Source organism: Heptranchias perlo, chromosome 20, assembly GCF_035084215.1.
Source record: "Heptranchias perlo isolate sHepPer1 chromosome 20, sHepPer1.hap1, whole genome shotgun sequence".
Taxonomy (NCBI): domain Eukaryota; kingdom Metazoa; phylum Chordata; class Chondrichthyes; order Hexanchiformes; family Hexanchidae; genus Heptranchias; species Heptranchias perlo.
In genome coordinates this window covers 19,312,695-19,438,725 of record NC_090344.1, presented here as the reverse complement: position 1 = coordinate 19,438,725, position 126,031 = coordinate 19,312,695, and the positions used below count along the sequence as shown (strand labels likewise).

The window sequence follows — 126,031 nt, the reverse complement described above, 5'->3', positions numbered from 1 at the left end:
ACTCAGGCGATCTCATGGGCACAGAATACAAAAGGTAAAGGATGCTGCATTGTCCTGGAAACAAACTCATGGTTTACCGCCGTCAGGCAAGGGTTCCACAATGAACCACACGGCTGCAGACTGCACGTGTAGCGTTGGATACATGTCTAGAACATGCAGTCTGGCAGAGTTCCCGTATGTCCACCTCGAAGATTTCACGAATTGCCTTTAAGCTGCACCTTAAATTCTGCTCAATCACAGAATTTGGAGATTGATACTATTTTTCTTTGCATGTATCTCGATATCTCTGTCTGCGTTTCTTCTCTCTCTGTGTTTCCCCCGGATGGTCTTATCCGGTTTCTTTGAACGGCCAGGTCTGCAAACCCGGGCGTTCCAGAAGGGTTTCTGGAACGCCCGGGTTTCCAGAAAGTCGGATCTTCAGTCCAATTGTTGGATTTCGACGGGATGAGCTTTGCGATTTTCGTCTCCGTTTTTGGAAAATATAAACCCAGATGGGTTTTCACCTCCTCGGGTCCCGTCAACTTCGGGTAATGGGAATGAACCCAATCTATCATTCGGTCTTAATATCTGTATTCTCATTGCTTAAGAATTAAATTACGGGATTACATTTATTTTGAGGACACATTTTAGAAATTAACACATAACAGACTTATTCGAAAACTAGAAGCAGATGGGATTAAATGACCGGTGTTAACGTGAGCACGTAATTAGCTAAAGGACAGGAGGCAGAGAGTCGTGGTGAACGAATGTTTTTCTGACTGGAGAGAAATATGCAGTGGAATCCCCCAGGGGTCGGTATTAGGACTATTGCTTTTCTTCTTATATACACTTGACTTGGATGTAGGAATAGGGAGTACCGTTTCGAAGTTTGCGGATGATACAAAACTTGGCAACGGAGAAAATATTGAGGAAGATAGCAGCAGACTTCAGGAGGACATGGACAGAATGGTGAAATGGGCAGTTACGTGACAGATTTAACGCCGATCAGTGTGAAGTGATGCACTTTTGGAAGAAGAACAAGAAGAGGCAGTATAATCTAAATGGAACAATTTATGGGGGGGTTGCAAGAGCAGAGGGACCTGGGGGATACTATTCACAAAACAGGGCAAGTTGATAAGGTAGTTAAAAAAGCGTATGGGATATTTGGCTTTGTAAATGGGGGCATTGAATTTAAATACAAGGAAGTCACACTAAACCTTTACAAATCACTAGTTAGGCCTCAGCTGGAATGTCTTGTACACTTCTGGGCACCATACTATACGAAGGATGAAAAGGGATTGAAGAGGATTCAGAGCAGGTTGACCTGGATGATACCAGTGATGAGGGACTTCAGTTGTGTGGAGAGATTGGAGAAGCTGGGATTATTCCCCTTACAGCAGAGATGGTTAACGGGAGACATGACAGAGATATTCAAAATAATGAGGGGTTTTGAAATAGCAAGTAGGGAGAAACTGTTTCCTCTGGCAAGTGGGTCGGTAACCAGAGATCACAGATTTAAAATATTTGGCAAAATAACCAGAGAGGAATTTAAGAGATTTTTTTTTCACACAGAGGGTTTGTTAAGATCAGGAACGCACTTCCTGAAAGGATGGTGGAAGCAGATTCCACAGGATCATTCAAAAGGCAATTGGACATGTACTTGAAGAGGACTAATTTGCAGGGTTATGGGGAGAATCTGGGGTGTGGGTCTAATTTGGACAGGTCTTCGAAAAATAGCCGGCAAAGGTACTAAGGCCGAATGGCCTCCTTCTATGCTGTAAGATTCTATGATTCTATGATTAGCTTCTGAATCGTTGGAATTGATAATTTTCAGTGTTGTGGAGCAAAGAAAATTATAACCATGATATTTGGATTCACCATTCCCTTATGAATATCGCAGATTATAATGTCCAGGCGGGGGTAGGTCTGAATGGGGGATAGATTGCGGTGACTGGAATGGAAGCCCAGCAGAATGAACTTGATCTCAACAGCAGGCGGTGAACCTTCTTCTCGAGAGAGGATCGTCATTTCAGTTCAGAAGGAAAAAGGTATCAAGAAAATCGGGTGAAACAGATACGGTATGATCCGGGACTGACAGCACATCCCTTTTCAACAGACACAGACACGGAATGATCCGGGACTGACAGCACATCCCTTTTAAACAGATAGAGACACGGAATGATCCGGGACTGACAGCACATTCCATTTAAACCGACACAGGCACGGAATGATCCGGGACTTACAGCAAATCCCTTTTTGAACAGACGCAGACACGGAATGATCCGGGACTGAGAGCACATCCCTTTTGAACAGACACAGACACGGAATGATCCGGACATAAATCATAATTATGGTACGTAAGTTTCTCTTGCAGAAACCTCCGTTGGCCTTTTCGAGAAGGAAGGGACCTGACCTTCTGGATGGACTGAATGAAAAAATACTGAACATCGACGAGGATGGGATTCGAACCCACGCGTGCAGAGCACAATGGATTAGCAATCCATCGCCTGAACCACTCGGCCACCTCGTCGCATGAAAAAACTTGCACAAGCTCCTTTATTCAAAATGGAAATACTGGCTATGTTGCCAAACTGAAATCAAAACAATAAATGCTGGACATCCTCAGCAGGTCAGGCAGAATCTTTAGATATAGAAACAGAGTTAATATTTCATGTAGGTGACTATCACATGAGTAATCTATTACAATCCTGACTTGCGCCTTGCAGATGGTGGGACGGCTTTGGGGACTCAGGAGGTGAGTTGCTCGGCGCAGAATATCCAATCTCTGACCTGCTCTTGTCGCCACAGTATCAATATGGCTGGTCCAGTTAACTTTCTGGTTCATGGTGATCACCAGAATGTTGATGGTGGGTGATTCCTGGAAAGATTCCATGAATGAGGGGCTTTAGTTTCATGGATAGACTGGAGAAGCTGGGGTTGTTCTCCTTGGAATAGAGACGGTTGCGAGGAGATTTAATGGAGGAATTCAAAATCATGAAGGATCTGGACAGAGTAGATAGAGAGAAACTGTTCCCATTGGCCGAAGGGTCAATGACCAGAGGACATAGATTTAAGGTGTTTTGCAAAAGAGCGAAAGGTGACATGAGGAAAAACTTTTTTACACAGCGAGTGTTTCGGATCTGGAATGCACTGCCCGAGGGGTGGTGGAGGCAGATTCAATCATGGCCTTCAACAGGGAACTGGATAAGTATATGAAATGAAAAAAAAATACAGGGCGACAGTGAAAGGGCGGGGTGGGGTCTTGCTGGATTGCTCTTGCAGAGACCCGGTACGGACTCGATGTGCCGAATGGCCTCTTTGCATGCTGTAACCTTTCTATGATTCTATTCTGTGTGTCGGGGGCGATGCAAAGCGACCGGAGCGTGACGTAAATCCACCTGCTCATAACCATTCCCTGATAATAAATCCGAGTGTGATGCAGAGAAGAAATACATAATTATGGTGCATGTCTTTCATCTTATGCTCACCACGAGAGATACTTCGTTTACCAGTGGGCCATTGCGCACTTTGATTGAAACTTCACCCAGATCACCCCTTACAATCCCAACACCTCCGTGCAAGAAACATTTTGGGTGGCAATTCAGACTTTGCTGATTTGTGCAAACAGATGTGAGCCAGCAATGCGGAAACGCACTTCTTTGGAAAGAAGATTTTTGGGTGACGCGGCCAAAATGAACAGCTCTAGTAATTGTAGCAGAGGGGGGATTCGAACCCACATAATCGAAAGATTGACTCCACTATCTTGGACAACTGCATTGCTCTCCTCCATACCAGTCTGTCCATTTCTGATATAAAAGTTCAGAGGGCTGAAAGCCTACCTCTGGTTCTTTCTCCACAGGTGCTGCCTGACCTGCTGAGTGTTTCCAGCATTTTCTGTTTTCATTTTTGTGAATTCACAATGGCTGTTTTCCTGAAAACACCCAGTTTGACCCAAGGACAAAGCTCGCACTTCACTTTCCCCACACGCTTTAAAGTCTGTCGTTTCTGAACAAAATCCCCTCCGCGACGGACATTCAAAGGACCTTTCGCTCACGGCCAACCTCCTGTCATCGACACTTTTTCACCATTCCCGCGCTTCTCATTTCTCCTCATTCCTTTTCAATCGGACATTTCCACAGACCTATTAAGATCAAGCGGAACATTTCCGGTCTTACTGTACCGCCCAGACTGACAAAAGTGCACCTTTCAGCCGTAATTCGCAGCTATGTCGCGCCGCCCGTCTCTCCCGCACATCAACTGCTCGGGAAAAAGCGCCAACGACCATGAAAACAAAACCCAGTTCTTCAGTTAACATCCCCCGTGTCACAAGACACCCCATGGAAATTTCCCGGAAAAGTATGCCGCTGTCCTTCCGAATGCCTGCCCTGCTTTCTTAGTGCTTGTCGATGGAACAGTCACGCAGATCGAAATGTATCGATTGGTTTCAAGGCACAAATGAACATTGGTGCGAGCGGGACATGTGCCCCCGAGAAACAGCGGTCGATGTGGAGCAAACTTAAAGGCGTAAGAATGTGAAAGTGAATGTTACAGTTGGCAAGGCCGCAGGAAAGTCTCAATGAAATGGACGATGATTGTGGAAGGAAGAAAATGCTGGAAGAAGCGACAGGTCTGAATTTTGGATCATCCAGCAGAGAGACATGAGAGAACAAAAACAGGATACAGACAAAGGTGCTGGAGGCAGAAAGAAAAAGCACGAAATAAGAGGAATGAAAAGAGAGTGACTTAGTGGAGCGCGAAGAGATACAGTAGCATAGTGGTTATGTTAAGTTGCTAATAAGCCAGAGGCCTGGACTCATAATCCGGGGTCACGAGTTCATAATCCCGCCATGACAGCTGGAGAAATTCAATTCATGAAAAATAAAAGTTGGAATTAAAATACCAGTATCAGTAATGGTGGCCATGAAACAACCGGATTGTTGTAAAAACCCATCCGGTTTACTCATGCCCTTCAGGGAAGGAAACCTGCCTTCCTTACCCAGTCTGGCCTCTATGTGACTCCAGACCCACAGCGACCAATGTGGTTCATTCCTAATTGCCCTCTAAAATGGCCAAGCAAGCCACTCAGTTGTAAAATCTCGATTAAAAAAAGTCATAATAAAACCGGACGGGCCACTAGGCACCAGACACGACAAAGGCTCAAAACAAGCCTAGTCGACCCTGCAAAGTCCTCCTCACGAACATCTGGGGACTTGTGCCAAAATTGGGAGAGCTGTCCCACAGACTTGTCAAGCAACAGCCTGACATAGCCATACTCACAGAATCATACCTTTCAGCCAAAATCCGTAGACTCTTCCATCAGCATCCCTGGGTATGTCCTGTCCCACCGGCAGGACAGACGGAGCAGACAGTGGCGGTACAGTGATATGCAGTCAGGATGGGAGTGCTCAACATTGACTGTGGACCTCATGGCATCAGGTCAAACATGGGCAAGTGAAACCACCTACTGACAAGCCCTCAGCAGCTGATATCAGTCCTCCTCCATGTTGAACATCACTTGGAGGAAGCACTGAGGGTAGTTGGGGGACTTCAATGCTCATCACCAAAGGTGGCTCGGTAGCACCACTACTCGCCGAGGCCTGAAGGGCATTGCTGCAAGATTGGGCCGACTGTAGATGGTGAATGAATCAACACGAGGGAAAAACCAACTTGACCTCGGCCTCACCAATCGACGTGGCGCAAATGCATCTGTCCATGACAGTATTGGTAGGAGTGACCACTGCATAGTCCTCGTGGAGACGAAGTCCTGTCTTCGCACTGAGGATACCATCCAACGTGTTGTGTGGCACTACCACCGTGATAAATGGGATAGATTCAGAACAGATCCAGCAGCTCAAAACTGGGCATTCCATGAGGTGCTGTGTGGCCATCCTGCAGCAGCATAATTGTATTCCAGCACAATCTGTAACTTCTTCGCCCGGCATATTCCTCACTCTGCCAACAAGCCAGGGAATCAATCCGGGTACAATGAGGAGTGTGGAAGAGCATGCCAGAAGCAGCACCAGGCGTACTTAAAAATGAGGTGCCAACCTGGTGAAGCTACAACTCAGGACTAAATGCATGCTAAACATGCTATAGATTAGAGCAAAGCGAATCCACAACCAACGGATCAGATCAAAGCTCTGCAGTCCTGCCACAGCCAATCGTGAATGGTGGTGGACAATTAAACAACTAACGGGAGGAGGAGGCTCTGTGAACTCTGTAGACATCCCCATCCTTAAGTGATGGACGAGTCCAGCACGTGAGTGCAAAAGACAAGGCTGGAAGCGTTTGCAGCCAGAAGTGCCGAGTGGACGAATCCATCACGGCCTCCTCCCCATATTCATAGCAGCCAGTCATCAACCAATTCGATTCACTCCACGTGAGATCAAGAAACGGCTAAATGCACTGGATAAAGCAAAGGCTATGGGCCCCGACAACATTCCGGCGGTAGTACTGAGGTCTTGTGCTCCAGAACTAGCTGCGCCGCTAGCCAAGCTGTTTCAGTACAGCTACAACACTGGCACCTACCCGACAATGTGGAAAATTGCCCAGGTATGTCCTGTCAACAAAAAGCAGGACAAATCCAATCTGGCCAATTACTGCCCCATCAGTCGACTCTCAATCATCAGCAAAGTGATGGAAGGTGTCGTTGACAGTGCTATCAATCGGCACTTACTCACGAATAACCTGTTCAACGATGCTCAGTTTGATTCCGCCAGGACCACTCGGCCCCAGACCTCATTACAGTCTTGGTCCAAACATGGACAAAAGAGCTGAATTCCAGAGGTGAGGTGAGAGTGACTGCCCTTGACATCAAGGCAGCATTTGACCGAGTGTGACACGAAGAAGCCCTAGTAAAATTGAAGTCAATGGGAATCAGGGGAAAACTCTCCAGTGGCTAACACAAAGGAAGATGGTAGTGGTTGTTGGAGGCCAATCATCTCAGCCCCAGGTCATTGCTGCAGGAGTTCCTCAGGGCAGTGTCCTCGGCCCAACCATCTTCAGCTGCTTCATCAATGACCTTTCCGCCATCATAAGGTCAGAAATGGGGATGTTCGCTGATGATTGCACAGTGTTCAGTTCCATTCGCAACCCCTCAAATAACGAAGCAGTCCGAGTCCGCATGCAGCAAGACCTGGACAACATCCAGGCTTGGGATGACAAGTGGCAAGTAACATTCGCGCCAGATAAGTGCCTGGCAATGACCATCTCCAACAAGAGAGAGTCCAGCCACCTCCCCTTGACGTTCAACGGCATTACCATCGCCGAATCCCCCACCATTAACATCCTGGCGGTCACTATTGACCAGAAAATTTACTGGACCAGCCATGTAAATGCTGTGGCGACGAGATGCTGGGTATTCTGCGGAGAGTGACTCACCTCCTGACTCCCCAAAGCCTTTCCGCCGTCTACAAGGCTAAGGTCTGGAGTATAATGGAATACTCTCCCCTTGCCTGGATGAGTGCAGCTCCAACAACACTCAAGAAGCTCGACACCATCCAGGACAAAGCAGCCCCCTTGAATGGCACCCTAGCCACCACCCTAAACATTCACTCCCTTCACCACCTGCGCACAGTGGCTGCAGTGTGTACCATCCACGGGATGCACTGCAGCAACTCGCCAAGGCTTCTTCGACAGCACCTCCTAAACCGACGACCTCTACCACCTAGAAGGACAAGAGCAGCAGGCACATGGGAACAAAACCACCTGCACGTTCCCCTCCAAGTCACACACCATCCCGACTTGGAAATATATCGCCGTTCCTTCATCGTCGCTTGGTCAAAATCCTGGAATTCCATTCCTAACAGCACTTTGGGAGAACCTTTACCACACGGACTGCAGCGGTTCAAGAAGTCGGCTCACCACCACATTCTCAAGGGGCAATTGGGGATGGGCAATAAATGCCGGCCTCGCCAGCGACGCCCACATCCAGTGAACGAAGAAAACATTAATGTGAAGACATTGGCTGCAGCAGCGGGGTTGCACTTTTTATTTTCCTACTGTCTCAATCTTTCTTTATTAACTGGACAAATCAAATTGGTCAGGGCAGCCTTGAGGAAGAGTTTATTGAGTGTATTAGGGATGGATTTCTTGAGCAGTATGTAACTTATCCAACAAGGGGCCAAGCAACCTTGGACCTGGTCCTGTGTAATGAGCCAGGATTAATTATTAATGTCCTAGTTAAGGATCGCCTTGGAATGAGTGACCATAACATGGTGACATTCCATATCGAATTAGAGGGTGAGAAGATTGGTTCTCAAACAAGCGTACTGAGCTTGAATAAAGGAGACTATGATTGTATGAGAGCGGAATTGATTAAAGTGGACTGGGAAAATATATTAAAGGGTAAGACGGTACATGAGCAATGGTGTTCATTCTAGGAGTTATTTTACAACTTTCAAAAAAAAAATATTCCACTGAGGAAAAAAGGGTGTAAAAGAAATGACAGCCATCCGTGGCTAAGTAAAGAAATTAAGGACAGTATCCGACTAAAAACAAGGACATATAAGGTAGCCAAACTTAGTGGGAGGATAGAAGATTGGGAAGACTTCAAAAGACAGCAAAAAGTAACTAAAGGATTGATTATGAAAGGGAAGATAGATTATGAAAATAAATTAGCAAAATATATAAAAGCAGATAGCAAGAGTTTCTATAGTTATATAAAAAGAAAAAAGGGTGGCAAAGGTAAACGTCGGTCCCTTTCGAGGATGAGAACGGGAAAATAATGGTGGGAAACATGGAAACGGCAAAAATGCTGAATAAATATTTTGTTTCAATCTTTACGGTAGAGGACACTAAGAATATCCCAACACTGGACAAACAGGGGGCTCGAGGGGGGGAGGAGCTAAATACGATTAAAATCACTAAGGAATTGGTACTCAGTAAAATAATGGGACTGAAGGCGGATAAATCCCCTGGACTTGATGGCTTACATCCGAGGGTCTTGAGGGAACTGGCAGTTGGGATTGTGGATGCTTTGGTAATAATTTTCCAAAATTCTCTGGACTCGGCAAAGGTCCCGGCAGATTGGAAAACTGCAAATGCAACACCCTTATTTAAAAAGGGTAGTCGGCAGAAGGCTGGAAATTATAGACCAGTTAGCCTAACATCTGTGGTGGGTAAAATTTTGGAATCTATTATTAAGGAGACAGTAGCGGAACATTTGGATAAACATAATTTAATAGGACAAAGTCAGCATGGCTTTACGATGGGGAAGTCATGTCTGACAAATTTGCTTGAGTTCTTTGAGGACATAACGTGCAGGGTGGATAAAGGGGAACCAGTGGACGTAGTGTATTTAGACTTCCAGAAGGCATTCGACAAGGTGCCACATAAAAGATTATTGCTTAAGATAAAGAATCACTGGATTGGGGGTAATATTCTGGCATGGGTGGAGGATTGGTTATCTAACAGGAAGCAGAGAGTTGGGATAAACAGTTCATTCTCGGACTGGCAACCAGTAGCCAGTAGTGTTCCGCAGGGGTCGGTGCTGTGTCCGAAACTCTTTACAATCTATATTAACGATTTGGAGGAGGGGACCAAGTGTAACATATCAAAGTTTGCAGATGATACAAAGATGGGAGGGAAAGTGGAGAGGGAGGAAGACATAAAAAACCGACAGGGGGATACAGACAGGCTGGGTGAGCAGGCGGAGATTTGGTAGATGCAGTACAATATTGGAAAATGTGAGGTTATGCACTTTGGCAGGAAAAATCAGAGAGCAAGTTATTATCTTAAAGGCGAGAAACTGGAAAGTACTACAGTACAAAGGGATCTGGGGGTCCTCGTGCAAGAAAATCAAAAAGTTAGTATGCAGGTGCAGCAGGTGATCAAGAAGGCCAACGGAATGTTGGCTTTTATTGCTCTGGGGATAGAATATAAAAACAGGGAGGTATTGCTGCAGTTATATAAGGTATTGATGAGACCGCACCTGGAATACTGCATACCGTTTTGGTCTCCATACTTAAGAAAATACATACTTGCTCTCGAGGCGGTACAACGAAGGTTCACTCGGTTAATCCCGGGGATGAGGGGGTGGACATATGAGGAGAGGTTGAGTAGATTGGGACTCTACTCATTGGAGTTCAGAAGAATGAGAGGCGATCTTATTGAAACATATAAGATTGTGAAGGGGCTTGATCGGGTGGATGCGGTAAGGATGTTCCCAAGGATCGGTGAAACTAGAACTAGGGGGCATAATCTTTGAATAAGGGGCTGCTTTTTCAAAACTGATATGAGGAGAAACTTCTTCACTCAGAGGGTAGTAGGTCTGTGGAATTTGCTGCCCCAGGAAGCTGTGGAAGCTACATCATTAAATAAATTTAAAACGGAAATCGACAGTTTACGAGAAGAAAAGGGAATTAGGGGTTACGGGGAGCGGGCAGGAAATTGGACATTAATTTAGATTTGAGGTTAGGATCAGATCAGCCATGATCTTATTGAATGGCGGAGCAGGCTCGAGGGGCCGATTGACCGACTCCTGCTCCTATTTCTTATTGACCTTCTCTGCTGGTGTTGCAGATTCGATCAGGCATCGCCGTTTCAGGAAGCCTGAGAAGTCCATCAGGGGACAATACAAGAGACAGAGACAGGGAGAGATAAAGAAATTCATGCAAAGAAAATAAAGAGAATACATAGAATCATACAGTCATAAAATGGTAACAACACAGAAGGAGGCTATTCGGTCCATTGAGCCCGTGCCGGCTCATTGTCAGAGCGATCCAGTTCGTCCCACTCACCCGCTCCTTCACGTGTGTTGCGCCTTGGAAACTTCCACACCCTGTCCTCTGGAGCTCAAATATTCTCTGGAAAAAATCAATTCTCCCAACAGCAACACCGAAATGATGTCGGAAGCTAATTGCTGACTTTTCACGAAAAGCACTGAGATAGGAAAGATCGTGCGGAATTTGAAACTGAGATCTCACGTATACCATTTAACGCAAAAGCTCGAAGCGAGAATCATACCCCGAGACCCACGAACCGCTGACATTGAAATCGTACACCAGTTAAAATGTGCGCTGCCTCCCACTGCCGATCGGCCATCCTTTCAGACCTCTTCTGTCCATCCAATCTCGTTTTCTATTCTGGTGCACAGCAATATCAAGTTGTGCATTAACTACTTCCAGTGACCAGTATTAGTCTCCCTTTACCAAATTGGTTTCGACTGTACGACTTGAATTATGAAGTAAGACGTTTCAGAATTAGTTGCTCTGAAAGTACATTGCTTGGGAGGAGACTGAGAGATGCAGATGAACAGTGGAACCTTGGAGTGCATGTCCACAGATCCCAGAAGGTAGTAGAACAGGTAGATAAGGTGGTTGTGAAGTCACAAAGGATACTCTCCTTTATTTGCGAGGCATAGAATAAAAGAGCAGGGAGGTTATGGAAGAAATGTATGAAACAATAGTTAGGCCACAGCCAGAATACTGCATACAGTTGTGGTCACACATTACAGGATAGGTGTGATTGCACTAGAGAGGGTACAGAGGACATTTACGACAACGTTGCCAGAACTGGAGAATTTTAACGATGACGATAGATTGGATAGGCTGGGGTTGTTTGCTTTGGAACTGATGAGGCTTTTGAGAGATTTAATTAAGGTGTATAAAATTATGACGGGCCTAGATAGAGTGGATAGCAAGAACCTATTTCCCTTAGCAGGGAGGTCAATAATCAGGGTACATAGATCTAAGATAATTGGTCGAAGGATTAGAGGGGAGCGGAAGATTTAATTCCCAGCCAGAGGGCGGTGGGTGTCGGGAATTCACTGCCTGAATGGGTGGGAGAGGAGGAAACCCTCATCGCATTGAAAAATAAAAACTTCAACATGCACGTGAAGATCCGTAACCTACAAGATTAGTGACCAAACGCTGGAAAGTGAGATGAGGCTCGGTACCGATTTTTCGGTAAGCACAGGCAGGATGTGCAGAATGGCTTCCTTCAGTGGCCTAACTTTCTATGATTCGATGATATGTTTGCCGTCTGTCTCGGCATCGCGACAATATATACTCTACCATAAGTATACTTTAATCAAATTGGTGCTTTGTTTCACTGTGAGAGCGAAGAGACATAAGTGTGTAGACATTGGCTGCTGCAACTCGGTTGCACTTTTACTTTTCCTACCGTCTCAGTCCTCTTCTCCAGCCTTCTCTGCTGGTGTTGCAGGTTAGATCAGCCTTCGCCGTTCAAGGAAGCCTGAGAAGTCCATCAAGGGACACACAGAGAGACATGAGACAGAGACAGGGAAAGATAGAGATATGCATGCAAATCAAATAAAGAGTATCAATGTCAGGTTTTGCAAACTAGAAGAATTTAAGTTACAAATTGGAGAGATTCCTTCTCGGGTCTTGAAATCTTAGAAGAGAAGATTGGACGCCCGATTAAAAGCACCGGCCACGTTGAAGCATCTGGGAGAGAGGTAAATGTGGTCAATTAATTCCATTTAATGTATTTGAGCATTGAAGAGATCTTTGAAGAGTAGCGCTTCGAGCAGAATTCAAACCGAGGCAGGAAAACCACATCGGAGTTTTGAGACCACCGCTTCAACCTCTCGGCCATCCCAGCTGTAAACGGCATGTTCGTTCAAACAGGATTCCATTCAGAAACATGCAATTTCTGCACAAGTCAGCATTGGTGGTTCAGGGGTAGAATTCTCGCCTGCCACGCGGGAGACCCGGGTTCGATTCCCGGCCAATGCACGATTATTTTGCATTCTGCACCAAGGAGGAACTTCGGAACAGGATTGTGGTTTTTGGTCCTTCCAGCCTGTTCCGCAACTCAATGAGATCATGGCTGAGTTGTGACCGAAGTCCCTGTACCCGCCTTCGTCCCATAGTTCTCAATACGTTTGGTTAACAAAAATCTATAAATCACGGGTTTGAAATTAACAATTGTGCTTCCATCAACTGCCGTTTGTGGAAGAGACTTCCACACTTCTACCTCCCTTTGCTTGTGGAAGTGTGTCCTAACTTCACTCCCGAAAGTCCTGACTCTAATGTTTAGGCTATGCCCCCAAGTCCAAGACACCTCAACGAGCGGAAATAGTTTCTTTGTAACTACCCCATCAGTTCCTCTTAATATCTTGATAATTTCGATCATATCAGCCTTTAATCCACTAAATTGCAAGGAATACAACCATAGTTTGTGTAATCTCTCCTCGTAATTTAACGCTTAGAGTCCAGGTATCATTCCAGGAAATCTACACTGCACTCCCTCCAAGGACGGTATATCCTTCCTCAGGTGCGGTGCCCAGAACTGAACACAGCACTCCAGGTGTGGTCCAACCAGAGCTTTGTGTAGATGGAGCATAATGTCTATTCCCTTGTATTCTCATCCTCTAAATATACAGGCCACCATTCCATTAGCCTTTTTGATTATTTCCTGTACCTGCCCATGACATGTTATTGATCTATGTACATGGACACCTAAGTTCCTGTGGAACTTCACAGTTTCGAATTATTCACCTTTTGTAAAGTATTCTGATCTATCATTGTGAAGTCCAAAGTGGATGACCTCACACTTGCCAAAATTGAAATCCATTTGCCACGGTTTTGGCCATTCATTTATTATATTAGTGTCTCTCTGGAATGTTATGCTTTCATCTGCACTGCTCACAACGCTGCTCATTTTGGAGCCATCCACAAACTTCGATATGTCGTTCTCGAACCCGTCATGTAATATTAATGAGAACGCCTGAACTGGGGGAATTCACATTCAGCATCAATCTCTTCATCATCCAGAGACATTTTATTTACTTTACATGTGTTGCGTCTTGGGAAACTCAGCACTCTGTCTTCTGGAGCTCAAACATGCTCTGCATGCAATTCAATCCTACCAACAGCAATACTGAGAAGATGTCAGAAGCCAATTGGTGTCTTTTCACTCAAAGTTGTGGAATAGCAAGGCACATCCGGGATTTGAACGCGGAACTTCTCAGACTTTAATTAACGAAAGCCCCAAAGCGAGAATCATGCATTTGGATCAACCAGGCGCTGTTACTTGCTTTGTGCAGCCAGTGACAAGTTTCGTTGTCTTCCAAAGCCGATCGGCCATCCTTTCAGACCTCTTCTGTGCATCCAATCTCGTTTTCCATTCCGGTGTGCACTAATATCAAGCTGTACACTAACTATTTCCTGTCGCCAATATTAGTTTCCCTTTACTAAATTGGTTTCGTCTGTGCGACTTTTATTATCAAGCAAGACGTTTCAGAATTAGTTGCTCTGAAACTACATTGCTTTGGAGGACACTGAGAGGTGTCGATGAAAAGAGGGATCTTGGAGTGCATGTCCACAGATTCCTGAAGGTAAGAGGACACGTAGTTAAAGTGGTTAAAAAGGCATACAGGATACTCTCCTTTATTAGCTGACGCATAGAATGTAAGAGCATAGAGGTTATGGTAGAAATTTATAAAACAATGGTTCAGCCTCAGCAAGAAAGCAACATATAGTTGTGGTCACCACATTACAGGAAAGATGTGATTGCACTAAAGATGGTACAGAGGAGATTTACGACACTGTTGCCAGAACATGATAATTTTAGCTATGAGATTAGATTGGATAGGATGAGGTTGTTTGCTTTGGAGATGAGGAGGCTGTTGGCAGATTTTATTGAGGTGTATAAAATTATGACGGGCCGAGATTGAGTGGATAGCAAGGACCTATTTCCCTTAGCAGGGAGGTCAATAATCAGGGTACATCGATCTAAGGTAATTGGTAGAAGGATTAGAGGGGAGAGGAAGATTTTTTTCCCACCCAGTGGACGGTGGGGGTCGGGAAATTACTGCCCGAAAGGGTGGGAGATGCAGAAACCTTCATCGCATTGAAAAAAAAACTTCAATATGCATGTTAAGATCCGTTACTAAAAGTATTAGGTATCAAACGCTGGATAGTGAGATAAGGCTCGGTATCGATTTTTTCGGCCGGCACAAGCACGATGTGCAGAATGTTTTCCTTCTGTGGCCTAACTTTCTAGGATTCGATGATATGATTGCCGTCTGTCTCGGCATCGTGATAACATACACTCTCCCATAAGTATACTTTAATCAAATTGGTGCTTTGTTTCACTGTGAGAGCAGAGACATAAGTGTGTAATCATTTGCTACAGCAGCTGGGTTGCACCTTTATTTTCCTACCGTCTCAGTCCATTTTTTTACCCTCCTCTGCTGGTGTTGCAGGTTCGGTCAGCCTTCGCCGTTCAAGGAAGCCTGAGAAGTCCATCAGGGGTCACACAGAGAGACAAGAGACAGAGACAGGGAAAGATAGAGAGATGCATGCAAAGAAAATAAAGAGTATAAATGTCAGGTTTTGAAAACTAGCGGAATTTAAGTTACAGATTGGGAAATATTGCTTCTCGGTCTTGAAATCTTGGAAGAGAAGATTGGACGCCCAATTAAAAGCACCGGCCACGTTGAAGTATCACTCATGCTGGGACAGAGGTAAATGCGGTCAATTAATTCCAATTTATGTATTTGAGCATTGAAGAGATCTTTAAACCGGAGCACTGCGAGCCGAATTCAAACCAAGGCAGGAAAACTCCATTGGGGTTTTGAGACAACAGCTTTCACCACTCGTCCATCGCAGCTGGAAACGGCATGTTCGTTCAGACAGGATTCCATTTAGAAACATGCAAATTCTTCACAACCCAGCATTGGTGGTTCAGGGGTAGAATTCTCGCCTGCCACGCGGGAGACCCGGGTTCGATTCCCGGCCAATGCATGATCGGTTTGCATTCTGCACCAAGGAGGAACTTCGGACTCCACACCTGGAATCTTTGATCCTTCCAGCCTGTTCCGCAACTCAATGAGTTGTGACCGAACTCCCTGGACCCGCTTTCCTCCCATATCTCTAAATACCTTTGGTTAACAAAAATCTATAAATCACGGGTTTGAAATTAACAATTGAGCTCGCATCAACTGCCGTTTGTGGAAGAGATTTCCACACTTCTCCTTCCCTTTGCTTGTGGAAGTGTGTCCTAACTTCACTCCTGAAAGTCCTGACTCTAATGTTCAGGCTGTGCCCCCAAGTCCTCGACACCCCAACGAGCGGAAATAGTTTCTTTGTAACTACCCTATCAGTTCCTAATAATATCTTGATAATTTCGATCACATCAGCCTTTAATCTACTAAATTGCAGTGAATACAACCATAGTTTGTGTAATCTCTCCTCGTAATTTAACGCTTCGGGCCCAGGCATCATTCTGCTAAATCTACACTGCACTCCCTCCAAGGACAGAATATCCTTCCGAAGGTGCGGTGCCCAGAACTGAACACAGTACTCCAGGTGTGGTCCAACCAGAGCTTTTTGTAGCTGTCGAATAATGTCTGTTCCCTTGTATTCTCGTCCTCTAAATATATAGGCCACCATTCCATTATCCTTTTTGATTATTTCCTGTACCGGTCCATGACATGTTATTGATCTATGTGCAGGGAAAACCTAAGTTCCTATGGAACGACACAGTTTCCAATTTTTCACCTTTTGTAAAGTATTCTGATCTATCTTTGTGATGTCCAAAGTGGATGATCTCACACTTGCCAAAATTGAAATCCATTTGCCACGGTTTTGTCCATTCATTTATTATATTAATGTCTCTCTGGAATGTTATGCTTTCATCTACACTGCTTACATCGCTTCCCATTTTGGGTCCATCGGCAAACTTCGATATGTCGTTCTCTATCCCGTTATCCAATATCAATTAGACCGCCTGACCTTGGGGAAATTCACATTCAGCATCAATCTCTTCATCATCTTGAGACATTTTATTTACTTTACATGTGTTGCCCAGGCATAGAATGTCAGAGCAGTGAGGTTGTTCTTGAAATGAATATAACACTAGTTAGGCCACAGCTGGAGTATTGCCTACAGTTGTGGTCACCACATTACAGGAAAGATGCGACTGCACGAGAAATGGTACAGATGTGATTTACGACGATGTTTAGAGGACTGGAGAATTTTAGCTAAGAGAATAGATTGGATAGGCTGAGGGTGTTTTCTCTGGAACCGAGGAGGCTGAGGGGAGATTTAATTGAGGTGTACAAAATTATGACGGGCCTGGATAGAGTGGAAAGGAAGGACCTGTTTCACTTAGCAGGGAGGTCAATAAAAAGGGCACATAGATTTAGGGTAATTGGTCGAGGATTAGAGTGGAGCAGAGGGGATTTTTTTCCACCCAGCGGGTGGTGGGGGTCTGGAACTCACTGCCTGAGAGGGTGGGAGAAGCAGAAACCCTCATCGGATTTAAAAAGCACTTCAATATGCACTTGAAGAGCCATAACCGACAAGACTACGGACCAAACGCTGGTAAGTCGGGCGATGCTGGATACCTCTTTTCCGGCCGGTACAAACACGATCGGCGGAATGGCCTCCACTGGCGTAAATTTTTCAGATTGTCTGATTCTCTGATATGATTGCCGTCTGTCTCGGCATGGTGATAACATACACTCTACCATAAGAATACTTTAATCAAATTGGTGATTTGATTCACTGTGAGAGCGACGATACATAAATGTGTAGACATTGGCTGCAGCAGCTGGGTTGCACCTTTACTTTTCCGACCGTCTCAGTCTTTCTTTAATCTTCTCTGCTGGTGTTGCAGGTTCGATCAGCCGTCGCCGTTCCATTTCACGCTCAGGCCTACCCGCACTCGGTACTGTCATGGCCTGAACACGTCTTTCGTGTTCTCACAGAAAATGCCACTTTTGCGAGCAGCTTGTCTGGACTGGACTGCACTGAGCTGGGTCACTGGGAGTATTCAATTAATGAAATCAGTACTTCAAACAGAAAAAAATCTTCACTCACTCATCCTGATACATTAGGGTCTCATTAGAAGCCTAAAAAGCCCATCAGGCAACAACACAAGAGACAGAGATAGGGAGAGAAAGAGAAATGCATGCAAAGAAAATAAAGGTTTTCAATAGAATCATACAATCATAAAATGGTTACAGAACAGAAGGAGGCTATTCGGCCCATCGAGTCCGTGCCGGGTCATTTCAAGAGCAATCCAGTTAGTCCCATTCCCCCGCTCCTTCCGGTCGCTCTATATTTTTATGCCTTCAAGTATTTATCGAATTCCTTTTTAAAACCCACGATTCAATCTGCTTCCACCATCCTTTCAGGCAGCGCATTCCAGATTATAACTACTCGCTGGGTAAAAAAGTGTTTCCTCATGTCGCCTTTGGTTCTTTTGCCAATCACCGTCAATCTGTGTCCTCTGGTTCTCGATCCTTCCGCCAATGGGAACAGGTTCTCTTTATTTACTTTATCTGAACCCTTCATGACTTTGAACACTTCTATCAAATCTCCTCTTAACGTTCTCTGCTCGAAGGAGAACAACCCCAGCACGGGGTAAATGCGATCAATCAGCTTCAATTCATTAATTTGAGCATTAAACAGCTCTTTAAACATTACTGTGACATTATGGTAGCGTGGCCTCGCGGTCTAAAGTGTTCCATCAAATTTCTATGGAGGCGTGGGTTTGAATCCCACTGATGCTAGAATTTCTGGCAATGTTTATTTTGATCTGTTCACAGAAAACCCGATTGTCGTGCGATGGAGCAGAGGATGTGAAAGAAGCTAAAAGTGAAATGCAGATATTATTTGCATCAAGGGGACAGGACACGTTTCCACAGGTAAGCGTCTCTCACCTTAAGATTCTTTCCAGCAGAGTGGGACAGTTGATCAGAGTGACCGGGCTCTTGCGGCGCAATCAGTCAGTGCGTCGTCCTTATATGACTGTACAGAGTCGGGAAATGGCGAGGTTGTTAGTTGAGTCTCACCTAGATAAACGAATCTTTTTCCTTTTGAACATTTCGAACGGAGCAAAAGGAATAATTGAGGTGTTCCAAAATGCATCAATTATTTGTCTCGCCACGTGGTTCCTCTTGTTGCAATAGCAGATGTGATATTTAGTGTTATCAGTTTACAGGAGGTAGACTGCGGAATTGGAGCCACGCACTATGATTTTGATCCATCTGTAAATTATGGGATTTAGCTTGAGCTTTAAACCAGCGCGTTAGACCGCCCAGCCACGATAATTTCCATCTTGCGATCTTCAGGAGCTACTTCTACAGCATAGAATTACTGCAAGCAAGAATTCTACCCCTGAAGCACCAATGCTTGCACGGCAGCCGGATGCATTTGTCCAGTTGGAAACCTGTCTGATGGAACATGCAGTCTGATAGAACCGGAAGTCCAGCAGATTGACTTTTGCGGTGAGCAGATGATGAGCCTCCTTCTTGAGAGTGTTTCGCCAATCCAGCTCATAGTGGATTAAGCATTATAAATTCGGGTGGGACTGGAGCCACTTGTATAAGAGGAAGTGGAGGGGATTGTTTCCCTTCCTTGAAGGGCATTAATGATCCTGTTGAGGTTTTGATGCAAAATTTCACTTCCCAGCGCCGAAATCACCGAACCCTGAGCTAAAATTCAACGATGGTGAGATTTGGACACACAACTTTTGCAGTGATTAGAAGAAGTCCCACGTGCTATCCATGGCGCCACAAATCGGCTATCGATTAGGTTATTTCACGTTACCCATATGCTGCTTTGGAACTTTTGCTGCGGTGCAGTAAGTGGTTCAAAAGCTCAGTGGAGATTCAAAGCAGCTCCTGAGAAAGCGACACAGCGACGGTTTGTGCAATGCATAGTCCTCTCTCTCTCTCCCATTTGCTCACTCTCGCTTTCCATCTTGAGCTCTCACTCTCCCCGTTTATCTCATGAGCGCTGGAATACCAAGGGGTGGAAGTTATGTTAAAGCTGCGCAGAGCTCTGGCAAGACCCCATCTGGAGGACAGCATTCAATTCTGGGCACCCCACCTCAGGAAGGATGTATGAACCTGGATGTTCGAGGGGCTGAATGGCCTACTCATGTTCCTATATTCCAATAAATGAAAGAATAATTCAAGTATGGAGACCCGAATGTATCAGGATGAGTGAGTGAAGAATGTTTTCTGTTTGAAGTGCTGATTTCATTCATTGAATGCTACCAGTGTCCCAGCTCAGTGCAGTCCAGTCCAGACGAGCTGCTCGCAAAAGTGGCATTTTCTGTGAGAACACGAAAGACGTGTTCAGGCCATGAAAATACCGAGTGCGGATAGGCCTGCGCGTGCAATGGAAAATTGAGGTGAAATACTCCCACAAGCAGCGGGTGTCTCTGTTTCCATTTCCACAATGCACGCACGCACGGGCCGAATCGATGCAGCTCCTGGGAAATCAGCGAGGCGACGCAGGGCTGCCGTGGATCATTTGAAGCAACTGGCACACACCAGATTCGGCCCGTTTCACGTGGAATCTCCTGTTTCTGAATCTTCTTTCCTTCCTGCTTCCTCTGCACCTCCAGCTGCCAGTTGAATTAGATGCTTGATGCAAACACAGCGAATACATGAAACCCATCTTGACCTGGTCAGCAGGGAGAGGGAAAGGATGGTGCTGGCCATTGAGAAGGGATGGATTTTGCACATACCGGGAAAAATAGACGCAAATGTCTCATCTCCCTGCTTCTTTGCTTTGCGGAATATCTTAGCATTCAGAGATGATCTCACTGCCCCCCAGGCCCATGATCCCCACTCGCACTCTCCTTCCAATCACAAAGACATTGCTTAGGTTTGAAATCGTATATGTTTTCACACTGGGATTTAATTTGCAGAAAGCGATGCTGTGATAACCCGGGGCTATTGAGGAGATGCAGTGCAAGATGATACATAAAAGGCTAATGATAATAATGACTGTTCTCACACTGTGAGCTACAGTTAAAGGCTGACAACATTTAAAGTCTCATGCAGCAGGTCTGGGCCCAAATCTTTCACGTGGCATCTCCTTCTGCTTCTGTCACTCCGTTTCCTCCACGGAGAGTTCATTTGGAATTCCTGTGCGGCTGCATTGCTCATTTTCCAGAACTGCTTCGAGCGCAATTCGCTCCAGTCCATCAATTGCAGATAATAGTTTGATTAAGGGGACAAGAAACCTTTTCACAGGCAAGGGCTGTTCATCCTATTGTTTTTTCTGCCAGATTAGGGCAGATGATCAAAGTAACCGGATTGGGTGAACTGTCCGTACAGGTGCCTGGTGGGCTCGTGGTTATGATTCGGCGCTTAAACTGATATAATTAATTACATGAAACCAAATAAACTCTACGAACAGAGGAATATTTCTGTAAACACCATTAACCAACCTATAACATTTTGTTGCAGACTGAAAGAAACCCTAACATGTTTACCGAATGACAGTCACTAGTTTAATAATGATTTGTTTTGTATTTGAAACGCTTTTCCGACTGTATTTTAGGAGACTGTTTGGAAATGTTCAATGTGTATGAGACCAGGAGTTTGGTGCAGCCGTTGTTAAATTGAACAGGAACAGCCAATTGTCGACCTATCAACACAGGAGAAGAAACTCGCCCCTGGAGGTACATCTGGAACAAGTTCCAATATAATGAAAAAATTCTGCCCGGGATCGAATCGGGGGCTTTTTGCGTGTGAGGCAAACGTGATAATCGCGATAATACAGAAACCGCAACACCGTAAGTATTTTAAAAAATGCTCAGTGTTTATCACACCAGTAACCTGGTGCAACCGCTGATCAATTTCACAGGACCGGTGCTTTGTATCAAACAGAAGTTAGCAGCAAAAAGTGTTATTAATGGTAATAGTGGGACTGAGAAATGCTTAAACAACCGGCACTCTGTAAAACAGAACTCCAATTATCGGTTTAAATAAAATCCTGAACTGACAGAGCGGAGGGCGATTAAAGATTGAATTATATCGCAATTCACTGAATCCAAACAACGTTTAAAGAAGTGAATCTCTCAGGAGTAGGATTCCTGCGCTTTTGGTGAGGAAGTGTGGTTGGCTGCTGCTTTCGTCCCCTGCACTCCCAGAAGCGCGGTGGTGGTCAGTACCGATCGCCATCCATATGGATTTCGGATCCACAAGTTTCCTGTGGAGCTGGTGGCAGAACTGCAGCATCTGACTTCAGATCTGAAGACTAAGTGTTTGAATGACGTTGGGTCGCAGCATTTTCACTGCGGCTCAGGGCTCTGCGACTGATTTTATGTCGGGACAGTGTTTGAGGGATTGGCTGTTCAGCGTTTGCGCAGTAAAGCAAAATTACATTTCATACATCAATGTTTTTTTTCAGTTACTTTCTGTTTAGACCCTTTCCAGCTTTATATAGAAACAGATATCAGTATTTAAGGGATGTGCTGAGCAATGTTTGTGGAATCAGTGTAATTAAATTTGATACCTCAATGTTGTTTTTCTGTAACTTTCTATTTACACCTTCTCCAGTTTTACATAGAAACAGGTATCAATGTTTGGAGGGTGTGGTGTGCAAAGTTTGTGTAATCAGCATAATTCAGTGTAATACAATGAATGGCTTTTTCTGTTACTTTCTATTTAGACCCTCTCCAGTTTTATATAGAAACAGGTCTCAATTTTTAAGGGCTGTGGTGTGCAATGTTTATGGAATCAGCGTAATTAAATTTGCTTATTTAGTCTATTCCGTCTCCAGCCCAAACTCTTGTCGTTAGATTTGTAACTTCACCGAGTTCAAAATGGGATAAATCCACCGTCCAGCCACTCGGCAATCATAAATTTTAATTGAACTTTACTCTGGCCCAGAGTCACCCGCTGTAATCCAGTCTTTCTCGGGCACATTAACATCATAACCACTGGTTTAAAAGAGAAAACTGCCGTCCGTTTCACTGGAAGTGCAAGAGACAACTTTGTAGACACCGGCTCGTTGGACCTTCTCATTTCAACTCATCTCATTTTCAGCAAACCAGAACGTTACTGAAATAGAGGATGGTGAATAACAGCTCGAAAAATCAATGTTGTCTATTTTTGGGTGACTGATTCTTCCAACATACAGACATACAGACATTTCGGGGCAAGGGGAGTTTGAAGTTCAGAAATAACACAGCACAGATTTTCACTCGTGCAAGCTGCACACCCTTTATTTTGGAAAAGTAAACTGATGGTAAGACCGCTGTTACATTGATCACTACAAGCTGAAGCTTTCGCTCGGTGAATTAATGGTTCAGTGCGCAAGACGTCGTGTTTCTATAGCGCAATTGGTTCCTGTTAATTAATAATGGTTGGTGGTTCAATTCCACTCACAGAGGGTGACTGTTACCTTAACATTCATTGTCTCGCATTGCCGGGTTTCTAAAGTGCTGCTGTCAGCTGAGCACGGCTGATATTCCAACATTTCGTCTGCGGTCGGAGAGCAGGCACACGAACAATAAATAAAAAACCGAGATTGGCTTCAAGGTCATCAGAATTCTTCGTGACAGACCAGATCCGAAGAGAATGCTCACGGTTTGCCAGAGAGCTGTCTCGCTGTGACGTGGATATTTCTGCAGTGAGCGAGAGGCAAACTGTTTCCCATTTTTCCGTGATAAATGTCACTCCCCTGACTTTGGAAAAGTAAAATGGTATTCACATTCCGACAGGTTTCAGTTGATTTGTGAGGGATCATTAAAGGATCCTGCAGCGCTGCCTCCGTTAACAACAGCAGTTCTGAGCCGCATCTCAGAAGCAGCAACAATCCCATCAGTTTTTCGCTGTTCCCCAGCTCCCGGAGTGAGTGAGACCGTGACAACAGCGTCATTCAGGCCGCCTGTCCGGCCCTGCCCTCTCCAATCACCGGCTGCCGATGGAAAGCAGCGAATGCAGTCTCAGACCGAGCATTATTGCCCTTCCCTGGGAAACTGGATACCACGGCCCGACCAAACGTCCCCATACACCGAGCACAGGCAGAGGAAACTCCGGGGAGTTTATATACTGATCACTCGGCCTTCCAGCAGGATTTAGCGAGAATCAGAGAGAGTGAAACTGCCATTGGGCCTCACTGAGAAAATCGGGGTCAGTAAATTAGAGATTCTGGAGTCAGGATGAGCCAGCGGTTGAGGTCGCTGTATTCAGATCGCAGTTTCCCTGGTGTTGTGGTTTTGAATCCTCAATCTTCACAATCAGTCCTTTGCTTGTCCGAAATTCTTTCTTGTGCCTTAGGCTGGAGGTGTTTTTTTTTTCTGCACAGTTGATTTGCTACTTCCAGAAAACCAACCCGACATCCGTCCCCGGCAGGTTTGTTTTTATTGGTTGTAAGAATGTGTAGTGTTTGGGGTCAGCAGAACACGGCCCGTGGAATCAATCCACTGTGACATTGACCAGTTGTTCCAATTCCTTTGCCACGAGACTCATCTGGCGAAATGGAAATCCAGATGTGGCTCATTGCAATTGCGATTATTAAATAAAAATGAGTCATGGACACGGCCTTTAGGCCTATGGTCTCAATACTCATATTCGCATGTGGACTTTAAACTTTTTGTGTGTTGTTGATAAAATGGTGAAAAGCAGAGTGCGAATGTTTTTGATCGTTGTGAGTCCTTTACTTCCTCGGTTACTGAATGGTGGGAGATGTTTGTTATGAAACAGACACATATGAAGTACATCTCACTGTATATTGTGCGCGTGCAAGATGTTTTCTGCTAAAATTCGTTCATGTGACTGAGACAATGCCACCATAGCCACACCTGCGGCTAGTCAGCAATTTCTCTTGGACAACACTGACATAGAGCATGGCCGAGTGCACTGAGTCCGGACATTGATGCTTCAGGACTGTCAGGGTGGGATTCGATTTTCGTCTCTAACAAAATTTCCATAGCAACGGAAAGAATGGCGGCTGCTGTTGCATAAACATCACAGTCAAACAAACACACACTCTTTGTATATACTCACTTGAGGTTGTACAAGAGTGGGGGGCACTAGTTAATGTACTTTAACTGAGGCGGCACTAGTTGGGGTTGTATGATAGAGTGGAGCAGCCGTTGCCCTTCTGTATTACTAAGGTGGGAATCCAGACTACTTGTATCACAAGCACGGAACATTTTTAACCAAGTCCTAAAATACCGCCTGTAAAATGAGAACGGGTGACAATTCAACACAGGGAAAACACAGCAAACTCATTTAAGTTTAGACTGTCACTTGTTAACCAAGGTGGAAAGCCAACAAAGTGGAGCAATGTTCAGGGATGTCCTGTTCATAATAGGCTGGAAAAAGCCAATCCGGCAAATTATTACCCCATCAGTCTGCACTCAATCATCAGCAAAGTGATGGAAGGTGTCGTCGACAGTGCTATCAAGCGGCACTTACTCACCAATAACCTGCTCACCGATGCTCAGTTTGGGTTTCGCCAGGACCACTCGGCGACAGACCTCATTACAGCCTTGGTCCAAACCTGGACAAAAGAGCTAAATTCCGGAGGTGAGGTGAGAGCAACTGCCCTTGACATCAAGGCACCCTTTGACCGATGTGTCTTCAAGGAGCCCTAGGAAATTTGAAGTCAACGGGAATCAGGGGGAAAACTCTCCAGTGGCTGGAATCTTACCTGGCGCCAAGTAAGATGGTAGTGGTTGTTGGAGGCAAATCATCTCCGCCCCAGGACATCACTGCAGGAGTTCCTCAGGGCGGTGTCCGACGCCCAACCATCGTCAGCTGCTTTATCAATAGCCTTTCCTCCATCATAAGGTCAGAAATGGGGATGTTCGCTGATGATTGCACAGTGTACATTTCCATTCGCAATCCCTCAACTAATGAAGCAGTACGTGCCCGCGTGCAGCAAAACCTGGACAACATTCAGCCTTGGGCTGATGAGTGGCAAGTAACATTCAAGTGCCAGGCAATGACCAACTCTAACAAGAGAAAACCTAACCAACTCCCCTTGACATTCAACGGCATTACCATCGCCGAATTCCCCGCCATCAACAGCCTGGGGGTCACCATTGACCAGAAACTTAACTGGACCAGCTACATAAATACTGTGGCGACAAGAGCAGGTCAGAGGATGGGTATTGTGCGGCGAGTGACTCATCTCCTGACTCCCCAAAGTCTTTCTACAATGTACAAGTCAGGAGTGTGACGGAATACCCTTCACTTGCCTGGATGTTTGCAGCTCCAGCTTCAATCAAGAAGCTCGACATCATCCAGGACAAAGCAGCCCGCTTGATTGGCACCCCATCCACCACCCTAAACATTCACTCCCTTCACCACCAGCGCACCGTGGCTGCAGTGTGTACCATCTACAGGATGCACTGCAGCAATTCGCCAAGGCTTCATCGACAGCACCACCCAAATCCGCGAACTCTATCACCTAGAAAGTCAAGGGCATATGGCACATAGGAACAACACCACCTGCATGTTACCCTCCAAGTCACACACCATCCTGCCTAGGAAATATATCGCCGTACCTTCATTGTCGCTGGGTCAAAATCCTGGAACTCCCTTTCTAACAGCACTGTGGGAGAACCTTCACCGCACGGACTTTAGCGGTTCAAGGAGCTGGATCACCACCACCTTCTCAAGCACAATTAGGGATGGCCAATAAATGCTGGCCTTGCCAGCGACGCTCAAATCTCATAGAATCGTAGAATGTTTACAGCACGGAAGGAGGCCATTCGGCTCCACGCAATCGTAATCCAGCTAGTCTCACTCTCCCGCCCTTTCCCTGTAGCCCTGCATTTTTTTTCCTTTCAAGCACTTATCCAGTTGCCTTTGAATCTGCCTTCACCACCCCCTCGGGCAGTGCATTCCAGATCCTAACCATTCGCTATTTAAAAACGTTTTTCCTCATGTCACCTTTGGCTCTTTTGCCAATCACCTGAAATCTATGTCCTCTGGTTCTCGACGCTTCTACCATTGGGAACAGTTTCTCTCTATCTATTCTGTCTAGACCCATCATGATTTTGAATTCCTCTATCAAATCTCCCCGCAACCTTCTCTGTTCCAACGAGAACAACCCCAGCTTCTCCAGTCTGTCCAAGTAACTAAATTCCCTCATCCCTGCAATCATTCTAGTAAATCTCTCCTGCACCCTCTGTAAGGCCTTCACATCTTTCCTGAACTGCGGTGCACAGAACCGGACACAATACCATAGTTGTGGCCGAAACAGTGTTTTATAAAGGTTCATCATGACTTCCATACTTTTTTACTCGATACCTCTATTTATGAAGTCCAGGATCCCGTATACCTTTTCAACCGCAGTCTCAACCTGCTCTGAAGCCTTCAACGATTTGTGCACATAAACCACGAGATCTCTCTGGGCCTATACCCATTTTGGAGTTGCGCCCTTTAGTTTATATTGCCTCTCCTGGTTCTTCCTACCGAAATGTATCATGTAGCATTTTTTGTGTTAAATTTCATCTGCCACTTGTCCGCCCATGCCACAGGCCAATATATAACCTCTTGAAGTCTGTCACCATCCTTCACACTGTTCACTACCCTTCCAAGTTTTGTGTCATCTGCAAATTTTGAAATTGTGCCCTGTACAAGCAAGTCCAAGTCATTAATATAAATCAAGAAAAGCAGTGGTCCCAGCATTGACACCTGGGGAACACCATTGTACACCTCCCTCCAGTCCAAAAAACAACCAATCACCACTACTCTCTGCTTCCTGTCCCTTAGCCAATTCTGCATCCATGTTTCTACTGCCCCCTTTAATCCATGGACCTCAATCTTACTGATAAGCCTACCGTGCTGCACTTTATCAAACACCTTTTGAAAGTCCATATGCACCACATCAACTGCGTTGCCTTCATCTACCCTCTCTGTTAACTCAACAAAAAACTCTATCATGTTAGTTAAACACGATTTGCCTTCAACAAACCCATGCCGGCTTTCCCTAATCAATCCACAGTCGTCCAAGCGTCTGTTAATTCTGTCCCGGATTATCGTTTCTAAAAGTTTCCCCACCATTGAGGTTTAACTGACTGGCATATAGATGCTGGCTTTATCCTTACACCCTTTTTTGAACAAGGATATAACGGTTGCAATTCTCCAGTCCTCGAACACCACCCCCGTATCTGTGGCTGTTTGGAAGATTATGGTCAGTACCTCCTGCTATTTCCACCCTTCCTTCCCTCAGCAGCCGACGATGCATCCCATCCGGACCGGGTGACTTATCTACTTTAAGTACAGCTAGCCTTCCGAGTACCTCTTCTTTATCAATGTTTAGCCCATTCAGTATCTCAACTGTATTTACCTTTACTGAGACTCTGGCAGCATCTTCTTCCTTGGTAAAGACGTATACAATGTATTCATATAATATCTCTGCCATCCTCTCTGCCTCCATGAATCGCTCTCCTTTATGGTCCCTTATCAGAGTACGGCTCCTACTGCCCGTTTAATGTTTACATGCCAGTTTATGTTGGCCGCCAGTTTATTCTCACACTCTCTCTTTGCCCGTCATTTCCTTTTTCACTTCCCCTCTGAACTTTCCATATTCAGCCTGGTGAATGAATGAATGAAAAACATGCTGGATTTCCGTCAGTCTGAAACAGAAAGTTATTGGTTGATCAATGGCGATTTGAACAACTATTCGTCTTTTTACTGAGTTTAATGAGTTTTGCGAAATTAATACAACAAACTATTTTGTAAAACTTAATCCCCTGAATGGGACCCGGCCCCGTCTCCCAGCACTGAGAACATTTGAAGACGGCAACTATCTTCCGAGCATTTCGTATAACCGTTTGCACAGCAGAGTTTCCGTAGTGTAGTGGCTATCACGTTCGCCTCACACGCGAAAGGTCCCCGGTTCGAAACCGGGCGGAAACATTTTCAAAACGTCATCCACTAAAAATCAATAAATATGAAAACACGCAAGATTTCACTCTGTCGTGAAATATGAATAAAATACAGAACCGGTATATTTTCCTTTCTCTGTCCAGTTCGACACACACTCAAACATTACACAGATACCGAAAATATCTCTCCCTCACTTCAGTTTCCTGCCCTGCCTGTGCAGAAATCTCCTCTCAAAGCTACTCATTGCGACTGGTTTTAGTTGATTTGTGAGAGATTTTTAAAAGACCCTGAAGAGCTGCCTCGGTTAATAACTATAGTTCTAAACAGCATGGCAGCCGCGGCAACAAACACATCCGTTTTTCGAAGTTCGATGTTCCCCAGCTCCCGGATTGAGTGAGACCACGACAGCAACGACATTCAGGCCGCCTGTCCGGCCCCGCTCCCTCCAATCACAGGTTGCTGGCGGAAGGCCGCAAATACCGCCTCAGACAGCGCAATACTGCCGATCCCTGGGAAACAATATACCACCGAAGCTTTGACAACACATCGCAGGCATCATTTGTCCCGCAAACATAGATACTTGCCAGCTGTTTCAAAGTTTATTGCCTGAACAAGGATTTGATTTCTGCACACTCAAATCATGAGCCGCTGATAGAAATCTCAGAGTCCACCGACTGAGCGACCCAGGCTCAATATACGAAAAAGATCCATTGTACAAATTTATGGTAGGACTCTGAATTATCCTTCGTGAACGTCGAAATGAGTTGAAGATCCCTTCTATAAAATTCTCAGTAACGTGTTGAGGAGAATCCTTGTTTCTGTTGAACATGATGTAAGAAACATGGACAGTGAACTCGTGAGTTTACAATTCTTCTTGTTTGTGCCAAATGTCTTCTCATTCGTTAGCACCAATTAAAATAACCCTTTATCCAGTGGCTCAAAAGCTAAACTTGTCCCACACGGGAGCTGGAAAAGGCCTCTCGACCTTTCATGTATTAACATCTGTAAGCTGAATAATTTCATCCGTTACACAGTGACACCAGGCAGCAGATTTCCCTTCCAAATTTTCCCCATACGAAACTTCCACCCGATGAATATCCGCTTAACGAAAATAAGAATTGTGTGTTTGGTTCTTCAGATTTAAAGATTTCGTACCGGCGCCTTTGCCATATCAGCTGACGCTAATCGCCCCCTCTCCCCCTGTAAACAAGTAAACTCGCACCGACTGTTGTAAGACGGTAGGCCAGAGGAACCCAAGTGCCCACATGGGAACACGAAGAAGCAGATGCGTGACGGAACATACCAGTTGTACCTTGAACTCCGGTCAAAATGTTCGGAGTAAAATGTTCGACTGTTCTCGGTGAGGCTGAAACTCACAACCTGGGCATTTCTGAAGATGATAAAAGTGCCGCACGCTGACCGCTTGCGCTACAAGAGCTTCGAGATCTTTCTCCGATTTCTCCAAAAAGCCTCCAATCAAGATGCACTTCGATAAATATCCGCAGTGGCCTTTAAAAGCCATGGAATCTGAAACAAAACCCCAGAAGATAAGAACTTTTAATTATATTATTATTAACTTAGGGACAACTTTTGATGGTACTTTAAGGAGGATTTGGGGAAAGTGTGAGACGAAACTGGGAAACTCTCCCTGGGATGTCGTTGATTGAAGAGATGGGCGTTATTTCATTTGAAAACCGAGGCTCGGAACTTTCTGATGGAGAAGTGTAACAGAAGATTGTGGTTCGTGACAGTTGCCGGTGAGATCAAGAGGAGACGGAGAAAAGTCAAAGTCACAGCTGTGACAGCTCAAGTGCTCCGCTTATCTGTAATATTTAAAAAGTAATGTACACTACGGGGCAAACCGATTTGGTATCGGTTATCAAAAATATTAAAAGACACGGGGTCAAACGCGGATTTGTGAAGAGGGAATGGTTTTAACCCCCAAAGCGAAATCATTCCACATGAATCTGAAGTGTCTTGGGGAAAACGGCAGTGCGAACCGTTACGTTCGTGTCATGACTTGAAAGACCCTCCAATTACCGACAGTATCTTTGAACGAGTTGTGTCAGCAAAACCGTGATTGAAGCCGCTTTGCGTTTGTCAAACGTGTAGGTGACGATATTGGGATTGATAAAGGTCGATTTCAATTATTTGAAATATCACTATACGTCATGACCCGAAAATCGACTGTAAAATCGAGTTTTTCCTATCAGTCCTGAATTGAAGGGAAAGGCGCACCAATCAGATCAGGGAAACGAAGAGCAGAATAGGTGAATGAAACTTGCACGATTGAAAATCTCTGTTTGTCGGAAGATTCAGTCCCCAGTGGTGGAGAGGATTGGTATTTCGAGCAGTTATTCACCAGCCTCAATTTCAGTAATTTCCCGTTCCTGACAATGAGATGAGTCGAAATGAGCAGGTCCAACGAGCCAGTCTGTAACACAGGCCAATGTCTCAGTGCAGCTCATGACCCAGTCACTGGGCTCCATTATAGCCGCTCCTGTCAGCAACACACAAAGAGAAATTGTAAATCTGAAACAGAAAGAGATAATGTATAAAACTTTATATCTACCACCAGGTTTTCCCTTTTTTCGGCTTTTAAAACAATCTGTTTCACAGTTTGTCAAACCCGAAACAGCCTCTGGGATTTGCCGATTGTAATTTCAATGGAAATTGCGACCGTCACTAATTATCGGAACAAATAAAGCCGCTGAGGTTTCGGGGTTGTTATTGGTTTATTTATATCAGTGAGTGACCGATTTTAAACTAGGTGAGGGTCTAAACCGAAGGTAAAAGCCTGGGATAGACAAGAGATTCTTCAATGTATCAAGTTAAATTACACTGATTCCACCAACACTGCACATCACATCCCTTAAACATTGTTACCTGTTACTATATAAAACTGGTGAGGGTGGAAATGGGAAATAACCGAAAAAAACCTTAATTGTATCAAACTTATTATTATTATTATACAAACAATGTACAGTCTATCCCTTAAAAAAGACTCAATGTAAAACCAGTCGCCAGTCCCAGACCCGCTGTGACCGTGATGTGATTTGCATCCGATTCTGACTGACTTAGTATCAGACGCGCTCCCGTCCACAGTAAACGGATGGGGCCGGATCCATAAGAGAAAAATGAGGACCGACCTCCGCATAACCTGTCCTCATAATTTAACCATTTTAGCCCCGGTATCATTCTGGTGAATCTGCGCTGCACCCTCTGCAAGGCCAATATTTCATTCCTGAGAGGTGGTGCCCAGAACTGAATGCAATACTTTAAATGGGGTCTCAGCAGGGATTTCTATCTGTAACATACTTCCCACCTTTGAATCCCGGTTTCCCTGAAATAAAGGCCAACATGCCATGAGACATGTAAATTCATTTTTCTAACATTCCACTGGCTTTTAGCGATTTCTGTACTTGGACCCCAAAATCTCTCTGCTCATCCACAGTTCCTAGATTCTCACCATTTAGAAAATACTCTGATCTATCTTACTTCAGTCCAAAGTAGATGAGCTCACACTTGCCCATTTTGAAAGTTTGAACAGACTGGGGCTCTTCTGTATAGAAAAGAGAAGGCTGAGGGGTGACCTGATATCGGACTTTAAGATTATGCAAGGGTTTGATAGGTTAGATGTAGATAAGGTGTTTGCACTTGTGAATGCGGGGACTCCAAATCATTGGGGCCATGATTATAAGGTAGTCACTATTTAATTCAATGTGGCATTCAAGAGGAACACATTCACCCAGAGAGTGGTTAGAATGTTCAATTCGCTCCCACAAGGAGTAGTTTAGGCGAATAGCATGGATTCGTTGACGGCGAAGCTAGATAAACACATGGAGGAGAAAGGAATATAAGGGTCTGCACATACGGTTAGATGAGGAGGGGTTGGCGGAGGCTTGTCTGCAGCATAAACACCGGCATAATCCAGTTGGGCCGAATTGCCTGTTTCCGTGATGTACATTCTTTGTAATTCCATGTAACTCCATCTGCCACAATTTTGCCAACTCACTTAATCTTTCAGTTTCCCTATGCTCCCATTTACAATATTCACTGTGACACCTAACTTGGTGTCAGCGACAATGGTGGATATAAGAACATAAGAACATAAGAAATAGGAGCAGGAGTAGGCCAATCGGCCCCTCCAGCCTGCTCCGCCATTCAATAAGATCATGGCTGATCTGATCCTAACCTCACATCGAAATTCATGTCCAATTTCCTGCCCGCTCACCGTAACCCCTAATTCCCTTTACTTCTAGGAAACTGTCTATTTCTGCTTTAAATTTATTTAATGATGCAGCTTCCACAGCTTCCTGGGGCAGCAAATTCCACAGACCTACTACCCTCTGAGTGAAGAAGTTTCTCCTCCTCTCAGTTTTGAAAGAGCAGCTCCTCATTCTAAGATTATGCCACCTAGTTCTAGTTTCACCCATCCTTGGGAACATCCTTACCGCATCCACCCGATCAAGCCCCTTCACAATCTTATATGTTTCAATAAGATCGCCTCTTATTCTTCTGAACTCCAATGAGTAGAGTCCCAATCTACTCAACCTCTCCTCATATGTCCACCCCCTCATCCCCGGGATTAACCGAGTGAACCTTATTTGTACCGCCTCGAGAGCAAGTATGTCTTTTCTTAAGTATGGAGACCAAAACTGTATGCAGTATTCCAGGTGCGGTCTCACCAATACCTTATATAACTGCAGCAATACCTACCTGTTTTTATATTCAATCCCCCTAGCAATTAAAGCCAACATTCCGTTGGCCTTCTTGATCACCTGCTGCACCTGCATACTAACTTTTTGACTTTCTTGCACGAGGACTCCCAGATCTTTTTGTACTGCAGTACTTTCCAGTTTCTCGCCATTAAGATAATAACTTGCTTTCTGATTTTTTTCTGCCAAAGTGCATAACCTCACATTTTCCAATATTGCATTGCATCTGCAAATCTCCGCCCACTCACCCAGCCTGTCGATATCCCCTTGTAGGTTTTTTATGTCCTCCTCACTCTCTACTTTCCCTCCCATCTTTGTATCATCTGCAAATTTTGATACGTTACACTCGGTCCCCTCCTCCAAATCGCCAGAATATGCGGCAGTCTATTCCGTCGTCTACGTCATTTATACACCGGGTCTCTTCCTCCCACCTTCTAACCAACTCCCAACCCGTTTCGATAGGTTGCTTTAAATTCTACGCGCTCCCATTTATGTTAACAGTATCTTCTGTGGTACCTTATCGAATCCTTCTGGAATTCAATATTATATAACATCCATAGACACTCCATTATCTACCACGTTAGATATATCTTCAAAAAGTTCAACTAGCTTTGTTGGACTTGACTTACCCTTTATAAATCCATGCTGGTTCTCTCTGATTACTTCACATTTATCCAAGTGCTCAGGCATTCCTTCCTTAACAACGAATACTGGTAACGTCCCCACCACGGACGTCAGACTAATGGGACTATAATTACCAACTTCATCTCTGCTACCCATCCTAAATAATGGAGTGACATTGACAATGTTTCAATCAAAGGAACAATTCCTGAATCAAGATATTTTGAACGATCATGACGAAATCATGTACAATTTCCTCGCCTATTCCTCTTAGTCCCCTCGGGTGGTAACGATCGGGTCCTGGAGATTTGTCTATCTTTAATCTAATTATTTTCTCCATTGCCATTATTTTACTTGTACTGAATCCCCATGATTTATTTACAGTTGTCCTCGTGTCTCTGGTATGTTATCCTCATCCTTTTCTGTGAAGCAAATATTTAGCAATTCTGCTATTTCCTGATATTCAATTACAATATCACCTCCATCTGTCTTTGAAGGGCCCACATTACTCTTAGTCACCCTTCTTTCTCTTCATGTACTGGTAAAAATCTTGATTGTTGTCCTCATTTTCCCTCACAGGTTTTTCTCCTTTTCCCTGATTGTTCCTCTTCCGGTTTTTAGTTTCAGCACCGCAAGAAATAATACTTTGCAATAAAGTTCGGCTCAATAGTTCTTTACTGTCAGAGAGAGAATTGTCTGATCCCCTAATTTATTTAATGTAACAAACACAAGCACACATAATCATCGGTGTATCAATGCACTGATGGATACACAAAGATAAACACAGCGAAAAAATGCAGGAAGTATCGGGATGCACAGGTGAACGGACAAGCGAAATCGACAAAATCAAACGGTCTGAACCCCGAACAGACAATAACGTGTCGCTGATAGATGTTATTGAGAGGAGGTGTGAATAAGTTGTCACCAATTGGCGCTGTGGCTTAGCTGGTTAAAGCACCTGTCTAGTAAACAGGGGATCCTGGGTTCAACTCCCAGCAGTGCCTTATGCAACTTATTATTTTCACCTAATTTGTGGAATGAAGCGACAAAATAACACTGGATTTGTTCAGGTTTCAGGCGGGAAAAGATATCAAGATGACTGCTCAAAAACGCACTTTCATTATTCAGACAGACCTCTCATTGAATGTGTCTGTAACACGTTCTTGTTTCTGGTCTCGTTGGGGTCGGGGTATAATTCACGATTTGAAGTTTAAACCCGGAAGTAGTCCAAATTCTGACCGAGACTTGTGATCTTGACCAGCGGTGCAAACTTTTGAAAACTGGAAAGTGAAAGTTTCCAAATCACTCCACCTGAATCCCCGGGCCCTGACGAAATATATCCCAGGCTGTTAATAGAAGCAAGGAAGGAAATAGCGGAGGCTCTGACCATCGTTTTCCAATCCTCCCTGGTTACAGGTGTGATGCCGAAGGATTGGAGGACTGCTAAAGATGTACCGTTGTTTAAAAGGGAGAAAGGTGTAGATCGAGTAATTACTGGCCAGTCAGAATAACCTCGGTCAGGCTGAAGGTATTCCATTAAATCTACACTGTACTTCCTCCACAGCCAATACTGGGAGGAGGGGACTCTTGACTGACAAGCCTCAGCTACACCAGGAGAGCAAACCCACGCTCTCTCTTATTCCTGGGATGTGCTACTTTTGAAAAAAAAAGGTGAGTATCTCTATACCTTTAAACTCTCTGTCCCTCTGCACAGCATTGAAAGTGTATTGTAGGACGGTGTGAGTGTCTTTATACCTTTAAACACTCTGTCCCTCTGCACAGCATTGACAGTGTATTGTAGGACGGTGTGAGTGTCTTTATACCTTTAAACTCTCTGTTTCACTGCACAGCATTGACAGTGTATTGTAGGACGGTGTGAGTGTCTTTATACCTTTAAACTCTCTGTTTCACTGAACAGCATTGAAAGTGTATTGTAGGACGGTGTGTGTGTCTTTATACCTTTAAACTCTCTGTTTCACTGCACAGCATTGACAGTGTATTGACGGATGGTGTGAATGGGATGAGGGTCTGTGGGGCGAAGTGTAGCCGATTGGGAGCAGCGCCCATTTGCGGGCTGAGTATTGCACGCTTGATTTTGTCTCTCCCTTCTATCTTTCTTTCTCTCTTTCTTCCTTTCACCCCCTCTCTCCCATTCTTTCTTTCACTCTCATTTCATTCCTCTTATTTCGTGCTTTTTCTTTCTGCCCCAGCACCTTTGTCTGTATCCTGTTTTTGTTCTCAAATGTGTCTCTGTTGGATGATCCAAAATTCAGACCCGCCGCTGCCTCCAGCTTTTTCTTCCTTCTACAATCATGGTCCATTTCATTGAGACTTTGCTGCGGCCTTGCCTACTCTAACACTCACTTTCACATTCTTACGCCTTGAAGTTTGCTCGACATCAACCGCGGTTTCTCGGGGGCACATGTCCCGTTCGCATCAATGTTCATTTGTGCCTTGAAACCAGTCGATACATTTCGATCTGCTCCAGAGACAAGCTCAAAGAAAGCAGGGCTGGCATTCGGAAGGAGAGCGCAGACTTTTCCGTGAAATTTCCACGGGGTATCTTGTGACACGGGGGATGTTAACTGAAGAACTGGGTTTTGTTTCCATGGTCGTTCGCGCTTTTCCCCGAGCAGTTGATTTGCGGGAGAGACGGGCGGCGCGACATAGCTGCGAAAGACGGATGAAAGCTGCACTTCCAGCAATCTGAGCGGTGCAGGAAAGTCGGAAATGTTCCGCTTGATCTTAATAGGTCTGTGGAAATGTCCGATTGTAAAGGAATGAGGAGAAATGAAATGAGCGGCAATGGTGAAAAAGTGTCGATTACAGGAGATTGGCCGTGAGCGAAAGGTCCTTTGAAAGCTCGGCGCGGAGGGGATTTTGTTCCGAAACGGCAGACTTTAAAGCGCGTGGGGAAAGTAAAGTGCGAGCTGCGTCCTTGGGTCAAATTGGGTGTTTTCAGGAAAACAGCCATTGTGAAATCACAAAAATGAAAACAGAAAATGCTAAAAACGCTGAGCAGGTCAGGCAGCACCTGTGGAGAAAGAACCAGAGGGAACGTTTCAGCTCTGTGACCTGAATCATCAGAACTGAAGGATTTGCCATGTGCGTGAGTAACTTCGCTGTCTAAGATGCTGGCTTCCATCTCTGAATTATGTGGGCTTGAATCTTACTGCTGCCAGAATTTGTGGAGTTTTTCATTTTGGCCGCCTCACCAAAAACCCTTCTTTGACAAGAAGTGCTTTTCCGTATTGCTGGTTTACACCTGTTTGCACAATTCAGCAGAGTCTGGATTGCCACCCAACTGTTTCTTAGACGGAGGAGTTGGGAGTGTAAGTTGTGATCTCGGCGAAGTATCAATCAATGTGCACAATGGCGCCCTGGTGAACCGAGTACCTCTTATAGTCAGTATAATATAAAAGATATGCACCATAATTATGAATTTCTTCTTTGCATCACACTAGGATTTATTATCAGGGAATGGACATGAGCAGGTCGATTTACGTCACGCTCCGGTCGCTTTGCATCGCCTCCCACAAATAGAATAGAATCATAGAAAGGTCACAGCACCAAAAGAGGCCATTCGGCACATCGAGTCCGTGCCGGCTCTCTGCAAGTGCAATCCAGATAGACCCACTCCCCCACCCTATCCCTGCAGCCCTGTATTTTCTTTCGTTTCAAATACTTATCCAGTTCCTTATCGAAGACCATGATTGAATCTGCCTCCACCACCCCCTCGGGCGGTGTATTCCAGATCCTAAACACTCGCTGTGTCGAAAAGTTTTTCCTCATGTCACCTTTGGTTCTTTTGCCAAACACCTTAAATCTATGTTCTCTGGTCCTTGAACCTTCCGCCAATAGGAACAGTTTCTCTCTATCTCCTCTGTCTGGATCCTTCATGATTTTGAATACCTCTATCAAATCTCCTCGTAACCGTCTCTGTTCCAAGCAGAACAACCCCAGCTTCTCCAATCTATCCATGAAACTTATACCCCTCATCCCTGGAATCTTTACAGTAAATCTCTTCTGTGGGTATTCGGTATTAACATCGCCGAATCCCCCACTATCAACATACTCGTGGTCACCATTAACCAGAAATTTAACTGGACCAGCTACATAAATATTGTGGCTTCAAGTGCAGGTCAGAGGCTGGATATTCTGCGCCAATTGACTCACCTTCGAATTCCCTAAAGCCGTTCAACCATCTACAAGGCGCAAGTTGAGTGAGTTGGAATACTCATGTGATGGTCATCGACCTGAAACGTTAACTCTGTTTCTGTGTCTGAAGATTCTGCCTGACCTGCTGAGGAAATGCACATTCACAGTTTCTATTTCAGGTTGGCAACAGAGCCAGTATTTTCATTTTGAATAAAGGGGCTTTCACGCTTTTCTCCATGCGACGAGGTGGCCGAGAGGTTAAGGCGATGGACTGCTAATCTGTTGTGCTGTGCACGCGTAGGTTCGACTCCCATCCTCGTCGTTATTGTGTTTAAGTTTTGTTTCTCTCATTCAGTCAACCCAGAATGTCTGGTCAAAGTCCCATCCTTCTCGAAACGGCAGACGGAGGGTTGTGCATTGTTTGCTGAAATCAGCAACAGTTCCTTCCAGGACGGTGTTGAGATTGTATGGTCGCGAAGTATCAGAGTGTACATTGGTGTCATTGTAAAAAGAGTAAATCTTATGGTCAACGTGAGAGAAACCTATGCACCATAATTATGATTTATGTCCGGATCATTGCGTGTCTGTGTCTGTTTAAAAGGGGTGTGCTGTAAGTCCCGGATCATTCTGTGTGCGTTTTACCCGATTTTCTTGATACCTTTTTCCTTCTGAACTGAAATGACGATCCTCTCTCGAGAAGAAGGTTCACCGCCTGCTTCGGGCAACTGGTAGGAAAAATAACAAAAACTAATGAGACCAAGTTCATTCTGCTGGACTTCCATTCCAATCTCCGCACTCTATCCCCCTTTCAGTCCCACCCCCGCCTGGACATTGTAAGCTGCGATATTCATAAGGGAATGGAGAAGCCGAATATCACGGTTATAATTTTCTTCGTTGCTCAACACTGAATCGCTTCAATTGCAATGATTCAGAAGGTAATCATAGAATCATAGAATCTTACAGCACAGAAGGAGGCCATTCGGCCGTCGTGCCAGTGTCGGCGTTTTCGAAGACCATTCCAAATTAGACCCACACCCCAGACTTTTCCCAATAATCCTGCAAATTACTCCTCTTCAATTATGTCCAATTGCCTTTTGAATGATCCCATGGAATCGGCTTCCACCATCCTTTCAGGAAGTGCGTTCCTGATCTTAACAACCCTCTGTGTGAAAATAATTCTCCTCAATTCCCCTCTAGTTCTTTTGCCAATTATTTTAAATCTGTGATCTCCGGTTCCCGACCCACTTGCCAGAGGAAACAGTTTCTCCCCACTTGCTCTTTCAAAAACCCTCACTATTTTGAATATCTCTATTAGGTCTCCCGTTAACCATCTCTGCTGTAAGGAGAACAATCCCAGCTTCTCCAATCTCTCCACATAACTGAAGTCCCTCATCACTGGTATCATCCAGGTCAACCTGCTCTGAATTCTCTTCAATGCCTTTTCATCCTAAAGTGTGGTGCCCAGATCTGTACAATATACTTCAGCTGAGGCCTAAGAAATGATTTGTCAGGATTAGTATGATTTCCTTTTTTATTATATTCAATGCCCCTATTTACAAAGCGAAGTATCCCATACGCTTTCTTAACCACCTTATCAACTTACCCTGTTTTATGAATATGAACCCCCAGGTCCCTCTGCTCTTGGAATCCCACATAAATTGTTCCATTTAGATTATACTGCCTCTCCATGGAATCTGTCACGTGACTTCCCATTTCACCAGTCTGTCCATGTCCTCCTGAAGTCTGATTTTATCTTGCTCATTACTTACTACGTTGCCAACTTTTATATCATCCGCAAACTTCGAAATTGTACTCTCTATTCCCACATCCAAGTCATTTATATATAACTAGAAAAGCAATAATACTAATACCGACCCCTGGGGGATTCCGCTGCATATTTCTCCCCAGTCAGAAAAAACATCCGTTCACCACTACTCTCTGCCTCCTATCCCTCAGCCAATTACTTGCCCACGTTAACATCTGCCCTTTAACCCCACGTGCTTCTAGTTTTCGAATAAGTCTGTTATGTGTTAATTTCTAAAATGTGTCCTGAAAATAACTGTAATTTTATTGTTAAACAATGAGAATACAGATATTAAGACCGAGTGATAGATCGGGTTCATTCCCATTACCCGAAGGTGACGGGACCCGAGGAGGGGAAATCCCATCTCGGTTTATATTTTCCGAAAACGGAGACGGAAAATAGCAAAACTCATCCCGTCGAAATCCAACAATTGGACGAAGATCCGACAGCCTTTTCCCATCCCGGGTTTCCAGACCTGGCCGTTGAAGGAAGCCGGATAAGTCCATTGGGGAGCAACACCGAAAGTGAAGAAACGCAGACAGAGATAGAGAGATACATGCAAAGAAAAATAGTAGAAATCTCCAATTCTGTGATTGAGCAGAATTTAAGTTGCAGCTTAAAGGAAATTCATCGAATGTCGTGAAATCTTAGAGGTGTATGTAGGGCTGGATTATAACTTTATTTCTGAGAGAAGTAAACACTGCCTGGTAACGACAGCTCTTATTTATTTGAGCATTTCACAGTGGCGGTGTGAAGTGATTTCGAACCCCCAGTGAATTTCAAGACCATGCTTGACCTACTCTTTTGGTCACCCACAGGTAGCACGCGGCTGTCGAGCAGACTGCGCAGGATTATCACAGGAACTTTGTCAAACTGCATGTTCCAGACTTGTATCGAACGCTACACGTGCAGCCTGCAGCCGTGTGTGCATTGGTGGCTCAGTGTGGAATCCTCGCCTGCCGGCGGGAAACCAGGGGTTGGTTCCAGGCCAATGCAGCTTCCTTTACCTTTTTGTATTCTGTACCCATGAGATCGCCTGAATTGGGATAAATTCATGTTCCGGCTTCAATCTGTACAACTTCTTGAAAAAGTATCTTCATTTCGTCTACGTGTGTTTCGTGAACAAACCCTCTGCATTCTTTCCTCTGGTGTTCAAACAAGCTCTGCTGGAGATAAGTCAAACCTGCCTTTTACATCGCTGAAAAGATGTGAGAAGCCAATTGCTGATTTTTGACCAAAAACGGGGACACAACAGGTGTCATCCGGGATTTGAGCCAGTAAAACTCCCTGAGCGAGAATCAGATCCAAAGATCAACTGGCTACAGAGCCGTGCAGCCCCTGTAAAATTTCGCTGCCACGCAGCCGATCCGCCATCCTTTCAGCACACTATGGCCGTCCAATCTCCCTTTCTTGTACGATATACCATGTAGAGCAATATCAGGTTCTACACTAATTATTTCATGTCAATAATATTAGTCTCTCTTTATCAAATTAGTTTTGAATGTATGACTTGTATTATCAAGTAACACTTTACAGAATGAATTACTCTGAAACGACATTGTCGTCTGTCTCGTCATCGTCATAGTTTACACTCCACCATAAGTACACTTTACTCAAATTGCTGCTTTCATTCACGATGAGAGTGAAGAGCCATGAATGTGGAAACATTAGCTACGAATTTATCAGCAAGTTTGCACCTCTCCTTTTCCTGCTGTCTCAGTCTTTTTTTTTCTTTACCCTTCTCTGCTATTGTTGCAGGTTAGATCAGCCATCGCCGTTCAAGGAATCCTGAGAAGCCCATTGTGGACAATACAGAGAGACAAGAGACGGAGACATGGAGAGATAGAGAGATGCATGCAAAGAAAATAAAGAGTATAAATGTCAGGTTTTGCAAACTAGCAGAATTTATGTTACAGATTGGGAGAGATTCCTTCTCGGGTCTTGAAATCTTGCAAGAGAAGATTTGACACAAGTTAAAAGCACCGGCCTCGCTGGAGAATCTCTCATTCTGGGAGAGAGATAAATGCGGTCAATTAACTCCAATTAATCTATTTCAGCACTGAAGTGATCTTTAAACAGTAGCTCTGCGAGCAGAATTCAAACCTGGGCAGGAAAACCTCAATTGAATTTTGAGTCCAACGCTTTAAACACTCGGCCACCGCAGCTGTAAACGGCATGTTCATTCAGATCGGATTCCAAATGGACACATGCTGCTGTTACAAACGCGCGCATTGATGGTGCTTGGGGTCGAATTCTTACTTGTTACGCTGGAGACCTTGGTTCGATTCCCGATACAATGCAGGATCATTCTGTAACAATGAGGAACTGAAGAGCAAAAGTATACTATTTCGCCCCTCGAGCCTTATGCGCAATTCAGTGAGATCCTGGTTGATATGTAACCTAACTGCATATTATCGCCTTAGCCCCATGTCCCTTAATGCCTTTGGTTGACAAAAATCTATCAATTTCAGTTTTAAAATTAACAATTGAGCTCGCATCAACTGCCGTTTGCGGAAGAGAATTCCAAACTTCTCCCTCCCTTTGCTTGCAGAGGTGTTTCCCAACTTCACTCCTGAAAGTCCTGACCCTAATATTTAGGCTGCTTCCCCGAGTCCTCGACAAGCTAACGGGCGGAAATCTTTTTTTTTCTATTTACCCCATCAGTTCCCCTTAATATTTTGAAATGTTCGATCAAATCAGCACTTAATCGACTGAATTCGAGGCAAACCCGAGTTTATGTAATCTCTCCGCGTAATTTAAACTGTGGAGTCCAGGCAACATTCTAGTAAATCGACGCTGCACTCCCTTCATAGCCAACATATCCTTCCGAAGGTGCGTTGCCCAGAACTGAAGGCAATACTCCAGGTGTGGTCCAACCAGAGCTTTGTATAACTGTATCATAATGCCTATCGCCTTGAATCTAGTCCTCTGGATATAAAGACCAACATTCCATTAACCTTTTTGATTATTTTTTGTACCTGTCCATGACATTTTAATGATGTATGTTCATGGACCCCTAATTTTTTTTGGACCTCCACTGTTTCGAGCTTTTAACCATTTAGAAAGTACTCTGATTTATCCTTTTAGGTCCAAAGTGGATGACCTCACACTTGACGAAATTCATATCGATTTGCCACAATTTTGCACATTCATTTATTATATTAATGCCTCTCTGTAATGTTATGCTTTCATCTGCACTGCTTACAATGCTGCCCATCTTGGTGTCATCGGCAAGCTTGGATATGTGGCTTTCTATCCCGTCATCTAATATCCGCCTGAATTGGGAAAAATCCAAATTCAGTTTCAATCTCCTCATCACCTTGAGACATTTTATTTGCTTCATGTGTATTGGGTCGACGAAACTTCGGCATTCAGTCCACTGGAGCTCAAACATCCTCTGGATATAATTCAGTTCCACCAACAGCAAAACTGAAAAGATGTGAGAAGCCAATTGGTGACTTTTCATGCGGGCTCGTCCGGGATTTGAACCCGGGACCTCTCGCATATCACTCAATGAAACTCCCTAAGCGAGAATCATACCCCTGGACCAACGAGCCGCTGTTACTTTAGTTGTGCAGCCAGTGTAAAAGTTGGTTGCGTCTCACAGCCGCTCGACCATCCTTTCAGACCACTTCGATCCATTCAATCTCGTTTTCTGTTCGGGTGGACAGCAATATCAAGTTGTGCACCAACTATTTCCATTCACCAATATTAGTCTCCCTTTACCAAATTGCTTTCAAGTGCACGACTTGAGTTATCAAGTAAGACGTTTCAGAATTAGTTGCTCTTAAAATACATTGCTTGTGAGGATACTCAGAGTCGTATCGATTTATGGCACGCTCTGTTCCCTTTGCATTGCAACCGACACATAGAATTGAATCATAGAAAGCTTACAGCACGGAAAGAGGCCATTCGCGTCATCGAGTCCGTGCGAGATCTCTGCAAGAGCAATCCAGCTAGAACCACTCCCCTGCCTTTCCCCGAAGCCCTGCATTTTTTTTTCCTTTCAAGTACTTATCCAGCTCCCCTTTGAAGGCCATGATTGAATCTGCCTCCATCACACCCTCGGGCAGTGCATTCGAGATCCGAACCTCTCGCTGTGTAAAAAAGTTTTTCCTCATGTCACCTTTGGTTATTTTTCCAATCACTTTAAATCTATGTCCTCTGGTTCTTGACCCTTCCGCCAATGGGAACAGTTTCTCTCCATCTTCCATGCCTCGATCCTTCATGATTTTGAATACCTCTATCAAATCTCGACAAAACCGTCTCTGTTCCAAGGAGAACAACCTCAGATTCTCCGGTCTATCCACGTAAGTAAAGTCCCTTATCCCTGGAATTATGATAGTATTTTTTGCTGCACCCCCTCGAAGGCCTTCACATCTTTCCTGAAGTGCGGTGTCCAGAACCCGACACAAAATTTCAGTTGTGTTCGAACCAGTGTGTTATAAAGTTTCATCCTGACTTCTATACTTTTATACTTTTGTACTCTATACATCTATTTCTAAAGCCCAAGATGCCGTATGCTTTTTAACCACTTTCTCAACCTGCCCTGCCACATTCAACGATTTGTACACATAAACCCCTCTTTGTTCCTCTACCGCTTTTACATTTGTGCCCTGTAGTTTTTTTTGCCTCTCCTCGTTTTTCCGACCGAAATGTATCACTTCGCATTTTTTTGCGTTAAATTTCATCTGCCCCGTCTCCGCCCATGCCACCAGCCTGTCTATATCCTTTGAAGTCTATCACTATCCTTATCACTGTTTACTACCCTTCCAAGTTTTGTTTCATCTGCAAATTTTGAAATTGTGCTCTGTGCACTCAAGTCCAAGTCATTAATATATATCAAGAAAAGCAGTGGTCCCAGCACTGATCCCTGGGGAACGCCACTGTACACCTCTCGCCAGTTCGAAAAACAACAGTTCACCAGTAATCTGTTTGCGTCTGTTCGTCAATTCTGCATTTATGTTGTTTCTGCCCCGTTTATTCCATGGGCCGCAATCTTGATGAGAAGCCTACCATGTGGCACTTTAGCAAACACCTTTTGAAAGTCCTTATACACCACATCAACTAAATTGCCCTCATCTATCCTCTCTGTTACCTCATCAAAAAACTCTAACAGGTCAGTTAACCACGATTTGCCTTTAACAAATCCGTGCTGCCTTTCCCTGATCAATCCACCCTCGTCCAAGTGACTGTTAATTCTGTCCCGGGTTATCGTTTCTAAACGTTTCCCCACCACTGAGGTTAAACTGACTGGCCTATAATTGCTGGGTTTAGCCGCACACCCTTTTTTGGACAAGGGTGTAACCTTTGCAATTTTCCAGTCCTCTGGCACCACCCACATATCTAAGGATGTTGGTAGATTATGGCCAGTGTCTCCGCAATTTCCACCCTTACTTCCCTCAGCAACCGAGCATGCATCCCATCCGGACCGGGTGGCTTATCTACTTTACGTACAGCCAGCCGTTCAAGTGCCTCTTCCTTATCAATTTTTAGACCATCTAGCATCTCAACGATAACTTCCTTTGCTGAGACTCTGGCAGCAGCTTCTTGGTAAAGATAGATGCAAAGTACTCATTTGGTACCCAGGCCATCCCCTCTGCCTCCATGAGCAGATCTCCTTTATCGTACCGAATCGGCCTCACCCCTCCTCTGACTACCCGTTTACTGTTTGCATGCCTGTCGAAGTCTTTTGGATTCCCTTTTATGTTGGCCGTCAGTCTATAGTCATATTTCTCTTTGCCTCTCATTTCCTTTTTCACTTCTCCTCTGAACTCCCTAAATTCGGCCTGGTGAATTAACGCATAAAAAAAGTCAGCATTTCTTTCAGCCGGAAACAGAAAGTTACAGGTTGATCAATGGCGATTTGAACAAGTATTCGTCTTTTTTACAGAGTTGAATGAGTTTTGCGAAATTAATACAGTGAACTAATACAGTAAAGTTAAATTCCTGATCGGGAACCGCCTCAGACGGCGCATTACTGCCCATCCCTGGGAAACAAGATACTATCGAAACTTTGACAACACATCTCAGGTCCCCCTACAAAGTCACAGCTTGCCAGCTGTTCCGAAATTTGGAGCCTGGACAGGAAGTTAAACGCTGGACCTTCAGCTCACTGCCCAATTTAAAAGTCTGATACTCTACCGACTGAGCTACCCAGGCTCGATACTACATAAGCTCCCATCGTACATATTCATGGGAGATCTCTGAATTATCCCTGCAGTCGTCGAGCAAGGGTGAGGTCCGTTTGATAAAATTCTCAGCAACGTGTTGAGGAGAATCCTTGTTTCTGTTGAACAAGAGGTAAGAAACATGAACATTGAACTCGTGAGTTTGCAATTCTTCTTGTTTGTGCCAAATGTCGTGTCATTCGTTAGCAGCAATTAAAATAGCACTTTACCCAGTGGCTTAAAAGCTGAACTTGTCCCACACGGGAGTTGGAAAAGGCCTCTCGACCTTTCAGCGCATTAACATCTGTAAGCTGAATAATTTCACCCGTGACACAGTGAAACCAGGCAGCATATTTCTCTTCCAAATTTTCCCAACACGAAACTTCCAACCGATGAATATCGGTTTAAAGAATAGAAGAATTGTTTGTTTGGTTCTTTAGATTTAAAGATCTTGTACCGTCCCCTTTGCCATATGAGCTGCCGCGAAAAGCCCCCTCTCCCCATATGAACAAGTAAACTGTCACTTGCTATTGAAAGACGGTAGGCCAGAGGAACCCAATTTCCCACATGGGAAAACTAAGAAGTCGATTGTTGACCTCCATACGTTTGTCCCACAAGAGCGTATTGTAAAAACGACTGGTTGTTAACAAGTTGCGTTATGGAAGATACCATTTCTACCTTGAACTCCGATCAAAATGTTCGGAGTAAAAGATTTGATTGTTTTCGAAGACGCTCGAACTTACAACCTGGTCATTTCTGGAGCCCATACTGCTATAAATAAGTAACGCACGCTTAACAATTGTGGAACACGAGAGCAGCGAACAACCGACAGCATCAGCGCTCCTGCCAAACAGCTTTATTTTCGGTCTCTCAATTATTATGATGTGGAGATGCCGGTGATGGACTGGGGTTGACAATTGTAAACAATTTTAGAACACCACGTTATAGTCCAACAAATTGATTTTAAATTCCAAATTTAAAATACATTTGTTGGACTATAACTTGGTGTTGTAAAATTGTTCTCAATTATCACTTCGAGATCTTTCTCAAACACAAGCCTCCAATCAAGATGCGCTTCGTTAAATAACAATTCCTAAATCAAGAGAGTTTTGATCGATCATGACTAAAGCATGTACAATTTCCTCACCTGTTCCATTTCATCCCCTGGGGTGGAAACCATCAGCTCCTGGAGATTTGTCTATCTTCCGCCTCCTCATTTTCTCCATTGCCATCATTTTACTTAAACTGAATCCCCTTGATTTATGAACAGTTTTCCTCGGGTCTCTTCTATGTTAGCGTCATCAATTTCTGTGACGACCGATGCAAAGTAAAAATTGAGCAACTCTGCCATTTCCTGATTTTCAATTACAATATCACCTCCATCTGTCTTTAAGCAGCCCACATTACTCTCAGCCTCCCTTCTTTCTCTTAATATACTCGTAAAAACCTTGAGAGTTGTCCTAATTTTAAATCATAAGTTTTTCTCCTTTTCCCTTTTTGCTCCTCTCACGATTTTTTAGTTTCAGCACCACAACAAACAACACTCCGCTGGAAAGTTCGGCTCAATAGTTCTCCAATGTCAGAGCGAGAATTGTCTGAAGCCCTGATTTATTTAATGTCACAAATACAATCACACATAATCATCCATGTATCAACGCACTGAAGGATACACAAAGATAAACTCAGCGAGAAATGCAGTCAGTGTCGGGATGCACAGGTGAACGGACAAGCGAAATGGACAGAGACAAAACGGCCTGAACCCCCAACAGTGAAGTGTCGCTGATAGATATTAGTGAGGAGGTGGTGGCCCCTGGTCATCAATTGGCGCTGTGGCTTAGTTGGTTAAAGCATCTGTCTCGTAAACAGGAGATCCTGGGTTCAACTCCCAGCAGTGCCTTGTGCAGCTCGTTATTTTACCTAATTTATGAAATAAAGCGACAAAATAACAATGTGGTGTTCGGATTTGTTCAGGTTTCAGGAGGAAACGGATAACAGAATGACTGTTCAAAAACGCCCTTTCATTCCACAGCAGACCTCTCAGAGAATGTGTCTGTAACACGTTAATTTAAGGACACGTTCTTGTTTCTCGGCTCGTTGGGATCGGGGTATAATTCACGATTTGAGGTTCAAAGCCGGAAGACATCCTAATTTGGACCAAGACTTGTGATCTTGACCTGCGGGACAAACGTTTGCAAAGAGGAAAAAGAAGTCCTCAAATCGCTCGACCTGAATCTGCAGGCCCAGATGAAATATATCCCAGGATGTTAACAGAAGCAAGGAAGGAAATAGCGGAGGCTCTGACCATCATTTTCCAATCCACCCTGGCAAAAGGTGTCGTGCAGGAGGATTTGATGATTGCTAACGTTGTACCATTGTTGAAAAAGGGAGACAGGGAGAGATCGAGTAAATACAGGCCAGTCAGCCTGAACTCGAGCTGAAGTATGAATCGTCATTTAGAAAGGCACGGATTAATCAAGGACAGTCAGCGTGGATTTGTGAAGGGAAGGTCGTTTGAATTGAATTATTTGAGGAGGTATCAAGGAGGATCGATGAGGGTATCGCGATTGATGGAGTCAACATGGATTTTAACGAGGCTTTTGAAAAAGTCCTACAGGGCAGATTTGTCAAAAATGTAAAAGCCCATTGGATCCAAAGGACATTGGCAAGTTGAATCCAAAATTGGCTGAGTAGCAGGAAGCAAGCGGTTGTGGTCGACGGGTGCTTTTGTGACTGGAAGGCTGTTTCGAGTGGGGTTCCATGCGGCTTCGTGCTCGGTCCCTGCTTTTCATGGTACAGATCATTGATTTAGAATTAAATGTAGGGGGCATGATGAAGACATTTGCAGATGATACAAAAATTGTTCCTGTGGTTGAGAGTGAGGAGGAAAGCTGTCGACTGCAGGAAGATATCCATAGAGCAGACAGGTGGAAAGAAAAGTGGCAAATGCAATTCAATCTGAAGAAGTGTGAGGTAATGCATTTAGTGGGGGGGGAAGGCAAGGGAGTATATAATAAATATTGCAATTAATTTGCCATTTACACGCCCATTCTGCAAATTTACTAATGTATTCCTTTATTATTCGCATTTTTCTTTGTATTAACTACAGCTCGCAATTAGGTGTCGTCCCTAAGCTTTGAAATTGAACTTCCGATTCCCGTGTCCAAATCATGAATGTAAATTTTGAACAAAAGTGGTCCCAGCACCGACAAATTGTGAACAACAGTGGTCTCACCACTGATAAAGTGTTCACAACAGTGGTCCCATCACTGATATATTGTGAACAACAGTTGTGCCAGCATCGATAAATTGTGAACAACCGTGGTCCCAGCACCGATAAATTGTGAACAGCAGTGGTCCCAGCACCGATAAATTGTGAACAACTGTCGTCCCAGGAATTTTGATCTTGAACTGCAGTTGAAACTTTTGCACAAAAGAAAATAACGTCCCCAAATCGTCCCACGTGAATCTCAAATGCTTTGGGAAGAAGTTCAATAGAAACAATCAGGACTTGAAAGGCACCTCAACGACCTGAACTTTCGTTGAATGAATTGTGTTAGCCATTGCATTCGACCGTGAAATCGCTCTTGACTTTCATCTCACTGAAGCAGAGTGTGGCCGCTTTGCATCTGTGAGCATGTCGGTGGCGTGTTTACATTTGATATTGATCGCTTCCAATTTGTAAAATTTCATCAATCGTCAGTGAAAAGAAACCGAGAATCGAATTGTCCCTCTCAGTGATGAACTGAAGGGATTGGTGATCCAAGCAGATCTGGAAAATGCGTGGTGCAATCGGTCAGGAGTTCCAAATCCACCCTCCAGCCACTCGTCAATTATATTGAATGAACTTTACTCTGGCCCAGTGTCACCGCACTGAAATCGAGTATTTCTCCGGCATGTTTTTCTTCATAGTTGCTGGTTTCAGAGTGAAGACCGGCTGGTTGGATTTTCACTCCTACAAGCTTTAATCATTCATTTTTCACTGACTGTAGACAGTTGTTATATTGGTCGCTGCAATCTCAAAGTTTAGCCCAGTAAATTATTGGTTGAGCAGGTGATCTCTTCACCTGTTCTCGGCGGTGTTATCCGTTAGCGTGAAAGTTTGATTGTTCGAGCCCTTATTTTATTTTTCCTCAGGATTCATCGCCGCAAAGTTCCAGGGTTTCAACGCATGTTTTGGAATCAAGAAAATGTACCGGAATCATTGCCAGCTGAGCAGGGCTGATATTCCACCATTTACCCTGCGGTCGGGAATCAGGCACATGAATCATATAAAGGAATGGAACATTGGCTTCACGGTAATTACAATTCTCCTTGACAGACAAGGCCCGAAAGGCCCGAAGGGAGGCCGCATTCGCAGCAGGAGAGCTGGTTCGCTGTGACATGGAGATTTCTGTAGTGAGCGAGACCAGACTGTTCCGATGTTCAGAGAATAAATTTCACACCCTTTATTTTGGAAAAGCAAAACGGTGGGGATTTTTGTCATAGCCCGATGCCTTTCGTGTTGTATCAGATGTTCCTCGTTGCGTTACTTTCATCTTGATCGGAGAACCAGTTCGGGCATTCCTGTGATAAAGAGCGACAATTGCCAGTTAATGTTAAATTTAACAACGACTCCACTGCGTTTTTAATCCCACTCTTAAGATGCAGTCTATAAAATGAAAAAAATAATCACATTCAAAGCATAAAAGTCTTATTAAAGTTTTGACTGTCTCTCGGTAACCACGTCAACATCGCCTTCAGTCTGAAATAGAAAGTTATCGATTGATTCATGGTGATTAAAACAGGGATTCAACTACGAACAGGATTTAATTAGCTTCATGTAATTAATTTAATCAGTTCATAACTCTTTTTAAAGTTAATTCCCCAACTGGGAATCGAACCTCGCGGTGGTGAGAGTACCGAATTTTCACCACCAGGCCATTGGGGAGCTCCAAAGATTGCGCACGTGACAAAGTGGAACTGATGACATTATTTTTTCTTTCGCTCTTTCATGATTCATTCAGCTCTGTGTTTATTCTCAGGCCTCTTATCTCTCCTTCTTTTCAGCTTCTGACTGCGGATATTCCTGTGGCTGAATATGAATAATATAGAACATCTCACAGCCCCGGTATATTTGCTGTTTCTCTGTGCAGTTCTGTGCAAAATCAAACTGTACGCAAATACCGACAGTGCTTCTCTCTCACTCCCCACAGAAGCAGCAGGAGATGCCACTTTAAACTTTCAGTTGCTTCAAATGATTCACGATGGACCTGCGTGGCCTTGCAGTTTTCCCAGGAGCTGCATTCAGTGCGTGAATTTTGGAAATGGAAACATGTCCATCAGCAGCTTGTGGGTGTATTTTACCTCACTTTCCATTTCATGTACATGCCTACTTGCACTAGGTGATGTCATTGCCTGAACATCACCTCTGTCGCGATATTATTTCGAACAGAAAATGCCATTTTGTGCCAGCAGTTTGTCTGGCAGAAAAATGACCTGAATTACAAAGGGCCAAGTAGGAAAGGCTGCGTTGCTCTGCTTGTTGGCAGCAAAGAATTTTCAGCGTTTCCTTGGGGTTTAGTGTTTAGGATTCGGCGCTTTCATCACCACGGCAAAGGTTCGATTGTCGGTCTCAACATCCGCATATTATACACTCTACCATAAGTGTACTGTACTCAAATTGCTGATTTTTTCATTGTGAGGGGAAGAAACATAAATGTGTGGACATTAATTACGAATTCATCAGCTGGGTTGCACCTTTTCTTTTCCTACCGTCTCAGTCTTTCCATCTTTACCCTTCTCTGCTGGTGTTGCAGGTTCCATCATTCTTCGCTGTTCACGATGCCTGAGAAGTCCATCAGGAGAAAACAAGCAAATTCAAGAGACAGAGACAGGGAGAGATTAAAACATAGAAACAAATTGTATAAATGTCAAGTTCTGCGAACGAGCAGAATTTAGAATGGAGCTTGGGAGAGATTCCTTCACGTGTCTTGCAATTTTGCAAGAGATCATTGGGCTCCGAGTTAAAAGCGTCGTTGGCGATGGAGCACCTCTCTGAGGGAGCGAACAAGGTCCGTTCGTTCAAGTTCAGATTAATTTGAACAGTGAACAAACTTTAAAAAGTAGCGCTGCGAACAGGATTCGAACCTGTGCAGGAAAACCCCATTGGATTTCAAGTCCAACGCCTTAACCACTCGGCCATCGCAGCGGCAAACATCTATCATGCACAGCTATAAATCAGAATGCGTAGGGTTATCACACGAGATCTGTGACACTTTGTTCTCTCAGACAGGTTTCCAACTGGAAACTTACAGCTTGTTAATGTGCTGACTTTGCTGTCTCGGTGATGGAATTCTCATTTATCACGTGAGAAACCGGGGTTCGATTTCCGGTTCGTTTACGATTATTTTCATTCTCCATTCATACGATCGCGTGAATTGTGCGACATTCGCCCTCAGCTTCAATCTGCGCACCATTTGAGACATTTTCCATTCTCCACGTGTGTTGCGTCGAAGCTGGGTTGGAAAATCACATTGCAAGTCCTACTTCGTAATCATTGGATCATCGCAGCTGCAAGTGACAAATCCGACACGGCAGCAGAAGAGAATGAAGAAGGTTATGACAGGAGAACTCTGAGACTGTATGTTCTTTTAGACAGGTTTCGAACTGAGCGCAGACCGCCGGCTGCTGTGCGGACTTTGTTATTTCAGTGATAAAATTCTTGCTTTCTGCGCGGGAGGCCCGGGTTCGATCACCACCCAATAGAGGAGCATTTTTCATTCTCCATTCATGAGGTCATGTGAATTCGGATACGTTTACATTAAGCTTCAATTTTAACACCATCTTGTGACATTTTCCTTTCTCCATGTGTGTTGTCGTCGACAGAACCTCTGCATTCTGTCCTCCATGCACTGGAATGAAGACAATCCTGCCGACTACACCGCTGACAAGACGTGAGAAGCCAATTAGTGATTTTGAACTATAAATGGTAACACCGCAGGGCTGGACCGGGACCTCTCAAATAACAATCAGCAAATCCCCAAAGCGAGATATCATACCCGAAGACCAAAGAGCCACTGATAACAGAGGGGTGCAACCAATGCAGAATTCTGTGCCACCCACAGCCGATCGGCCACCATTCTCTACATCCTATCACTTTTTCTATTCCGATGTACGGCAATGTGAAGACGCACATTAACTATTTCATAGCAACAATATTAGCATCTCTTGACCACATTCGTTTCGAATGTGCGAGTTGTAATATCAAGTGAGACTTTGCAGAATTAATTGCTCTAAAGCTACATTGTTGTCTGTCTCGGCATCCGCAGATTATCCACTCCACCACAAGTATAACAGTGACCACACTTCAAAAATACTTAATTGGCTGTAAAGCGCTTTGGGACATCTTGATGTCGTGAAAAGCGCTTTGTAAATACAAGACTTTGTTTTTATACTGGACTAAAAGTACTGATGATTTCACTATGAGGACGAAGAGACATCAATATGTGGACATTGGCTACGAATTCATCATCTGGGTTGGTCCTTTACTTTTCCTCCCGTCTCAGTCTTTCGATCTTTACCGTTCTCTGCTGGTGTCGCAGGTTCGATGAGCTTTGGCCGTTCAAGGAAGCCTGAGAAGTCCATCAGGGGAAAACAGAGAGGGACAGAGACAGGGAGAGACAGAGAGATAAAAGTATGGAAAAAAAAGCCTGAATATCAAGTTAGCAGAATTTGAAATGAAGCTTGAGAGAGATGGAATCATGCACTCATAGAATCGTTGCTGCACAGAAGGAGGCCATTCGGCCCATTAAGCCTGCCCCGGCTCTCTTTAAGAGCAATCCAGTTCGTCCCATTCCCCCGTTATTTCCCTATAGACCCGCAAATAATTTTCCTTCAAATACTTATCCAATTCCTTTTGGAAAGTCACGATTAAATCTGCTTCCACCACCCTTTCAGGAGATGCATTCCAGATTATAACTACTCGCTGATTTAAAACGTTTTTCCTCATGTCGCCTTTGGTTCTTTTGTCAACCACCGTAAATCTGTATCCTCTGGTTCTCGAACCTTCCGCCAACAGGAGCAGTTTCTGTTTAGTTACTTTATCTAAACCCATCACGATTTTGAACACTTCTATCAAATCTCCTCTCAACCTTCCTGCCCTAAGGAGAACAACCCCAGCTTCTCCAGTCCATACACGTAACTGAAGTCCCTCATCACTGGAACCATTCCAGTAAATCTTTTCTGTATTCTCTCTGTGGCCTTCACATCCTTCCGAAAGTGCGGTGCCCAGAATTGGACACAATACTCCAGTTGTGGATTATTGTGAAGTTTCCTTCACGCACCTTCAAATTTTGCAAGAGACCATTGGGCTCCCAATTAAAAGGCTCTGCCGCGGTGGAGGATCTCTCTGAGAGAAGGAAATGCGGCCCGTTATCTCCAGTTCATATTTATTTGAGCATTGAACAAAACTTGAAACAATAGCGCCGCGAGCAGCATTCCAATGTTTCACCGAAAGACCCTGTCGAGTTTTAGATCTAACGCCTGAACCACTCGGCCATCACAAGCAGCGAGTGCTAGTAATGCACGGCTGTAAATCAGAATGCGCAAGGTACTCAGAGGAGATTTGTGAAATTATATGTTGTTTCAAACAGGTTTCCAACTGGACCCGGAGAGCCCGATACCATGCAAACGTTGCTGTTTCACTGGTAGAATTTGCACTTACCACGCGAGGGAACAGGGTTCGTATTCCCGACAAATTAAGGAGCATTTTTATTCTGCACCTCTGAGATCGCCTGAATTGGGATAAATTCACTTTCAGTTTCAATCTGCAAACCGCCGTGAGACATTTTACTCTCTCCGTGTGTGTTGCGTCGACAAACCGGCTGCATTCCGGCCTCTGGACCTCAAATATGCTCGAGAATTAAATCAATGCTGCTTTCTGCAACGCTGAAAAGACGTGAGAAAGAAATAAGTGAATCTTCATTGGAAATAGTGAAACAGGAGGGTTCTGGGATTTGAACTGGGGACCTCTCACAAATCAAACAGTGAAACGCCCAAAATGAAAACCATAATCCGAGAACAAGGAGCCGTCAGTCACACAACCGGACAACCAGTCGGAAATGTCCCTGCTCCCCACAACCGATCGCCCATTCATTCAGACCGCTTCTGGCCATCGAATCATAGAATGGTTACAGCACAGAAGGAGGCAATTCGGCTCATCGAGCCTGTGGCGGCTTTTGTGAGAGCAATCCAATTAGTCCCATTCCCCGGCCCTTTCCCGGTGCTCTGTACTTTTCCCCTTCAAATTCCTTTTTTAAGTCACGATTGAATCTGATTCCACCATCCTTTCAAGCAGCGCATTCCAGATCAGAACTATTCGCTGCGTAATTCAGTTTTTCCTCATATCGCCTTTGGTTCTTTTGCAATCACCTCAAATCTGTGTCCTCTGGTTCCCGACCATTCCGCCAATTAAAACAGCTTCTCTTTATTTACTTTATCGAAACCCTTCATGACTTTGAACACTTCTATCAAATCTCCTCTGAACCTTCTCAGCTCTAAGGGGAACAACCCCAGCACGAGGCAAATGCGGTCAATCAGCTTGAATTAATTTGTTTGATCATTAAACAGACCTTTAAATACTGGCCCTGTTTTGTGGAAGTCTGAGCTAATGGTTTAAATCGCTGGTTTCAATGTCTGGGGAGTTTCTCGATTCGAATTTTACCATTATCAGAATTTCTGCAAATATCCATTTTGACCTATTCACAGAAAACCCGATTACAGTGCGATGGAGCAGAGGATGTGAAAGAAGCTGAACGTGGAAGTGCAGATATTATTTTCATCTCGGGGACAGGTCACGTTTCCACAGGTAAGGATATCTCAACTTAAGGTTCTTTCCAGCACAGTGGGACAGGTGATCAGAGTGACCAGGCTCTAACGGCGCAATCGGTCCTTATATGAGATACAGGCTCGGGAAATGCCGGGGTTTTAATTCGAGTCTCACCTAGATCAAACAATCCTTTTCCTTGTGAACATTTCGACCGGAGTTGAAGGTACAATTGGTGTGTTCCAAAATTCATTTAATTATCTGAATTGCCAAGTGGTTCCTCCGGACTACGCGGTTGCAAGAGCAGATGAGATGTTTAGTATTACCTGTTTACAGGAGGGAGGCTGCGGTTTTGTAGACACAAACTATGATTTTGATCCATCTTCAAATCGTGGGATTTAACTGGAGCTTTAAACCAGCACCAGAGGCCGCTCAGCCAGGATACTTTCCATCCTACACTTCAGGAGCTAGTTTTACAGGAATTGAATTACTACAAACAAGAATTCTACCCCTGAAGCATCAATGCTCACACGGCAGCAGGATGCATGTGTCCAGTTAGAAACCTGTCTGAAGGAACATGCAGTCTGACCGAGCCGGAAGTCCAGCAGATTGACTTTCGGTCTGAACAGATCATGAGTCTCCTTCTTGAGAGAGTTTCGCCAATCCAGCTCAGAGTGGTTTAAGAATCATGAATTCGGATGTGACTGGAGCCATTTGTGTAAGATGAAGTGTCGGGGGCAGTTTCACATCCTTGACGGACAGTAGTTATGGTTTTGCTGCAAAATTTCACTTCCCAGATCCCGAACTGAAATCCAACGCCGTTGCAACTCGAATCCACAACCTTTGAATGGCTTCTCAAACAAAACAAATAGAAGTCCAACACACTCGCCATTGCGTCACAGGGTCAGTTGCCAAAAAATCCCGAATAAATAGAAAGACGCGTTTCTCCGGTCCAGGGGCAAAGTGAGAATGGATGTTATTCAAAAAACTGTCACCTCGAATCTGTCTTTATATATGTTTTGTAAATCTTCGATTTTAAAAGTTACAAAAAGCCGCAATAAATGAAGTAAATTATAAGAATCGAATCCGTGATTAAGGCGTTACAACCCACTCGAAACAATTGAGTTAACCGGCCGTACTGACGGTCCATTAGACATTTTAATTAATTTCTGTACCTCTACGCTAGTTGGTCGCGCTTTCTGTACTTGGACCCCGAAATCTCTCTGCTGCTCCACAGTTCCCAGTTTCTCACCAAATAGAAAACATTCTGATTTACCTTTCTTAGATTTAAAGTGGATGACCTCGCTCTCCCCCACATTGAACTATATTTGCCGCAGTTTTGCCCACTCACTGAATCGATCAATTCCCACTTTTCAACTTCCTGCTTCTATCTTCATGACTTGTTGCGTCACCTGAAGGCTGCGTGTTCAAATCACGGGGTAACCGTTACTTTTCGAGCTGATCAGATTCTGGATCGTTTCGGAATGAATATTTTATCTGCTTTTTCTCAATAAACAGAACCTTGCTCTAAAGTCTGCTTCCCTGGCTCTCAAATTTCAGGAAGGCGTCTCATTCCGCCCTCGACTTTTTATTTTGACCTGCGTTTGAAACTTTTGCAAAGAGGGAAAAAAAGACCCCAAATCGCTCCACGTGAATCTCAAACGCTTTCGGAAGAAGTTCAGTGCAAACAATCAGGAATTTAAAGGCACCTCAATGACCTGCACTTTCTTGGAATGAGTTTTGTTCGCCATTGCATTCGACCGTGAAATCGCTCCCGGCTTTCATCTCACTGAAGTGAAGAGTGTGACCGCGTTCCATCTGTCAGAGTGGAAGTGACGAGTTTGGGGTCGGTATGGGTCGTTTACAACTTTTGAAATCTCACCAAGCACCAGAGAAAAAGAAACTTAGAATCAAATTGTCCCTGTCAGTGATGAATTGAAGTGAATATCGCTCCAAGCAGATCTGGACAACTCGCAGCGCAGCCGCACAGGAGTTCCAAATCCACCTTCTCGCCACTCGGCAATCGCATGAACTGAACTTTACTCTGACCCCGTGTCACCGCGCTGAAATCGAGTATGTCTCGGCCACACTTTTTCTTAACATCATGGTTACTGGTTTAAGAGTGAAAACTGCCGTCCGCTTCACTGTAAGTGCAAGAGACAACTTTGTAGACACCGAGTCATGTCACAGACCTGCTCGTCGGACCTGCTCATTTCATCTCATCTCATTTTCAGTCAACCTGAATATTACTGGAATGGAGAATGGCGAATCACAGCTCGAGAAATCAATCCTCTCGACCACGAGGGGACGGAGTCTTCCAACATACAGGTGTTTAATGGCAAGGTGAGTTTAATGTTCAGGAATAATAGAGCACAGATTTTCACTCGTGCAAGCTTCACACACTTTATTTTGGAAAAGTAAACTGATAGTCGAGAGAGGTTATATTAATCGCTGCAACCTGAATTTTTAGCTCGTTCAATCAGTGGTTCAGTAATAAACGTGTGCTGTCTCTGTGGCGCAATCGGTTAGCGCGTTCGGCTGTTAACCGAAAGGTTGGTGGTTCGAGCCCACACAGAGACGGTAGGGTATCTTTTATCTTCATGGTCTCGCATTTCCTGGTTTCTGATATTTGTTTTGGCTGCAAAACAAATGCCCGCTTTCGATGGCCAGCTGAGCACGGCCGATCTTCCACCATTTCACCTGTGATTGGCTTCGCCGAAATCTGAATTCTTCTTGACAGACAAGGTCCGAAGGTTGCAGGAGAGCCGCTTCACTCTGACATGGATATTTCTGCAGTGAGCGACACCAGACTGTGTCCACAATGAATGTCACTCCCTTTTATTTTGGAAACGCAAAATTTTATTCACATTCCGATGGGTTTCAATTGATTTGTGAGAGATCATGAAAGGATCCTGCAGCGCTGCCTCGGATAATAACAACAGTTCTAAGCCGCATTTCAGTCGCGGCAACAAATCCTTACATCTGAGTATCTGCACCCTTAAATCCGAGTATCTGCACCCTTAAATCCAAGTATTTGCACCCTTGCACCGGTGTATCTGCACCCTCACACCGGAGTATCTGCACCCTGACACCGGAGTATCTGCACCCTCACACCGGAGTATCTGCGCCTTTACAACCATTAACTCATCAATTGTCCCCAATCATCTTTATCAGCGTCAGGAGACCTAAACAAAACCCAACAGAGAAGAAATTGGCTTTATGATTCTTCACTAATGTACGGACACATTTTTATTTCCGGTGCTTCAAGGGATATGTGGGGAAAGTGGCCGCTGATACTCAGAAACTACTGCTTGTTGCTTTTTTTTCTAGCAGGCTCGTTGGTCTCGGGGTATTATTCTCGCTTCGGGTTTGTTGTTTGAAATATGTGAGAAATCCCAGATGAGCCCTCATTTTTCCCCCTGACTTTTGATCTTGACCTGCTGTTCAAACTGGCAGGATGTTTGGAGGTATCTCAATGATCTCACGATCTCTGAATGCATTCTGCTTGCAATTGGAATTGACCTTGAAACCGCTCTCGGATTTCATCTCACTGAAGCTGAATGTGGCCGCTTTTTATCTGTCAGCGTGGAGGTGACGAGGTTGTGGTTTATCACCGCGGGCACACCTGTCCGGACATTGGTATTCAGAATGTACAAAATGCTGTCTCAAATACTCTGTTGTCATCCAGGGAGCTCTAGTTTTGCATGCCCAACCTTTCCCCGAGTAAGAATGTGTCCAGTCTGTACACGAACTATCTCCTCACTCAAAGCCTCCCATTGCTCATTTACTGTTTTACCTGCCAATCTTTGATTCCAATCCACCTGGACCAGATCCCTTTTCAACTCGCTGAAATTCGATCTTCCAAGTTGAGTATTTTCATACTTGATTTTTCCTTGCATTTTCCATAACTACACTAAACCTGCTGCAAATGCTCCCCCACTGAATCATGCTCCACTTGCCCCACTTCTTCCCCCTAAATAAATCCAATAATGCTTCTTTCCTCGTTGGGCTGAAAACATACGGATTAAGAAAGTTCTCTTGGACACATTTCAGGAATTGCTCGCCCTCTTTGACTTTGACACTGCTATTTCCCAGTCTATATTCGGATAAATGAAGTTCCCTTTTATCACGACTCTAAAATTATTGCATCTTTCTGCAATTTGCCTGTCCATTTGCTCCTCTATCTCCTTCCCACTATTTGGTCCCCCTATCGAATGCATCCAGCAGCGTAATAGCTCCTCAATTGTTCCTTAATTCTAAACAAATAGATTCTGTCTTTGAACCCTTAAGCATGTCAACCCTTTCTACCGCTGTCACAGTATTTTTGATCAATACTGCCTGCTCCCCTCCAGCCCCGCCCCCCTCCTTTTTTCCCCTGCCTTTCCTGAATACGTTGTAGCCTGGAATATCGAAGTGGCCACTCCTCCGCTTGTTTGAGCCAGGTCTCCATTATTGACACTATAACATAATCCCATGTTACCACTTGTGTCTGCAGCTCACCAACCTTATTTACCAAGGATGTTAAACACAACATCAGGGCATAAAGGTCGGACAAGTTCCAATGCCCAATTAAATGTTCTATACACTAATGTACGTAGCATAAGAAATAAAACAAGTGAATTAGAAGCGTAAATTAAGCTTATAGTGCATGACGTAGTGCTCATCACTGAGACCTGACGACAAACTGGGCATGACTGAGATAAATATTTCAAGTTATCAGCCGTTTGGAAAGGATAGGGACATTGGAAAAGGCGGTGGAGTAGCGATATTGATGAGGGATACTATTACTGCATTGGAAAGAAGAGATATCAGTAAAGGTGAGCACGCAGTAGAAAGGCTTTGCGTAGAAATGAGTAACAGAATAGAATACAAGACTTTGGTGGGAGTTGTTTATAGACTTCCGGATAGCGGTGAAAAAGTAACAGGATACACAAAAGCGGACAGGTTGTTAGGGGTCTGGAACTCACTGTCTGAAAGGGTGGTCGAGGCAGAAAACCTCAACTCATTTAAAAAGTACTTGGATGTGCATTTGAAGTGCCGTAATCTACAGGGCTATGGACCAAGTGTTGGAAAGTAGGATTAAGTTGGATAGCTCTTTTTCGGCCGGCACAGACACGATAGGCCGAATGGCTTCCTTCTGTTCTGTAATTTTCTATGATTCGATGATTCCGTGTGTGGGAAGGGATTCACTCAGTCATCACACGTGCTGAGACACCAGGGAGTTCAAAAGTGACTGCAGGAGTTGGATTCTGCTGTTAATCCCATCCAGAACTGAACCATTTTCATTCTGACATTTCGGGTTTGTTTCTTCTGATGTTAATAACCCCTATAACTGGGCTGGAGTTTAATTTTCTGGATATCTGTTGAATAAATCAGCTTTGTTTTAAACATCTTGTTGTAGATTTTGGTCTTTCCCACCTGAGTGTTTAGCATCACCTGACTGGAGCTCAGAAAGGACAATCTTGGGGGAGGATCGTCCGATTGGAACAGAACTTCAACCTGGACACAGTCCTTCAGGGCCACACTGAGAGGGGCAAACGGCACTTTGGTCTTTCTTGGCTCTGTTCACTGATAGCAAAGTAGCCGTGCGGCATCCAGTCTAAAAATGACTGTGGTAATTATTCTCTGAAGATTTAACCTCTTTGTCTGACAGTCCTGAGTCGACCATTTAAGGCAGGCGTTAACTCATTTAAAATAAACCCGCTTAAAATAAATGGGTTATGAATTATGATTTCTGTGAAGTCAATGTTCCATTCCTTTATATGATTGATGTGCCTGCTCTCCGACCGCAGGGTAAATGGTGGAATATCAGCCCTGCTCCGCCGGCAATCATCACGGTACATTTTCTTGCAGACAAAACACACATTGAAACCCTGGAACTTTGAGGTGATGAATCCTTAGGGAAAATAAAATTAGGGCTCAAACCATCAAACCTTCGCGTCAAACGATAGCACCACGAGACAGGTGAAGAATTTACCGACTGAAACAATAATTCACTCAGCTAACCTTTGAGGTTGCAGTGACCAATATAACATTTGTCTACTGTCAGTCCAAAATGAATGATTGAAGCTTGCAGGAGTGAAAATCCTGCAAGCTTCTTAAATCAGCAACTATGAAGTTAAGAGAAACGTGCCTAATAAATACTCGATTTCAGCGCGGTGACACTGGGCCAGGGTAAAGCTCAGTTAATATGATCGCTGAGTGGCGAGAGGGTGGATTTGGAATTCCTGAGCGACTGCACTGCGCATTTTCCAGATCTGCTTGGAGCACCAATCCCTTCAATTCCTCACTTGCAGGGACAATTCGATTCTCGGTTTCTTTTCCCCGATGCTTGGTGAAATTTTAAAATTTGTAAGCGACCAATATCAAAGCGAACCTCGTCACTGTCATGCTCACAGATACAAAGCGGCCACACTCTGCTTCAGTGAGATGAAAGCCCAGAGCGGTTTCAAGGTCGAATGCAATTGTAAGCAAAGCTCGTTCAATGAAAGTGCAGGTCATTGAGGTGCCTTTCAAGTCCTGATTGTTTGAACTGAACTTCTTCCGAAGGTGCTTGAGATTCAAGTGGAGTGATCTGGGGACTTCTTTCCCCTCTTTGCAAAAGTTTGAACCGCAGGTCAAGATCAAAAGTCCCGGGTTAAATTCGGGCTTCGACTCTCGAATCGAGAATTATCCCCCGACCTCAACCAGCCCAGAGACAAGAACGTGTTCTTTCATTGACGTGCTACGGTCACATTCCATGAGAGGTCGATCTGAAAATTGAAAGGGCATTTTTGAAGAAACATTTTGATCAATTCTGTGTTGACTCTCTGAACAAGGACAAACACCACACTGTCTGTTTTCGCATATCAGATTCACTCAACATCATAAATTACACAAAGGCGCCGCTGAGAGTTGAACCCAGAATCTCCTGTTTACCAAACAAGCGCTTCAACCAACTAAGCCACGGAGCAAATTTCTGGCTGTGGTTTTCACCTCCTCTCATTAATATCTATCAGCCACACGTCACATTCTGTTGGGGGTTCAGACTGTTCCATCGTTGTCTATTTCGGTTGCCCGTTTCCCTGTGAATCCCGATACTGACTGCGTTTCAGTCTGTGTTTATCTGTGTGTGTCCATCAGAGCGCTGATACACGGATGGATATGTTTGCTTGTGTTTGTTTGTTACATTAAATAAATTAGAGGATCAGACAATTCTCGCTCTGACACTGAAGAACTAATGAACCAAATTATTGTGGTGCTGAAATTTTAAAAAATCTTAAGAGGTGCAAAACGGGAAAACGAGAAAAACTTGTGAAGGAAAATACGGACAACTCTCACGGTATTAACAGTACACAACGAGAAAGAAGGGTGACTTGGAGTAATGTGGGCCCCTGAAAGACGGATGGGGGCGATATTTTAATTGAAAATCAGGAAATGGCAGACTTGCTAAACACTCAAAGAAAAGGATGAGGGTAATATCCCAGAGACACGAGGAAAACTGAAAATAAATCAAGGGGATTCAGTGCAAGTAAAATAATGGTAATGGAGAAAGTAATTGGACTAAAGATAAACAAATCTCCAGGACCTGATGGTTACCATCCCAGGGGATGAAAAGGAATCGGTGAGGAAATTGTACATGCTTCAGTCATGATCGTTCAAAACTCTCTTGAATCAGGAATTGTTCCATGGATTGAAAAATTGGCACTGTCACTCCATTATTTTGGAAGGGGAGGAGAGATAAAGTAGAAAATTACAGACCTATTATTCTGGCGTCTGTTGTGGGGAAGTTACCAGTATATGTTATTAGGGAAAGAATGACTGAGCACTTGGATACACATGAATTGATCAGAGAGAGCCAGCATGGATTTGTAAAGTCGAAGTCAAGTCCAACGAAACTAGTTGAACTTTTTGAAGATATAATAACGTGGTAGATAATGGAGTGTCTCTGGGTGTTTTATGTATATTGACTTCCAGAGGCATTCGATAAGGTGCCACATGAGAGACTGTTAACACAAATGTGAGCACATGGAAATTAAAGCAACCCATAGACATGGGTAGGGAGTTGGTTGGGAGTTAGGAGACAGAGAGTAGGGATAATGGATCTGTGCTCAAATTGACAGGATGTGATTAGTGGTGTCCCCCAGGGATCTGTTCCGGCCCATCAGCTTTTTACTATATGCTTAAATGACGTAGATGAATGAATGAGAGCCGCATATCCAAGTTTGTCGACGACACCAAGTTAGGAGGCACAGTGAGTGGTGCAGGTCGGAGCATAAAGTTATAAGAGAAATTGATAGATTAAGTGAGTTGGTAAAACTGTGGCAGATGGAGCTTACATAGAATTACATAGAATGTACATCTCAAAAACGGACAATTCGGCCCAATTAGACTATGCCGGTGTTTATGCTGCAGACGAACCTCCTCCAACGCCTCTTCATCTAACCTTATGAGCAAACCCTTTTATTCCTTTATTCCTTTCTCCTCCATGTGTTTATCTAGCTTCCCCGTAAACGCATCCATGCGATTCGTCTTAACTACTTCTTGAGGTAGCGAGTTGCACATTCTAACGAGTCTCTGGGTATATATGGTTCTCTTGAATGCCATATTGGATTAATTAGTGACTTTTATTTATGGCCCCAAGTTTTGGAATCATCACCAACAAAAGTTCAAACACCTTTTCTACATCTGACCTATCAAACCCTTGCATAATCTTGAAGTCCGATATCAGCTCAGCCCTCAGCCTTCTCTTTCCTATGGAAAAGAGCCCCAGTCTGTTCAATCTTTCAATATGGGGAAGTATGAACTTTGGTTTTAAGCAAGATAGGTTAGAATATTTTCTAACTGATGATAAGCTCGGAACTGTGGAGGAGGAAAGATGTTTTCGGGTCCAAGTGCAGAAATCACTAAAAGTCAGTGGACATTTGCAAAAAATAACCCAAAAGGCTAATGGAATGTTGGCCTTCATCTTAAAGGGAGCTGGAATTCAAAGGGGTGTACGCTATGTTACAGTTATATAAACTCTGCTGAGACCACATTTCGAGTACTGCATTCAGTTCTGAGCACCACACCTCAGGGAGGATATATTGGCCTTGGAGGGGGTGCAGCGCAGATTCACCAGAATGATACCGGGGCTAAAATAGTTAAGTTGTGCGGGACAGGTTGCACAGACAAGGTTTGTATTTCCTTGTGTATAGAAGATTAAGTGATGATGTCATCGAGTTGTTGAAGGTGATTAAATGAGCCAATGGTGTGTGTGTGAGCTGTGAAACAGCTTGAAATACCAATCCTCTCCACCACTGGGGACTGGGTCTTCCAACATGCAGGGATTTTCACTCTTGCAAGTTTCATCCACATTTTCCGCTCTTCATTTCTCCGACTTGTTTGTAGCGCCTTTCCCTTCAATTCAGGACTTACAGGGAAAACTCGATTCTGCGGTCAATCTTCGGGTCAGATGGTGAGATTTCAAATAATTGAAAACATCCCTTATCACTCTCAATATCGTCACGTATACGTTTGACGAATGCAAAGCGGCTTCAATCGCGGTTTGGCTGCACAACTCGTTCAAAGCCACTGTCGATAATTGGAGGGTCTTTCAAGTCATGACACGAACATAACAGTTCGCACTGCCGTTTTCCTCAAGACGCTTCAGATTCATGGGGAATGATTTCGGTCTGGCGGTTAAATCCGTTCCCTCTTCACAAATCCGCCTTTGAACCCGGGACTTTTAGTAATAACCACACCGAACTGGTTTGTCCTGTATTTTACATTACTTTCTAAATATTACAGATAAGCAGAGCACTTGAGCTGTCACAGCTGTGACTTTGACCATTCTCCCTCTCCTCTCGATCTCCCCGGCAACTGCCACTAACCACAATCTTCTGTCACACTTCCCCATCAGAAAGTTCCGAGCCTCGGTTTCCAAATGAAATAACGCCCATCTCTTCAATCAACGACAGCCCAGAGAGAGTTTCTTACTTTCAGCTCCCAATTTCCCCAAATCCACAAAGTAGCATCAAAATAATTGTCCTTAAGTTAATAATAATAATATAATTAAATGTTCTTATCGCCTGGGGTTTTGTTTCAGATGCCACGGCTTTTAAAGATCACTGCGGATGTTTGACGAATCGTCTCTTGGTTGGAGGCTTCTGTGTGGGAAAGATCACGAAGCGATAATTGAGAGACCGAGGATGAAGCTGTTTGATGGGAGCACTGGTGACACAGACCGTGCGCGGCTCCAGTGGCGTAATCGGTCAGCGCGCGTTATTTCTACAATAATTATACGCTTGAGAAATGCTGAGGTTGTGCGTTCCCGAGCCATCTAAAGTTGTTGAACCTTCTAAACATTTTGACTGGAGATCAAGGTACAACCGGTTCCATAACGCATCGACTTCTTCATGTCCCCATGTGGGCACTGAGGCACCTCTGGCCTACAGTCTCACAAAAGCAGGTGAGAGTTTATTTGTACATAGGAGGGAGAGGGGGCAATTGGCGACAGCTGAAATGGTAAAGGGGCCGGCACGGCATCTTTCAATCGAAAGAACCAAAAACACAATTCTTCTTTCCGTGAAGCAGGTATTCATCGGTTTGAAGTGTCGTGTAGGGAATATTCGGGAGGCAAATCTGCTGCCTGGTGTCACGGTGTAACGGGTGAAATTATTCAGCTTTCAATTGTTGATCGGCTGAAAGGTCGAGAGGCATTTTCCAGCTCCCGTGTGGAACAAGTTTAGCTTTTGAGCCATTTTGTGAAGTGTTTTTTTTAATTGGTGCTAACGAATGACAAGACATTTTGTACAAACAAGAAGAATTGCAAAATCACGAGTTCACTGTCCATGTTTCTCACATCATGTTCAAAAGAAACAAGGATTCTCCTCAACACGTTGCTGAAAATTCGATAGAAGGGATATTCCCCCGAATTCGGCTTCGACAGGGATAATTCAGAGTCCCACCATGAATCTCTATGATGGAAACTAGTTTAGCGGGGCGCCTGGATAGCTCAGTCGGTAGAGCATCAGACTTTTAAAACAGGTAGTGATCTGAGAGTCCAGGGTTCAAATCCCTGTTCAGGCTAAAAATTTTAAAACAGCTGGCAAGTTCTGCTTTTCCAGCGGACCAACATCAGCGAAAGGAGCAAGAGTTGGCCATCCAGTCCCTCGAGCCTGCTCCGCCATTTGATAACGTCATCGCTGATCTTCGACCTCAACTCTCCTTCCCCGGCCTATCCCCATATCCCTTGAGTTCCTTCGTGTCCAAAAATCTATCTATCACTGTTTTGAATCTATCCAATGGCTCAGCATCCACAGCCCTCTGGGGCAGAGAGTTCCAATGGTTCACAACCCTCAGTGAAGAAATTGTTCCTCATCTCTGTCCGAAATGGCCAGCCCCTTATCTTGAGATTATAAGCATTAGTTCTAGACTCTCCAGCGAGGGGAAACAGCTTCCAAGGATTTAACCTGTCAAGCCCTCTAAGAATTTAACATGTTTCAATTGGAGCATCTCATTATTGCAAACTGCAGAGAATATCGGCCCATTCTACTCAATCTCTCCTCACAGGACGACCTTGTCATCCCAGGAATCAATCTAGTGAACCTTTGTTACACCCACGCTCAGGCAAGTGTATCGTTCCGCAAGTAAGGAGATCAAAACTGTACACAGTACTCCAGATGCGGTCCCACCAAAGCCCGATATAATTACAGCAAGGCTTCCTTATCTTTGTAATCCAACCACCTCACAATAAAAGCCAACATACCATTTGCTTTCCTAATTGCTTGCTGCATCTGCATGTTAACTTTCTGTGATCCATGTCCAAGCACACAAAAATCCCTCTGAATCAACATTTCTTAATCTCTCACCTTTTAAAATGTATTCTGCTTTTCTATTCTTCCTACCAAAGTCAATAACCTCACATTTCCCCACTTTATACTTCATTTGCCAACTTCTAGCCCACTCGCTTAACCTGTCTGTGTCACTTTGCATCCTCTTTGCGTCCTCCTCACAGCTTACTTTCCCACTTAGTTTTGTATCGTCAGCAAACTTGGATACATTATACTCGGTCCCCTCATCTAAGTCATTAATATCGATTGTAAATAGCTGAGGCCCAAGCACTGATCTTCACGGCACCCCACCAGTTACAAACTGCCAACCCGAAAATGACCTCTTTATTCCGACTTTCTGTTTTCTGTACGTCAACAAATCCCCAAACCCTTTCATAAACCCATGCTGACTCTGTCCAATCCCGTTAATGCCTTCCAAGTTTTCTGTTATCACATCCTTTATAATGGACTCCAGCATTTTCCCCACTACTGATGTTAGGCTAACTGGTCGGTAGTTCCCTGTTTCTTTCTCTCCCTCCTTTTTTAAATAGTGGGGTTACATTTACCACCCTCCAATCTGGAGGAACTGTTCCAGAGTCTATCGAATTTTGGAAGATGACCACCAAAGCATCCATTATTTCCAAGGCCACTTCCTTTAGTACTCTGGGATATAGATTATCAGGCCCTGGGGATTTGTCAGCTTTCAGCCCCATTAATTTCCCTAGCACTATTTTTTTTTACTAATACTGATTTCCTTCATTTTCTCCCTCTCACTAGACCTTTGGTACCCTAACATTTCCGGGAGTTTATTTGTGTCCTCCTCTGTGAAGACAGAACTAAAGTACCTGCTATCTACACCCTCAAAACCTCTAATAGAGTTGCCATACACAATTTCCCTTCCATAAAACCGTGTTGCATGTGCCTAACCATATTATGATTTTCTTAGTGCCCTCTTACCAAGTCCCTAGTAATAAATTCTCGCAATTTCCCTACTACTATTTTCAGGCCAAATGGCCTGTATTTCCCTTTTTTCTCTCTCCCTCCTTTCTTGACTAGCGGGGTTACATTTGGTACCTTCCAATCCATGGGGACCTTTCTAGAATCATGGGAACTCTGGAAGATAAAACCAACTTTCTCTGCAGCCAAATCTTTTAAAACCCTAGGATGTCGGCCATCAGGGCCAATGAATTTGTCAGCTTTTAGTCCCATTAATTTATCCGGTACTTTTTCATTACTAATATTAATTGCTTTAGGTTCCTCACTCTCATTTGAACCTTGGTTCCCCAATAGTTCTGGTATGATTTTTGTGTCATCGACTGTGACGACAGATACCAAATACTTGTTTACATCTCTGCCATTCCTTATTCTCCATTATAAATTCTCCAGTCTCTGCCTCCAAGGGACCCATGTTTACTTTCGCTAATCTCTTACTTTAAAACACTCTTGTAGAAGCTCTAACAATCCATTTTTATAATTCTTGCTGGTTTACCCTCATTCTATTTTCTCCCATTTTAGCAATTTCTTGGTCATCCTTTGCTGATTTCCAAACCCCTCCTAATCCTCAGGCTTACTACTCATTTTGGCAACATTGTAAGCCTCTTTTAACCTAATACTATTATTAATTTCTCCAGTTAACCAAGGTTGCACCACTTTTCCGGTGGAGTTTTTAATCCTCAAACGAATGTAATTTTGTTGAGGAATAATGAATTATTTCTTTAAATGTTCGCCATTGCTTATCTACCATCATATTTTTAATCTAATGTCCCAAACTCCTAAGCCAACTCACCTCTCATAACAACGTTATTGGTTTTGATTACATTTTAAGACCCTAGTATCGGACTTAACGACATCACTCTCAAACTCAATATGAAATTCTATCATATTATGATCATTCTTCGCCAGAGGATCATTTACAATAAGATTTCTAATTAATCCTGTCTCATTACACAATACTAGATCTAAAATAGCCCGTTCCCTTGTTGGTTCCTCAACATATTGATCCAGAAAACTGGCTCAAATGCATTCCATCAACATAAAACAGCTTATCTTGAGTTGCTAACATGATGTCAACACGATGGGATGACGTTTGACGAGAAGACACGGCCAGATCTGCCAGGTGAATTAGATGTTTGCTGCAAACACTGAGAATTAATGAAACCAAGACTTCCCTGCAGAGCAAGGAGTTGGAAAGAAAGATGCTGGGTATTGAGAGGCGAAGGATTTTGTCTGTTGCAGGATGAATGGACAAAAGGATCTCAACTCCCTGCTTCTTTTCCACACTGATAAATCTAGACAAAAATATCATCTCGTGCTTCATTCAGATAATGAATGTCTGAATGCTCAAGAGATCACTGATCCAAGACAATTATCTCCTCTCGCACTCTCCTTCCAATCTTGCACACGTTGCTCAGCTTTGAAATTGTTCATTTTTTCACACTGGGATTCAACTTGAAGAAAGCGATGCTGTGATCAGCTGGTGTTGTTCAGGAAATGGAGAGCAAAAAGATACATCAAAGGCTAATGATAACAGTGACTGTTCGGACACTGTGAGCTCCAGTTAAAGGTCAGAGAGTCATAGAGTCATAGAGTTATACAGCACGGATAGAGGCCCTTCGGCCCATCGTATCCGCGCCGGCCATCAGCCCTGTCCACTCTAATCCCATATTCCAGCATTTGGTCCGTAGCCTTGTATGCTATGGCATTTCAAGTGCTCATCCAAATGCTTCTTGAATGTTGTGAGGGTTCCTGCCTCCACAACCCTTTCAGGCAGTGAGTTCCAGACTCCAACCACCCTCTGGGTGAAAAAGTTCTTTCTCAAATCCCCTCTAAACCTCCCGCCTTTTACCTTGAATCTATGTCCCCTTGTTATAGAACCCTCAACGAAAGGAAAAAGCTCCTTAGTATCCATCCTATCTGTGCCCCTCATAATTTTGTACACCTCAATCATGTCCCCCCTCAGCCTCCTCTGCTCCAAGGAAAACAAACCCAATCTTCCCAGTCTCTCTTCATAGCTGAAGCGCTCCAGCCCTGGTAACATCCTGGTGAATTTCCTCTGCACCCTCTCCAAAGCGATCACATCCTTCCTGTAGTGTGGCGACCAGAACTGCACACAGTACTCCAGCTGTGGCCTAACCAGTGTTTTATACAGCTCCATCATAACCTCCTTGCTCTTATATTCTATGCCTCGGCTAATAAAGGCAAGTATCCCATATGCCTTCTTTACCACCTTATCTACCTGTTCCGCCGCCTTCAGGGATCTGTGAACTTGCACACCAAGATCCCTCTGACCCTCTGTCTTGCCTAGGGTCCTCCCATTCATTGTGTATTCCCTTGCCTTGTTAGTCCCTCCAAAGTGCATCACCTCGCACTTTTCCGGGTTAAATTCCATTTGCCACTGTTCCGCCCATCTTGTGTGTGTCAATTGCTTCAAGTGAGACATGACACACCTGCGTTGCCTTGCACCTTTCCAAGGTCGCCAACATTTAAAGTGTCAGGCAGCAGATCTTTTCCAAATCATGACAGAAATGGCAAGAAAACTTCATGCAGACTTTGATCAGCGGCACGACTTTCGAACAGGAGGCATTTTACAGAAGGCAAGAAAGTGCATTGTGTATCGCTCTTATGGGTTGTAAAATTGAAGAATGATGGGCTGCTGGTTGTTCTGGCAGGAGCGGTGAAATTGCTTAGGCTGATCAGGAGCGAGCTTTGTGCTCAGTCAGGGGAATTTGGTTGGTGCTATTTTGAACAACACCAGGAAAGTCAAGTTCCCTGATCGGGAATCAAACATGGTGCCGCGGCGGCGAGAGCGCCGAATCCTCAGCACTGGACCACCAGCGAATCCGCTGCAATTTTCATTCAAGCAAACAGACCAATACTGCCTTTCCGACTTGTACCTTTGAAACTCACGTCACTTTCGTCCCAGACAAGTTGCTCGCACAAAATGGAATTTGCTGTTAGAACATGAAAGACTTATTCAGACAACGACAGCACCAAGTGCGGGTCGGCAGGTACATGAAATAGACAGTGAGGGGAAATATTACCACAAGCTGCTGGTGGAACTGTTTCCATTTCCAAAACGCACGCACCGAATCAGTGCAGCTCCTGGGAAAGGTGCAAGGCAACGCAGGGCTGTCATGTCTCACTTGAAGCAATTGACACACACAAGATTCTGCCATCACCTGCCATCTCCTTCTGTTTCTGTCACTACTTTATCTCCAGCTTCCTCTGCTCCTCCAGATGCCGGTGAATTAGATGTTCAAAGCAAATACTGCGACTTAACGAGAAAAAAACCTTAACTGGAAAGCAGGAAAGGGGGAGAATGATGCTGGGTGTTGAGAGACGATGGATTTTGCAGACACCAGGATAAATAGACACAACGGCCTCATCTCCCTGCATCTTCGGATACTGAATATCTTAATGCAAAGAGATGTTCTCACTGCCCCAGGCCCATTATCTCCAGTCGCATCTCCCACCAATCTTGCCTATGTTGCTTCGCTGTGAAATTGTGCAATTTTTCACACTGGGATTCCATTTGATGAAAACATTGCTGTGATCAGCTCGTGTTGTGAAGGAGATGGAGCACAAGGAGATACATAAAAACCTAATGATATCACTGCCTCTTCGGACACTGTGAGCTACAGTTAAAGCTGTGCAATATTTAAAGTGTCAGGCAGCAGGTCTTTTCCAAATCTTGACACAAATGGCAAGAAAAATTCACGCGGACTTTGATCAGCGTCATGACTTTAAAAAAGCCGGCATTTTATACCGGCATTCCACACTCTGGACCTTGACCCTTCCCCTGGGATTCTCACTATGAACAGGTGGGTTTTGTTTTGAGAAAGGATATCCCAGCTCTCCACCTTAAAAGGGACACGGACAGGACCAGATGGGCTGAATGGCACTGGTTTAAGCCATCACTGCAGTGCCTAGAAACCCTGCTCAGTAAGATCTGTGAGTGTTGGATGGGACAGTGTAGAGGGTGTGGAGAGAGCTTTACTCTGTATCTAACCCGCGCTGTCCCTGCCTTGGGAGAGTTTGATGCGACAGTGTAGAGGGAGCATTACTCTGTGTCTAACCTGTGCTGTCGTTATCCTGGGTGTGTTTGATAGGGCAGTGCTGAGGGAGCTTTACTCTGTATCTTACCCGTGCTGTACCTGCCCCAGGAGTGTTTGATGGGACAAAGTAGAGGGAGCTTTATTTTGTATCTAACCCGTGCTGTACTTGCCCTATGAGGGTTTTGTGGTACAGTATATGTAACCCCTGCTGTACCTGCCCTCGGAGTGTTTAATGGCAAAGTAGGCAAAGTAGAGAGGATCTTAACTTTGTATCTAACTAGTGCTGTACCTGTCCTGGGAGGATTTGATGGTACGGTGTAGAGGGAGCTTTACTCTGTATGTAACCCGTGCTGTACCTGTCCTGGGAGTGTTTGATGGTACAGTGTAGAGGGTCTTTACTCTGTATCTAACCCGTGCTGTACCTGTCTGGAGAGTGTTAACACTGGGTGCTCACCTCGATGAGAACAACATTTAACCAGAAGATGATAAGATAAACCCATCTGCTCCTCGCCTGTACACAGACATTAGGAGACATTGAGTGTCCCTAACACATTTAGACAATGCCCATAATCAAATTTTGAACACTACCCTGAGATCTCCCCTTACCGTTCTTTGATCTATGAAAAGAGTCCCAGTTTCTCCAGTCTCTCCTCATAACTAAAGTCTCTCGTCACTGGTATTTCACATTTCAGTGAATCTCTTCTGCACTCTCTCCATGGCCTTGACATTTTCCCGAGTGTAATATCCCCAAAACTTGACACAATATTCTAACCGCAGCCTAACCAATAACTTGTACAGGTTTACATGGCCTCTGTCCTTTTGTGCTCTATACCCCTATTTGTAAAACCGAGGATCACATGAATTTTTTCAACCACTTGATCAACTTGACCTCCCACTTTTAAAGGTTTGTGCATCTGAACACTTTGCAGGCTTTAGAAATATTAACATAACATGGCTAAAATACATTGACATTAAATGTCTGATATAATGTGTATTATGGGAAAGAGAAGTTTAATCTGAGTTAGAAACTCAAACAGGCGCTTGACTGCAGGCAGGTCGCCATGGCAACACTAATCAGACATTCCATTCCACAGAATCGGCTGGTTGGAATCTCTGATCCGATAAAGGGAAGGAACAGGACTTTTTCTGTTATTAACCATAATGTAAACCTAAACCAGAGTGAGCAATATAGTAGATCAGATTGTAATGTGTGATGATTATTTATTGAATATAAAATTTTATCTCCTGATGTCAAGCAGCATACAGGGTAAGATAAGGCAGAAAAGGAAAGCTCATGTCAGACACCGAGAGCTCAATAATACAGAAAGCCTAGAGGAGTATAAAAAGTGCAGGGGTGAAATTAAAAAGGAAATTAGGAAACCAAAGAGAGGGAATCAAAAAATATTGGCAAATTAAATCAAGGAAAATCCAAAGATGTTTAATAAATACATTAAGAACAAGAGGATAATGAAGGGAAGAGTAGGGACTTTTAGAGACCAAGAAAGGAACCTAAGTGTGGAGGCGGATGATGTAGGTATGGTTCTTAATGAACACTTTGCTTCCGTCTTCACAAAAGAGAGGGATGGTGCAGACGTTGTAGTTTAGGAGAAGGAGTGTGAAATATTGGATGCGATAAACTTAGTGAGAGAAGCAGCATTGAGGGGTTCAGCATCTTTGAAAGTAGATAAATCATCAGAGAGGGATGAAATGTATCGCAGAGTGTTATAAGAAGCAAGGGAGGAAATAACGGAGGCTCTAACCATCATTTTCCAATTCTGAGTGGATACAGGCGTGGTGCTGGAGGATTGGATGACTGCTAATGTTGTACTATTGTTTAAAAAGAGACCGAGGGACAGATCGAGTAATTACAGGCCAGTCAGTCTAACTTCGTTGGTGGGCAAGTTTAAGAATCAATTCTGAGGGACAGGATAAACCATCACTTAGAAAGGCACAGAGTAATCAAGGACAGTCAGCGTGGATTTGTTGTGGGAAGGTCGTGTCTGACTAACTTGATTGAATTTTTTGAGGAGGTAACAAGGAGAGTCGATGAGGGTAATGTATTTGATGTAGTCTACATGGATTTTAGCAAGAGTTTTGACAAGATTGCACATGGCAGACTGGTCAAAAAAGTACAATCTCATGGGATCCAAGGCAAAGTTGCAAGTTGGATCCAAAATTGGCTCAGTGGCAGGAAGAAAAGGGTGATGATCGACTGGTGTTTTTATGACTGGAAGGCTTTTTCCAGTGGGGTTCCGCAGAGCTCAGTACTCGGTCCCTTGCTTTTTGTGATGTTTATTAATGATTTGGACTTAAATGTAGGGGGCTTGATCAAGAAGTTTGAAGATGATACAAAATTGGCCGGATGGTTGATCGTGAGGAGGAAAGTGAAGGAAGATATCAATGGACTGGTCAGGGAGGCGGAAAAGTGGTAAATGGAATTCAATCCAGAGAAGTGTGAGGTAATGCATTTGGGGCCGGCAAATAAGGCAAGGGAGTACAAATAAATGGGAGGATACTGAACGGTGTAGAAGACGTGAGGGACCTTGGAATGCATGTGCACAGATCCCTGAAGGTAGCATGACAGGTAGATATGGTGGTTAAGAAGGCATGTGGAATACGTTCCTTTATTAGCCACGGCAGAGAATATAAGACCAGGGAGGTTATGCTGGAACTGTATTAAACAATGTTTAGTCCACAACTTGAGTACTGTGTAGAGTTCTGGTCACCACAATACAGGAAGGGTTTAATTTCACTAGAGAGGGTACAGGGGAGATTTACGAGGAGGTTGCCAGGACTGGATAATTTTAGCTATGAAGAAAGATTTATAGGCTGCGATTGTTCTCTTTGAAACAGAGGAGGCTGAGGAGTGATTTAATTGAGGTGTACAAATTTATGTATGGCCGAGATAGAGTGGATAAGAAGGACTGATTTCCCTTAGCAGAGAGGTCAGTAAACAAGGGGCAGGGCATAGATTTAAAATGATTGGTAGAAGGATTATTGAGGAGCTGATGAAAACATTTTTCACCCAGAGGGTGGTTGGTGTCTGGAAGTCACTGCCTGAAAGGGTGGTCGAGGCAGGAATCCTCAACTCATTTAAAAGGTACCCGGATATGCACCTGACGTGCCGTGACCGACAAGGTTATGGACCAAGTGCTGGAAAGTGGGATTCGGCTGGGTGGCTCATTTTCGGCTGGCGCAGACACGTAAGGCCAAATGGCCTCGTTCTGTGCCATAAATTTTCTATGATTCTATGATTCTAATTAACAGTAAACAGGGTAGTTTAGGGTTCATGAGAACACGACTGAAGAAAAGTAACTGCTGGGAACCAAGCAATGTGTCTTTGTAAACCACAGATTAGGGAAGTTCCAGCTTCACTGACAGAGATGGATCACAACAGAGTGTAAAAGTGAGGGGCTACTGATGTAAGGGGCAGTTGGGACTGGAGACACCGGAGATCAAGCTCAGGGCGTCCGTGGTTCCATCCAGAGGACTGATCTCGTCGACACGGGGGATTTGCATGTTTACTCTGGTATGGTCGAGGGAAGAGAGTTTGCTCATATATTTCTTAATGAGGCTTTAATGTTGCTGACTCTCAGACTTGTTAATTAATAAGACAATGCATTGGTTAGAACCTTCCACCCCTCAGTCTCCCCGCTCCTCTACTTTAAAACTTTGACCATTTAGTGCACATTTCATCTCATTTTTCTTCCTCTCAAAACGCATAACGTCACATTTCTCTGCATTACATTCCACCTGGCCCATTTACTATCCCGTGGACGTCACAATGAAGTCACTGACACTCCTTCACAGTTGCCTCAATTTTGGCGTCATCTAGAAATTGTCACCTTGTGTCCCACATACCCAAGCTCAGAACATTCTCTATATTGAGAAGAGCAATGGTCCCAACACTAACCCTGGGGGACAGCACTGTTTACATCCCACCAGTCTGAAGAACATCCATTAACCACTACTCTCTGTTTTCTGTCCTTTACACAACTTCCGATCCAAATTGCCTCATTCCCTTTAATACGGTAAGTATTAATTTTATCAACAAGCCTCCTGTCCGTCATCTCACCAAACACCCTTTCGCAATCAATGGGCACAACATTCACTGCATTTCCTTTATCAGCAGACTTGAGTTATCTCAAATGATCCATGTTGGCTGTTCTTAATTAATGTGTTTTTCTAACAAATGTTGAAATGTTTGCTCCACCTCATCTGGTTTCATCTGTTTCAAGACGCAACAGAAAGGTCGAGTTGTCTCCTGGAGTTTAAGATAAATTCGGTTTTAAAAATTATGTTTCAGACAATGAGGGACGTCTGGGCTGAGACCGCCCATTCGGTGCCGCAACTCCCACCCCTCACACACTCCGATTGGTTGGAGGATCAACTCACCCCTCACCCCTCCAGTCAATTTCCGCTCCTCCTTTTGGTCTGGAACTCTCCTTAATCACCAGGGCGGGATTAGTGTTGAGACTGACATCCTCAGGTGCAGTTCGAAAATAAACATTAATTGAACCCGTCAGTTGCAACATTTAATAACACGAAATTAATAAAAGTTACCTTAAAAAATATTTTCTGGAGTTCACCAAAGTGGTGGTGCGTCTACACTGTGTGTTTGTGCCGGTTTAAATGGCACAAAGAGCTGGGGTTTCAGTTTATTTTATTATTCTTGATCCATACGCGCTCTCTCTGCATCCAATGTCTTTGCTTTTCGGCCTGATATTAAGATAATTAATGGCGGCTGCATCACCCAGCATGCAGCGCGTTACAGATTGTGCCCTATCTGAATCAGTGGAGCACAGGGCGCAGGCGCAGTCTGACTCATTATCGGGCAGTGTGTCCTGAGCATGCGCGGTCAGTCGAGGCTGCGGGAGGAGCGCGTTCGGTGCAGGTGAGAGGATCGGAGCAAGAGGATCAATAAACCCCGGGGCCCGGGTCCGGGCTCAGGCCCAGGCTCAGGCTTCACAAACCCCGAGTGCGGCCCCAGACCCGAATATAAAACAGTGAACATTATCCCCCCTCACTACCCGCCGGTTTCCGGTTTCTCCCGTTTCGCTCCGGACCAACTCTCAACAAAAGGCCGCGGCCCCGCGCGTGCGCGGTGTGAACTGGGAATTCTCAGGGAGCGTCTGTAAATGAAGGAGAAATGGTGATCGGTCAGGGAGTGTCTGTAAATGAAGGAGAAATGGTGGTCGGTCAGGGAGCGTCTGTTAATGAAGGAGAAATGGTGATCGGTCAGGGAGCGTCTGTAAATGAAGGAGAAATGGTGATCCGTCAGGGAGCGTCTGTAAATGAAGGAAAAATGGTAATCGGTCAGGGAGTGTCTGTAAATGAAGGAGAAATGGTAATCGGTCAGGGAGCGTCTGTAAATGAAGGAGAAATGGTGATCGGTCAGGGAGCGTCTGTAAATGAAGGAGAAATGGTGATCGGTCACGGAGCGTCTGTCAATGAAGGAGAAATCGTGATCGGTCAGGGAGTGTCTGTAAATGAAGGAGAAATGGTAATCGGTCAGGGAGGGTCTGTAAATGAAGGAGAAATGGTATTCGGTCAGGGAGCGTCTGTAAATGAAGGAGAAATGGTGATCGGTCAGGGAGCGTCTGTAAATGAAGGAGAAATGGTGATCGGTCAGGGAGCGTCTGTAAATGAAGGAGAAATGGTGATCGGTCAGGGAGCGTCTGTAAATGAAGGAGAAATGGTGATCGGTCACGGAGCGTCTGTCAATGAAGGAGAAATCGTGATCGGTCAGGGAGTGTCTGTAAATGAAGGAGAAATGGTATTCGGTCAGGGAGCGTCTGTAAATGAAGGAGAAATCGTGATCGATAAGGGAACATATGCAAATGAGGGGGAAATTGTGATCGGTCAACGAGCGTTTGTAAATGAAGGAGAAATGGTGATCAGTCAGGGAGCATTGGTAAATGAAGGAGAAATGGTGATCAGTCAGGGGGAGTCTGTAAATGAAGGAGAAATGGTGATCAGTCAGGGGGAGTCTGTAAATGAAGGAGAAATGGTGATCAGTCAGGGGGAGTCTGTAAATGAAGGAGAAATGGTGATCAGTCAGGGAGCATCGGTAAATGAAGAAGAAATGGTGATCTCTTTTTCTTTCGTCATCCAGGGAGCTCTAGCTTTGGATGCTATTCCTTTCCTCCTCGTGGGAATCTGTCTACTCTCGACCAAACCCACTCCTCCTCGAAGGCCTCCCATTGTTCAATTACTGTTTTGTTGCCAATTTTTGATACCAATTCACCTGGACAAGATCCCATTTTAACTCATGAAATTAGCCCTCCTCCAGTTAAGAATTTTCACATTTGACTGTCCCCTGTCCTTTTCCATAACTGTTCTAAACCGAATGAGATTATGATCACTGCTGCCCCACTGAAACATGCTCCACCTGCCCCACTTCATTCTCCACATCGAGCCCACTGCTGTACTCGCATTCACTCTCTCACATTCATTCTCTCACACTCTCTCACATTCACTCTCTCACATTCACTCTCTCACATTCACTCTCTCACATTCACTCTCTCACAGTCACTCTCTCACACTCACTCTCTCACACTCACTATCTCACACTCACTCTCTCACATTCACTCTCTCACATTCACTCTCTCACATTCACTCTCTCACATTCACTCTCTCACAGTCACTCTCTCACACTCACTCTCTCACACTCACTCTCTCACATTCACTCTCTCACACTCACTCTCTCACCCTTTCACTCATGGTTTAGTACCACTGAAAGATGATTTGATGGGTTTGGATTTCAGCACAGCAAGGAGGGAGAGTGTGTGGGACGGGGATTTACAGCTTTGAGGAATAAGAGAGGAAAGAATGTTCCATAGAACGACGAGTTATGTGATCTGAATTTTTATCCTGTACTTACAGTGATAACCTTTATAATCTCCTTTCACAGGTTATTAGAAGGGGAGGATTTGCAGACAGGAAACTCAAACCAAAGACCACGTCAAGATCTGACAGAGTCACTCGATTCATCAGGACCTGAATATCATCGGCCTTTGAATGTGGAAGGAGAAATGTTTGTCTGTTCTATCTCTGGGAGAAGATTTCAAACATCAGTGTGAGTGGAAAAGCACCAAGACACACACACCCGAGTGAGAGTGTTCCAGTGCACTGACTGTGGAAAGAGCTTTAACCAGTTACATAGCCTGAAAAAACATCACACCATTCACAGCGGGGAGAAACTGTATACGTGTTGTGTGTGTGGACGAGGCTTCAACTGATCGTCCAACCTGGAGAGACACAAGGACACCCGGACCACGGAGAAACCGTGGAAATGTGGGGACTGTGGGAAGGGATTCAATTACCCTTCACTGCTGGAAATTCATCGACGCAATCACACTGGGGAGAGGCCGTTCACCTGTTCCGTGTGTGGGAAGGGATTCACTCAGTCAGACAGCCTCCTGATGCACCAGCGATTTCACTCTGATAAGCGACCTTTTAAATGTTCGGACTGTGAGAAGAGGTTTAAAAGCAAAAGTAATCTGCTGACACACCAACGCATTCACACTGGGGAGAGACCGTTCATCTGCACCGTGTGTGGGAAGGGATTCACTCGGTCATCTCAGCTTCTATCACACCAGCGAGTTCACACTGGGGACAGCCCATTCACCTGCTCCGTGAGTAAGAATAGATTCACTCAGTCATCACACCTTCTGCAACACCAGCGAGTTCACTCTGATGAGAGACCTTTTAAATGTTCTGACTGTGAGAAGAGGTTTAAAAGCAAAAGTCATCTGCTGACACACCAACGCGCTCACACAGGGGAGAGGCCGTTCACCTGCTCCGTGTGTGGGAAGAGATTCACTCGGTCATCCATCCTGCTGGCACACCAGCGAGTTCACACTGGGGAGAGGCCGTTCTGCTGCTCCGTGTGTGGGAAGGGATTCACTCATTCATCATACCTTGTGCAACACCAGCAAGTTCACACTGATGAGAGACCTTTTAAATGTTCTGACTGTGGGAAGAGATTTAAAATCAGAAACGAACTACTGAGACACCAACGAACTCACACTGGGGAGAGGCCGTTCACCTGCTCCGTGTGTGGGAAGGGATTTACTTGGTCATCCACCCTGCTGAGACACCAGCGAGTTCACACTGATGAGAGACCTTTTAAATGTTCTGACTGTGAGAAGAGGTTTAAAAGCAAAAGGAATCTGCTGTCGCACCAACGCACTCACACTGGGGAGAGGCCGTTCACCTGCTCCGTGTGTGGGAAGGGATTCACTCGGTCATCCACTCTGCTGACACACCAGCGAGTTCACACTGGGGAGAGGCCGTTCATCTGCTCTGTGTGTAAGAAGAGATTCACTCATTCATCACACCTTCTGTCACACCAGCAAGTTCACACTGATGAGAGACCTTTTAAATGTCCTGACTGTGAGAAGAGATTTAAAATCAGAAACGAAATGGTGAGACACCAACGCAGTCACACTGGGGAGAGGCCGTTCACCTGTTCCTTGTGTGAGAAGAGATTTACTCGGTCATCCAACCTTCTGTCACACCAGCGAGTTCACTCCGATGAGAGACCTTTTAAATGTTCTGAGTGTGAGAAGAGATTTAAAAGCAAAATTTATCTGCTGACACACCAGCGCACTCACACTGGGGAGAGGCCGTTCACCTGCTCCGTGTGTGGGAAGGGATTCACTCGGTCATCCACCCTGCTGAGACACCAGCGAGTTCACACTGATGAAAGACCTTTAAATGTTCTGACTTTGGGAAGAGATTTAAAATCAGAAACGAACTGCTGAGACATCGACGCACTCACACTGGGGAGAGACTGTTCACCTGCTCTGTGAGTGGGAAGAGATTCACTCGATCATCCCACCTTCTGAAACATTAACTTGTTCACACTATTGAGTGACCTGTTAATGCACTGACTGTGAGAAGAGCTTTAAAAGCAGAAATGAACTGCTGACACATCAACACATGCTCATTGGGGAGAGACTGTTCACCTGCTCCGTGTGTGGGAAGGGATTCACTCAGTCATCACACGTGCTGAGACACCAGCGAGTTCACATTTGACTGCAGGGGTTGGATTCTGCTGTTAATCCCATCCAGGACTGAACCATGTTCATTCTGACAGTTAGGGTTTGTTTCTTCTGATGTCAATAACCCCTATAACTGGGCTGGAGTTTAATATTCTCGATATCTATTAAATAAATCAGATTTGTTTTAAACACCTTGTTGTAGATTTTAGTCTTTCCCACCTGAGTGTTTAGCATCACCTGACTGGAGCTCAGAAAGGACAATCTGGGGGGAGCAGAACTTCAGCCTGGACACAGTCCTTCAGGGCCACACTGAGAGGGGCAAACGGCACTTTGGTCTTTCTCATCTCTCTTCTTTGACAGCAAAGTCGCCGTGCAGAGTCCAGTCTAAAAATGACTGTGGTAATGATTCTATGAAGATTTAACCTGTTTGTGTGACAGTCCTGAGTCTACCATTTAAGGCAGGCGTTAACTCATTTAAAATAAACCCGTTAAAAATAAATGATTTAAAGTCTGCATCAAAATAGCAGTGGGAGGAGTTCACAGGAGCCTGTTAACTGCTGGTACAATTATACAACAGTCATTCGATCTCCAGATAAAGAAGGACCTGCAGTGTGTTTCCAGAATTCATGGTTTTATTGCTGTGTGCGTGTTAGACACCAGGATCACTAAAAATACACGACCCAGACCATCCACAGGGTGGGGGCGATCCCGACAGTTACTCTGGGATCACTCCCACTGCGGAACTCCACCTCTGACCCTGCTGAAGGTTGCAGGCTCAGGGAGTGGGGCCTCCAGGAGTGGACTGCAAGATAGCTGACAAATATATGCTGAGGTACCAGAGGAATCCTTACTAAGGAACCGTCTGGGGTTTTACTTGTCAGTGTGGGTCTAGCGGTGAATGATTCTTGACTCCCCGAACTGTCTTACAGTCAGATCAGGATGAATTCAGTTGACAGGAGAATTGGGACAAATATCACCCACAATCGAGGGAGACACAAGCAGCCATTAGAGAAGCTAAGAGATCTTTGAAAAGAAGATGGTGCACAAATGTGCTAATAATAGCAAACGCCTTTCCAGCTACGTCAGGATTCAGAAGACCATTAAAGATGGTTTAGGGCCACTGAAAGACAGTTCAGGGCAGATTCCCAGGCTATGGCAGAGCTGTTAAATGACTATTTCTCATCAGTCTACACTCCTGTAGATGATGCTCAGATTCCAGCTGTGGGATGTGCTGTCAACAATAACATCATAAATATTAAAATAGAAAGGGACGTGATCTTGGATAAAATATGAAATCTTAAAATAGGTTTAGCTCCAGGTCCAGATGATATTCACCCCCGGGTGTTTAAAGAGATGGGACGGGTGCTCTGTGAGCCCCTTGCCTGTATCCTCAACAGCTCAATAGAGTCAGCGATAGTCCCCTGAGATTAGAAGGTAGCTCACATAGTTCCAATTTTCATTATGGGGGACAAAATTGAACAGCAAAATTGAAGTCAATGGGAATCGGGGGAATACTCTCCAGTGGCTGGAGTCATACCTGGCACAAAGGAAGATGGTAGTGGTTGTTGGAGGCCAATCATCTCAGCCCCAGGACATTGCTGCAAGAGCTCCTGGGTCCAACCATCTTCAGCTGCTTCTTCAATGACCTTCCCTCCATCATAAGGTCAGGAATGGGGATGTTCACTGATGATTGCACAGGGTTCAGTTCCATTCCCAACCCCTCAGATAATGAAGCAGTCCGTGCCTGCATGCAGCAAGACCTGGTCAACATCCAGGCTTGGTCAGATAAGTGGCAAGCAACATTCGCGCCAGACAAGTGCCAGGCAATGACCATCTCCAACAAGAGAGAGTCTAACCATCTCCCCTTGACATTCAACGGCATTACCATCACCGAATCCCCCACCATCAACATCCTCGGGGTCACCATTGACCAGAAACTTAACTGGACCAGCCATATAAATACTGTGGCTACAAGAGCAGGTCAGAGGCTGGGTATTCTGCAGCAAGTGACTCACCTCCTGACTCCCCAAAGCCTTTCCACCATCTACAATGCACAAGTCAGGAGTATGATGGAATACTCTCCACTTGCCTGGATGAGTGCAGCTCCAACAACACTCAAGAAGCTCGACACCATCCAGGACAAAGCAGCCCGGTTGATTGGCATCCCATCCACCGAGCACCAATCACACATCCCACCACAAGATCTTTAATATCCCGTCTCATACCCGGCCACCATCTCATTTATCCAAATTTTTCCTCCATATCTTCCCATTTAGGGTGTCCGCCTGCTTTAGAGCCACGGATCCACTGCATTTCCGAATCGAATTGGGAACCTCTTGAAGTAAATCACTCTTCTCCTCACAGTTTATTATCCTCACTGTTCACTGCACTTTCAAGTTTGGAAATTGTGCCCTGTATACCCAGGTCCAAGTCATTAATATATATCAAGAAAAGCAGTGGTCCCAGCACCGACCCCTGGGGAACACCACTGTACACCTCCCTCCATTCTGAAAAACAACTGTTCACCACTACTCTCTGCTTCCTGTTATTGAGCCAATTCTGTATCAATGCTGCTACTGCCCCTTTTATTCCATGGGCTTTAATATTGATGACAAGCCCATTATGCGGCACTTTATCTAACGCCTTTTGAAAGTCCAAACACACCACATCAACTGCATTGCCCTTATCGACCCTCTCTGCTCCTTATCAAAAAACTCGATCAAGTTAGTTAAACACAATTTGCCTTTCACAAATCCGTGCTAGCTTTCCCTAATACTTGTCCAAGTTACTGCTAATTCTATCCCGGATTATCGTTGCTAGAACTTTCCCCACGACCGAGGTTAAACTGACTGGTCTGTGGATGCTGGGTTTTATCTTTCACCCTTTCTTGAACAAGGGTGTAACATTTGCAATTCTCCAGTCCTCTGGCATCATCCCCATATCTAAGGATGTTTGGAAGATTATGGCCAGTACCTCTGCAATTTCCACCGTTACTTCCCTCACTAACCGAGGATGCATCCCATCCGGACCAGGTGACGTTTCTACTTTAAGTCCAGCCAGCCTTTCAAGTACCTCCTCTTTATGAATTTTTAGCCAATCCAGTATCTCAACTACATCTTCCTTTACTGACATTCTGGCAGCATCTTCTTCCATGGTGAAGACAGATGGAAAGTATTTATTTAGTACCTCTGCCATGCTCACTGCCTCACAATGCTACTTCCTCACTATAATTGTGACTAGTGGTGCAATGGATAACGCATATGATTATGGATTAGAAAACAAGAGGTTCGATTCCTACTTGGTTTGGGAATTTTTTTGCAAACTGTACATTATTTTATTGCTTTCAATACCTTGCAAACTGTCCAACTTGGTGGTGCTGCCTGGCTCCAGACCTGGTAAGTGCCTTCTTAGTGCAGCAAGCAGTGCATCAGTGTCATAATCTGAAGGTCCTGAATTCAATCTTCAGAGAAGGCATCAGGGATTATGAAGCTTTTTTTCCATCTCTCACCTCATCTTTCCATCTTTGCTGCAGAGCAAAATCAAGAACTTTTGCTGACTGCAGCTCATCAAAAGATGTTCTGCCCCTTGACCTCTCTGTACTCAAACACACAGTAAAGTTTAGGAAGTACATGGGCTATGGACTCGCTGACAACACTCTTCTTTCTGTATAATTGCATCAAGACAAACGGTGAGTGGAGAATATAATCAATGATCCCACTACTTCTCACATGCCAAGTGAGCGCTCTACCAGTTGAGCTAATTCCTCGTTTGCTGTTTGTAAATCGCCCTTCATCAGTTCCCGCCTCGCACTCGCCTCCAAGCTGCTCCACGACCAGCAGAGAAATCTTGCCTTGGGTTGCCGCTCCCTGAATATATTAAATACTTTGCTCCAATCTGCAGTATCGAGCATCAACAAGTGAGGAACAGCAGAACGGGAAGCCACAGTAATCATGAATGATGCTGAGAAGAGCCCGAGCCTGCGGAAGGAAGATGAGGTCACCGGAAAGCAACAGCCGCCCGAGCTTGAGGGAGCAGCGTGAGCCCTGACTGACTAACTGATCGAAGACCTTTTTGCCTGAAATTGAGGGCGATTTGAAGTGTTGCTGCTCAAAGGCACTCCCTGCTGGTGAGCAGAGGGAAATGCTCGAGTGAAACAGCCTTGCTCGGGCACACACAGAAAGCTTTCAGGTTTTGAGAAAGGAAAAGTGGTGTCCTGTGACTCAGTGCCAACATGTTAATCTGTGAGGTGCCTGTAAAGTTCAGAGAGAGACCTTGAGGTAATTGCTGCTTATTCCAAAAGCACACACTCACTCCTTCGAGCCGGAATTGAACCAGCGACCTAAGGATGACTTTACTTTGGTTTAATTCACTACAGTCCTCCGCTCTACCAGCTGAGCTATCGAAGGGAAGTGATAGAAAGGATTGTCTTTGGTGATTATTCACCGTGCGCCTGTTGACATGTTCAGACTCGTGGAGTCCGGTGCTGATCGAAGACTTCTTTTGCCTGAAAGCGAGAGCTGAGTGTTTTGAAGTATTGCTGCTCAAAAGCACTCCCTGCTGGTGAGCAGAGGCAAAACAGCCTTGTTTGGGCAGACACAGAAAGTTCTGAAGTTTGAGAAAGGAAAAGAGGCGTCCTGTGCTTTCATGGCAACATGTTAATCTGTAAGTTGCCTGTAAAGTTAAGAGAGTGACCTTGAACTAAGTGCTGCTTATTGCAAAATCACCCGTACTCCTTCGAGCAGGAGTTGAACAAATGACATAAGGATGACTTTATCTTATTTTCCGCGACAGTCTTGTCACTCGACCAGCTGAGGTATCGAAGGGAAGCGGCAAAATGTTTCACTTTGGTGATTGTTCACCGTGCACCTTTGACACACCCGGACTCGTGGATTCCAGTGCTCATGACTGAGGCTGACTCGGTACCTGCTCATACCGCAGTGCTGTGGGAGTGTGAGCTGCTCCGTGTTCTCCACAGCCTGGGCCAGTGACACAATGAATAATGGGACTGATTATTGATCTGGAGATTGGGGGTTCAAGTTTACGGAGGGTGTAAAGTGGACGGCCGGGCCTGGAGAGCATTGGAATAGTCGAGTCTAGGGATAAGCAAAGGCTAAGATGAGAGTTTCAGCAGCAGAACTTCATTCTGGCAGTTTGGATTTGTTTCTGCTGATGTTAATAACCGCGATAACTGGGCTGAAATTCAATATTCTGGATCTATGTCAAATAAATCAACTTTGTTTCAAACAGAATGGGTCAATTACTTGATGAATTCAAGATAAGAGACTAATTGATGTCCTAATTACCGATTATTATGCCTTTTCTCCTTTCTCACTTCAGATTATTTCAGTTCTCATATCTTCAATTACTCTCATGGCCAAGTCCCTGCTGCCCAGACCTTCCTGAGTGCCTCTCCCAGCCTTGGGATCCAGGGAAGGTATCGGTAATGTACCCGGGATCACTAAACACAAAACCCAGTCTGTGAATCATTTTCAGCTACTGGATTTATCGTGTGTCCCACAGCATCTCTCTCACCTTCAATGTGTGAATAGAGCATCAGGCCTGGAAATCTCGTCTTCAATTTAAATCCACTCAGCAAATGTATTTAACAAAATACAAACAAGTAAACACATCATGGCTCAATAATCCAGCACTAAATTCAAAGGAGTAAGTCTGTTATCAAACTCCTTGAGTGGACAGAATAAAGAAAAATCCCAACTCTAAGATCCCCTCGAATCCTTTGTAAATTCCTTGCAAATCTTGACAATAATCAACAAGTCTAATTTAATGTTGACCTTTATCTTGAGTGGGGTTGGAATACAGAAGTGATGTTTCAGTTGTAAAGAACCTTGGTCAGACCCCATCTGGAGAACTGGGCAACGAACCGAGAGAGAGATCAATCGGCCTTGGGAACGATACAGTGTAGATTCACCAGAATGATACCGGGGTTAAAACGATTAAATTATGAGGACGGGTTGCATGAACTTAGATTTAATTCCAATGAGTTTAGAATATTGAGGCATGATCTCATCGAGATGTTTAAAATAATAAAGGGATTCAATAATATAGATGCAGAGAAATGATTTCTTCTGGAGGGGGAATCCAGAACAAGAGGGCATAAGAAATAGAATCCTCGAGCCTGCTCTGCCATTCAGTAAGTACATCGGTGATCTTCTACCTTAATTCCACTTTCCTGCCCGATTCCTTGATTCCCTCGGTGTTCAAAAATCTCTCGATCTCATTCTTGAATATACTCAACGACTAATTCCAAAGATTCACAACCATCTGAGTGAAGACATTTTTCCTCATCTCAGTCCTAAATGGCCAATCCCTTTTCCTGAGACTTTGCCCCCTAGTTCTAGACTCTCCAGCCAGGGGAAACAGCCTCTCAGCATCTACCCTGTCAAGCCCTCTAAGAATTTCAGACGTTTCAATGAGATCACCTCTCATTCTTCTAAACTCCAGAGAATATAGGGCCATTCTACTCAATCTCTCCTCATACAACAACCCTCTCATCCCAGGAATCAATCTAATGAACCTTCGTTGCACCCGCTCTAAGGCAAGTATACACTTGCTCAGGTAAGGAGACCAAAACTGTACACAGTAATCCAGGTGAGTCTCACCAAAGCCCTATATAATTGCAGCAAGACTTCCTTACTTTTATTCTCCAACCCCCTTGCAATAAAGGCAAATATACTATTTGCTTTCCTAAATGTTTGCTGCACCTGCATATTAACTTTCTGTGATCCATGCACAGGGACACCTAAATCTCTCTGAACACCAACATTTCTTAGTCTCTCACCTTTTAAAAAAATATTCCCCTTTCCATTCTTCCTACCAAAGTGAAAAAATTCCACATTTCCACACATTATACTCCAGCTGCCACCTTCTTGAAAATCTTAAAATTAGAGCTAGGTGATTTACAAGCAAAATAAGGTGGCAATTTTTCACACAAAGCGTAGTGGAAATGACAAACTCACTTCCCCGAAAGGCTGTGGATGCTGGGGCTCGATTGAAATTTTCAATATTGAGATTGATAGATTTGTGTTGTGTGAGGTTTGCAAGGGATCTGGAACAAAGGCGATTAAATGGAGTTGTGATACAGATTAGTCCTGATCCAATTGAATGGGGGAGCAGGCTTCAGGGGCTAAATGGCTAATTCCAGTTCCAGGAAGCTGTGGAAGCTACATCATTAAATAAATTTAAAACAGAAATAGACAGTTTCCTCGAAGTAAAGAACCCCTAGAATTAGGGGTTATGGGGAGAGGGCAGGAAATTGGACATGAATTTAGATTTGAGGTTAGGATCAGATCAGCCATGATCTTATTGAATGGCGGAGCAGGCTCGAGGGGCCGATTGGCCTACTCCTGCTCCTATTTCTTATGTTCTTATGTAACCCAGTCACTGACATCAATCACCTCCAGTCTGATAAAAAAAACAGTCACAGACACCAATTTCCTCCTGTCTGATATAAAACAATCCCACAGTCACTGACACCAATCTCCTCCTGCCTGATATAAACCAACCCCACAGTCACTGATACCAATCTCCTCCACTCTGATATAAACCAACCCCACAGTCACTGATACCAATCTCCTCCTGCCTGATATAAACCAACCCCACAGTCACTGACACCAATCTCCTCCTGTCTGATATAATCCAACTCCACAGTCACTGATACCAATCTCCTCCACTCTGATATAAACCAACCCCACAGTCACTGACACCAATCTCCTCCTGCCTGATATAAACCAACCCCACAGTCACTGATACCAATCTCCTCCTGCCTGATATAATCCAACCCCACACTCACTGATACCAATCTCACTGAATGGTGGAACAGGCTCGAGGGGCTGAATGGCCCACTCCAGTTCCTAATGTTCCGATGTCACCCTGAAGTTGCGAACATTCCTCTTCACAGTTCTTAATGCTCCCTATCTTGGTGTTGTCAGGAAATGTTGATCTTCTGCCCTTGTCCCCAAGCCCAGGTCATTTCTCTGTACTGAGAAGAGCAATGGTCCCAACACTGCCCCTGGGAGACACCACTGTTTACATCCCCACAGTCTGAAAAACATCCATTAACCACCACTCTGCCCTTTCTCCAACTTCCCATCCACACTGACCCACTCCCTTTAATACCGTGAGCTTTAATCTGATCAACAAGCCTCCTGTCCGGCATCTTCTCAAACACTTTTTAACAATCCATCTTCACAACCTCCATTGCATTTTATCCCCACACTGTGTTATTCCCTCCAATAATCCCTGCTGTCTGTCCTGAATTAATCCATTTCATTCCCAATGTTGAAATCTTTGCTCCACCCACTCGGTTCCATCGGTTTTTCTCCACAACACAAAGGGCCAGTTTTCCCCAAGAGTTTCACACCAATCAGCTTTCAAAATGAGGCAGACTTTCAGCCAATGAGGGAGATCCGGGCTCAGCCCCGCCCACTCGGTGCCGCAAGTCCCGCCCCTCACACACTCCCATTGGTTGGAGGACCAACCGCCCGCTCGGTCCTCCAGTCCCTCTCCGCTCTTCCTATTGGCCCGGAGCTCCCGTCAATCACCCGGGCAGTGTGAGCTGAGCATGCGCGGCGGGCGGGGAGTGAGGCCGAGATCGTGTCGGCAACAGGTGAGAGATGGGCGGGGGGAGCGGGTTAATAAACCCCGGGGGAGGGGGCGGGGGCTTCACAAACCCCGAGTGCGGCCCCGGGCCCGAATATCAAACAGTGAACATTCTCCTCTCTCTCTCTACACTCCGGGGGCTCCGGTTTAGATCAGACCCGAAACTCGACAAACGGCCCGCGGCCTCCGAGCATGCGCAGAGTCAGCGGCAAACCTCGTGACTCATCGAATCAGGGAGTGTCTGTAAATGAAGGAGAAATGGTGATCGGTCAGGGAGCGTCTGTAAATGAAGGAGAAATGGTGATCAGTCAGGGAGCGTCTGTAAATGAAGGAGAAATGTTGATCGGTCAGGGAGCGTCTGTAAATGAAGGAGAAATGGTGATCAGTCAGGGAGCGTCTGTAAATGAAGGAGAAATGTTGATCGGTCAGGGAGGGTCTGAAAATGAAGCAGAAGTGGTGATCAGTCAGGTTGTGCCTGTCAATGAAGCAGAAGTGGTGATAAGGCAGGAAGAATCTGTAAATGAAGGAGAAATGGTGACAGGTCAGGGAGCATTTGTAAATGAAGGAGAAATGGTGATTGGTCAGGGAGCGTCTGTAAATGATGAAGTAATGGTGATTGGTCAGGGAGCGTTTGTAAATGATGAAGTAATGGTGATTGGTCAGGGAGTATCTGTCAATGAAGGAGAAATGGTGATCAGTCAGGGAGAGTCTGTAAATGAAGGATAAGTGGTGATCGGTCAGGGAGCATCTGCAAATAGAGAGTAAATGATGACAGATCAGGGAGCGTCTGTAAATGAAAGAGAAATGGTGAAGGTCGGGGGAGTCTGTCGATGAATGAGAAATGGTGATCGGGCAAGGAGCGTCTGTATATGCAAGAGAAATGGTGAAGGTCAGGGGGCGTCTGAAGATGAAGGAGAAATGGTGATCGGTCAGGGAGCAATCCCCATATCCCTTGATTCCCTTAGAGTCCAAAAATCTATCAATCTCAGCCTTGCATATACTCCACAGCCCTCTGAGGTAGAGAATTCCAAAGATTTACAACCCTCTCAGTAATGAAATTCCTCCTCATCTCAGTCTTAAATGGCCGACCCCTTATCCTGAGACAGTGCTCGTACTTCTACACTGTCCAGCCAGGGGAAACATCCTCTCAGTATGTACCCTCTCAAGCCCTCTCAGAATCTTACAAGTTTCAATGAGATCACCTCTCATTCTTAGAACCATAGAAAAGATACAGCACAGAAGGGGGCCATTCGGCCCATTGTGTCCGCGCTGGCTCGAGGAACAACCAGGTGCCCATTCTAATCCCACCTTCCAGCACTCGGTCCGTAGCCCTGCAGCTTACAGCACTTTAGGTGCAGGTCCAGCTACTTTTTAAAAGAGTTGAGGGTCCCTGCCTCAACCACCAATTCGGGACGCAAATTCCATACACCCACCACCCTCTGGGTAAAAAAGTTTTTGTATTATCTGCACATTTGCCTATCATGCTCCTGACATTCAAGTCCAAATCATTAAGATATGCCACAAACAGCAGGGACCCAACACTGAGCCCGATGGCACACCACTGGAAACAGATTTCCATTCGCAAAGATATCCATCGACTTTTACCCTTTGTTTCCTGTTACTGAGCCAATTTTGGATCTAATTCACCACATTTCCCTGTATCCCATGGGCTTTTACCTTTCTGACCAGTCTGCCACGTGGGACCTTGTCAAATGCCTTACTACAATCCATGTAGACAACAGCCAACAGCACGACCCTCATCAATCCTCCTTGTCACTTCCTCAAATAATTTAATCAGATTTGGAAGGCATAACCTTCCCTGAACAAATCCATGCTGACTATCCCTGATTAAACCATGCCTTTTCAAGTGACAGTTTATCCTATCTCTCAGTATTGATTGTAATAGTTTGCCCACCACCGAGGTAAGACTGACCGGCCTATAATTGTTCGGTCTTTCCCTTGTAACCTTTTTAAACAATGGTCTTACGTTTGCAGTCTTCCAGTCTTCTGGTACCTCCCCTGTATCCAGTGAGGATTGGAAAATGATCCTCAGAGCATCCGCTATTTCCTCCCTGGCTTCCTCTAATAGCCTAGGAAACAATCCATCCGGCCCTGGTGACTTATCAACTTTCAAGGATTCCAGTCCCTCTGGTACTTCCTCTCTCGTTATGTTTACCTTATCCAATATTTCACACCTGTCCTCTTTTAACTACTACGTCCAGATCATCCTGTTCCTTTGTCAATACGGAGAAAAAATATTCATTTAAAACCCTACCCACATGTTCTGCTTCTACACACAAGTTACCCTTATCATCCCTGATAGGTCCCACCTTTTCCTGAGCTATCCTCTTGTTCTTAATGTACTGATAAAATATCTAACATTCTTCTGAACTCCAGAGAGCATAGGCCCATTCTATTCAATCTCTCCTCATAGGACAACTGTCTCATCCCAGGAATCAATTTAGTGAACCTTCACTGCATATACCCTTCCTTAGATAAGGAGAGCACAACAGTACACAGTACTCCACGTGTGGTCTCACCAAAGCCCTGTACAATTGCAACAAGACTTCCTTATTCTTCGACTCCAACCCCCTTGCAATAAATTCCAACATTCCAGTTGCCTTCGAATTGCTTGCTGTACCTGCATGTTATCTTTCGGTGTTTCTTGTACGAGGACACCCAAATCTCTCTGAACACCAACATTTAATAGTTTCTCACCATTAAAAAAATTCTGTTTTTCTATTCTTCCTACCAAAGTGAATAACCTCACATTTCCCCAAATAATACTCTATCTTCCACCTTCTTGCCCACTCACTTAACCTGTCTATATCCCTTTGCAGGCTCTTTGTGTCCTCCTCACAGTTTACTTTCCCACCTAGCTTCATGTCGTCAGCAAACTTGGATGCATCACACTTGGTCCCATCATCTAAGTCATTGATATATATTGTAAATAGCTGAGACCCAAGCACTGATCCTTGTGGCACCCCACTACTTACACGTCCAGGCCATCAATATATATCAAAAAGAGTCATGGTCCTGACACCAACCCCTGCGGAACACCACTGTATACTTCCTTCCAGTCTGTAAAACAACGGTTCACCACTGCTCTCTGCATTCTGTCTCTCAGCCAATTTTGTATCCATGCTGCTATTGGCTTCAATTTTACCAACAGGTCCATTCGGTGGTACTTTACCAAACGCCTTTTAAATGTCCGTATACACAACATCGAGTGCACTACCCTCATCAACCCTCTCCGTTATTTCATTGAAGAACTCAATCAAATTAAATGATTTTACTTTTAACAAATCTACTTTTAACAAATCTATATTGACTGTCATTTATTAACCCACGTTCTTCCAAGTGAGAATTAATTTTGTCCCGGATTCTGGCCTCGAGAAGTTTCCCACCACCGACGTTAGGCTGACTGGCCTGTAATTGCCGGGTTTATCCCTCTCCCACATTTATGAACAGGGGTGTGACACTTGCAATCCTCCATTCCTCAGACACCACTCCCATATCCAAGGAGGATTGGAAGATTGTGGTCAGAGCCTCCGATATCTACACCCTTACTTCCCTCAGTAATCTCGGAGGCATCCCATCTGGACCGAAAGACTTTTTTACTTTGAGCACTGCCAATCTTTTAAGTACCTCCTCTTTATCTATTTTTATCGTCTCCAATATCACTGCTACCTCCTCCTTTACTGTACAATGGCAGAATCCTCTTCTCTGGTGAAGACGGATGTAAAGTATTCATTTAGTGCCTCAGCCATGCCCTCTGCCTCCACAAGAAGATCTCCTTTTTTGTCCCTAATCGACCCCACCCTTCCTTTGACTCCCCTTTTACTGTTTGTATGTTTATAAAAGACTTTTGGATTCCCTTTTATGTTAATCGCCAATCTATTCTCATATTCTCTTTGCACCTCTTATTCCCTTTTTTAGCTCTCCTCTGTACTTTCTTTGTTCAGTCTGGTTCACGACTGTATTATGAACCTTACATTCGTCATAAACCTCCTTTTTCTGTTTCATTTTAATCTCTATCTCTTTAGTCATCATAGAATCATAGAATCATAGAAGTTACAACATGGAAACAGGCCCTTCGGCCCAACATGTCCATGTCGCCCAGTTTATACCACTAAGCTAGTCCCAATTGCCTGCACTTGGCCCATATCCCTCTATACCCATCTTACCCATGTAACTGTCCAAATGCTTTTTAAAAGACAAAATTGTACCCGCCTCTACTACTGCCTCTGGCAGCTCGTTCCAGACACTCACCACCCTTTCAGTGAAAAAATTGCCCCTCTGGACCCTTTTGTATCTCTCCCCTCTCACCTTAAATCTATGCCCCCTCGTTATAGACTCCCCTACCTTTGGGAAAAGATTTTGACTATCGACCTTATCTATGCCCCTCATTATTTTATAGACTTTGATAAGATCACCCCTTAACCTCCTGCTCTCCAGGGAAAAAAGTCCCAGTCTGTCTAACCTCTCCCTGTAAGTCAAACCATCAAGTCCCGGTAGCATCCTAGTAAATCTTTTCTGCACTCTTTCTAGTTTAATAATATCCTTTCTATAATAGGGTGACCAGAACTGTACACAGTACTCCAAGTGTGGCCTCACCAATGCCCTGTACAACTTCAACAAGACATCCCAACTCCTGCATTCAATGTTCTGACCAATGAAACCAAGCATGCTGAATGCCTTCTTCACTACCCTATCCACCTGTGACTCCACTTTCAAGGAGCTATGAATCTGTACTCCCAGATCTCTTTGTTCTATAACTCTCCCGAAAGCCCTACCATTAACGGAGTAGGTCCTGGCCCGATTCGATCTACCAAAATGCATCACCTCACATTTATCTAAATTAAACTCCATCTGCCATTCATCGGCCCACTGGCCCAATTTATCAAGATCCCGTTGCAATCCTAGATAACCTTCTTCACTGTCCACAATGCCACCAATCTTGGTGTCATCTGCAAACTTACTAACCATGCCTCCTAAATTCTCATCCAAATCATTAATATAAATAACAAATAAAAGCGGACCCAGCACCGATCCCTGAGGCACACCGCTGGACACAGGCATCCAGTTTGAAAAACAACCCTCTACAACCACCCTCTGTCTTCTGTCGTCAAGCCAATTTTGTATCCAATTGGCTACCTCACCTTGGATCCCATGAGATTTAACCTTATGTAACAACCTACCATGCGGTACCTTGTCAAATGCTTTGCTGAAGTCCATGTAGACCACGTCTACTGCACAGCCCTCATCTATCTTCTTGGTTACCCCTTCAAAAAACTCAATCAAATTCGTGAGACATGATTTTCCTCTCACAAAACCATGCTGACTGTTCCTAATTAGTCCCTGCCTCTCCAAATGCCTGTAGATTCTGTCCCTCAGAATACCCTCTAACAACTTACCCACTACAGATGTCAGGCTCACTGGTCTGTAGTTCCCAGGCTTTTCCCTGCCGCCCTTCTTAAACAAAGGCACAACATTTGCTACCCTCCAATCTTCAGGCACCTCACCTGTAGCGGTGGATGATTCAAATATCTCTGCTAGGGGACCCGCAATTTCCTCCCTAACCTCCCATAACGTCCTGGGATACATTTCATCAGGTCCCGGAGATTTATCTACCTTGATGCGCGTTAAGACTTCCAGCACCTCCCTCTCTGTAATATGTACACTCCTCAAGACATCACTATTTATTTCCCCAAGTTCCCTAACATCCATGCCTTTCTCAACCGTAAATACCGATGTGAAATATTCATTCAGGATCTCACCCATCTCTTGTGGTTCCGCACATAGATGACCTTGTTGATCCTTAAGAGGCCCTACTCTCTCCCTAGTTACCCTTTTGCCCTTTATGTATTTGTAGAAGCTCTTTGGATTCACCTTTGCCTGATCTGCCAAAGCAATCTCATGTCCCCTTTTTGCCCTCCTGATTTCTCTCTTAACTCTACTCCGGCAATCTCTATACTCTTCAAGGGATCCACTTGATCCCAGCTGCCTATGCATGTCATATGCCTCCTTCTTTTTGACTAGTGCCTCAATCTCCCGAGTCATCCAAGGTTCCCTACTTCTACCAGCCTTGCCCTTCACTTTATAAGGAATGTGCTTACCCTGAACCCTGGTTAACACACTTTTGAAAGCCTCCCACTTACCAGACGTCCCTTTGCCTGCCAACAGACTCTCCCAATCAACTTCTGAAAGTTCCTGTCTAATACCATCAAAATTGGCCTTTCCCCAATTTAGAATTTTAACTTTTGGGCCAGACCTATCCTTCTCCATAGCTATCTTAAAACTAATGGAATTATGATCACTGGTCCCAAAGTGATCCCTCACTAACACTTCTGTCACCTGCCCTTCCTTATTTCCCAAGAGGAGGTCAAGTTTTGCCCCCTCTCTAGTCGGGCCATCCACATACTGAATGAGAAATTCCTCCTGAATACACTCAACAAATTTCTCTCCATCCAAGCCCCTAATGCTATGGCTGTCCCAGTCAATGTTGGGAAAGTTAAAGTCCCCTACTATTACCACCCTATTTTTCTTGCAGCTGTCTGTAATCTCCTTACATATTTGCTCCTCAATTTCCCGTTGACTATTTGGGGGTCTGTAGTACAATCCTATCAAAGTGATCTCTCCCTTCTTATTTTTCAGTTCTACCCATATAGACTCAGTGGGCGAACCCTCGGATATATCCTCTCTCACTACTGCCGTGATGTTCTCCCTAATCAAGAACGCAACTCCCCCTCCTTTCTTACCTCCTGCTCTATCTTTCCTATAGCATCTGTACCCTGGAACATTGAGCTGCCAGTCCTGCCCCTCCCTTAGCCATGTTTCAGTAATAGCTATAACATCCCAGTCCCATGTACCCATCCATGCCCTGAGTTCATCTGCCTTGCCCATCAGACTTCTTGCATTGAAATAAATGCAGTTTAATCTAGACTTCCCTTGGTCTTTGCCCTGCTTTCTCAGACCATCTGTCCGGTCATGTTCTGTACACTCTCCCTTACTGCCTTTTGTTTCTGTCACCACTTTATTTCCCACTGACTTCCTGCATCGGTTCCCATCCCCCTGCCACATTAGTTTAAACCCTCCCCAACAGCACTGGCAAACACTCCCGCTAGGACATTGGTTCCAGTCCTGCCCAGATGCAGACCGTCCAATTTGTACTGGTCCCACCTCCCCCAGAACCGGTTCCAATGGCCCAGGAATTTGAATCCCTCCCTCTTGCACCATCTCTCAAGCCACGTATTCATCTTAGCTATCCTGTCATTCCTACTCTGACTAACCCGTGGCACTGGTAGCAATCCTGAGATGACTACCTTTGAGGTCCTACTCTTTAGTTTAACTCCTAACTCCCTAAGTTCAGCTTGTAGGTCCTCATCATGATGTGGAGATTCATCTGACGATGGAGATAATCTCCGAAAGCTTGTGATTTTAAAATAAATTTGTTGGACTACAACCTGGTGTTGTAAGATTCCTTTCTTTAGTCATCCAGGGAGCTCTGGCTTTGGATGCCCTTCCTTTCTCTCCCGTCGGGATCTGTCCACTCTGTACCTGAACCAACTCCTCCTTCAAGGCCTCCCATTGTTCAATTAATATTGTTGCCAATTTTTGATTCCAATCCACCTGGACAAGATCCCTTTTTAACTCATTGGAATTTGCCCTCCTATCGGTTAAGTATTTTCACATTTGTTTGTTCCTTGTCCTTTTCCGTAACTATTCTAAACCCAATGAGATTATGATCACTGCTGCCCCAGTGAAACATGCTCCACCTGCCCCACTTCATTCTCCACACCGAGCCCACTGCTGTACTCACATTCGCTCTCTCACATTCACTCTCTCACATTCACTCTCTCACATTCACTCTCTCACATTCCCAATCTCACATTCACCCTCTCACATTCGCTCTCTCACATTCACTCACTCACATTCCCAATCTCACATTCACCCTCTCACATTCACTCTCTCACATTCACTCTCTCACATTCCCAATCTCACATTCACCCTCTCACATTCGCTCTCTCACATTCACTCTCTCACATTCCCAATCTCACATTCACCCTCTCACATTCACTCTCTCACATTCGCTCTCTCACATTCACCCTCTCACATTCCCAATCTCACATTCACCCTCTCACATTCACTCTCTCACATTCACTCTCTCACATTCACTCTCTCACATTCGCTCTCTCACATTCACTCTCTCACATTCCCAGTCTCACATTCACCCTCTCACATTCGCTCTCTCACATTCGCTCTCTCACATTCGCTCGCTCACATTCGCTCTCTCACATTCGCTCTCTCACATTCACTCTCTCACATTCCCACTCTCACATTCACCCTCTCACATTCACTCTCTCACATTCAGCCTCTCACATTCCCTCTCACCATTCCCTCTCTCACATTCACCCTCTCACGTTCCCTTGCTCACGTTCCCTCTCTCACGTTCGCTCTCTCACGTTCGCTCTCTCACGTTCGCTCTCTCACGTTCGCTCTCTCACGTTCGCTCTCTCACGTTCGCTCTCTCACGTTCGCTGTCTCTTTCACTCTCTCACATTCACTCTCTCACATTCACCCTCTCACATTCACCCTCTCGCATTTTCACCCTCTCCCATTCACTCTCTGCCATTCACTCTCTCACATTCACCCTCTCACATTCACTCTCTCACATTCACCCTCTCACATTCACCCTCTCACATTCACCCTCTCGCATTTTCACCCTCTCCCATTCACTCTCTGCCATTCACTCTCTCACATTCACCCTCTCACATTCACCCTCTCACGTTCCCTCTCTCACGTTCGCTCTCTCTTTCGCTCTCTCACATTCACTCTCTCACATTCACTCTCTCACATTCCCTCTCTCACATTCCCTCTCTCAAATTCCCTCTCTCACATTCCCTCTCTCACGTTCGCTCTCTCACGTTCGCTCTCTCTTTCACTCTCCCGCATTCACCCTCTCGCATTCACCCTCTCACATTCCCTCTCTCACGTTCCTTCTCTCACGTTCGCTCTCTCACGTTCACTCTCTCACGTTCGCTCTCTCTTTCACTCTCTCGCATTCACCCTCTCACATTCACCCTCTCACATTCACTCTCTCACATTCACTCTCTGCCATTCACTCTCTCACATTCACCCTCTCCCAATCACTCTCTGCCATTCACTCTCTCACATTCGCGCTCTCACATTCACTCTCTCACATTCCCACTCTCACATTCACTCTCTCACATTCGCTCTCTCACATTCGCTCTCTCACGTTCACTCTCTCACATTCGCCCTGTCATATTCGCCCTCTCACATTCCCTCTCTCGCATTCGCCCTCTCGCATTCACCCTCTCACATTCACCCTCTCTCGCATTCCCTCTCTCGCATTCACTCTCTCACATTCACTCTCTCACATTCACTCTCTCACATTCACCCTCTCACATTCACCCTCTCACATTCGCGCTCTCACATTCACTCTCTCTCATTCACTCTCTCACATTCACCCTCTCACATTCACCCTCTCACATTCACCCTCTCACATTCGCGCTCTCACATTCACTCTCTCACATTCACTCTCTCACATTCATTCTCTCTCATTCACCCTCTCACATTCACCCTCTCACATTCACCCTCTCACATTCACTCTCTCACATTCACCCTCTCACATTCACTCTCTCACATTCACCCTCTCACATTCACTCTCTCACATTCACCCTCTCACATTCACTCTCTCACATTCACTCTCTCACATTCACCCTCTCACATTCACCCTCTCACATTCACTCTCTCACATTCACTCTCTCACATTCACTCTCTCACATTCACCCTCTCACATTCACCCTCTCACATTCACCCTCTCACATTCACTCTCTCGCATTCACTCTCTCGCATTCACCCTCTCACATTCACTCTCTCACATTCACCCTCTCGCATTCACTCTCTCGCATTCACTCTCTCGCATTCACTCTCTCGCATTCACCCTCTCACATTCACTCTCTCACATTCACTCTCTCACATTCACCCTCTCACATTCACTCTCTCACATTCACTCTCTCGCATTCACCCTCTCACATTCACCCTCTCGCATTCACTCTCTCGCATTCACCCTCTCACATTCACCCTCTCACATTCACTCTCTCATTCACTCTCTCTCATTCACTCTCTCACATTCACCCTCTCACATTCACCCTCTCACATTCACTCTCTGACATTCGCTCTCTCACATTCGCTCTCTCACATTCACCCTCTCACATTCACCCTCTCACATTCACTCTCTGACATTCGCCCTCTCACATTCACCCTCTCACATTCACCCTCTCACATTCACTCTCTCACATTCACCCTCTCACATTCACTCTCTCACATTCGCTCTCTTACATTCACCCTCTCACATTCACCCTCTCACATTCACCCTCTCACATTCACCCTCTCACATTCGCGCTCTCACATTCACCCTCTCACATTCACCCTCTCACATTCACTCTCTCACATTCACCCTCTCACATTCACTCTCTCACATTCGCTCTCTCACATTCACCCTCTCACATTCACCCTCTCACATTCACCCTCTCACATTCACCCTCTCACATTCACCCTCTCACATTCACTCTCTCACATTCACCCTCTCACATTCACTCTCTCACATTCGCTCTCTCACATTCACCCTCTCACATTCACTGTCTCACATTCACCCTCTCACATTCACCCTCTCACATTCGCGCTCTCACATTCACCCTCTCACATTCACTCTCTCACATTCCCTCTCTCACATTCACCCTCTCACATTCACTCTCTCACATTCACTCTCTCACATTCACTCTCTCATTCACTCTCTCACATTCACCCTCTCACATTCACCCTCTCACATTCACCCTCTCACATTCACCCTCTCGCATTCACTCTCTCACATTCGCCCTCTCGCATTCACCCTCTCGCATTCACTCTCTCACATTCACTCTCTCACATTCACTCTCTCACATTCACTCTCTCGCATTCACCCTCTCTCACATTCACTCTCTGCCATTCCCTCTCTCACATTCGCTCTCTCACATTCACTCTCTGCCATTCACTCTCTCACATTCCCACTCTCACATTCACTCTCTCACATTCCCACTCTCACATTCACTCTCTCACATTCACTCTCTCACGTTCACTCTCTCACATTCGCTCTCTCACGTTCGCTCTCTCACATTCGCTCTCTCACGTTTACTCTCTCACATTCGCCCTCTCACATTCGCCCTCTCACATTCGCTCTCTCACATTCACTCTCTCGCGTTCCCTCTCTCGCATTCCCTCTCTCACATTCACCCTCTCCCATTCCCTCTCTCGCATTCGCCCTCTCGCATTCACCCTCTCACATTCACCCTCTCTCGCATTCCCTCTCTCGCATTCACTCTCTCACATTCACTCTCTCACATTCACTCTCTCACATTCACTCTCTCACGTTCGCTCTCTCACGTTCGCTCTCTCACATTCACCCTCTCACATTCACTCTCTCACATTCACCCTCTCACATTCACCCTCTCGCATTTTCACCCTCTCCCATTCACTCTCTGCCATTCCCTCTCTCACATTCACTCTCTGCCATTCACTCTCTCACGTTCCCTCTCTCACGTTCCCTCTCTCGCATTCCCTCTCTCACATTCACTCTCTGACATTCCCTCTCTCCCATTCCCTCTCTCGCATTCACCCTCTCCCATTCCCTCTCTCGCATTCCCTCTCTCACATTCCCTCTCTCACATTCCCTCTCTCGCATTCCCTCTCTCACATTCCCTCTCTCGCATTCCCTCTCTCACATTCCCTCTCTCACATTCCCTCTCTCGCATTCCCTCTCTCACATTCACCCTCTCCCATTCACTCTCTCGCATTCCCTCTCTCTCATTCCCTCTCTCACATTCCCTCTCTCACATTCCCTCTCTCGCATTCGCCCTCTCGCATTCACCCTCTCGCATTCACCCTCTCACATTCACCCTCTCTCGCATTCCCTCTCTCGCATTCCCTCTCTCGCATTCCCTCTCTCGCATTCACTCTTTCACATTCACTCTCACATTCACCCTCTCACATTCACTCTCTCACATTCACCCTCTCACATTCACCCTCTCACATTCACTCTCTCATTCACTCTCTCACATTCACCCTCTCACATTCACCCTCTCACATTCACTCTCTCACATTCACTCTCTCACATTCACCCTCTCACATTCACTCTCTCATTCACTCTCTCACATTCACTCTCTCACATTCGCTCTCTCACATTCACTCTCTCACATTCACCCTCTCACATTCACTCTCTCATTCACTCTCTCACATTCACTCTCTCATTCACCCTCTCACATTCACCCTCTCACATTCACACTCTCACATTCACCCTCTCACATTTACCCTCTCACATTCACTCTCTCATTCACTCTCTCACATTCACCCTCTCACATTCACCCTCTCACATTCACCCTCTCCCATTCACCCTCTCGCATTCACTCTCTCACATTCGCCCTCTCACATTCACCCTCTCGCATTCACTCTCTCGCATTCACTCTCTCACATTCACTCTCTCACATTCACTCTCTCACATTCCCACTCTCACATTCACTCTCTCACATTCACCCTCTCACATTCACCCTCTCGCATTTTCACCCTCTCCCATTCACTCTCTGCCATTCCCTCTCTCACATTCACTCTCTCACATTCACTCTCTGCCATTCGCTCTCTCACATTCGCTCTCTCACATTCACTCTCTGCCATTCATTCTCTCACATTCCGACTCTCACATTCACTCTCTCACATTCACTCTCTCACGTTCACTCTCTCACATTCGCTCTCTCACGTTCGCTCTCTCACATTCGCCCTGTCACATTCGCTCTCCAACATTCGCTCTCTCACATTCCCACTCTCACATTCCCACTCTCACATTCACTCTCTCACGTTCCCTCTCTCACATTCCCTCTCTCGCATTCCCTCTCTCACATTCACTCTCTCCCATTCCCTCTCTCCCATTCCCTCTCTCACGTTCCCTCTCTCACATTCCCTCTCTCGCATTCCCTCTCTCACATTCACTCTCTCACATTCCCTCTCTCCCATTCCCTCTCTCACATTCCCTCTCTCACATTCCCTCTCTCGCATTCCCTCTCTCACATTCACCCTCTCCCATTCCCTCTCTCGCATTCACCCTCTCTCGCATTCCCTCTCTCGCATTCCCTCTCTCGCATTCCCTCTCTCACATTCACTCTCTCACATTCACCCTCTCACATTCACCCTCTCACATTCACTCTCTCACATTCACCCTCTCGCATTCACCCTCTCACATTCACTCTCTCACATTCACTCGCTCACATTCACCCTCTCACATTCCCCCTCTCGCATTCACCCTCTCGCATTCACCCTCTCACATTCACTCTCTCACATTCACCCTCTCACATTCACTCTCTCACATTCACCCTCTCACATTCACTCTCTCACATTCACCCTCTCACATTCACTCTCTCACATTCACTCTCTCACATTCACTCTCTCACATTCACCCTCTCACATTCACCCTCTCACATTCACCCTCTCACATTCACTCTCTCGCATTCATCCTCTCGCATTCCCTCTCTCACATTCACCCTCTCGCATTCCCTCTCTCACGTTCGCTCTCTCACATTCACTCTCTCACATTCACTCTCTCATTCACTCTCTCACATTCACCCTCTCACATTCACCCTCTCACATTCACCCTCTCACATTCACCCTCTCACATTCACTCTCTCACATTCACCCTCTCACATTCACTCTCACATTCACTCTCTCGCATTCACCCTCTCACATTCCCTCTCTCGCATTCCCTCTCTCGCATTCATCCTCTCGCATTCCCTCTCTCACATTCACCCTCTCGCATTCCCTCTCTCACGTTCGCTCTCTCACGTTCGCTCTCTCAGGTTCGCTCTCTCTTTCCCTCTCTCGCATTCACCCTCTCGCATTCACCCTCTCACATTCACCCTCTCACATTCAGTCTCTCACATTCACCCTCTCCCATTCACTCTCTGCCATTCACTCTCTCACATTCGCTCTCTCACATTCACTCTCTCACATTCCCACTCTCACATTCACCCTCTCACATTCCCTCTCTCGCATTCGCCCTCTCGCATTCACCCTCTCGCATTCACCCTCTCACATTCACCCTCTCTCGCATTCCCTCTCTCGCATTCCCTCTCTCGCATTCCCTCTCTCGCATTCACTCTTTCACATTCACTCTCACATTCACCCTCTCACATTCACTCTCTCACATTCACCCTCTCACATTCACCCTCTCACATTCACTCTCTCATTCACTCTCTCACATTCACCCTCTCACATTCACCCTCTCACATTCACTCTCTCACATTCACTCTCTCACATTCGCTCTCTCACATTCACTCTCTCACATTCACCCTCTCACATTCACTCTCTCATTCACTCTCTCACATTCACCCTCTCACATTCACTCTCTCATTCACCCTCTCACATTCACCCTCACATTCACTCTCTCACATTCACCCTCTCACATTCACCCTCTCACATTCACTCTCTCATTCACTCTCTCACATTCACTCTCTCACATTCACTCTCTCACATTCGCTCTCTCACATTCACCCTCTCACATTCACTCTCTCATTCACTCTCTCACATTCACTCTCTCATTCACCCTCTCACATTCACCCTCTCACATTCACACTCTCACATTCACCCTCTCACATTTACCCTCTCACATTCACTCTCTCATTCACTCTCTCACATTCACCCTCTCACATTCACCCTCTCCCATTCACCCTCTCGCATTCACTCTCTCACATTCGCCCTCTCACATTCACCCTCTCGCATTCACTCTCTCACATTCGCCCTCTCACATTCACCCTCTCACATTCACCCTCTCCCATTCACCCTCTCGCATTCACTCTCTCACATTCGCCCTCTCACATTCACTCTCTCGCATTCACTCTCTCACATTCACTCTCTCACATTCCCACTCTCACATTCACCCTCTCACATTCACCCTCTCACATTCACCCTCTCGCATTTTCACCCTCTCCCATTCACTCTCTGCCATTCCCTCTCTCACATTCACTCTCTCACATTCACTCTCTGCCATTCGCTCTCTCACATTCGCTCTCTCACATTCACTCTCTGCCATTCATTCTCTCACATTCCGACTCTCACATTCACTCTCTCACATTCACTCTCTCACGTTCACTCTCTCACATTCGCTCTCTCACGTTCGCTCTCTCACATTCGCCCTGTCACATTCGCTCTCCAACATTCGCTCTCTCACATTCCCACTCTCACATTCCCACTCTCACATTCACTCTCTCACATTCCCTCTCTCACATTCCCTCTCTCGCATTCCCTCTCTCACATTCACTCTCTCCCATTCCCTCTCTCCCATTCCCTCTCTCACGTTCCCTCTCTCACGTTCCCTCTCTCGCATTCCCTCTCTCACATTCACTCTCTCACATTCCCTCTCTCCCATTCCCTCTCTCACATTCCCTCTCTCACATTCCCTCTCTCGCATTCCCTCTCTCACATTCACCCTCTCCCATTCCCTCTCTCGCATTCACCCTCTCTCGCATTCCCTCTCTCGCATTCCCTCTCTCGCATTCCCTCTCTCACATTCACTCTCTCACATTCACCCTCTCACATTCACCCTCTCACATTCACTCTCTCACATTCACCCTCTCGCATACACCCTCTCACATTCACTCTCTCACATTCACTCGCTCACATTCACCCTCTCACATTCCCCCTCTCGCATTCACCCTCTCGCATTCACCCTCTCGCATTCACCCTCTCACATTCACTCTCTCACATTCACCCTCTCACATTCACTCTCTCACATTCACCCTCTCACATTCACTCTCTCACATTCACCCTCTCACATTCACTCTCTCACATTCACCCTCTCACATTCACTCTCTCACATTCACTCTCTCACATTCACCCTCTCACATTCACTCTCTCACATTCACTCTCTCACATTCACCCTCTCACATTCACTCTCACATTCACTCTCTCGCATTCACCCTCTCACATTCCCTCTCTCGCATTCCCTCTCTCGCATTCCCTCTCTCGCATTCATCCTCTCGCATTCCCTCTCTCACATTCACCCTCTCGCATTCCCTCTCTCACGTTCGCTCTCTCACGTTCGCTCTCTCAGGTTCGCTCTCTCTTTCCCTCTCTCGCATTCACCCTCTCGCATTCACCCTCTCACATTCACCCTCTCACATTCAGTCTCTCACATTCACCCTCTCCCATTCACTCTCTGCCATTCACTCTCTCACATTCGCTCTCTCACATTCACTCTCTCACATTCCCACTCTCACATTCACCCTCTCACATTCACTCTCTCACATTCACCCTCTCACATTCGCCCTCTCACATTCACTCTCTCACATTCCCACTCTCACATTCCCTCTCTCACATTCGCCCTCTCACATTCACTCTCTCACATTCACCCTCTCACATTCACCCTCTCACATTCCCTCTCACATTCACTCTCTCACATTCGCCCTCTCACATTCCCACTCTCACATTCACCCTCTCACATTCACTCTCTCACATTCACCCTCTCACATTCGCTCTCTCACATTCCCACTCTCACATTCACTCTCTCACATTCGCCCTCTCACATTCCCACTCTCACATTCCCACTCTCACATTCACCCTCTCACATTCACTCTCTCACATTCACCCTCTCACATTCGCTCTCTCACATTCCCACTCTCACATTCGCTCTCTCACATTCGCCCTCTCACATTCCCACTCTCACATTCACCCTCTCACATTCACTCTCTCACATTCACCCTCTCACATTCGCTCTCTCACATTCCCACTCTCACATTCACTCTCTCACATTCGCCCTCTCACATTCCCACTCTCACATTCCCACTCTCACATTCCCACTCTCACATTCACCCTCTCACATTCACTCTCTCACATTCACCCTCTCACATTCACCCTCTCGCATTTTCACCCTCTCCCATTCACTCTCTGCCATTCCCTCTCTCACATTCACTCTCTGCCATTCACTCTCTCACGTTCCCTCTCTCACGTTCCCTCTCTCGCATTCCCTCTCTCACATTCACTCTCTGACATTCCCTCTCTCCCATTCCCTCTCTCGCATTCACCCTCTCCCATTCCCTCTCTCGCATTCCCTCTCTCACATTCCCTCTCTCACATTCCCTCTCTCGCATTCCCTCTCTCACATTCCCTCTCTCGCATTCCCTCTCTCACATTCCCTCTCTCACATTCCCTCTCTCGCATTCCCTCTCTCACATTCACCCTCTCCCATTCACTCTCTCGCATTCCCTCTCTCTCATTCCCTCTCTCACATTCCCTCTCTCGCATTCCCTCTCTCGCATTCCCTCTCTCGCATTCCCTCTCTCGCATTCACTCTTTCACATTCACTCTCACATTCACCCTCTCACATTCACTCTCTCACATTCACCCTCTCACATTCACCCTCTCACATTCACTCTCTCATTCACTCTCTCACATTCACCCTCTCACATTCACCCTCTCACATTCACTCTCTCACATTCACTCTCTCACATTCACTCTCTCACATTCGCTCTCTCACATTCACTCTCTCACATTCACCCTCTCACATTCACTCTCTCACATTCACTCTCTCATTCACCCTCTCACATTCACCCTCACATTCACTCTCTCACATTCACCCTCTCACATTCACCCTCTCACATTCACTCTCTCATTCACTCTCTCACATTCGCTCTCTCACATTCACTCTCTCACATTCACCCTCTCACATTCACTCTCTCATTCACTCTCTCACATTCACTCTCTCATTCACCCTCTCACATTCACCCTCTCACATTCACACTCTCACATTCACCCTCTCACATTTACCCTCTCACATTCACTCTCTCATTCACTCTCTCACATTCACCCTCTCACATTCACCCTCTCACATTCACCCTCTCCCATTCACCCTCTCGCATTCACTCTCTCACATTCGCCCTCTCACATTCACCCTCTCGCATTCACTCTCTCGCATTCACTCTCTCACATTCACTCTCTCACATTCACTCTCTCACATTCCCACTCTCACATTCACTCTCTCACATTCACCCTCTCACATTCACCCTCTCGCATTTTCACCCTCTCCCATTCACTCTCTGCCATTCCCTCTCTCACATTCACTCTCTCACATTCACTCTCTGCCATTCGCTCTCTCACATTCGCTCTCTCACATTCACTCTCTGCCATTCATTCTCTCACATTCCGACTCTCACATTCACTCTCTCACATTCACTCTCTCACGTTCACTCTCTCACATTCGCTCTCTCACGTTCGCTCTCTCACATTCGCCCTGTCACATTCGCTCTCCAACATTCGCTCTCTCACATTCCCACTCTCACATTCCCACTCTCACATTCACTCTCTCACGTTCCCTCTCTCACATTCCCTCTCTCGCATTCCCTCTCTCACATTCACTCTCTCCCATTCCCTCTCTCCCATTCCCTCTCTCACGTTCCCTCTCTCACATTCCCTCTCTCGCATTCCCTCTCTCACATTCACTCTCTCACATTCCCTCTCTCCCATTCCCTCTCTCACATTCCCTCTCTCACATTCCCTCTCTCGCATTCCCTCTCTCACATTCACCCTCTCCCATTCCCTCTCTCGCATTCACCCTCTCTCGCATTCCCTCTCTCGCATTCCCTCTCTCGCATTCCCTCTCTCACATTCACTCTCTCACATTCACCCTCTCACATTCACCCTCTCACATTCACTCTCTCACATTCACCCTCTCGCATTCACCCTCTCACATTCACTCTCTCACATTCACTCGCTCACATTCACCCTCTCACATTCCCCCTCTCGCATTCACCCTCTCGCATTCACCCTCTCACATTCACTCTCTCACATTCACCCTCTCACATTCACTCTCTCACATTCACCCTCTCACATTCACCCTCTCACATTCACTCTCTCACATTCACCCTCTCACATTCACTCTCTCACATTCACTCTCTCACATTCACTCTCTCACATTCACCCTCTCACATTCACTCTCTCACATTCACTCTCTCACATTCACCCTCTCACATTCACTCTCACATTCACTCTCTCGCATTCACCCTCTCACATTCCCTCTCTCGCATTCCCTCTCTCGCATTCATCCTCTCGCATTCCCTCTCTCACATTCACCCTCTCGCATTCCCTCTCTCACGTTCGCTCTCTCACGTTCGCTCTCTCAGGTTCGCTCTCTCTTTCCCTCTCTCGCATTCACCCTCTCGCATTCACCCTCTCACATTCACCCTCTCACATTCAGTCTCTCACATTCACCCTCTCCCATTCACTCTCTGCCATTCACTCTCTCACATTCGCTCTCTCACATTCACTCTCTCACATTCCCACTCTCACATTCACCCTCTCACATTCCCTCTCTCGCATTCGCCCTCTCGCATTCACCCTCTCGCATTCACCCTCTCACATTCACCCTCTCTCGCATTCCCTCTCTCGCATTCCCTCTCTCGCATTCACTCTTTCACATTCACTCTCACATTCACCCTCTCACATTCACTCTCTCACATTCACCCTCTCACATTCACCCTCTCACATTCACTCTCTCATTCACTCTCTCACATTCACCCTCTCACATTCACCCTCTCACATTCACTCTCTCACATTCACTCTCTCACATTCGCTCTCTCACATTCACTCTCTCACATTCACCCTCTCACATTCACTCTCTCATTCACTCTCTCACATTCACCCTCTCACATTCACTCTCTCATTCACCCTCTCACATTCACCCTCACATTCACTCTCTCACATTCACCCTCTCACATTCACCCTCTCACATTCACTCTCTCATTCACTCTCTCACATTCACTCTCTCACATTCACTCTCTCACATTCGCTCTCTCACATTCACCCTCTCACATTCACTCTCTCATTCACTCTCTCACATTCACTCTCTCATTCACCCTCTCACATTCACCCTCTCACATTCACACTCTCACATTCACCCTCTCACATTTACCCTCTCACATTCACTCTCTCATTCACTCTCTCACATTCACCCTCTCACATTCACCCTCTCCCATTCACCCTCTCGCATTCACTCTCTCACATTCGCCCTCTCACATTCACCCTCTCGCATTCACTCTCTCACATTCGCCCTCTCACATTCACCCTCTCACATTCACCCTCTCCCATTCACCCTCTCGCATTCACTCTCTCACATTCGCCCTCTCACATTCACTCTCTCGCATTCACTCTCTCACATTCACTCTCTCACATTCCCACTCTCACATTCACCCTCTCACATTCACCCTCTCACATTCACCCTCTCGCATTTTCACCCTCTCCCATTCACTCTCTGCCATTCCCTCTCTCACATTCACTCTCTCACATTCACTCTCTGCCATTCGCTCTCTCACATTCGCTCTCTCACATTCACTCTCTGCCATTCATTCTCTCACATTCCGACTCTCACATTCACTCTCTCACATTCACTCTCTCACGTTCACTCTCTCACATTCGCTCTCTCACATTCGCTCTCTCACATTCGCCCTGTCACATTCGCTCTCCAACATTCGCTCTCTCACATTCCCACTCTCACATTCCCACTCTCACATTCACTCTCTCACATTCCCTCTCTCACATTCCCTCTCTCGCATTCCCTCTCTCACATTCACTCTCTCCCATTCCCTCTCTCCCATTCCCTCTCTCACGTTCCCTCTCTCACGTTCCCTCTCTCGCATTCCCTCTCTCACATTCACTCTCTCACATTCCCTCTCTCCCATTCCCTCTCTCACATTCCCTCTCTCACATTCCCTCTCTCGCATTCCCTCTCTCACATTCACCCTCTCCCATTCCCTCTCTCGCATTCACCCTCTCTCGCATTCCCTCTCTCGCATTCCCTCTCTCGCATTCCCTCTCTCACATTCACTCTCTCACATTCACCCTCTCACATTCACCCTCTCACATTCACTCTCTCACATTCACCCTCTCGCATACACCCTCTCACATTCACTCTCTCACATTCACTCGCTCACATTCACCCTCTCACATTCCCCCTCTCGCATTCACCCTCTCGCATTCACCCTCTCGCATTCACCCTCTCACATTCACTCTCTCACATTCACCCTCTCACATTCACTCTCTCACATTCACCCTCTCACATTCACTCTCTCACATTCACCCTCTCACATTCACTCTCTCACATTCACCCTCTCACATTCACTCTCTCACATTCACTCTCTCACATTCACCCTCTCACATTCACTCTCTCACATTCACTCTCTCACATTCACCCTCTCACATTCACTCTCACATTCACTCTCTCGCATTCACCCTCTCACATTCCCTCTCTCGCATTCCCTCTCTCGCATTCCCTCTCTCGCATTCATCCTCTCGCATTCCCTCTCTCACATTCACCCTCTCGCATTCCCTCTCTCACGTTCGCTCTCTCACGTTCGCTCTCTCAGGTTCGCTCTCTCTTTCCCTCTCTCGCATTCACCCTCTCGCATTCACCCTCTCACATTCACCCTCTCACATTCAGTCTCTCACATTCACCCTCTCCCATTCACTCTCTGCCATTCACTCTCTCACATTCGCTCTCTCACATTCACTCTCTCACATTCCCACTCTCACATTCACCCTCTCACATTCACTCTCTCACATTCACCCTCTCACATTCGCCCTCTCACATTCACTCTCTCACATTCCCACTCTCACATTCACTCTCTCACATTCGCCCTCTCACATTCACTCTCTCACATTCACCCTCTCACATTCACCCTCTCACATTCCCTCTCACATTCACTCTCTCACATTCGCCCTCTCACATTCCCACTCTCACATTCACCCTCTCACATTCACTCTCTCACATTCACCCTCTCACATTCGCTCTCTCACATTCCCACTCTCACATTCACTCTCTCACATTCGCCCTCTCACATTCCCACTCTCACATTCCCACTCTCACATTCACCCTCTCACATTCACTCTCTCACATTCACCCTCTCACATTCGCTCTCTCACATTCCCACTCTCACATTCGCTCTCTCACATTCGCTCTCTCACATTCCCACCTTCACATTCACTCTCTCACATTCGCCCTCTCACATTCACTCTCTCACATTTACTCTCTCACATTCGCTCTCTCACGTTCACTCTCTCACGTTCACTCTCTCACATTCGCCCTCTCACATTCGCCCTCTCACATTCGCTCTCTCACATTCACTCTCTCGCGTTCCCTCTCTCGCATTCCCTCTCTCGCATTCCCTCTCTCACATTCACCCTCTCCCATTCCCTCTCTCACATTCCCTCTCTCGCATTCCCTCTCTCCCATTCCCTCTCTCGCATTCGCCCTCTCGCATTCGCCCTCTCGCATTCACCCTCTCGCATTCACCCTCTCTCGCATTCCCTCTCTCGCATTCCCTCTCTCACATTCCCTCTCTCGCATTCCCTCTCTCGCATTCCCTCTCTCGCATTCACTCTCTCGCATTCACTCTCTCACATTCACTCTCTCGCGTTCCCTCTCTCACGTTCACTCTCTCGCATTCCCTCTCTCACATTGACCCTCTCACATTCACCCTCTCCCATTCCCTCTCTCGCATTCCCTCTCTCGCATTCCCTCTCTCGCATTCACCCTCTCGCATTCACCCTCTCTCGCATTCCCTCTCTCGCATTCCCTCTCTCACATTCCCTCTCTCACATTCCCTCTCTCACATTCACCCACTGACATTCACCCTCTCGCATTCCCTCTCTCGCATTCACCCTCTCCCATTCCCTCTCTCGCATTCGCCCTCTCGCATTCACCCTCTCGCATTCACCCTCTCTCGCATTCCCTCTCTCGCATTCCCTCTCTCACATTCCCTCTCTCACATTCCCTCTCTCACATTCACCCACTGACATTCACCCTCTCACATTCACCCTCTCGCATTCCCTCTCTCGCATTCACCCTCTCCCATTCCCTCTCTCGCATTCACCCTCTCGCATTCACCCTCTCTCGCATTCCCTCTCTCGCATTCCCTCTCTCGCATTCCCTCTCTCACATTCCCTCTCTCACATTCCCTCTCTCACATTCACTCTCTCACATTCGCCCTCTCACATTCACTCTCTCACATTCCCTCTCTCACATTCACCCTCTCACATTCACTCTCTCACATTCGCCCTCTCACATTCACTCTCTCACATTCCCTCTCTCACATTCACCCTCTCACATTCACTCTCTCACATTCACCCTCTCACATTCACCCTCTCACATTCACCCTCTCACATTCACCCTCTCGCATTCCCTCTCTCGCATTCACCCTCTCCCATTCCCTCTCTCGCATTCACCCTCTCGCATTCACCCTCTCTCGCATTCCCTCTCTCGCATTCCCTCTCTCGCATTCCCTCTCTCACATTCCCTCTCTCACATTCACTCTCTCACATTCCCTCTCTCACATTCCCTCTCTCACATTCACTCTCTCACATTCGCCCTCTCATATTCACTCTCTCACATTCCCTCTCTCACATTCACCCTCTCACATTCACCCTCTCACATTCCCTCTCTCACATTCGCCCTCTCACATTCCCTCTTTCACATTCCCTCTCTCACATTCCCTCTCTCACATTCACCCTCTCACATTCACTCTCTCACATTCGCCCTCTCACATTCACTCTCTCACATTCCCTCTCTCACATTCCCTCTCTCACATTCGCCCTCTCACATTCCCTCTTTCACATTCCCTCTCTCACATTCACCCTCTCACATTCACTCCCTCACATTCACTCCCTCACATTCACCCTCTCACATTCACTCTCTCACATTCACTCTCTCACATTGACCCTCTCACATTCGCTCTCTCACATTGACCCTCTCACATTCACCCTCTCACATTCACCCTCTCACATTCGCTCTCTCACATTCGCTCTCTCACATTCACCCTCTCACTTTCGCTCTCTCACTTTCGCTCTCTCACATTCGTTCTTTCACTTTCGTTCTCTCACATTCCCTCCCTCACATTGCCTCTCTCACATTCACCCTCTAACTTTCGCCCTCTCACATTCGCCCTCTCACATTCGCCCTCTCACATTCGCTCTCTCACGTTCGCCCTCTCACATTCGCTCTCTGACATTCACCCTATCTCACATTCGCCCTCTCACATTCGCTCTCTGACATTCACTCTCTCACATTCACCCTCTCACATTCGCCCTCTCACATTCACTCTCTCACATTCCCACTCTCACATTCACTCTCTCACATTCGCCCTCTCACATTCACTCTCTCACATTCACCCTCTCAATTTCACCCTCTCACATTCGCCCTCTCACATTCGCCCTCTCACATTCGCCCTCTCACATTCGCCCTCTCACATTCGCCCTCTCACATTCACCCTCTCACATTCACTCCCTCACATTCACTCTCTCACATTCGCCCTCTCACATTCTCTCTCTCACATTCACCCTCTCGCATTCACTCTCTCACATTCACCCACTCACATTCCCTCTCTCACATTCACTCTCTCACATTCCCTCTCTCACATTCCCTCTCTCACATTCCCTCTGTCACATTCGCCCTCTCACATTCACTCTCTCACATTCGCCCTCTCACATTCACTCTCTCACATTCACTCTCTCACATTCCCTCTCTCACATTCGCCCTCTCACATTCCCTCTCTCACATTCCCTCTTTCACATTCGCTCTCTCACATTCCCTCTCTCACATTCACTCCCTCACATTCACTCCCTCACATTCACTCCCTCACATTCACTCTCTCACATTCACTCTCTCACATTGACCCTCTCACATTCGCCCTCTCACATTCACCCTCTCACATTCGCTCTCTCACATTCGCCCTCTCACATTCACTCTCTCACATTCACTCTCTCACATTCGCCCTCTCACATTCACTCTCTCACATTGACCCTCTCACATTCACCCTCTCACATTCGCTCTCTCACATTCACCCTCTCACATTGACCCTCTCACATTCACTCTCTCACATTCGCCCGCTCACATTCACTCTCTCACATTCACTCTCTCACATTCGCCCTCTCACATTCACCCTCTCACATTGACCCTCTCACATTCGCTCTCTCACATTCCCTCCCTCACATTCACCCTCTCACATTCACTCCCTCACATTCACTCCCTCACATTGACCCTCTCACATTGACCCTCTCACATTCGCCCGCTCACATTCGCCCTCTCACATTCGCCCTCTCACATTCGCCCTCTCACATTCACTCTCTCACATTCACTCTCTCACATTGACCCTCTCACATTCGCCCTCTCACATTCGCTCTCTCACATTGACCCACTCACATTGACCCTCTCACATTGACCCTCTCACATTGACCCTCTCACATTCGCCCTCTCACATTCGCCCTCTCACATTCGCCCTCTCACATTCACTCTCTCACATTCACTCTCTCACATTGACCCTCTCACATTCGCCCTCTCACATTCGCCCTCTCACATTCGCTCTCTCACATTGACCCTCTCACATTGACCCTCTCACATTGACCCTCTCACATTGACCCTCTCACATTGACCCTCTCACATTGACCCTCTCACATTGACCCTCTCACATTCGCCCGCTCACATTCGCCCTCTCACATTCGCTCTCTCACATTGACCCTCTCACATTGACCCTCTCACATTCGCCCTCTCACATTCGCTCTCTCACATTGACCCTCTCACATTCACTCTCTCACATTCGCTCTCTCACATTGACCCTCTCACATTGACCCTCTCACTTTCGCTCTCTCACTTTCGCTCGCTCACGTTCGCCCTCTCACATTCGTTCTTTCACTTTCTTTCTCTCACATTCCCTCCCTCACATTGCCTCTCTCACATTCACCCTCTAACTTTCGCTCTCTCACATTCGCCCTCTCACATTCGCCCTCTCACATTCGCCCTCTCACGTTCGCTCTCTCACGTTCGCCCTCTCACATTCGCTCTCTGACATTCACCCTATCTCACATTCGCCCTCTCACATTCGCTCTCTGACATTCACCCTCTCTCACATTCGCCCTCTCGCATTCACTCTCTCACATTCACCCTCTCAATTTCACCCTCTCACATTCGCCCTCTCACATTCACCCTCTCACATTCGCCCTCTCATATTCGCCCTCTCACATTTACCCTCTCACATTCACTCTCTCACATTCCCTCTCTCACATTCGCTCTCTCACATTCCCTCTCTCACATTCCCTCTCTCACATTCACTCCCTCACATTCACTCCCTCACATTCACTCCCTCACATTCACTCTCTCACATTCACTCTCTCACATTCACTCTCTCACATTCCCTCTCTCACATTCACTCCCTCACATTCACTCCCTCACATTCACTCTCTCACATTCACTCTCTCACATTCACTCTCTCACATTCCCTCTCTCACATTCGCTCTCTCACATTCCCTCTCTCACATTCACTCCCTCACATTCACTCCCTCACATTCACTCTCTCACATTCACTCCCTCACATTCACTCCCTCACATTCACTCCCTCACATTGACCCTCTCACATTCGCCCTCTCACATTCCCCCTCTCACGTTCGCTCTCTCACATTCACCCTCTCACATTGACCCTCTCACATTCGCCCTCTCACATTCACTCTCTCACATTCACTCTCTCACATTCGCCCTCTCACATTCACTCTCTCACATTCGCCCTCTCACATTGACCCTCTCACATTGACCCTCTCACATTCGCTCTCTCACATTCACCCTCTCACATTCACTCTCTCACATTCGCCCTCTCACATTCACCCTCTCACATTCACCCTCTCACATTCGCCCTCTCACATTCGCCCTCTCACATTCACCCTCTCACATTGACCCTCTCACATTCACCCTCTCACATTGACCCTCTCACATTCACCCTCTCACATTGACCCGCTCACATTGACCCTCTCACATTCGCCCTCTCACATTCGCCCTCTCACATTCGCCCTCTCACATTCACTCTCTCACATTCACTCTCTCACATTGACCCTCTCACATTCGCCCTCTCACATTCGCTCTCTCACATTGACCCTCTCACATTGACCCTCTCACATTGACCCTCTCACATTCGCCCGCTCACATTCGCCCGCTCACATTCGCCCTCTCACATTCGCCCTCTCACATTCGCCCTCTCACATTCACTCTCTCACATTCACTCTCTCACATTGACCCTCTCACATTCGCCCTCTCACATTCGCTCTCTCACATTGACCCTCTCACATTGACCCTCTCACTTTGACCCTCTCACATTGACCCTCTCACATTCGCCCTCTCACATTCGCCCTCTCACATTCGCCCTCTCACATTCACTCTCTCACATTCACTCTCTCACATTGACCCTCTCACATTCGCCCTCTCACATTCGCTCTCTCACATTGACCCTCTCACATTGACCCTCTCACATTGACCCTCTCACATTGACCCTCTCACATTGACCCTCTCACATTCGCCCGCTCACATTCGCCCTCTCACATTCGCCCTCTCACATTCGCTCTCTCACATTGACCCTCTCACATTGACCCTCTCACATTCGCCCTCTCACATTCGCTCTCTCACATTGACCCTCTCACATTGACCCTCTCACTTTCGCTCTCTCACTTTCGCTCGCTCACGTTCGCCCTCTCACATTCGTTCTTTCACTTTCTTTCTCTCACATTCCCTCCCTCACATTGCCTCTCTCACATTCACCCTCTAACTTTCGCTCTCTCACATTCGCCCTCTCACATTCGCCCTCTCACATTCGCTCTCTCACGTTCGCCCTCTCACATTCGCTCTCTGACATTCACCCTATCTCACATTCGCCCTCTCACATTCGCTCTCTGACATTCACCCTCTCTCACATTCGCCCTCTCGCATTCACTCTCTCACATTCACCCTCTCAATTTCACCCTCTCACATTCGCCCTCTCACATTCACCCTCTCACATTCGCCCTCTCATATTCGCCCTCTCACATTTACCCTCTCACATTCACTCTCTCACATTCCCTCTCTCACATTCGCTCTCTCACATTCCCTCTCTCACATTCCCTCTCTCACATTCACTCCCTCACATTCACTCCCTCACATTCACTCCCTCACATTCACTCTCTCACATTCACTCTCTCACATTCACTCTCTCACATTCCCTCTCTCACATTCACTCCCTCACATTCACTCCCTCACATTCACTCTCTCACATTCACTCTCTCACATTCACTCTCTCACATTCCCTCTCTCACATTCGCTCTCTCACATTCCCTCTCTCACATTCACTCCCTCACATTCACTCCCTCACATTCACTCTCTCACATTCACTCCCTCACATTCACTCCCTCACATTCACTCCCTCACATTGACCCTCTCACATTCGCCCTCTCACATTCCCCCTCTCACATTCGCTCTCTCACATTCACCCTCTCACATTCACCCTCTCACATTCGCCCTCTCACATTCACTCTCTCACATTCACTCTCTCACATTCGCCCTCTCACATTCACTCTCTCACATTCGCCCTCTCACATTGACCCTCTCACATTGACCCTCTCACATTCGCTCTCTCACATTCACCCTCTCACATTCACTCTCTCACATTCGCCCTCTCACATTCACCCTCTCACATTCACCCTCTCACATTCGCCCTCTCACATTCGCTCTCTCACATTCGCCCTCTCACATTCACCCTCTCACATTGACCCTCTCACATTCACCCTCTCACATTGACCCTCTCACATTCACCCTCTCACATTGACCCGCTCACATTCGCTCTCTCACATTCACTCTCTCACATTCGCCCTCTCACATTCGCCCTCTCACATTCACTCTCTCACATTCGCCCTCTCACATTCACTCTCTCACATTCGCCCTCTCACATTCGCCCTCTCACATTCACTCTCTCACATTCGCCCTCTCACATTCACTCTCTCACATTCGCCCTCTCACATTCACTCTCTCACATTCGCCCTCTCACATTCGCCCTCTCACATTCACCCTCTCACATTCACTCTCTCACATTCGCCCTCTCACATTCGCCCTCTCACATTCACCCTCTCACATTCACTCTCTCACATTCACTCTCTCACATTCACTCTCTCACATTCGCCCGCTCACATTCACTCTCTCACATTCACTCTCTCACATTCACTCTCTCACATTCACTCTCTCACATTCACTCTCTCACATTCACTCTCTCACATTCGCCCTCTCACATTCACTCTCTCACATTCACTCTCTCACATTCACTCTCTCACATTGACCCTCTCACATTCACCCTCTCACATTCACTCTCTCACATTCACTATCTCACATTCACTCTCTCACATTGACCCTCTCACATTCGCCCTCTCACATTCGCTCTCTCACATTGACCCTCTCACATTGACCCTCTCACATTGACCCTCTCACATTCGCCCTCTCACATTCGCTCTCTCACATTCGCTCTCTCACATTGACCCTCTCACATTGACCCTCTCACATTGACCCTCTCACATTGACCCTCTCACATTGACCCTCTCACATTTGCCCTCTCACTTTCGCTCTCTCACGTTCGCCCTCTCACTTTCGTTCTTTCACATTCCCTCCCTCACATTGCCTCTCTCACATTCACCCTCGAACTTTCGCTGTCTCACAATCACCCTCTCACTTTCGCCCTCTCACTTTCGCCCTCTCACTTTCGCCCTCTCACATTCGCCCTCTCTCACATACGCCCTCTCGCATTCGCTCTCTGACATTCACCCTCTCTCACATTCGCACTCTCACATTCACCCTCTCACATTCGCACTCTCACATTCACCCTCTCACATTCGCCCTCTCACATTTGCCCTCTCACTTTCGCGCTCTCACGTTCGCCCTCTCACATTCGTTCTTTCACTTTCGTTCTTTCACATTCCCTCCCTCACATTGCCTCTCTCACATTCACCCTCGAACTTTCGCTGTCTCACAATCACCCTCTCACTTTCGCCCTCTCACATTCGCCCTCTCACATTCGCCCTCTCACATTCGCCCTCTCTCACATACGCCCTCTCGCATTCGCTCTCTGACATTCACCCTCTCTCACATTCACCCTCTCACATTCACCCTCTCACATTCACCCTCTCACATTCGCTCTCTCACATTCACCCTCTCACATTCACTCCCTCACATTCACTCTCTCACATTCGCCCTCTCACATTCTCTCTCTCACATTCACCCTCTCGCATTCACCCTCTCGCATTCACTCTCTCACATTCCCTCTCTCACATTCCCTCTCTCACATTCCCTCTCTCACATTCGCCCTCTCACATTCGCCCTCTCACATTGACCCTCTCACATTCCCTCTCTCACATTCACCCACTGACATTCGCCCTCTCACATTGACCCTCTCACATTCCCTCTCTCACATTCACCCACTGACATTCGCCCACTCACATTCGCTCTCTCACATTCACTCTCTCACATTGACCCTCTCACATTGACCCTCTCACATTCACTCTCTCACATTCGCCCTCTCACATTCACTCTCTCACATTCACCCTCTCACATTCACTCTCTCACATTCACCCTCTCACATTGACACTCTCACATTCACTCTCTCACATTCCCCCTCGAACTTTCGCTCTCTCACATTCACTCTCTCACATTCACTCTCTCACATTCACCCTCTCACATTCGCCCTCTCACATTCGCCCTCTCACATTTGCCCTCTCACATTTGCCCTCTCACTTTCGCCCTCTCACATTCGTTCTTTCACTTTCGTTCTCTCACATTCCCTCCCTCACATTGCCTCTCTCACATTCACCCTCTCACTTTCGCCCTCTCACATTCGTTCTTTCACTTTCGTTCTCTCACATTCACTCTCTCACATTCACCCTCTCACATTCACTCTCTCACATTCGCCCTCTCACATTCGCTCTCTCACATTCGCCCTCTCACATTCGCCCTCTCACATTCGCTCTCTCACATTCGCTCTCTCACATTCGCTCTCTCACATTCGCTCTCTCACATTCCCTCTCTCACATTCGCCGTCTCACATTCGCTCTCTCACTTTCGCCCTCTCACATTCATCCTCTCACTTTCGCCCTCTCACATTCGCCCTCTCACATTCACCCTCTCACATTCGCCCTCTCACATTCGCTCTCTCACTTTCGCCCTCTCACATTCACTCTCTCACATTCACCCTCTCACATTCACCCTCTCTCACATTCGCCCTCTCACATTCGCCCTCTCACATTCGCTCTCTGACATTCACCCTCTCTCACATTCGCCCTCTCACATTCGCTCTCTGACATTCACCCTCTCTCACATTCGCACTCTCACATTCGCCCTCTCACATTCACCCTCTCACATTCGCCCTCTCACATTCACTCTCTCACATTCGCGCTCTCACATTCACCCTCTCTCACATTCACTCTCACATTCGCCCTCTCACATTCACTCTCTCACATTCGCGCTCTCACATTCACCCTCTCTCACATTCACTCTCTCACATTCGCCCTCTCACATTCACCCTCTCACATTCGCCCTCTCACATTCGCCCTCTCACATTCACTCTCTCACATTCACCCTCTCACATTCACTCTCTCACATTCGCCCTCTCACATTCGCTCTCTCACATTCGCTCTCTCACATTCACCCTCTCACTTTCGCCCTCTCACATTCGTTCTTTCACTTTCGTTCTCTCACATTCCCTCCCTCACATTGCCTCTCTCACATTCACCCTCTAACTTTCGCTCTCTCACAATCACCCTCTCACATTCGCCCTCTCACATTCGCCCTCTCACATTCGCCCTCTCACATTCGCTCTCTGACATTCACCCTCTCTCACATTCGCCCTCTCACATTCGCTCTCTGACATTCACCCTCTCTCACATTCGCTCTCTGACATTCACCCTCTCTCACATTCGCCCTCTCACATTCGCCCTCTCACATTCGCCCTCTCACATTCACCCTCTCACATTCACTCTCTCACATTCGCGCTCTCACATTCACCCTCTTTCACATTCGCCCTCTCACATTCGCCCTCTCACATTCCCTCTCTCACATTCCCTCTTTCACATTCGCTCTCTCACATTCCCTCTCTCACATTCACCCTCTCACATTCACTCCCTCACATTCACTCTCTCACATTCACCCTCTCACATTCCCTCTCTCACATTCCCTCTCTCACATTCGCCCTCTCACATTCACTCTCTCGCATTCACTCTCTCACATTCGCCCTCTCGCATTCCCTCTCTCACATTCGCCCTCTCACATTCGCCCTCTCGCATTCACTCTCTCACATTCACTCTCTCGCATTCACTCTCTCGCATTCACTCTCTCACATTGACCCTCTCACATTCCCTCTCTCACATTCACTCTCTCACATTCACCCTCTCACATTCACCCACTGACATTCGCCTTCTCACATTCCCCCTCGAACTTTCGCTCTCTCACATTCACTCTCTCACATTCACTCTCTCACATTCCCTCTCTCACATTCGCTCCCTCACATTCCCTCACTCACATTCACCCTCTCACATTGACCCTCTCACATTCACTCTCTCACATTCCCCCTCGAACTTTCGCTCTCTCAGATTCGCTCTCTCACATTCGCCCTCTCACATTCACTCTCTCACATTCACCCTCTCACATTCACTCTCTCACATTCCCCCTCTCACATTCGCCCTCTCACATTCGCTCTCTCACTTTCGCCCACTCACATTCGCTCTCTCACATTCACCCTCTCACATTCGCCCTCTCACATTCACCCTCTCACATTCGCTCTCTCACATTCCCCCTCGAACTTTCGCTCTCTCACATTCGGTCTCTCACATTCACCCTCTCACATTCGCCCTCTCACATTCGCCCTCTCACATTCGCCCTCTCACATTCACTCTCTCACATTCCCCCTCTCACATTCACCCTCTCACATTCACCATCTCACATTCGCCCTCTCACATTCGCCCTCTCACATTCACTCTCTCACATTCCCCCTCTCACATTCGCCCTCTCACATTCGCCCTCGCACATTCGCCCTCTCACATTCACCCTCTCACATTCACCCTCTCACATTCGCCCTCTCACATTCACTCTCTCACATTCACTCTCTCACATTCACCCTCTCACATTCACTCTCTCACATTCCCTCTCTCACATTCGCCCTCTCACATTCGCCCTCTCACATTTGCCCTCTCACTTTCGCCCTCTCACATTCGTTCTTTCACTTTCGCTCTCTCACTTTCACTCTCTCACATTCACCCTCTCACATTCCCTCCCTCACATTGTCTCTCTCACATTCACCCTCTAACTTTCGCTCTCTCACATTCACTCTCTCACATTCCCCCTCTCACATTCCCCCTCTCACATTCCCCCTCTCACATTCGCCCACTCACATTCGCCCTCTCACATTCCCTCTCTCACATTCACTCTCTCACATTCCCCCTCTCACATTCCCCCTCTCACATTCACTCTCTCACATTCACTCTCTCACATTCACCCTCTCACATTCGCTCTCTGACATTCACCCTCTCTCACATTCGCCCTCTCACATTCGCCCTCTCACATTCACCCTCTCACATTCACCCTCTCACATTCACTCTCTCACATTCACTCTCTCACATTCGCCCTCTCACATTCACTCTCTCACATTCACTCTCTCACATTGACCCTCTCACATTGACCCTCTCACATTCGCCCGCTCACATTCGCCCTCTCACATTCGCCCTCTCACATTGACCCTCTCACATTGACCCTCTCACATTCGCCCTCTCACATTCGCCCTCTCACATTCACTCTCTCACATTCACTCTCTCACATTCACCCTCTCACATTCCCTCTCTCACATTCCCTCTCTCACATTCCCTCTCTCACATTCCCTCTCTCACATTCACTCTCTCACATTCACCCTCTCACATTCACCCACTGACATTCGCCTTCTCACATTCACCATCTCACATTCGCTCTCTCACATTCACTCTCTCACATTCCCCCTCGAACTTTCGCTCTCTCACATTCACTCTCTCACATTCCCTCTCTCACATTCGCTCTCTCACATTCCCTCACTCACATTCACCCTCACACATTGACCCTCTCACATTTACTCTCTCACATTCCCCCTCGAACTTTCGCTCTCTCACATTCGCTCTCTCACATTCGCCCTCTCACATTCACTCTCTCACATTCACTCTCTCACATTCGCTCTCTCACATTCGCCCACTCACATTCGCTCTCTCACATTCACCCTGTCACATTCGCCCTCTCACATTCACCCTCTCACATTCACCATCTCACATTCCCCCTCTCACATTCCCCCTCTCACATTCCCCCTCTCACATTCGCCCACTCACATTCGCCCTCTCACATTCGCCCTCTCACATTCCCCCTTTCACATTCCCCCTCTCACATTCCCCCTCTCACATTCCCCCTCTCACATTAGCCCACTCACATTCACCCTCTCACATTCCCCTCTCACATTCCCCCTCTCACATTCCCCCTCTCACATTCCCCCTCTCACATTCACTCTCTCACATTCCCCCTCTCACATTCCCCCTCTCACATTCGCCCACTCACATTCGCCCTCTCACATTCCCCCTCTCACATTCACTCTCTCACATTCACTCTCTCACATTCCCCCTCTCACATTCGCCCTCTCACATTCACTCTCTCACATTCCCCCTCTCACATTCCCCCTCTCACATTCGCCCACTCACATTCGCCCTCTCACTTTCCCCCTCTCACATTCACTCTCTCACATTCCCCCTCTCACATTCCCCCTCTCACATTCACCCACTCACATTCACTCTCTCACATTCCCCCTCTCACATTCACTCTCTCACATTCACCCTCTCACATTCGCTCTCTGACATTCACCCTCTCTCACATTCGCCCTCTCAGATTCACCCTCTCACATTCACTCTCTCACATTCACTCTCTCACATTCACTCTCTCACATTCGCCCTCTCACATTCACTCTCTCACATTGACCCTCTCACATTCGCCCGCTTACATTCGCCCTCTCACATTCGCCCTCTCACATTGACCCTCTCACATTGACCCTCTCACATTCGCCCTCTCACATTCGCCCTCTCACATTCACCCTCTCACATTCACTCTCTCACATTCACTCTCTCACATTCACTCTCTCACATTCGCTCTCTGACATTCACCCTCTCTCGCATTCCCCCTTTCGCATTCCCCCTTTCACATTCGCTCTCTCACATTCACCCTCTCACGTTCGCTCTATCACATTCGCCCTCTCACATTCCCTCTCTCACATTCCCTCTCTCACATTCGCTCTCTCACATTTGCCCTCTCACATTCGCCCTCTCACATTCACCCTCTCACATTCTCTCTCTCACATTCACTCTCTCACATTCACCCACTCACATTCCCTCTCTCACATTCACTCTCTCACATTCCCTCTCTCACATTCCCTCTCTCACATTCCCTCTCTCACATTCGTCCTCTCACATTCGCCCTCTCACATTCACTCTCTCACATTCGCCCTCTCGCATTCACCCTCTCACATTCGCCCTCTCACATTCACTCTCTCACATTCCCTCTCTCACATTCGCCCTCTCACATTCGCCCTCTCACATTCATCCTCTCACATTCGCTCTCTGACATTCACCCTCTCTCACATTCGCCCTCTCACATTCACTCTCTCACATTCCCCCTCTCGCATTCCCCCTTTCACATTCGCTCTCTCACATTCACTCTCTCACATTCGCTCTCTCACATTCACTCTCTCACATTCACCCTGTCACATTCGCCCTCTCACATTCACCCTCTCACATTCACCATCTCACATTCCCCCTCTCACATTCCCCCTC

At 45.8% G+C, this 126,031-nt stretch overlaps 12 non-coding genes and 1 pseudogene across 12 annotated transcripts; 9 read left to right on the top strand and 4 right to left on the bottom strand.

Annotated features, from left to right (window-relative positions):
- Nucleotides 1–2,427: 2,427 nt before the first annotated feature.
- On the bottom strand, nucleotides 2,428–2,509 carry trnas-gcu (transfer RNA serine (anticodon GCU)). The gene has a single exon. It is a non-coding gene; the product is annotated as a tRNA-Ser (tRNA).
- A 10,097-nt stretch (nucleotides 2,510–12,606) lies between these two features.
- trnag-gcc (transfer RNA glycine (anticodon GCC)) lies at nucleotides 12,607–12,677 on the top strand. Its single transcript has one exon. It is a non-coding gene; the product is annotated as a tRNA-Gly (tRNA).
- A 2,944-nt stretch (nucleotides 12,678–15,621) lies between these two features.
- Nucleotides 15,622–15,692, top strand: trnag-gcc (transfer RNA glycine (anticodon GCC)). Its single transcript has one exon. It is a non-coding gene; the product is annotated as a tRNA-Gly (tRNA).
- A 12,814-nt stretch (nucleotides 15,693–28,506) lies between these two features.
- On the top strand, nucleotides 28,507–28,579 carry trnav-cac (transfer RNA valine (anticodon CAC)). The gene has a single exon. It is a non-coding gene; the product is annotated as a tRNA-Val (tRNA).
- A 5,542-nt stretch (nucleotides 28,580–34,121) lies between these two features.
- On the top strand, nucleotides 34,122–81,865 carry LOC137335955 (zinc finger protein 271-like; annotated as a pseudogene).
- On the top strand, nucleotides 34,819–34,892 carry trnat-agu (transfer RNA threonine (anticodon AGU)). The gene has a single exon. It is a non-coding gene; the product is annotated as a tRNA-Thr (tRNA).
- Nucleotides 38,287–38,368, top strand: trnas-gcu (transfer RNA serine (anticodon GCU)). Its single transcript has one exon. It is a non-coding gene; the product is annotated as a tRNA-Ser (tRNA).
- trnap-agg (transfer RNA proline (anticodon AGG)) lies at nucleotides 43,319–43,407 on the bottom strand. Its single transcript is given in 2 exon segments — nucleotides 43,319–43,354; nucleotides 43,372–43,407. It is a non-coding gene; the product is annotated as a tRNA-Pro (tRNA).
- trnat-cgu (transfer RNA threonine (anticodon CGU)) lies at nucleotides 47,844–47,917 on the top strand. Its single transcript has one exon. It is a non-coding gene; the product is annotated as a tRNA-Thr (tRNA).
- Nucleotides 52,126–52,207, bottom strand: trnas-uga (transfer RNA serine (anticodon UGA)). Its single transcript has one exon. It is a non-coding gene; the product is annotated as a tRNA-Ser (tRNA).
- trnan-guu (transfer RNA asparagine (anticodon GUU)) lies at nucleotides 58,329–58,402 on the top strand. The gene has a single exon. It is a non-coding gene; the product is annotated as a tRNA-Asn (tRNA).
- trnak-uuu (transfer RNA lysine (anticodon UUU)) lies at nucleotides 66,787–66,871 on the top strand. Its single transcript is given in 2 exon segments — nucleotides 66,787–66,823; nucleotides 66,836–66,871. It is a non-coding gene; the product is annotated as a tRNA-Lys (tRNA).
- A 4,122-nt stretch (nucleotides 81,866–85,987) lies between the features above and the next one.
- Nucleotides 85,988–86,082, bottom strand: trnay-gua (transfer RNA tyrosine (anticodon GUA)). The gene is made up of 2 exons: nucleotides 86,046–86,082; nucleotides 85,988–86,023 (listed from the first exon to the last, which is right to left on the bottom strand). It is a non-coding gene; the product is annotated as a tRNA-Tyr (tRNA).
- Nucleotides 86,083–126,031: the final 39,949 nt, after the last annotated feature.